Here is a 144,179-nt window from a genome sequence, read left to right on the forward strand (position 1 = left end):
ATGATATAAATAGTTCAAGTGGAAAAAATGGTAAAGTAAGAAAGAGAATAATGTAGAGAATACTTCTGATAGCGGATGAAGGGAATACAACACTTGAGAAATCAAGATTATGATTGATTACATTTTAATTTAATTCAATATTAATACATACTATGATTTTGGGAAAGTATGAATAAGTAAACAATTAATTAGTCTCTGTGTCCCGCTATAGACGATGGAGTATTCTTTTAGGCATAAAATTTAAGAAAAAATGTAGTTTAGTGGGTTATGTAAAAAGAGAAAAGTACGAGATAATAAAATAAAGAAATGAAGAGAGAATAAAATAAGAGTGAAAATAAAATAGAAAAATGAAGAGAGATTAAAGTAAGAGAAGTAAGAGAGTATTTTTTGCCAAAAAAAATGACAAAAAAAAAAGAAATATGACTATCATAGCGATCCCACATCCTGGCTATCGCTGGTTGTTGGAATATATCGGATCCTCTGATATATCGATCCAACACTGAACCAATATCATGTACTCTTCACCGGAGTAGTCCGTACGCTTCAAGACATACTCGTTGTTGACTTCGTCGGTCGGGAGTGTGACGGCTGACGCCTTATCATTCCGTGCCATCCTCTTCTTCCTCGCCGACTTAGACATCAACCTAGGCTCAAGAGTGAGAGGTTGCCTACAACTCGGCTCCATACCATCGATCCCGTAGGAGTCAGTGTTGAAGAACGGATCGAACTCAGTGTTCGAATCGAATGTGGACTCTACAGATCCAGGAGTATCGCCACTATAGTCTTCGTGGCAGGGCCAAATGGCGCCGCTACCGCCGAACATTGGCATACTGTCGTCGAGCTGTTCGGGTTTGGGAAATGGTCGGGATTCATGTTCGATAGAGCGAGTGTGAGAAGAGAGAATGGTGTGAAAATAAAGTGTAAAAAGGGAAAATGCGTGTGTTGTCTGACGGGCGTCCTCGTCCGTCGGCCTGCAGTGGACGAACGAGGAACGGGCGACAAACGAGGAATCGTCAGGAGGAAAACCCCCAATTCTGGACGCTCTTATACTTATATCGACAAACGAGGAATCGTCAGGAGGAAAACCCCCAATTCTGGACGCTCTTATACTTATATAATTATATTAGGGCATCCGCACTGCGTCGCGGAACCGTCCCACGTTCTGTGCCGGAGGCACGGAACCCCGTGCGACGCGTTGCGGCACACCGTCCCACCCCGGAAACGTTCCCATCTCGTCCCGTAACCCATCCCAGCGAGACGCGGGACGGGCTGTCACGCCACGCGCCATGGCGACGTGGCGCGCCCTTGCGCCATGCGTGACGCCCACTCGCCGGCCCGCGAGTGGGCGTCGTCACGATGACGCAATAAATCTTTTTTTTCTAAATTCGAATTTAAAAAAACAAAAAAAAAACCTTTAAACGGTAATATTACCGTTTATATCCGTTTTTTCTTTTTTTTTTTTAATTTTTTACTCTATAAATACTCCTAATTCATAATCATTTCACACACAACTACACATCTATTCTTCCTAAATCAACTTCATTTCCTCTCAAATTTTCATCTAACATCTCATCACAAAATGTCCGCACGACGGCAACTACGGCGGTGGCGGCTCCGGCCGGTGGGATCTCAACACGTTTAACGATTGGGAGACCATGTACAACACACTAGGTGGTTCCGGTTCGTTGACGTCGGGCACCCAGGGTTCGGCGACGCCGGGTGGGTACCAACCACCCACTTTTGACGTGGATGCATACGCTCGTCCCTCCGCTCCGCGGTATTCGCAGGGATTATCCCATATTTAGGAGGATTTCCCCGTTGAACCCACTCTGGGAGTAGGCCTAGGCGGTGGAAGCTCCAGGGCGGAGTCGGCATCCGTACAACAACAACGAAACGATGGCGGTGTACAACGCCTGGATCACCGTCTCGTACGATCCCGTCATCGGGAATCAACAACCCAACAAGTGCTTCTGGGAAAAGGTCACCGAGATCTACCACCAGATTAAGCCGAAAGGGTTCCGGAAGCGCACATTTAAGATGCTCCGCTCTCACTTTGGCCGAGTCGACAAACAGGTCAAAAAATTATGCGGTATCTACTCGACCGAAGCGGCGCACTACCAAAGCGGAGCTTCGGGAGCCGACATTCTGAGGACGGCTTTGCTCGTCTACAACCAGGACACTAGTAAACAATTCAAATATGTTGATATTTGGCAGGTCGTCAAAGGACGAGGAAAGGTGGGCCGGCGGTATCCGCTCCAGCTCGGGCTCAACCTCAAAGCGCACGAAGCACACGTCGAGTGGTCAATACTCGTCTGGTGACACAGGTGAGGGCAGCGGCGCACAAGAGGGTGCACCGCAGGAGTTTGCGGACACGGCCAGCGATGCCGCGGTATCCAGTCGTGGGCGCCGTCGGCCGCAAGGGACGAAGGCGACGAAAGCGGCTAGAGCGAGGAAGGGCCGAGGCGAATCACGCCAGGCGAGCTCGGGATCGGGCTCGGGGGAGGCTCGAACACCCTTATGGCGGTGTACATGACCGCCACAATGGCGGACACTTCCCGCTTCTCGCCCTCCCAATGCCAAGCCTGGTGGAACGAAATTGTGTATATGGTAGCACAACTTGGCCTTTCGCCTCCTATTGCACCTCCACCGCCTTCGGGGGATGATTTGCCGGTGGAGTAGTTTTTTTTTTCTTTAAATTTGTATTTTAAATTATGCAACGTTTAATTTTTTAGGATTTTAATTGTGTGTTTTTATTTTTTTAAATTTTAAGTTGTACTTTTTTTATGTTGTGTGTTTTTTAATGAAGTGTGTTTGTTTTAATTGAATTGGGTTGGAAATAAAAATAAAAAATGAAATTGAATAAATAGTAATATAAGGAACGGTTAAGGAACGTATAAGGAACGGAGGGTTGCAGGTTCCGTTACTTAGTTAAGGAATGAAGTAAAAAAGTACAGTGAGGTCCGCAAATAGTAGTTTAAGGAACGGTTAATGAACGGTATAGCAATAGCATTGTGGATGACCTTGTATTAGTAACGTGAAATTGATTAATTAATTGGATATTCACACGTCCAAGTTATTAATTCAGATAGAAACACCGACCAAAGAGAGAACCAGAGACACGCTTAAATAAATACACATAAAAATGAAAAGCAAATTTGGCCCAATGTTGTCATAAGCGAAGTGACACTATCATAATTCTTTTATTTTATGAATACTAGTACAAACATAATATTATATCCGCAGAACTCTCTCCATTCCTGTTCATCTACTCTCTCTCGGAGACCTTTGATCTGCGATTATTCTCTTGTAAGCTTCTCTAATTTCTTTATCTATTCAATTGAATATAAACAAGATTGTGCTTATTTTCGTTTCTATCGGCACTATTCCTGTTCCTGAATGCTGTTTAGTATTTGTTGATTTCAGCAGATTTCACCTTTTTGATGCAGAATTCACCTGCGTTAATCGTTGTTTATCGGTCAATCTTTCTGTTTCAGTATTTTCTTGCAATATTATGTGGTTTATTTTGGATGCATCTCAGTAATTTTCATTTTCATGCGGCGAGCTGAATTAGGGTAACTGGGATTTTGGTGAGAGTCATAGTCTAATTTTGTATCTCTTAAATCACTTATTAAATAAATTTTGTTATTTACATATTGCATGTGAAGTAATTGAGTTGCTTTGCAGGGAGTAAAGGGTTTTAGCGGTTGTATTAAAAGAGAGATAATTAGTTGTACAGAATGGCGTGTAAGGGGTTTTGGGAGTGCCTCTTGAAGCTTTTGAACTTCTTCTTAATGCTTGTGGGTTTGGCTATGGTTGGATATGGCATATACCTCTTTGCGGAGTACAAGAATGCTGCTTCCTCTGGTGGTGATGCGCCCCTTCCCCCTCCTAGTCAGGATCTTGTACAGCTTGGTCGGCCCATGCTGTTAGCTGTTTCTTTGGCCGATAGCATTTTTGACAAACTGCCAAAGGCATGGTATGAATAGATGACCCAGCTCTATCTTGTTCCTGGCTGTGTTATGCAAATGTAATTGTTTTCTCGAGTATCAGACTCTTCTTTATTAATGCATTCTGTGTGGTCCATCCTTTAGATATTGTAAAGCTATAAAGGGCCTGGTCAAGTATAAAGCTCGTGCAATTTTTTGGCATATTAATTAGTCTGAAAATTTAATTTACTAGTAATCATTGTAGAATTTGTCACATTTTGACTCTTTGATAAGATAATAAGTTTTTCATTGGTTTGTTTTGAAAGTAAATTTGACAATATATTTCTTGTTATTTGTTCATTAATTTTTTCATGCATCAATATTCTTCTGCCCACCAATCCATATACTTTTCCATCTGCTTAGATCATTGGTTCTTCTGGGAAGAATTTATTCGGCTGATATATATATTTTTGTTAATTTTGTTATTTTCTTGATTTTTCCTATTCACTTGTTTACATCAAGAGCGATAAAGCTGCATATAGGCTCTCCAGTATGTTAATTTTTGTTGCGGAGAATGATTATATTGACTTCACATGTGCTATTTGCAGGTTTATATATCTTTTCATTGGAATTGGTGTAGCTGTTCTTTTTGTTGCTTGTTGTGGTTGCATTGGAACGGCAACTCGAAATGGTTGCTGCCTGACTTGTGTATCCTCCTAATTACTCTTGTTGGTTAAACCGAGTGCTCATTGACTCTATATCAATATATCTGTAATCTATTTGAGGGTGAAATTGCATGGCTTCATGCTCCAGTCATCTACAGAGTACGATGATTTGTTAACTGTAAATCATCGCCCCTCGCCTCAGTGTTTTCACTGGTATATAAATATAAAGATACTTTCATAGTTGAGAAGACGTATTATTAACTATATGTTGGTTGCTAGATTTTGTCGTAAAATAATCTCTGTGGCAACTGTAGCAAGCAAGCTAGTGTGAAGAGTTCCTTAAAAATGTAGACATTTTTTTTCCATTCTCCGAAAGATGGTTGTGTTCCTTAAGATAATTTAGTTTTCAATACTGGTCATCCTGTTGATATTGGTGGAGTTGGGAGCGGCTGCTTTTATATTCTTTGACAAAAGCTGGAGGGAGGTTAGTCGAATTGTGATGGTTTATCTTTGATTTCAGATTTATTAGTTGTAAATTAATTTACGAGCAAAGCTTACAGGAAATTCCAACGGACAAAACTGGGAACTTTGATGAGATATATGAATTTCTGGAGGATCATTGGGAAATTGCCAAGTGGGTTGCCCTCGGTGCTGTTATACTTGAGGTAATACTACTGCTGACATATGCTGTATATAAATTGAAATGATTGTATGCCCTGAAAGTCTTTGCAAGTAATTCTGTTATTTGTGACTGTTTCAATTGCCACACTAGAAAGCCAACACCATAATGTATATATGTAAGAATAAATAATTGGTTTAACTCTAAGCTTGTGAGGGCACATGCCCACATAATTTCGATAATAATGATAACATTTTCCCTTTAGGGTTTTCTAGTGCAGGTTTAGCATGTGTGGCAGAGATGATATTATGTTGCTTAGTGTAGACATTGTAGCCTTGTGTCCAGGAATGGATGGTATTTAATTTCCCATCCATCTCAAATTTCTTGAATTTGTGTTTCACATTCAATCTTTTTCCTGCATTTTTTAAATTTCCAGATGCCTTCTGCATCTCCTTCAATCTGGCCTGAAGTAGTTTAGTTGTTTAGATTGTAAAAACTTGATAAACCACTTTGGTTTTTCTTTAATTTAACTAATTGTTGTGTAACTGCAGGCAATTATATTTTTGTTAGCTCTCATTGTAAGGGCTGCTAATAGACCAGCAGACTATGATAGTGATGAAGAATATGTAGGTCCACCAAGGCAACAGATCCGACAGCCGTTAATAAATAGACAACCTGTTCCAGCCACCGGTATCTCTGCTGCTAATACCCTTGACCAGCGCCCCAGTAGAAATGATGCATGGAGCACACGTATGAGGGAAAAGGTGAAAATCTCTTATTCTGATTTAGCCATTGAATGACTAAATGACTTTTTGCTCCATAATATAGATAGTAGGTACGGTACAGCCAGGCCATGAACAACCAACCATCGCACTTTAAAAATTTGATAGGTTCGATCTCTAGTCTTAGATTAGGGCCTTCTGCAACGATATACTAAAGTATTTTAGTTGTTCCAAAGAATCAACATGGCCAGTTATTAATGGTTTGTTATGTGATTTCACATAATAAATCTAAACTCAAACTGAACTAAATGAAGCGAAGTTTTTTGAAGTAGTGTACTTGTACTGTTACAATACAGAAGAATGAGATAAATTGGATAAATAGTCAAACTTTCTATTATTATATATATATAAGAATATAGGAGTATAAGATTTAGCCAGGAAAAGGATCTTATATATTCTTATATATATATAATAATAGAAAGTTTGTCTAATTATCCAATTTATCTCAAACTAACTCAACCAAAAAAAAATAGTTTGAATCTATCTTTAATTATTAATAGTGACTTAGTAATTGCACAAAAGAAAATAAAATGCACATTATTAGATGCTTAAACATTTTACATGATCTAATATGTATTCGGTTTTTGGATGAAAGTTTCGTGATGATTCATTTCTGTGAGATTAAATCAATTTCACTTTCATATGTTCTATTTCCAAATAATTTGGGGCATATGTTACTCCTCCAGTTCTTGAACATTAGGATAGGCATTAATATTTGTAGCTGAGGTACGTAATAAGAGTAGCTAGCAAACCATAATTCTTGTCCATTTCAGAAATCTTCCCAATCAAATCATAGTTATTACACTGTAAAGTACTTGGATTTGTTGATAACTGTTTATGTACTTCATATTTATAAGAATTTAACGCATTTAACCCCCTTTTTGCTGTAAATTGAAAAGCTTTATGTGACGCAGTGTTTTTAAGGGCTTTCTGTTTTATATTGCACTCCTTATTCTCTCAACAGAAGAGATCTTGTAGTGGTTAACATTACAATGTCCTTGCAATTTTAGTCTCTGGTGCATAATTTTAGTAGTCTTTATATGCAAAACCGTCTTTGTTGATTCATAGTCCATATCATGAACTTTTACACCTTAATCCAAGCCAAGCTTAGTTGGATCGTGATTGTGTCTCGAAGGTAGACTAAATCCCAACCACAGACAGACATCCTTGTTTAAAACTATATTGGGTATTTTAATCTTCATGCTTTGAACCTCTCCTGGATATGTGACTCACCATGGAAATTGTTTTCAATTCAATAACATCTTGAATGATATAAATTCCCAGCACCTTGTTACTTGTATCAGTGAGTATTAAATTGCATTGAATTAATTTGCATGTGAAGTTAATCATTCGTTGCTTGTGAAACAGTATGGGCTAGATACTTCGGAGTTCACATACAACCCTTCCGAGTCGGGCAGGCACACGCAAGCTGCTGCACAACCAGCCGAGGAAAGGGGTGGCTGCATCATAATGTGATGTCGATGCTGGTTTTGCACGAATTGGTTTGTTTTGAACTGGATTTTAAGTAACTGGTGTGAGATCTTGGTTTGTTTGAACCGGATTGTAAGTAATTGGTGTGAGATCTTTGTATCTAATGAGATCAATACTCAACAGAAACACATGATTTAATTTGAAGTCTTGTATCTTATCGAGAGTGATCATCATTTAGCTAATCGGCTGAACAAATAATTTTCTTTGTGGAATGTGGTGCTTAGTTGCACTCTTGAGCCAACTTCAAAACGAGCTTAAAAAAGAGGAATAACTGTTGTCTGTTGTAAATATCATAGCATTACCTTATTACGATAATGTTAATCATTGTGTAGAAAGCCAGTGTGATCAGTTAGAGCATCAGCAATGGAGGTGTCAAAACCGCGAAGCTGATTTTTCGCCGACGCCGGTTCTGACGCCGAACCATTGCGACCGGCGTCGGCGAAATCGGCGTCAATTTCGGCGTACCCATGCCGATTCGTGTGGTGACGCCGGTTCTAACGTCGATCCTCACGGCGCCATTGTAGGCCCCGGATCGGCGTCAGACCGACGTCAGAATTTAATTTTTAATTTTTTTTTCGAAAACACTATATATACGCGCTTTGGACGTCATTTTCATTCGCACCACTTGTTTTAACGAGTACTCTCTCTATCTTTCTTTCTGTACAAGATCAATTTAAGAAATGAGTAATGCCGGTGGTAGTGGTGGTGGTAGTGATGGGGATGCTGATGAGTACGAGCGTATGCTGAACGAAGAGCTAGATGCCTATACGAGTCGTGAGATTGATCGATGGATGCAGAGTTATATGCAGCCGCCGGTACCTCGCCCACGACCAGTTGTCCGCCGTCGATAAGTGGTTGATTGTGATCATGTAGACGTCACCACGGTTCGTGAACCGCCGGTTCACGGTTCGGAACCGGCGGTTCCGGTTCAAGAATTGGTGGAACCTAAACCGGCCCGACCAAGACCTCACGGTTCCGGTTCATGAACCGTGAACCGGCGGTTCACTTGAACCGGCTGAACCGTCGGTAGTCATCCGGTTCCGGGCCGGTTCGGGCGGTTCGGCGGTTCATCCGATTTTTTTTTTACATTGTAAATTGTAATTCAAGTTAAAAATGTAAAAAAAACTTGCGTAAATAAAATTAGAATGAAGCGATGTACAAATGTAATTTTATTGATACAAATTACAACTTCAAAATTACAAATTACAACTTTAAAATTACAAATTACAAGTTAAAATTTACGAATTACAACATAAAAATTAGAAATTACAACTTCAAATTATAACTTACAAAAGACTTAAAACTTACTAACATAAAACATATAACATAAAACATATAAAACATATTTAATACAAACGAATTTATTACTAACATATAAATAAAACACATTAAAACATATAATACTAACATAATTGTAAAACATATTAAAACTTATAACATATAACATATTAAAACTTACTAACATATAACATATTAAAACATATTAAAACTTATAAAATATTAAAACATATAACATATTAAAACTTACTAACATAAAACTTACTAACATATTAAAACTTACTAACATATAACATATTAAAACTTACTAACATATTAAAACTTAAAACATATTAAAACTTACTAACATATTAAAACTTAAAACATATTAAAACTTACTAATATCTTAAAACTTACTAACATATTAAAACTTATAACATATAACATAAAACATATTAAAACTTAGAAGTTTAGAACTTACTTGTACTCGAAGAGTGGCTCGCCTTCCCACATCCTCCGCAACTTGTGCTCTAGTAGGGGCACGACGACGACGAGGGTCACTTTGATTTTGGGCAATTCCCTTGCCCCGATCACCACCACGACGAGATGAAGACATGATATTATGGAAATTGGAAGTAGAGAATAGAGAGTAGTGTTTATGTGAATATAATAACGTGAACAAGAACAATGTGAGTAAATTATGAGCGCAAATAACGTAAACAACTTGAGAGAATGAGGATGGAGAATAGAGAAATTGAGATTGAGAGAGAAATTCTTATTAACACAAGAATGTGGTAAGTAGAAATGAAGAGGAGGGAGGTATTTATAGGGGAAAATTGTGATTAAAAAAAAAAATCAAATTTTCAAAAAACACGGCGAAACCGTTGGTTTACCGCCGGAACCGCCGGTTTTCGGTGGAACCGGCGGTTTTGAGGACCGTTTGAAATTTCAAAATTTGAAAAATGCGGCAGGAAACCCGCGGTTTTTGTCGCCGGAACCGCCGGTTTTCGGTGGAATCGCCGGTTTTATCGGTGGAACCGGTGGTTTCCGTCCACGGTTTTAGTCAAAACCGGCGGCCGCGGGAGTGGTTTCTGAAAAGGCTAGGGAGTAGGCCTGAAATTATGTCGGAAACCGCCGAACCGGCGGTTCCGGAGAAACCGGCGGTTCCGAACCGCTGGTTACGGGTCGCCAAAATTTGGAACCTGAACCGGCCCGTCGGAACCGGCGGTTCTGGTTCGAATCGCTGACGACGGTTCCGGTTCCGGTTCGGAACCGCCGGTGACGGTTCCGGGCCGGTTCGGTTTGGTGATGTCTATGATCATGTAGCTGCACATCAGCGCCTGTTCACAGATTACTTCGCAGAGGAGCCGCGTTTTAACGCCAACCATTTCAGGCGTCGTTTTAGGATGGGGCGGGACTTGTTTATGCGTATTGTTAACGGTTTGGAGCAGCGATATCTGTATTTCCGCTTCAGGCACGATGCGGCTGGCAAACCCGGCCACACCCCTATTCAAAAGTGCACTGCGGCAATCAAGCAGTTGGCCTATGGCACTTCGGCAGACATGTGGGACGAATACCTCCACATCGGTGAGACGACTGCCCTCGAATGTATGAAGTATTTCTGTCAGGGCGTGATTGAAGTATTCGGTGATCAGTATCTCCAACGCGTTTGTGGCATGTCGACTGCATTGCTGATATAATGTACGCCTGTATTATCATGCACAACATGATTGTCGAAGATGAAGGTGTACAACTGACTGATTGGGCCAATGACGATGATGAAGCCGGTCCAAGCCACGGCGTCGCCGCCGCCAACGTACGAGGTGGGGTACCTCATGATGAAGAAGCCCTCCTCCAAGCACATGCCGACATGCGTCAGACGGAGGCTCATATTCGACTCCAAAAAGATTTAATTGAAGAGTTGTGGGCGCGGAGGATTGAAAGACATTAGTTTTTATTTAAATTTATGTAATTTTTTTAAATGTATTTTTTTAAAATTATTGTATTTTTGAAATTTTAATAGTATTATTCAATTTTACTGTATTTATCTCGTAAATTAAATTCCGTATGTTGCTACAATTGTAAATTAAATTTATATAATTGTTATTAGTGATGTGGATAGGTTATGTGAGGGATATTTGATGTCCAGTTGCATGTCCAGATGATGTGGCATGAGGATTTTAGTGCTGGATGATGTGGCAGTGATGATGTGGCATGAGGATTTTAGTGCTGGATGATGTGGCAGTGCGAAGGTTATGTGAGGACTATGGAAGGTCCTAGACCATTGTGGATGCTCCTACATTCAATCAGCATTTGTTGGCCCGAATTCAGAAGTTAGGAAATCCTCGCATAAATCGTCCATATCAGTCATTTACGTTTTGGAATATGCAATAAGAGCTGTTAATCATTGACAGAATGTTTGGGAATACGAAATATTTGTGTTTTATGTTTTAAAAAAAAGAAGTCTATCTCGTCTGTTTAATTTTCTAAAATTGAATTCCTTACTTCGAATTCCCCAAATTTCAACTCTCTCTCTCTTGCACCTCACACGCCACTTTACCTCTTTTCAATCTCAAACTTTCTTCTCCAATATTTCACCAAGACAGAGGCTCACTCATGTCTCCGATATTTCACCGAGATTTCCGGTAACATGATTGAGAGGCATCTCCTTGGTGTGATCGGGCTTTCCAATAAATTGGGCTCAAGAAAAATGAAGTAAAAAGATGTGCAAAAAAATAATTATTTAGGCCCAAATATAATTTCTTTCTCCATTGTCGATATAGCATATCTTGTTCCCTAATTCCATTTGCATCTATTATAATGTTTGCAAAAAATCGAGTACTCAACGGAAAAAGAACTTGCCTAAAAAAAAGCTTGGCTACACAAACGACGTAGGAACAAATAAAGGGTAGGAAAAGTCGGGGTATTACAACAGTTTTGATCACGCATTCTTGATCAGCTCGGCGTCAACGACCCGGCTCTGCATCAGAAGCATATCCAGGCTCGACAACCGCCATATGTCTTTTTCCGTGCCCGAACCGGTGGACAGAATCACCGCGTTCAGCGCATCCGCCACCAGATTCCGTCGAGAATCACTCAGCAAATTCCCAACTGGCGAGTTGGATGGATCGTCATACAGGAGTAGAGAAGCAAGAAAAGAAAAGAAGATATCATATCTGATATTATTATTATATTGGAAGAGTAGATTAAAAGATATATTCACCTTGATAGAATCAGCTTCTTCAATTTTTTGAAGTTGTCTCTTCCATACGGTAAAGCCTCTTCTAGTTTTCCATCATGCAGAAAAGTCAAAGCTTGATTACAACTAAACCGGAAAATACAAATAACACGGAGTGAATGGAGAAAGCACCGAAAGAGAAGACTATGATTATTACCTTTATAAGTTGTGTGTACTCCAGGGAGTGTGTTAGGAGTCTCCCCTCCTAACTTTGCCGAGAACCTGCGAATTTCAGTCACCAAGATAACTCCGGCGTCCAAGATCGGATCGGCGGATCAAGAGAGCGTCTGTGCGCGGGATTCGTTCCCGTCGGGCAGGCGACTTCTAGGGTTTTGTGAGAGCAACGATATGTTGGCCAAGAATAATAATTTTCATCCATAATTCATTGTGAACGACAGATGCCTATTTATATTCTACGGACCCTAGGTTTGGTTCGACCTAATCCTACATCGGGAAAGAACCAACAAGAAAACCCGACGGAGCTTATAACTGTGCTCGAATTAATTACAAAAATAAATAATAAAAGGACTCCCAAATAAAAGACTAATATTCGACTAATACCAAAAATAAAGACTCACTAATTAACTAATTATGGAAAGAACTACTTGGCGACGAAGTCGCCGAACCGATTCGGAGGCCTTGCGTTCCTTGTCGGCTTCGTCTTCGCGATGGATGCTTCCTCACGTACTCCCTTCGCCCGTGTATCCTCGTCGGTCCGTCGCCTCTGCTCCTCGACGGTCTCCTGCACTTCTCCTACTTCTTCTAACTCCTCCGTCACGTCGACTATCGGTTCCTGGTCAGGTTGTTGTAGTATCGTATCAACTCCCTCCCCCATAGCAACCTCCTTGTCCTCAAGGAGTACATTCGGATAACGTCGCTGCACCATTTCCGTTGGTTCCCACGTCGGGGAGTCGGTTCCGTCGGACCACCGGACCAACACGTGCTCCACCGGACGTTCTCCCTGCCATAACACCTTGCGGTCCAGAACCCTAACGGGGTATACCACTGGCCTGTCGCCAAAAAATTCTGACGGTAAGGTCAGGCTGTCATGCGCCGCGTCACCCGCCACAAATGCCCGAAGGAGGCTCACGTGAAAAACATTATGGATCCTACTTCCCTCAGGCAAGCGCAACCTGTATGCGACCGGTCCGATGCGTTCCAACACTTCGAACGGCCCGTAGTATCGCCTCGCTAACTTTGCCGATTTCGGTCGAGCCACCGAATGTTGCCTATAAGGCTGGAGCTTTAATAACACCATTTCGCCCACATATATGCGGCGCTTGAAATACACAAGTCCATCCACCATGGATAGGTGGGCGGCTGCCGAGCCGGCCCTAATTGCCGCTGTCAGTTCCCTCATCTCTGGCGATGACGCAGTTTCACGACGGAGCAGCTCAAGCAGATGTGGGACAGGCTGGGACGCGGCAACCAGCTGCTGGCATTGCTGATCAGCTGGCGGGCAGGATTCGTCGGCCCCAATCGCGGCGTCGGCTGCTGACTGAGATTCTTCCCGACGCGATAGAGCATCCGCGACTCTGTTAGTACTCCCCTTTTTGTATTCAATGGAGAATTTGTAGCCCATCAATTTTCGAACGTACAACTGTTGATCAGGCGTCTGAACCACTTGTTGAAGTAACTCCTTCAAACTCTTCTGATCACTGCGGATAACGAACTCGTGGCCCAGGAGGTATTGCCTCCATTTCTGGACTGCCTCCACGATAGCATACAGCTCCTTGTGGTAGGTTGAGGCAACCCGTCGACGCAGTCCTAGCTTCTTGCTGTAGAAAGCAATGGGGTGGTTGTCCTGTAATAGAACCGCGCCAATGCCCGAGTCGGAGGCATCGGTCTCGACACAAAAAGTCCTCCCGAAGTCGGGCAGCCTAAGTACCGGGGCCCGCGTCATTGCCTCTTTCAAGGCCAAAAAACTCACCTCCGCGGCGGGCGACCAGATGAACGCCTCCTTCTTGAGAAGATCTGTCAAAGGGGCGGCGATCAAGGCATATTGCGCCACAAATATTCTATAATAACCTGTCAAACCCAAGAATCCAGGTAGTTGCTTCACCGTCCTTGGTATGGGCCAGGCTGTCATCGCCTCGATCTTATTCGGGTCCGCCTTTAGCAACCCATCCGTGATAATGTGACCCAAATATTCCACCGTCGAACTACAAAAATAACACTTGGATTGCTTCACAAAAAAGCTGTGCTCTTGCAAAACCGTTAATACGGCTGCTAGGTGTGTTTCATGGTCCGCGAGAGTGGGGCTGTAGATAAGAATGTCGTCAAAAAATACGATGACGAACTTGCGGAGCATAGGCTGAAATATAGCGTTCATTGTCGCCTGGAAAGTGGAAGGTGCGTTCGTCAAGCCGAACGGCATTACCAGGAACTCGAAGTGGCCGTCATGTGTTCGAAAAGCAGTCTTGAACACATCCTCCTCATGCATTCGGATCTGATGGTAGCCTGACCGTAAGTCTAACTTGGAAAACACCCTGGCTTTTCCTAACTCATCGAAGAGCTCGTCCACCGTTGGGATTGGGAAATGATCCGGAACGGTGACATTGTTCAAGGCTCGGTAATCAATACAAAAACGGTACGACCCATCCTTCTTTCGAATCAGCAGGACGGGTGAAGAGAAAGGGCTACTACTGCGCTGAATAATCCCTTGTTCCAACATCTCACGCACTTGCCGCTCTATCTCGTTCTTCTGAAAATAGGGATACCGATACGTTCGCACATTCACTGGTTTAGCCCCGGGCAGCAGGTGGATTCTGTGATCAAACTGGAGAGCAGGGGGCATCTCGGTTGGAATGTTGAACACGTGGCTGAAACTCCCCAACACAGCCGTTATCCCGGCCGGTAAGTCAGCCGGAAAAGCCACCGGCTCAGGCGCCTCCGCTCCCAACTCCAATAGGGCGATCTCGAAACAAACAGACACCTCCCGAGATGCGTGCAATGTGAGTAGTGACTGTGCTTGTAAACGGCATGGGGGCGATGTGATACCCCGGAGTGTGAAGGGGTGGCCGTTGTAAACGAATTCCAGCGTCTTGCTCGCGAACTCTGCGAAAATCTTGCCCAGGGACTCCAGCCAATCCATGCCCAAGATCACATCGGGTCCATGAATAGGCAATATGTGAAGATCCACCGTGAATACGGATCCTTGCACCGTCAACCTAGTCCGCCTCGCCATGTGGGTGCAAAGCAAAGCGGCTCCATTTCCCACAAACACGCGAAACGGCCGGATCGGGGATAATGGTAGGTGGAGACTCTCCGCAATATTCGGATGGAGGAAATCCCTATCACTCCCCGTGTCGACAAGAATGCAAACTCCTCGACCCATAATCTGTCCCAACACCTTAAGCGGGCTAGAACGACGGCCTCCCTCAAGCGCGTGTATATGCGCGATCTCTGTGAGCGCCTCGTCGTCTGGAATATCCTCAATCTCGACTCCAGCCGCCGACTCCTCCTCATCCGCATAGCATAACAGCCTCTGCTTACACACATGCCCAAACACCCATTTTTCTGGGCAATGCCAACAAAGTCCCAATCTGGAACGTTCGGATTTCTCCGCCTGTGACACCCGAATCGCCGGTGGACGCGGCTGCTCCCTCTGCCGCTGCGTAGGGCCCACCGGCAGAGCTGCCCCGGCAGCGTTGGCCGTCGGCTGCTGCGTGACAGCTGGGCCTGTTGACGTCCTGTGATCACGCCCCTGCCACTGCCTGCGCTGGAAACCCGATGAGGGCTGCGCGAGGTTCCGGTCAGCCTGTGTGTCTGCCAATTCCAACGATAGGGCCATGGCTGCTGCGAGAGACGTGGGTCGGTGTAGCGTCAGTCGCTCCTGTATCTCTGGTTTCAAGCCCGCGATGAACAGAGTAAAAAGTTTCGAGGCCGGCACCCCCTGTACACGGTTCAGATATTTCTCAAAAGTGTTATGGTATTCCAACACAGTGCCAGTCTGAGTCAATTTCGTGATCAAGCCAAAATAATCCTTAAAGCTCTGTCTGTCGAAACGGTGACGAACATCCTCCAAGAATTCCTGCCATGTGACAAAATTCGTTTTGGCGCAGTAATAAAAGACCCATTCGGAGGCTGGAGGGTCGAATAACATCACCGCGTAATGAAGACGTTGTGCATCGGGCATCATCACATGATCAAAATAATACTGGACCCTCGAGATCCAGTTGGTTGCGTCACTGCCATCGAAACGCGGGGGCTGCATGGATACCTGATTCTTGTCGAAACCCGTTGCTGATGCCTGGAAGCGTTGGGGGGGGTCTCAGCAAGAAATAGGGTTGTCGAATTGATGCTGCACACCCCCAAACTGAGGGCGAGTGTAGCGGTTCCGTGGACCGTCCCAGCTCGAACCCCCGTCGCCCCGCACCCCGCGACGTCCCCTCCCGTCAGACGTGGGGTCGCGAAATCCTAGGGCAGGGTTTCGTGAGCGATACGCACCATCGCCCGATCGTCTTCTCCTTACATCCCCATACTCCCCGTCATCGCCCTCGTCAAACCCGAAGGAGGGTTCTGTCTCCCGTAATGAAATCGGGTCCAAGCTGTCAAAGCGGCGATCTGCCTCCTCTTTCCATTGATCAAATTTGTCCATCTTCTCCAGTAGACGATCGAGTTTCCCATTAACAGAGTCACCCGGAAGAGAATCACCCAAGGGGCGGCCGTCCAATTCACCGTCGTCAAACCCCTGGCGCTGCGAACCATCGTTACGTCTGTAATTGAAATTTGGACATCGCGAAACGCCATTCGAGAATGTATCCGGGCGATGGGCGCCCCAAACTGATTTACCATTGTTGAAACGACTCATGAGTGCGTCGATGAAAGCACCAGATGTTAGGAGTCTCCCCTCCTAACTTTGCCGAGAACCTGCGAATTTCAGTCACCAAGATAACTCCGGCGTCCAAGATCGGATCGGCGGATCAAGAAAGCGTCTGTGCGCGGGATTCGTTCCCGTCGGGCAGGCGACTTCTAGGGTTTTGTGAGAGCAACGATATGTTGGCCAAGAATAATAATTTTCATCCATAATTCATTGTGAACGACAGAGGCCTATTTATATTCTACGGACCCTAGGTTTGGTTCGACCTAATCCTACATCGGGAAAGAACCAACAAGAAAACCCGACGGAGCTTATAACTGTGCTCGAATTAATTACAAAAATAAATAATAAAAGGACTCCCAAATAAAAGACTAATATTCGACTAATACCAAAAATAAAGACTCACTAATTAACTAATTATGGAAAGAACTACTTGGCGACGAAGTCGCCGAACCGATTCGGAGGCCTTGCGTTCCTTGTCGGCTTCGTCTTCGCGATGGATGCTTCCTCACGTACTCCCTTCGCCCGTGTATCCTCGTCGGTCCGTCGCCTCTGCTCCTCGACGGTCTCCTGCACTTCTCCTACTTCTTCTAACTCCTCCGTCACGTCGACTATCGGTTCCTGGTCAGGTTGTTGTAGTATCGTATCAGAGTGGAGAAGAAAGTTTGCAGTGTCATCCTGTAGTGAATAATATACCATGTCCATTAATACAGTAAGGGGTGTTTGGTAAGGGTAGATAAGGTAAGCAGTGGCGGACACAGTAGTACAGAATGGAGGGCTTAAGCCCCTGCCAACAAGTTATTTTCTTCTCTTTTTTCTACTTCAAAGCTTTTTGAAAATTTCAAAAGCAAGCTCCAGCCCATGTCAAGATAAGGCCATTGAAGACTAAATCAACAAAAATTTAATGGTAGGAAGGGCTGAATTGAACCTGCAAATTGAAAACGTAAAGAGAAAAATAAAGAAAGAAAATGGCCGCCCAAACGTTAACATACGAAGGAAGAAGATGACATCTGACAATCAATATAGAATTATTATATTATAAAAAGTTTGTGAAAATTTAAGTGATGCTTTATTGATTCCTGTGCCTTTGACATTTATTGACTTTACTTAAAAGAAATACTATATCTATTATATTTCTATAATAAATCACATTAATTTACTAAAAAACAAAAAAATCGATGTCGATCAATAGTTTGTGGGAAATTTAGTGGCTCAACTTATTCCCACAAAATCAATTAAAATTTGTCATTAGCCAATTTTGATTTTTAAGTTCAGTTTTTCTTGATTTTTATTTTTATTCAATTATGTAAGCATTATTTTTTTATAATTCTATATATTTACTTTATTATGGAAATATGAGAATAAAATATAAAAAAATAAGCATCGGATGTATAATAATATAATTTATATAAAGTTGTACTCCCTTCGTTCCTTATTAACAGATGCATTTCTTTTCGGCACGAGGTTTGAGAGTAGTGAGTTAATGGATGGTGAGAAAAGTAAGAGAGAATAAAGTAAGAGAGATGAAGAGAGAATAAAAGAAGAGTTATAATTACTTTTTGCCAAAAATAAAAATGACTCAATTTACTTGAAACTTCTCAAAATAGAAAAATGACTCTATTAACATGGAACGGAGGGAGTATAATTTATTAAAAAACAATTAATTTATGATTATTTTGCTTGACTTAAAAATGTTAGGGTTAAATTTTTTTATGCCAGGTTATAGATATTTTGAAGTAGATTCAAATCATAATACACTTTTCAGAAAATATATAATTCAATCTATGTAAATATGATGTGTAATTTTCGAGCTTTTATATTAATGGATTTAGAACACACAAGTTTAATAAAATAGCTCTAATATTACAATCTATCTGCAAGAGTACAGAGTCGATTGTAGTATTTCGAGTGTCGAACCACAGGGAGGCGTAGGTTATTTAACGAGAATTGACAAGATTAATAAACTAAATTTACAAACTAAAGTGCGAAAATGGAGAAACTCAAGAGATTGAAAACGTCGCTCCTAATATGCTCCAGATGTGAATTAACTTAACGGACCAATTAACCTAAGGATTAAAGATTAATCTAATGAAAGTTGTAATAAACTCGTTCATTCTACTCACACTGAACATGTTCGTAGATGCTTGAATTTAACCTTGCTGAACACTAAGATCAAATTCGTACTCGTCGGATTATCACTCCTACAGACGCATAGTAAGCTCTAATCCAACTTCTACGTTCCAACGTACATGATTCATTTACAAAATCAATTAAACATTCCTACAGAAGCATAGTAAATATCCAACAATTATTGTAACGATATGTAAATTAACTTATCCAAGATTCATACGTTGAACACGATACAAATCTCAAACTCTTTATCTACGTTTCCACCTTTTAACCAAGTTAAAGAGACATTGGCTAAAGACAAGATTGAATCATAAATCAGGCCGGAATTATAATTCAACGTAAAAAGCACTGTAGAAAAGATCATAGAATAATATTAATCCATAGAATCCTAAAGTAATTCACATCTTTCACAAATTAGGAGCAACGGAAGAGTTTAGTTACACATCCACGACCAAAAGAGAAGAACCATAGAACTCAATGTGTAGATGGTAGTAAATCTCCTCCGAGATGATGAAGATTGGATCTCCCTTCCTTCCTCTTCTCTTCTTCTTCCTCTCTTGTTTTTCTCCAATCTCTGTCCAAGTCGTCCCTAGGAGTCCCCCCCCTTTCTGCTCTGATTTTTCTCGTTTTTAATCCTCCAAACTGCTGCCAGAACTGCCATTTTGCAGTTGAAACTCCAAAACGCCCGACCGGGCGAAATTAGAAGAGGGAATCGCCCAACCGGGCGAAAGGCTCCTGGATAGCTCGCGGGGAAACGCCCGACCGGGCGTTCCGAAAGATGACATCACCCGACCGGGCGATAAATCTGGACTCCGAGTTACCTTCAAATATGACCCGGCCGGGTGGGTTTTCAACCCCACAAATTCACCCGGCCGGGTGACTCATTTTCCGAGCTTTCTGAACTCACGACGCCATTTGCACAACCTTTTCGCCATCCGAGCTTCATTCCTACACCATAAAACATAGGGCTGGCAAGTCGTGCGGATTGGGTCGTTATCGGGTCAACCTGATAATGACCCAACCCAATAAGGCCCTGAACCCGACCTGTTAAAGAAACTGTAAATCCGAACACGAACCCGACCTGCTACCTTCAAATCCGAACACGACCCGCACCCGACACGAACCCGTTATCGACATGATATAATATGGGTTGACACGACACGATAACAACCCGAACCTGATATTACACGATTAAAACCTAATATTACACGATTAAACCTTAATTTTTAACCTAATTTACACAATTAAAATTCGTTTTATACTATTTAAACCTAATTTATAATTAAAACATTAAAGTAATATATATATTTTTTTAAATAATAATAAAAATAATAATATTATTTCTTAATGGGTTACCCGTATCCGACCCGCATCCGACCCGCATCCGACCCGAACCCAACCCGAAATTATCGGGTTCTTAATGGGTCAACCCGATAAGGACACGGATCCAATAAGACTTCACCCCAACCCAATAATTTCGTGCGGATTCGTGTCGGATTATCGTGTCGTGTCTAAAATTGCCAGCCCTAATAAAACATACTTTTGCAAGCATCAAACTATATAAATTATGTAAAGTTAGGGGAATAAAAATGTACAATTTTATTCACATCAAAATACATATATATCAAACAATAACAAATATAAATACAACATAAATAGTTTTAATATTTTGCTTAAAGCGAAATTTCTATAATTTGATATGGTTTTTATTTAGAGTTAAGTTAAGAAAGGAAAAAATAGAGAGAATGTCAAAAAAGAAAACGAGTTATCTTAAATGGATCATGGAGAATATTATTTTTTCATATACTAATGAAGCCTCTGTAAAAAAATATTTCTACGTCTGCCACTGAAGGTAAGATAGTTATTAGCTTTAAATTGGCATTTGGTAGCCTAGATAAAATATAAGTGTGGCTCGTGTTAAATACTTGGCCCCGATCAAAGCTAGCTATCTCATTTTGATAAATAATCAGTGAAAAAAAGGTATGACTGTTGTTTGCTCTATTGGCTCAAGCTGGTCTTTCCACAAGCTTTTGGGATGATGCTTTCACAACTGCCATCTACATTATCAACAAAATTCCTACCAAAACTATCAACTCTTCTTCCCCATATGAAATCCTCTATGGTTCTTCCCCATTTGATGAAAGTCTTTGGGTGCCTCTGCACCCCAAAGTCAGCAACAAACTTGAGTTCAGGTCTTCCTCTGCCACATTTCATGGTTACAGCAATGCCCACAAAGGATACAAGGAAAAGTTATTGTCTCTCGAGATGTGGTATTTGATGAAAGCACTTTCCCCCATCTCTCACTCAGAATGTCATTTCTACTTTCTCTCTTCCACTTATTTCCCCTCTACCAACTGATAATCATCAGATCTCACCCTCTCTTAGTTCGGATTCTCCTCTCTGTCCTGCACCTCTTTCCCCTCTCCATAATGATACTAATACAGATCATGTTTCTCCCATCACTCCTATATCTGACTCCTCATCCACACTCTTCACTCTCTCCTGATGTTCCTTCCCAGACCTCTCCCAATAACATCAATTCTCACACCATGATCACACGAGCTAAGGCTGGTATTTTCAAGCCTAAGGCATATCTTATTCTTCTACTACTCCTCTCCCCATCTCTCTCTGTACTGCTATGCCCCCCTCCGTCTCTCCCCCCTCCCACCTGCTATTCCTCCCACCCCCACTCCCTCTCTCTCCTGCTACTCGTCTTCCTCTCTCTACTGCTATTATTTATTTTATACTACTAATTAATATAATTTGCTATGTTAAATTTTTTTCTTATGCTAAAATCATTAATTATATTACAAGTAATTCAATTAACAAAAAATAACTAAAGTAAGAGCATACATATCTCTTCACATATATAACTAAATCAAACACTAAGATAAAATTATGTTATCTTACAAAATTAAGATAAATCATCTCACTTTGAGTTATCACATGTTAAGACATATAGCCTACCAAACACCCTTAAGTATTTAGACCACCTCCATCAGTGACATTCCACACAATGTCACACGTAAAAGACAAAATAGGCATAAATAAAAATAATCCTAAAATAATCTAATCCAACCGCCCCTCATCTCTCGGTATCACCCTGCCGCCACTAGAAAAAGTGAGGGGCACATGCCACATGTCTTATTATTATTGGCTGAATATTGAAATATTTTTATTTTTATTTGTTCACTTTTTATTATTGGTTTATTTTATTACTTGATTATTGGAGTAAATGTATTTTGTAATAAATTTGCACAATAACAATATAATTCTATATCACATTTTCAATCTCGAAAATTTTGCCCTACATTAATTTATTTTATTCAATGATTATTACATTTATCTCTATATATCTTTTCAAATATTATGTGAATTATTCTTCCAAAAAAATCATGTGAACCACTCTTTCAAAAAATGACATGAACTACTTCATTTTTTATTATTTTCATTTTCATTTATTATTTTTTATCATTTGCTACTACATTGTGCTTCACGTTTCTATATATATCCCACTTAACATGTAGAACTCATCACAAAAGCAAACCAAATTTATCAATGTAAATTTCCTTTCATTCTTGCTTTGATAATTTTGGTTTTATGGATCCAAATCATCCAAATTATCACCCTTGTTTCCCAAACTAATTTAATTCCCAAAATTATCAACAATCATCAGAATATCCAAATTCGCAAAATTTTTCAAATTTTGCACCATCTTATCAGAATCACCAATCATTTTCAAATCCAGAGTATTCACAAAACCTTGAATTATCTCCAAATCTAAGCCAAATCACCAATCATTTTCAAATCCAGAGTATTCACAAAACCTTGAATTATCTCCAAATCTAAGCCAAATTCCTACATCAACTGAAATTCTCACATCAAAAAATGTCACCCAAAACTTGTTCGGAGATGCCCAACAAGCGAACAAAAAGAAGAGGAGCTCAAACAATGTAAGTTGGGTTGTGAAAGAAGATTTAGCATTTATGTCTTCTTGGGTCTATGCAAGCGTAGATAGTGTGCGTGGTAAACATCATAGGGGAGATGCATTATAGGTACGTGTGAAAAAATTGTATCACGAAAGTCAAGCAGAAAATCCAGCTGAAATTAACAAAAGAAATGTGGATTCTATGAAGAGTCAATGGAAACGACTTAACGAAAATGCAAGCAATTGGGTGGCTGCTTGCATAGAAGCAAACGCGCGAAGGAGGAGTGGAATGAGCAACCAAGATGTTGAGAATGAAGCTCATAGCATCTACCAAGCAGGAGGCGGCAACAAATTTCAAGATTTGATAGTGTTTAATGAAGTTATGAGCAAACATCCAAAGTGGAGTATTCATGATATAACACATGTATTTCCTGACAATGAAAATGTTGTTTATGAACATGATGGTAGCAATTCAAAGAGGACAAAGACTTCTGAATCTGGCGAGTATAGTATCCCTTCAAATTCGGAAACTCCTACATCTGGACATTCAACTAGTTTTCGGCCTATAGGCAGAGACAAGACAAAAAGAAAAGGAAAAAGTAAGGTAACACAATCTGATTCTACTAATGCTCAAGTTGCTGCAGAACTTCATGCACTTAGGCTAGCTAAAGATAATGTGAACGAACTAGTGAAGGCTCGACTGCAGATAGAGCGTGAAAAGCTGGAAACTCTATGAAGATGTACCAAAAAATGTTGATTAAGTTGTTGGACAAAGAGCACTTGTCCCCAGAAGATCAAGAGATGAAACATCGACTAATGGAGATTGTGTTTGGAAAATGAATGATTTTAGTTTGATATGGGTTTGGTGTGACAATAAGTCACGTAATATTCGTTTGGTGTGACATTAGTTTAAGTAATATTAGTTTGGTGTGCTTTTAATTATGTAATGTTAGTTTGGTGTGTGTTGGTGTGATATTTGTTTGTACTTTATGTAATATAAATTTGTGTAATATTAAGTTTATGTGATATGGTCACATGCATCTTTATGCAAAAGCAATTGAGATGTCACAAAGATTATTTCTTTATCACATGATTTATTTTAGATATGATTTTCGTGACATATGCATTTTCCTGTAAAAGTATTTGAGATGTCACTAACATCATTTCTTTATCACATGCATTTGCAGAAATGGGTTTTGGTGTTATGTGCATTTTCCTGCAAAAGTAATTGAGATGTCACAAACATCAGTTCTTTATCATATGCATTTGCATATATAAATTTGGTGCTACTTGCATTATCTTACAAAAGTTTTGAAATGTCACATGCATCACAGTGTCAATCAAATGTTTTGTCATCACATGCATTATCCTGCAAAAATTAGATATGTCACATGCTTTACTGCAATTGTGTCTCACATGTCTTGGGGTTTAGTGTCACATGCAAATATATTTAGTTTATACATAGCTTGTGGAATTTTTTTGAAGATAACACCAAGTACTCATTCCACCTCCAAAAAATGTCTTCTAGTGAAACTCATCACTTTCATCGGATTCAAGTTCTGATGATTCAAATATCATAGCACTCAGTCAATAGGAGGAACGAGTTTCTCAACAAAATCATCAAATCTATACAATTATTGAGAACATGTTATCCACCAATCACAATCTAATTGTAGGGGTTCAAGCTTCTATATGTTATCCACCGATCACAATCAAAATCATTAAATAAAAGTTGAATGCACATGCACGTTCATACATTTATTATTTTATCCAAAAATGTGTATCACAGGAACGTGAAAATTAATTAGTATAAGCTTCAAAATAAAGACAAAACCCAACACACCCAAAACAAAGAAAATAAAAACTGTATATTCGAATTAAAATGAAGACCGTAAAACACAAACAAAAATTAAAATTAAAATTTTAAATGTGGGCTGAAATTTGGACCGATTCATAGGTATCTTCCCAAAACTCTCAATGTTCTGGTCTGCGAGGATGACGATGAGGCTCTTGAGGACGAGGAGTTCGAGGAGCCTGCTCAGGAAGTTGAGCTGCAACTCTTTGAATTATCGTTGAATGGTCTGGACACGTCAAAAACTATGAAGCTATTTGGAGAAATTGGTTCGCATAGAATCAAAGTCATGGTGGATAGTGGCGCTAGCCACTGTTTTGTTTCAGAGCAATTGGCACAACAGCTCCAGTTACCGATCACGCATACTAAGCCTTATTCAGTAATATTGGGAGATGGAACGTCACGTCGTGCAGCGGGGCTCTGCCAGAAGGTGCCTTTGGTTTTGGAGAAGGAGAGCTTTGCGGTGTCATGCTATGTATTTCCTCTCCGCAACATCTACGTGATACAGGGGGTATCATGGCTCGAGATCCTCGGGTATGTCTTGGCCAATTGGCAGCATTCCTCTATGGATTTCTCGGTCGATGGTCGTCCTGTCTCAATCAAAGGCGACCTGACCCTCATGAGGCGCGTGCGCTCAACACAAGACCTGCTCTCCCTGAAAGAAGGGGACTGCTGTTGGTTCCTTCGATCGGTGGAAAATGAGTCAGCTCTGGTTTCTTTTGGCATCGGCACGGACCCATCGCAAGCAGCACAGTCCCAGCTGCTACAACTTGTGGCTGATTTCCCATCTGTTACAGAATCAGCCGGGGTCTTCCTCTGAGTCGCAGCGTTGACCATCAAATTCCGCTCCTGCCAGGTACAGAACCTGTCTCAGTTCGCCCTTACCGCTATAACCACTTACAGAAGGACGAGATGGAGAAGCTAGTAGCAGAAATGGTGTCTTCCAGGGTGATTCATCCAAGTACCAGCCCCTACTCCAGCCCGGTCCTGCTCGTCCGGAAGAAAGGCGGTTCGTGGCGTTTCTGCGTCGAGTACAAGGAATTGAACAATCGGACAGTCCTTGATAAATACCGCATTCCGGTCATTCAGGAGCTTCTCGACGAATTACATGGCGCTAGATGGTTCAGCAAGATTGATTTCAAGGCAGGATACCACCAAATTCGTGTGGCTTCCAGGGACATTCACAAGACCGCGTTTCACACGCACTCAGGTCATTATGAGTTTTTGGTAATGCCGTTCGGCCTCACCAACGCCCCGGCCACGTTTCAGGGTTTGATGAAAGACATCTTCCGGCCAGCCTTGCGAAAGTTCGTCCTGGTTTTCTTTGACGACATCATCATTTATAGCACCTCATGGGAGGCACATCTGCAGCATCTACAACACGTTTTTCAGACCCTTCACGCCCATTCCCTCGTGGTCAATCCCAAGAAATGTTTGCTGGGACACCATAGTGTGGAGTATCTTGGTCATATCGTGTCCTACGAGGGGGTGAAGATGGACCCGGCGAAGATCTCGACCATTTTACGGTGGTCGACTCCCTCGAACTTGAAGAGTGTTAGGGGTTTCTTCGGCTTAACTGGATACTACCGACAATTCATTCGTAATTATGGCAAGATCGTAGCTCCCCTCACCGCCCTTCTAAAGAAGCCTCTAGCTCCATCCGCCAAACGAGCGTGAACATGGCAAATCGACGCAGCAGCCGCGTTCGAAGCCCTTAAGGAGGCACCTCTTCTCCGTACGCCAGATTTTTACCAAAGAATTCGTCATTGAATGCAATGCCTCGGGTTGAGGGCTAGGCGCGGTTCTAATGCAGGATGCCAACCGGTTGCCTACTTCAGCAAAACACTGTCTCCCTGATGGCTCGCTAAGTCAGCCTACGAGAAAGAATTAATGGATTTAGTTTTAGCAATCCATCATTGGCGCCCTTACTTACTCGGCCACCGCTTTGTGGTCCACACGGATCAACGGAGCCTGCGTCAACTTTTGGCCCACCCCTTGGCTACTCCGGCTCAGCAGAACTGGGCTGTGAAACTGTTAGGCTACGATTTTACGATCGTCTACAAGGAAGGCCGCCTCAATAAAGCTGCCGACGCCCTCTCGCGTCGCGATGAAACAACACTGGAGCTCTCGGCTGTGTCACGACCAACCTGGCTGGAATGGTCCACCGTCCAGTCCACCATTTCTGCCGACCCAGCTCTGGCTAAAATCAAAACTCACTTGGAGGCAGGGCGTCCTTCATCTCTCCACTATGAGCTGATTCATGGGACTCTTTTCTACAAAGGTCGAATCGTGGTGCCTCCACAATCACCCTGGATTCAGAAATTGATTGCCGAGTTTCACATCACGCCAACCGGGGGCCACTCCGGTGCCTATCGCACTTACCGCCGGCTCGCATCGAACGTGTATTGGCCTGGAATGATGCGGTAGGTCACTGCCTTTGTCGCGGCTTGCGCAATCTGCCAGCAACACAAGTCCGAAACCAAGGCTCCGGCAGATCTCTTGCAACCTTTGCCAATACCGGAACGAGTTCGGGAGGATATTAGCATGGATTTCGTCTCCGGGTTACCTAAGGCAGGGGAGTTCGACTGCATCTTCGTCGTCATCGACCGTTTATCCAAATATGCACACTTCATTGGCTTGAGGCACCCATTTTCGGCTCGACAAGTGGCTTATACGTTCAAAAGTGAGATTATACGCCTCCATGGCATCCCTTGTTCCATCGTGTCGGATCAAGATCCACTATTTTTAAGCTCCTTCTGGAGAGAGCTCTTTCGCGCTATGGGAACTAAGCTGAAAATGAGCTCGGCGTACCACCCCGAAACAGATGGCCAAACAGAGGTACTAAATCGGTGCCTGCTGCAGACTTACCTTACCTCCGCTGTTTTTCGTCCAATAGACCGAAGCAGTGGCACAAGTGGCTGTCTTGGGCTGAGTACTGCTATAACATGAGTTCCCATTCGTCCGCTGGGATGACGCCTTTCGAGGTAGTTTAAGGCCGACCGCCCCCGACCATCCATGATTTCCTACCAGGTGAGATCAGAGCCCAGGCAGTTGTTGACACGCTCAGGTCTCGCAACGACGCCCTGGAACTTCTGCGCCACCACCTTCAACGCGCTCAAAATCGGATGACGGTCGCCGCTAACAAGCGACGTCGCGATATTCACTTCAACATCGGCGACATGGTGTATTTGAGGTTTTGCCCACACCGTCTGTCCACACTCTTTACGGTGCGAAATAGGAAGCTTGCCCCTCGCTACTTCGGCCCATTTCGGGTCAGTGCGCGCATTGGCGGCTCTGCGAATCGCTTAGAGCTTCCCGCCTCAGCTCGAATTCACCCGGTTTTCCAGGTCTCCTTGTTGAAACGAGCCATTGGGGAGGAGAGGGCTGAACCAACTTTGCTGGAGGGACTAATCGAGCCCCCAATCTTACCGGAGAGGGCTTATTCAGTTGATTGGGCCACTATAAAGGTAACTGGTACTATTATCTAACTTGAATTTGGATGTGGGTTTCTCATATTATGGAAGTAGTTAGTTATTGAGTTTCTCATTCTGTGATTCTATTGGAGTTTTAAGTTGTCAATTACTCATTTTAGTGCATTCAGGCGATAACTTGACAGGAAACAATTATTATGCAGGATGATGGTGTCCTATGTTTTGAATTTAGTAGAGACTCCGAGATGATTGCATCTGGATCACAAGATGGAAAAACAAAGGTAAATACTCATATATATATATATATATATATATATATGACTATGATCAATACCAAACAACTCCTAAACCTTAAGCGTCGAACAATATCATTATATGATAACCTGGAGTTCATTATAATGAACTAATAACAAACTTATAATGAACTTCAGATTTTTAAACTATGCATGATGATGTTATTGTTTTTAAATCTTAGCATTCCCTATAATGAACTACAAATAAAGTTGTGTAGAGTTCATGGCATCAAGAGTTCCGTGCTCATTCATCTTATTAATGATGCATGCCATCTTCACAGCTGATGGTTCTTGTATCATATATAACTGCATGCACGGTGAAAGTATGTAACCTTATTAGTCACTGCTTTTTGTGGGATTGCTCGCCTTCCTGTTTTATGGGATGTCAAGACTACAGATTGTCTGCAGTTGTTTAAGCCACCTCCTCCGCTAGGGCTACTTGTGTTGTTACTAGTTTGAGCTTTAAATTGAGCTTTAAATTTTATCGAAGCCATGTCATTGCATACACGCATCTGCACCTGAAATTGACTTCTCTAATCGGTTCATGCAAGGAAAATCATGTCTATTAGTGAAATTATTGTACATGAATATTTTAAGACGTTTAGGGGCATTTACTTTTGAGTGATATATGATAGATTGATATAACATCGGTTTTAGAAGGGTAAGATGGTCAAACCAGCTCAAAATTAATCAATTCATCAAGTAAACATTGGATTAGCTTGTATTTTTTTTTATCAATCCATTCTCTATCAAGATAAACGCCCCCTTAGTGATATAATTAATATAGTTATTGTAGGGGTAACAATCACATCTGGTCTCCTCCTATTCTCTCTCTTGACGACTTGTCTAGGGAATAGGGGACAAAGTCACCAAACTCATTTAACCCAAAATCGCACCCCTCTCCCACGTACAATGTGCAAATTTGCAGCCAGAAACAACTTCTGTAACATGTCTAAACTGAATCAGTTCGTTGAGAATTCTTTAGGCCATCCACCATGGGCCGCCCTAAGGCGCGCTTTATGGTGCGCTACGTCATCAGTTTTATCCTCTCAGCCCTCACCTACAGTGGGGTGTCCTAAGACTCGCCTTATGCATTTTTTAATTGAATATTTAAATAATTATAAAAATTGGGAAAAAACTTCATTTCATTTATAAAAATTAATAAATTACAATACGAATTAAAAAAATACGCAAACTCAGCGACGACGGTTACGGGCCCACACTTCTTCAATCATGTCGTTCATGAGCTGAGCATGGTCTTGTTGGTTGCGCATTGAGGCCTATTCTTCAATCGATTGGGCCTGTGGATCTGCTCCGCCGTCGCCTCCTCGCGCTGCATTTCGACTAAGCATTCCGCCATGGTCTCTTCAACAGCTGCATCTAAGGCTTCCGAGGTCGAACTACCTGACTCCGAAGAACTAGAACTAGTGGTGTCGTCGTCGTGGTTCATTTTGGCATGCGAGAGAGGTAGAAATGTGAGAGATGATCGAAATGAGAGATGCGAGATGTTCGTATGAACAAGTGAATGAGAAACGAGGTTTAAATAGACAAAATTCAGAAAAAAAAATAAAAAAACGCGTGCCATCGTCCGCCTAGCCCACAATGGGGCGTCCGATGGCGCGGACGATAGGCCATCGTCCGCGCTTCTTCCGCGGACGATGCATTGGGCGTGGGCGTAGGGCGCGGACGATGGCGGGCACCCACAATGAAGGCATCGTCCGCGCACGAGGACGATGGCCGCCATCGGGTGCCCCATTGTGGGTGCCCTTATGGGGTTTTGCTACTTTGCACTAGCCTCTAGCTGTTGCTTTTTTTGGCAACATTAGATTTAAAGTCCGTATGATTATGTTTGCCTTTGGGCCGCTAGGCCAATACACACACAAGCTATCAATTATTTTTTTATTTTTTTATTTTCGGTATACATTGTACTTTCCCCTTCTTTAGAATTGGTTCACTAATTTATCCAAATTGTATGCAGAAATTTATATTGCTTCAGTTATGAATCTGGCAAGTTAGAGCATCTAATGTGCGAGTGTGTGTATTGTAACTGAAAAAAACAGCTCAAGCCAGCATAGTTTTTTCTTCTCTGGTATGCTTTCGCCTAACGGGATTAATCACGAATCATTTAATTGCTATAGATTCATAAAGAAAATGCAATAGAACTAGGAAGGGTGATAGTTTGAAGAAGACTACTCTGACTCACCAAAGATCCTTGTGAAGAAGGAGACATTGTTGGAGGAGGGGCTTGACAATCGTATCAATGTTGATGACGTTTTGAAGGAACTGCAAAAACACAAGGGAGTAATCACTGATTTTCACCAGGACCATCACAACATTTGGCATTACACAGTGTTGAGAAAACCGGGTAATTTTCTCTCAAATAGTGAAATGAACCGATTCAGTAATTTCAGAGTTAACCCAATGGGGTCTACTCGATAAAATTACTTCTCCAAATAAATTCTTTGGAAAGACTGGCGAGGACACTGTCCCTCTTAAATACCAGATTCCTAACAGAATTTATCAGTCGGTGTATTTATCACAATATAAAAACACCCAAAAGAACCGTACAAAACACTACTACCAAACCCGCAAATAATATTGAATACAATACTACTACAGAAAATAAACCCAGAAATAAATGCGGAACAAAATAGATAATAAAGAAAGAACACACCCGGAACTTTGATAACGGAGTTCGGCCAAATTGCCTACGTCTCCGAGCACCCTCTGCAGAGCCCACTTATATATTTAAATGGAGAAGAGTACAATTTGGGATGTATTACAAAATGGGGGGTGAGCTCATTTTATAGGCAGCCACACCCCCAAACAAGTGATAGCCCACCGATGTGGGATATGGAATTTGTGAAAATTTGACAAACTTCAACAAATCTCCACCTTGGCAAAATTTCAAATCCCACCGAACACGATTCTTCTCCATCCAAACAGACGACTCGCGGTGCTTTCATATTGGCGCAGTCAAGCGCCAACTCCAAATCGCAGAATATTAACCAAGTCCAAACAATGTTCAAACTTGGCCCTCGTCACCACCTTGGTCAACATATCTGCAGGATTCTCCAAAGTTGGAACCTTTCTGATGACAATTTCCTCTTCTTCGAGAATTTCCCGCACAAAATGATAGCGAACATCAATGTGCTTCGTCCTTGCATGAAAGACCTGATTCTTTGCTAAATGAATAGCACTTTGGCTGTCAGAATATACTTCAAGTTGTTTCTGACCAACACCCAATTCTTTCAGCAACCCATGAAGCCAAATCGCCTCCTTCACAGCTTCAGTAATGGCCATGTACTCTGCCTCTGTCGTAGACAAAGCTACCGTTGACTGCAAGGTAGACTTCCAACTAATTGGCGCACTCGCTAAAGTGAACAAATAGCCCGTAGTAGATCTTCGCTTATCCAAATCACCAGCATAGTCGGAATCACAATATCCAACTGCAAAATGACCAAGTGATTTATCCTGCTCAAACAACAAACCAATATCTACAGTACCTTTGATATACCGCAGAATCCATTTCACAGCTTGCCAATGACCGTTTCCTGGATCATGCATGTATCTGCTCACAGTACCAACGGCCTGTGAAATGTCTGGTCTTGTACACACCATTGCATACATCAAGCTTCCAACTGCGTTAGCATAGGGAACCTTTGCCATATATCCTCGCTCATCTTCCGTATTTGGAGATAACTGAGAACTAAGTTTCAAATGAGGAGCAAGTGGGGTACTTACAGGTTTGGAATCATCATTTATACCAAAACGCTGTAGTACTTTGGTCAAATACTGCTTCTGTGTCAGCCAAAGCTTGCCTCCTTCTATATCTCTTGTTATCTCCATGCCGAGAATCTTCTTGGCTTCCCCCAAATCCTTCATCTCGAACTCTTTACTCAACTGAGCCTTCAATCTGTCAATTTCAACTTGGCTCTTTGATGCTATCAGCATATCATCAACGTATAAGAGTAGGTAGATGTAGGAACCATCTTGAAGTCTGCGCAAATACACACAGTGGTCGTATTTGCTTCTTGTGTACATTTGATCCTTCATAAACTTGTCAAACCGTTTGTACCACTGTCTTGAAGACTGCTTCAATCCGTACAACGATTTGTTCAACTTGCAAACCCAATTTTCTTTACCAGCAACCTTGAATCCCTCCGGTTGGGTCATATAGATTTCCTCCTTCAGATCACCGTGTAAAAACGCGGTCTTCACGTCAAGTTGAGCTAGCTCCAAATTCAATTGCGCTACCAAAGCCAACAAAATTCTAATGGAGGAATGTTTAACAACAGGAGAAAATACCTCATTGTAATCAATTCCCTCCTTCTGGGCGTAGCCTTTAGCTACCAATCTTGCTTTGTAGCGAACATCATTTCTGTCAGGAAATCCCTCTTTTTTTGCAAAAACCCATTTACATCCAATTGCCTTCCTGCCTTTCGGCAATGGCATCAGCTTCCATGTCTTGTTCTTCTGAAGAGATTGCATCTCTTCTTCCAAAGCACCTTTCCAACCATCGCTTTCTGAACTTTCAATAGCTTTCGAAAAGATACATGGAACATCATCAACAACTGGAAGCGCATATGCTACCATGTCCGCAAATCGAGCAGGTTTCTTATTTTCCCGCCTCGTTCGCCTAACTGCAATTGGCTCTGATTGCTGCGAAGGTTCTTGGGGTGGAACCTCTTCATCATCTGACTCTTCTTCTTCCGTAGGAGAGTCATTTGTGGTGTTCGTAGTTGGGATCACAACTGCTTCTTCGAACTCCACCTGCTTCGGTGTATACTCCACCTGCTGCGAAGTATCACTACTATTTGGATTTACCTTATTCAACATGGAAGATTCATCAAAGGTAACATCCCTACTTACAATCGTCTTCTTAGACTCCAAACACCATAACCGATATCCTTTAACACCAGCACTGGAACCAAAAAACAAAGCCTTCTTTGCACGTGGATCCAATTTTGACTCAGTCACATGATAGTATGAAATAGAACCAAAAATACGCAAAGAATCATAATCAGTTGCAGGTTTACCGGACCATACCTCTAAAGGAGTCTTGCCATCAATGGCAGAACATGGCAAACGATTGACAATGTGTTGAGCGTATGTGATGGCCTCAGCCCAAAATTTTCTGTCTAGCCCAGCATTAGACAGCATACAACGAACTTTCTCCACTAGTGTTCGATTCATACGCTCTGACACTCCATTCTCCTGTGGTGTATTTCTCACTGTGAAGTGCCGAACTATGCCACACTCTTGGCATGCATCTTGGAAAGGATCACTCTTGTATTCTCCACCGTTGTCAGATCGGAGAACCTTGATCTTCCTCCCCATCTGATTTTCAACTTGAGCTTTCCATTTCAGAAAAATCCCAAGGACTTCATTTTTGCTCTTCATAGTGTACACCCAAACTTTCCTGGAAAAATCATCAACAAAAGTGACAAAATAGTGTCTACCTCCAAGTGACGGAGTCTTGGCAGGTCCTCACACATCTGAGTGCACGTAATCTAGAATTCCCTTCGTATTATGGATTGCAGTGCCAAATTTCACTCTTCGTTGTTTTCCCAGAACACAATGCTCGCAAAACTCTAATTTGCAAGACTTCGTACCTTTCAATAATCCTTGCTTGGCGAGAATTTGCAATGATCTCTCACCAGCATGTCCCAATCGCAAATGCCAAAGCTTCGTTGCCTCTGCATCCTTCTTATTACTCGAAGTTGCAGTTGCTACTGTCCCAACAACTGTACTACCTTGGTAGTAATACGAATTGTTCTTCCTCACACCTTTCAGCATCACCAATGCTCCTGAAGTTGCTTTAAGAATTCCATCTCGCATCATCACAACTAGGCCTTTAGATTCTAAGGCCCCCAATGAGATGAGATTCTTCTTCAACTGGGGCACGTACCGCACATCCTTCAAAATTCTAGTGGATCCATCCTGATTCCGTAGCTTGATTGAGCCTATCCCGACTGTCTTACATGGACTGTCATTCCCCATGTAAACAAGTCCGCCATTGAGTTCTTCGAAATCAAAGAACCACTCCCTGATGGGACACATATGATAGGTGCAACCTGAATCCAATATCCACTCGTCTGGATGCGATGTTGAAGGTGAAACCGTCAAAGAACAATCTGACTCCGCATCATTTTTGCATTCAGCAACATTTGCATCTTGCGAAGCCTTTTCTTTCTTCTTCAACTTTGGGCAGTCTTTCTTCCAATGTCCTTTCTCATAACAGAAAGCACACTCATCTTTGGCAACTCGCCTTTTCGATTTGGACCTTCCTCTTCTCTCTTTTGATCGGCCTTGTTGACGACCTCTTGCCACTAATGCTTCATCTGTAACTGCTTTGCCTTTCATTTTATCTGCCTTTCGCAATTCATGACTATACAAAGCAGAACATACAGTATCTAAAGACACATTCTCTTTACCATGGAGTAATGTGGTCTCCAGATGTTCAAATTCATCAGGTAGAGACGACAACAAAATCAATGCCAGATCCTCATCCTCAAATTTCACATCTAAATTTAGCAGGTCTGCTACTAATTGGTTAAACAAAGTAATGTGTTCATTCATAGTGGTACCTGGTCGGTATTCAAATCGGAACAACCTTTTCTTCATAAGGAGCTTATTCTGACCACTCTTCTTCAGAAATTTGTCCTCCAGTGTCTTCCACAATCTATGTGCAGAAGTCTCATTCTTGACAGCATACTTCTGCTCCCTGGACAGACACGACCGAATTGTTCCACAAGCTAACCGATTTATGGTACTCCAATCATTATCATCTATATCTTCTGGTTTCTTTTCTTCAATGGCAATGTCAAGACCTTGCTGGAAAAGAGAGTCTAGAACCTCCCCCTGCCACATACCAAAATGGCCAGTACCGTCAAATATCTCCACCGTCAATTTCATATTTGACAGTGGAAACCTCGACCACGATGACGAAGAACTAGCCTTGTTTTCTTGATCATTACCCGCCATTACAGACTCAAAATAAAGTTTTCAATATTACAAACAAATAGAACCAAGGACGAACCTTGGCTCTGATACCACTTGTTGAGAAAACCGGGTAATTTTCTCTCAAATAGTGAAATGAACCGATTCAGTAATTTCAGAGTTAACCCAATGGGATCTACTCGATAAAATTACTTCTCCAAATAAATTCTTTGGAAAGACTGGCGAGGACACTGTCCCTCTTAAATACCAGATTCCTAACAGAATTTATCAGTCGGTATATTTATCACAATATAAAAACACCCAAAAGAACCGTACAAAACACTACTACCAAACCCGCAAATAATATTGAATACAATACTACTACAGAAAATAAACCCAGAAATAAATGCGGAACAAAATAGATAATAAAGAAAGAACACACCCGGAACTTTGATAACGGAGTTCGGCCAAATTGCCTACGTCTCCGAGCACCCTCTGCAGAGCCCACTTATATATTTAAATGGAGAAGAGTACAATTTGGGATGTATTACAAAATGGGGGGTGAGCTCCTTTTATAGGCAGCCACACCCCCAAACAAGTGATAGCCCACCGATGTGGGATAGATATGGAATTTGTGAAAATTTGACAAACTTCAACACACAGCAAGCATAATTAATCTACTAATCTTTCACTCCACCCAAAACATAAGCAAATGAGACCTTAACATAATTAACAAAGAGCATTTCAGTATCAAACATCTTGGCAACAAATTACTACCTCCATCCCTGAAAATTTGTCTCATTTTTCCATTTTCGTCCGTCCCCCAAAATTTGTCTCATTTCATTTTTTTTACCATTTTTGGTAGTGAATCCCATATTTCATTAACTCATTCATACTCACATTTTATTATAAAACTAATATATAAAAGTAGGACCCACAATCCACTAACTTTTTCAACTTACTTTCCATTACATTTCTTAAAACCCGTGCCGGGTCAAAGTGGGACAAATTTTTGGGGACGGAGGTAGTATCATAAAAACTAGATATCATTTCGTAGCTGCTTTCAAGCTTATTAGAATCATGAATTCTGATCAAGAATTACTACTGCATCGTCTATTGTTCTCATTATTATCATCAATGGAGAGCATTTTCAATGTCAAACACATTCGCAAACACATTTTCATCAAATCTTTGTTTGCATTCAAACATAGCGGTGAATTGTGATCAAGGAATAGCAATTCAGCACATAGGAGCATTTTCTCAAACACCTCGTGCGCATTGCTTGGAGTCTTGTGTATACAACTAACGCTCGACTTAAATACAAATGAGAAGAGAGCAAATTACGAATAGCCAAACGTACAAAGTCGTCCCCCACGCATCAAAGGTTGTACCTTTCACTCTCTTAAGATCACGATTAACCATCATTTCCACACACCAGGATAATATCTAATCCCAAAACACAGACCTAAAAATCATACTCCCTTTGTTCTATAAATTTCATCACATTTTGTCCGGACACAGATTTTAAGAAATATAATGAAAAATGAATTGAAAAAGTTAGTGAAATTTGAGTCTCACTTTTGTATATTCGCATTCGCATTATAATATAATGTGAGTGTGAATGAGTTAATGAAATATGTGATGCACTACTAATAATTATAAAAAGTAAAATGTGATAAATTTTATGGGATAGATGGAAGTGGAAAAATATGTCAAACTTTTTGAGAGACGGAGGGAGTATTACATTTTGTATTACACTATCATGAAAACATAACACAAACAAAAAAATGTCACTCGCTATGGCATCTTCAAATTCACAATACAAAAATAGCAATATATTAATAAGGAGTTCATGAACGTCTTTACGAAGAAAACAATAAATATCAAGTCAGAAAAATTGTACAATTATTTCCAAAAGATTTAGAGATTACATATATATATATATATGCATTCACGATAATATTTTTTCCATGGGAGTTATACCAAACACAAGAACTTCAGCAACTGCGAACCAAACTGACAGAAGCACATCATAAACCGGACATCTAACACAAAAATGTATATATCTATCTATCCTCGAAAGGGCAAACCATTGCGAAGATTAAAAGCTCGATGAGAGCTCGAGAAACTGTTGAAACATCCGATAAGAATCGCAAGAATCGATTGTCAAAATTTCCATCTACTTTAGAATCTATAATCAGAGCCAAATGACAGAAGAGCAGGTGGGTGATGTGCGTCGGCTGAATGGGTTTATGTCACCATTTTGAGAAGGATCACTGTTCCGAAGGATGTGGCCATTTGATCTAGAATCCCCATATGATGGGTTTGGACCGTTGGCAGGCATCAAACGCAGATCTCCAGTCGTCCCCGGAACATGGGTCAGCAGTGGTTGAACTTTCTACATAAGTATAGAGAAAAACGTTACATGCCTACAAAAGAATAGACCATGTATATGTAGCTATACAAACCTTGTATGAATAGACTATTGAGATTAGATTTTGGAGTTGTATTGTTTTCATTTACTCTTGATTTGACGCGAGAATTAAGACAACATGAGTAAAGTAAGAGAGAGCGGAAGAAGGGTAGTTAAATTAGTATTAGTAGATAGTGGGACTCATATTATTCATGCTTTAAACAAAACGCGAATGAGAAATCTAAGCTAAGAACTACTGGATCTACGCTAACTAGTCAACTAGAACTACGAACGAATAGAATAAGCCATAATCATGCAGATTCGAAATAGAACAGACTAGATCTGCGAATTCAAACACTAACTAGTATGGATCTACAAAATCAGACGTTAAACAAGCTAGATCTAAGAGATCCTAACAACTACAAATTGCGAAAAGCATCCAACAAACATAAACCAAACTCAACATCACGAGATCCAACAAGAACTTCAACATAAACTCCCATACCTTTAGATTCAAAATAGATCCAACAAAATCCAACGTCAATATTCAACTCCAACAACGAAACAACTACGAAATTCTGAAACTAAGATGTTCCACTACAGAAACACTTAAGAAATGAAACTAGAACGATGCAAAACAGGAATGTAAAGATTGTATCTTCGCTCCTAGGAGCGGTGGAACCACGATTACAAACGAAGAACAACTGGACTAAGGATTTTCCCCCTCCGAGCCAGGAGGCAGAGAGCTTGAAACTGGAGTTGAGTGGATTTGCAGCTGAGAACTCTATCTAAGAACTATTGTGTGATTGTGTGAAGCTGTGAGCTAGAAGTGCTCTCAAGGTGGCTCCTCAATTCTTTACGTTGCTCCCTATTTATAGGACGACTTCAAGCTCCAATCCCTCTAGTATGCCTTCCATGATATGACATTTGTACCCTTAAAATAAGGGTGTCTTCGAGTTCTCTCTCCTCTATCCCACCTTGCACTACCTGCTCCTTCTGATAATTCCTCTTGGTCAATTAGACGGCTTTTCAGCATTCTCACTCCATTTCTGCTCAATCGTCTGCTCGGTAAATTACATGGTCTACCTGATCCAGAAGCAACCTGCACACTTAAACTCAAAGTTAGTTCATTATCTTCCCCATAATCACGTAAATTCACCCACAAACCAATGCATGAAACTAACCTTATGATTAGGGATTGACTCAACTTATTTTAACACAAGTAATACCCGCAAGTGTACGAGGCTAGTGTAGCAATTAGCAAGCAAGAGTATCGTATCCCACAGAGACAAATTTGTACCAACTTAACTACCACGAACAAATATTAACTACTATCTAGACAATCGGAAAAAGTTTGATTTGTTCTAACACTAATAAAAGCATATAAAAAACAAGTAATCAAATAAGACCAAGTAAACAAGATGTGAAAAGATGATATGGAGAAAATTGTAGAACTCAAGGATCCGATGCACAATTCCAAACTCTTATCCAATCTATTTGCCTTACCTTTTGGTGTCCCTAGAGTTATTAAGTTGATCACAATTATAGATTAAACCCCTCCCGAGGTGAGAAACCTGTAGAGGTGCTAGGATTGAAGTCTCATTCTAATCCTAGGATTGAAGTCCTCTTCTAATCCTAAAACCCCTAAGACCTCACCCAAAACCTCAACTCTCCTGAGTTCTATTGAATTAAGATGTGAATTATTCTTATTTCCAGATTAATTATTTCATCTCCCGATTAATCTAATTCATCCTACAGAATCAAGTGGTGATCAAGCAATTGAAAGGAATAAACACAAGAATAATCAAACAATTACAAGAGGAAGGTAAGAACAAAATCAATTGGATAAAAACCATGAGTGCATCATCACCAAGAATTCTACAAAAAAGGTTTAGCTACTCATGTTCATGGAGAAAACTAAGTTTAACACAAAGAATCCAAACAAAAACATGAAAGACAGATACTAAGAACTCCTGTGGAACGAATCTATAGAGTGAAGCTTCAATCTTCCGATCTAGAGTCTCCAATCTTCAATTCTCTCTCTCAAAGGTGTTCTTGGGGTGTGTGTGAGTGTTGGTGTGATGTAGGTGTAGAATAGATTGAATAACTACAACCCTAGCCTTTTTCTTCTTTTTCTTTTCATCAAAAAACGCATTTATGCAAAACGGCGCGTCAAACAACAGTACCCGGCCGGGTGTAATTGTTGCAGGTGAAATGGACCCGATCGAGTCCCATTTTCAACCCCTTTCTGGAACTCCACGTTGTTTCCATTGTACCCGACCGGGTGGAATTATTGTGGGTAAAATTCACCTGGCTGGGTGAAGCGTTTTGATGCTTTGCTGCCTCCTCTGCACTACAGCCGAATTTTGTCCTCTTTTTCATCAGTTTTTCCTAAAACACTCAACAAACACATAAAACTCCGAAAGATAGAATAACTAGCTGAATACAGGCAATCTCGAGTGATAAACTCGACATTTAGCACTTCAACAGATCAATTAAACTGATAAAAATATGAGTTTGTCAGGGATCCGCATCAAACTATTTTTTTCAACTTACTTTCGTTTACAATTCTTAAAATCCGTGTCGGATCAAAATGAGATAGATGGAGTAATAATACTTTCCCTAAATTCCGACAGAACAAATCTATCTATCTCAAAATAGGTTTATTGTAGTATAATACTTTCATGTCAATAGAATCATTTTTCTATTTTGGGAAGCTCTAAGATAATTGAGTTATTCTTATTTTTGGCAAAAAATTAGCACTCTTTTTTATTTTATTCTCTTACTTTATTCATCTTCATTTAACACAGTATTTTTAAATTTTGTATAGAAAATGTCTTTATTTAACAAGGAACATAGTGCATCAACTCTCGCATGATTATATCTAGGACCGATTGTTGGGGGGAGGGGGGGGGGGGTTGATTATCAGATAACCGATAATTGAATTAAATAAAATTGATTATCAATTAATTGATAATCAACATTTTCGATTTCTATTCGATTTTGCCTAGTACTAAATTAAAAAGTTCAATTATAATCCCTAATATATGATTATACAGACAGAGATTGAATCGACAATTCCAAGTATAGAAGGTCTATAGCTACAAAAAAAAGGTTAATAGTCACTGTCTAAGTAATCATGAAATCTTGTATTAAGAGAAATGAAATTATTGTAATAAGTCAACTTACCATATTAGTAGTTTATAGTAGTACTCCCTACTTTATAGCAATGCTTATGTAATAATCTATCCATAGAACCAAGGCAAGATGCCTTCTATGTTTAGGTAGATTACAAGTATGAGTCTCCTATATAGGAAGACTGCTGTAAATATGAAGACATTAATACATAAAATATTCAGTCAATATTTCAATCTAAATCTTTGCAATGTTAGGCTCAATCGTCGGGTAGCCCTTGACCTTGTATTAATTTCTGTTAGCCTAATTAAGTCAACGTAATTTGATTGCCTAACTTTGAACAATTTATAATTAATTCGTTAAAATTGCAGTCCAATTCCACTTACACACACAGACATCTTTATATATCTATGTACGAGCAAATAAGTTATACGCCAAAAAAAACGATTATGGAAATGAAATTGCAACTTGGTAACGAAAAGAGTGTGTTCGAGGCCGGAAATCTGGCCGTCAAAATGATGAAAGTGAAGAAATTGGATGCATCTCGGCCGCCAACAGAGCTGCTTGTGGTGGCGCCGGAAGCACAAGGCCGATACCCGGTTGTGCTCTTCTGCCATGGCTACTGCACTCAAACTAGTTGGTATTCTCAACTCCTATGCCATATCTCGTCCCATGGATACATACTTGTCGCACCTAAGGTTAGTCGTGCTAAGACTGTTCATTGTACATTAGTTTAATATTGACCGCTTTAGTTCACTGTAAAAAAAAATTTTAAAAACTAATTGGACTTGGAAACACTTGGTATATATTTTTGTCAACTTTATTTATTTATGTTTTCTGATTTGTTATGGATTTGCACCTAACAATACGCAGTGGCGGAGCCACATGGAAACAAAAGTACCCACAAAACGTATAACTATAATGTATTTAGATGTAGCAATTAACAATTTCCACACTTGGTCCAACGGTAATCAACTCCTCTACTACAACAAACACCCGAGTTTGAGTTCTATCAATGAAGAATGTGCTTATTTTATAATTACTTACTGTTTTTGTTTATTCAATTCCTTTTTATCCTTTTAAATAGTCTAGTATGGATTTCAAAATAGGCCATCCAATGCACACATTCTTCATTCTTATGTTTTTTTAAATTAATCATAATGCATTTGAAACATACAAAATTCACATACTATTATTTCAAAATTTTTAAAGCATTTTTTATACCTTCATCGTTTTAGCTTTTTAAAAATATCTTAATGCATTTGAAGCCTACACGATTTACACATATTTCTTCTTTTTGTTTTTCAAAACAACAAAAGAATATTTTATATCTTCGTCATTTTAACTTTTATAAAATATTCTAATGTATTTTTGTCACGACCGCACTTCCTAAGGATAGAAAGTACGGTGGGTCGCGACTAATGGGGGAATTTAGAAGCGGGGAAGAAAGGGAAATCAATCAAGGGGTACGACATATAGATCAAAAGATGAAACTTTATTACCAAATCATAGTCTGAAAAGCACGAAGCAACAAAGTTTATATGAAAATAGTCCAACAGACTAAAGAAACATAAGAGTTTTAAAACTTGGCGTAGCGGAAGCATTTGAGAGTTAGCTACTACTATGTATGAAGACACAATAGCAACCGGGACATTTATTGAATACGGTCTTTGTCCAAATGCTCAACATCCTCCGTCCTCGTCAACGCTCAACCTGCACATAGGAAAAACATATGCAGGGGCTGAGTACTTGATGCAATAAGTGAACTCATGCCCAAAATACATTTTATCAATAAAGTTATGTTAAGCCATCGTTGAGTGAAACTCGGGTTTTACTTTAAAATGCCGAGAAACACTAAAATCAGTTCCATAAATAAAAAGGTGTCTGCAGACAAATATCATCGTCATCCTCCATCATGTACCATATCTGAACCATCATGTGAAACGAGAATGTGGCCACAAACTCGATCACTGGACCGGCCGACCCAAAGGACGGCTCACGATCCCCATCAGTGCACTAGCCTAAGTAGGGCTTAGACCCTAGTTAGACCCGAATTCGTTAACCATCAAAGTCTAGTAGAACGTTATTCTAGTAGACAATCAGATAGGCAATTCAAAACATAAAATACGACATGACATAACATTTAAACCACCCTTATCTCACCATATACATATCATTGCAAATAAAAGAGTTTAAGTAATAAAGTCCACCTCAAAAGTTTAGTAGTTTCCTTAACAAACTTCTCGATCCGACTTTAACGAGCGTGCAAACCACCTTTTTGAGAAAATTAAAGTACACATCAATCTCAAGAAAGGAAACATTTAGAATGCATGCACCTTAATTAAAGTCTTTTATCTCGTTTCTCGGTTTTCATGCGTTTTCGATTATTCGGCGGCCGCCCAAGGCGTCGCGGGCGACCATGGTCGGCCGCTTACACCAATACTCCCTCCGTTGACTCCTCGTATTTTTCTCCACGACATCGAAATAAATTTCCAAAATTTTACAAACGCATAATTAAACCATCGAAAGTATTTCCCCTTACATTTTTTTCGAAACTTGGGGTAAATTATTTGTACATCGAATTATTCCGAGAATTAATTAAATAATTCCCCATGATTAAATTATCGGTCCAAAACTTAATTATTTCCCCACCTTATATCTCTAAAAAAAAGAAGCCCAATACTAAAAAAACAAAGGCCCAGCTTTGGTTTTAAATCAAAAGCCCAATGCATCAATTTCTTTCCCATTCCCCCATTCTCGGTTCTCTCCCTCTCTCCCTCTCTCCCTCTTCTCCATCTCTCTTTTCTTTCTCTCTCTCTGTTCAACCAAGATCGACCCCGTAAACCCCCAATTCCAGCTCCCGCCTCATCGATCCTCACGCCGGCGACTCCTGCTCATCGGGATTGCACGGTGTTGTTGTCACCGTGCGTGTTCGCCCCTCCGTCGCTGGGAGCCGCTGCTCCGTCGTTCTCGCTCCGATTCAGACAGCAGCGGGCCAGCCGTGCGTCACGGTCAACCGCTGCTGCTGCCTTCGTGGTGCGCTGCTGCCCGGTTGGCGGGGCAGCCCCAGTCCACCATTCCTCTCGACTTCCCATCGACAGCCGTTCGGCAGCCACCGAAACAACTCCGAACAGCCCCGAAGTTAAGTTCTTTACGAGATTTTGTTATTTCGATCTTTATTTTTCGAGGGAAAGTTTGATTGGGAATGCTCGATTTGTTTGAGTTATGCGTGTGTATGATGTACAATATGCTAAAACATGACTTGCAAATTGGGAAGGGATTATACCTAACACGCTATTGATATTTGAAGTTGTAGAAATCGAAAGGAGTAGTTCCCTGGATTTGGCAGATTCGTTTCTGTCAACAATTTGTTGTATATGATTGAAACTGGAAATGGAATTGAGTAGCTTGAACTATGGATTTGATGAAAGAATTTACCTGGCTTGTTATGAGATTGAAGCAAAACAGGGCAGTGGCTTTTCCTCAATCTCTCGGCTCTCCCTCTCTCTGTGATTTTGCTTGAAAATGAAAACAAAGAATGTTGAAGTGAAAGGGTAGGGGAGGAGATAAATGAAGAACTAATATATTAATTTTGTGACCTTTGGATGTAGGATGGAAAATGGAAGATCATGGAAGATGGAAGATCAAGAGTTGGCCGTAGGGAAGAGGGAAGAATTGGGCTCAAAATCTATCTCCCATATTTTATTTATTTGTTGAAGTTCGTAGGCCCAAAATGATTTATTTTGTTGTAAATAAATCATGCTTAAAGCCAAATTGTAAAATAAAACAGTGGACTTTCTTTATATTTATTTGGATCGGCCCAAGTTCTTATTTTTGTTCGTTTCCTTTCGTTTAGACAATTTATTATTTGTCTCGTAGTAACTTGGTGTTGTTTCAAGTACCATAAAATTCATCTCAACCATCTCATTCAATTATGCCAAGCATAACAACATTAACGTCATTACTTCAATGAGACTTTCAAACATGTCTCCTAGAAAACTTCATTATTTAAATAAAACACGTCATTACTTCACGACATATTTTAATTAGTACTTAAAAAGTACGGGCGTTACAATTTTAATACCGTATCATTACGGCATAATATATAATTAGTTTTTATCTTTCCAATTCTCTTCTAATGCACATCTTTGTGATGTTTTTAATGATAAAAATAAAATCATAAATTTTGACTGAGAAAAAAATTAAAGAAAATAAAAAGAATCTGTTAAATTTTGAGGCTTCGAATAACTATAATTATTTATCGTACCTCCGAACGAAAAATCCTGGATCCGCCACTGACAATACGTGCAGTTGTACCAATGGCTGGTGATTTGCACGAAGGACGAGACGAAGACGGCCGCAAACGTGACAAAGTGGCTACTGGAAGGCCTCGAAGCGTGCCTACCCGAAGACGTGAAGCCCGACCTCTCCAAAACAGCAGTAATGGGCCACAGCCGAGGTGGCAGGACAACGTTCGCCCTAGCACTCGGCCACCACCATGCCTTCAAGGCGCTGGTGGGGCTCGACCCAGTGGCGGGCCCCACTCCCCCAACGTGGGTGGAGCCCCGCATCCTGTCCCACGTCCCGAGGTCCCTGGACGTGGGATGCCCGTGGCCGTGGTGGGCATGGGCTTAGGCAGCAGGGGCAAGGGTGGCGGCATCATCCCGCCCCTCGCCCCGGACGGATGCAATCACTCGGAGTTTTTCAACGAGAGTAGGCCGCCGTGTTGCTACTTTCTGGCGAAGGAGTATGGGCATTGTGATGTGTTGGATGATGAGGGAATGGGGCTGGGGATGGCGTGTAGGAGAGGGAAGGGGTGCAAGGAGAAGATGAGGAGAGGTGTTGGAGGGGTAGTTGTGTCATTTCTTCATGCTTATTTGAGAGGGGATTGCCGGATTCTTGACGGCGTTGTGGCGGCGCCGGATGTGGCTCCTATACTTCTCGATCCAGTTATTTATGTCAAGGAATGAAGATTGCACTGTTTGAATCTTTTTATTAGTTGATAATATTAAATTAATTTGATTGTAATGCATGTTCTTTTATAGTAGTACTTGAGATATAGGGTATACATTTGTTCTTGGTGTGTAATTTAATTTTAGAAGTTATTAATAATTCAAAATTAGTGTATGCTTTTTTATTTTTGGATTATAAATAGTGAGAAATGGTTTACTTAATTTATGTACAATGTTTTAATCAACTCAAAATTAGGAGTATTTTATGTGCAAATGTTTTTATCTTCCCTAAAATGGCGAGTGGTGCACTTTTGGGCCCCAATGAAAATAAAGATCTGGGCCTAATAAAATTAAATAAGGAGTGAGGCTTAAATAAAAACCGTAGCGTGTATATAAAAGGACTTGAAATTTAAATTAGAAGCCCATAGTAACATTTTGCTTTCTGGGCCTAGTCTACTGTGCCATATTTATGTATGGAAAGTCTCGTTATAAAATTCAAACATTAGGCATGATTGAATTTTTAATTCCCATGCAAATTAGATTTTTTTGGTCGGTGGAGAAGTTTATGACCCAGCCATTAGATTTTAATTAGATTTTTTGAATAAGAATTCATACTATTAGTAAGGCTTAGGAATATAAAAACAACTTAGTGAAGTTCTTGTTTCTTTATAATCAGATCCTTTTAGATTGTGTAAATTTACGAGATTTACCATTCATAATTAATGATAATAATAATAATAATAATAATAATAATAGTAATTGTTTTGAATATAAATGATTTGTGGTGTGTGCTCTTAAAAATTGTGATAAATTATCTACAATATCCCTCAAAAGTTGTAATCATATGTAATCATACAAAACTTTCTTTTGTCTTCTAATTTTCTTCATTTTTTGTATAATATATATAAACAAAATTATTATTTGAATATATTCTTGATTGATAAAAATAAACAATTATTGAGAAATATGATTTGTATATAGAAAAATAATAATTTGTATAATAGTAATCGTTAGATTTATACAATTTGTATTATAATTATTCTTTTTATGTGTATAATAGTACTCCCTCCGTCCCGCACTACTCGCACGTATTTCCTTTTTGGGCGTCCCAAGTTACTTGCACTCTTTCCATTTTTAGTAAAAATTTTCACATATAGCCGTCATTTTTGACTTTCCTATACACTCATTCCTTAATCTCCGTACCGAAAAGGAAATGAGCGAGTAGCTCGGGACGGAGGGAGTATTTATTAGTTAACATATATAATAAGCAAATCGACAACAATAAAAAACTAATGAAAAATAGTTCATGTAATAATGATTGTTGTTAAATTATAATAATAGAAGATAGAGTACTAATATAGACAAAGAATGATGGGAGATCTATCATATAATTATAAATAATGACTTTTATCCCACATCGAAATAAAAAGTAACACATCCAAGAATGTGTAACTATAAAAGAGAATAATCCAATACACTCTCTTCCAAATTAAAGCCTCAAATCCAACTTTAATATTGACATTTTAAAAATCAAAAGGTCTAACTTAAAGTATTGTTTTTAATTTTTATAAGTAAATTGTAATCGTTATAAGTTGTAACTTTTAGTCTTGATCAAATTTATTATCAATAAAATTGTAATTTTCACCTTATTGTTTGAATTTTATTTATGCATATTTTATACATAATAAAGACTAAGATAAAAAAAATCATTTGCTCATACTTAAAGTTAAACCTTTTGATTTTTAAAATATCAAAAGGTCTAACTTAAAGTATATGTTTATTATTTTTTATAAGTAAATTGTGATCTAGTTGTTACTTTTAGTCTTGTTCAAATTTATTATCAATAAAATTCCAATTTTCATCTTATTGTTTGAATTTTATTTATGCACATTTTATACATAATAAAGACTAAAAAGACCAAAAAAAAAAAATCAATTGCTCATACTTAAAGTTAAACCTTTTGATTTTTAAAATATCAATACTTAATGTTGGACTTGAGCATTTAAATTGGAAGAGAGTATATTGGATTATTCTCTTTTATAGTTACTAATTCTTGGATGTGCTACTCTTTCTTTCAATATGGGATAAAAGTCATTATTTATAACTATATGATAGATCTCCCATCATTCTTTGTCTATATTAGTACTCTATATTATATTATTATAATTTAACAACAAATATTAGTACACGAACTATTATTTATTAGTTCTTTATCATTATCGATTTGCTTATGTTTATAAATTTATTTATATCATTAACTAATAAATACTATTATACATATTAAAAGAATAATTATTATACAAATTGTATAAACCTAACGATTACTATTATACAAATAAATATTTTTCTATATACAAATCATATTTCTCAATAATTGTTTATTTTTATCTATCAAAAATATATTTAAATATATATTATACAAAAAATGAAGAAAAGAAGAAGACAAAAGAAAGTTTTATATCTCACATTGGAAAAAGAAGAATGAATGATCTAAACATGTAGTTATAAAAGAAAATACTTCAACATATTTTGTCCCACATTGAAAGTGAAACATAAAACATTCAAGGATGTCTCTATAAATGAGAAAATCAAGAATGGTTTCATAGAATTCATAAGCAAAAAAAAATAATCAAGTGAACCGCTGAACAGGCTCGGAACCGGCGGTTTTTTGAACCGGAACCAGAACCGCCTAAACCCTTGGCGGGCCGGTTCAGGTTCAACATTTTTTTGAACTGTGAACCGTCGGTTCCGAACCGGAAACGACGGTTTTTTAATCGTGTGCACATCTAATCTTGTCTCTTTCGTATATGATCAGATAACCATTTCTTTATAATTTGTATAGCCATGTTTTGACCGGAAGATATTTACTTTTCATTTTGATAACATACATATTCGAATATGAGACGTTATCTGTTTCAATATAAGGATATGAATCAAGCAAGTAGGCTCAAATTATACATATTTTGAATTACTAAATTTATTTATCTAAACTAGAGCTCAATTGTAAATGGCACTTTAGTATTTTAGTTATTTTCACAATTTTTAATGCTAAGAATTTTTATTCAATTTAAACTACATATTTTTACGTCTAAATTTAGATAGTTTTGAGAGTGGGAGTTTGATTTGTACTATCAATTAAAAAAGTTATTAGCTAGGACTTTCCAGTTATATAATAAGTTAAATCTAGTTCGACCTTATTGATCAAGAAAAGGTAGATTATAGTTTTGGGTTGCCCCATGGAAGAAGACTGGCTACATTATCTTTTCGAATTAAGTCGATACTATCTTATCATTTCATAATCCTTTTTTTATATGAAGGGTCATCTTCTAATCCATAACTAACATGGATTTGGTGCTTTATGATAAAATTTCTGATTATTACTATTATTTTTACTTTACCTAACTCATCTTTGCTAGAGTTAATTAAGAAAGGTTTGATGCTCTTCCAAATTAAATTCCTTAATTTCACGCACCTAATCATCCCCATTATGGATGATTACAAAAAATGAAGAAAATTAGAAGACAAAAGAAAGTTTTGTATCCTACATTGGAAAAAAATGAATGAATGTTCTAAACATGTAGTTATAAAAGAAAATACTTCAACATATTTTGTCCCACATCGAAAGTGAAACATAAAACATTCAAGGATGTCTCTATAAAAGAGAAATAACTAAGAATGGTTTCATAGAATTCACAAGCCCATCAAATTTGTATGGGCTATTTTTAATTTCTTGTATTCATTTATTTGAAAATTTGTTTTTTAAATATAAAAATCAATTTTTATAAATATTTTTTAAAAAAATTTAATTGAACCGTCGGTTTAACCATTGAACCGGCGGTTCCGGTTTCACATTTCGTTGAACCTGAACCGGACCGTGTGAACCGCCGAACCGTCCGGCGGTTCAGAACTACCGCGCCGGTTCCGGGTTATGAACCAACGGTTCGGTTTGTGCATGCCTATACAAGATCATTATGTAGTTAGTCTATAAACTAAGTGCTACGATATAATTTTGTTAATGAGCAGTTTATAAAATGTGGTCAAAGTAACCTAACCAACTAATACCTGTAAATTGTAATTGTGGAATTGATTAAATATCTCCCCTCCTCTTGAGGAGTGTGAAGAGTTACAAAATTGGTGTATCGCACCATAAATTTTGAAATAATTATTGGTACAAAAATATTTATTACGCCATGTTTCCTTTATGGTAAAAAGCAGTATCCGTATATAGATTTGCTGATCAAGGACATCTAGGCACACGTAATTCATTTAAACTGGATTATACATCCATTATCAACATAATTAATAAGTAGAGTCATTTCACACTGCGGGTTTTCATGTTAATTGATCTCATATTTCTTGACCTCTTGTTAGTATTAATTAAGTTGGATGGAACATCAACTGCAACTCATCTATAAAAGATTTTCGATTCATCTTATTAATTGAGATTTATTAAGTGTCCCAATTAATTTTTTTGCATCCAACCAAACATCAATCTTTAAAAATTTAAAGTGATGGATGGATAACATTTTTTTTTGTAACTTAATTAAAGCTAACAGTATGATAAAAAAACTGAAATTTAAAGGCTTAGAACGCCTAATTTTCAAGGGGGGCTATAGTTCAACCGATTAGCACGGCTAGTGCACTATAATTCAAATCTCTATTGGGTAATTTTTATAAAACAATTGTGTTCCAAGAGGATACAAAACCTAGCTACTTAAAATTGGGTATTTTTGCCAACATTTTTTTGTCATTTAATTGGGAATCAACTAAAACACAAGTGATATCGTCTTTTATACATTACTTTCTCATCCCATTAATTATTCTTTATTCAAACAACAAACTTTGTGATATCATTGTGGGATCAATCACTTAAACCTTTGGCTTCACTGCAAGAGGAAATGTTACTATATCTATTTTTGACTTCCAATATGATTAATAACTTATTGATATTAACACCGAATATTTGAGTACACCTGATAGTGATAAGATCTTTTGTAGGAGTACTTTATTTATTTGTAATTTGGTACTGCTAGTTGTTTGTCACCCCCACTCACAATTTTGTTAATTCGTATTATTTTTGAATTATTGGTCATTTAAATAATAAAACTTTGACTCAATTACGACATTTCTCATGAAATTTAAAAATGATCTAAAAATATTTAAACAATTATATTTTGTGTGTTATTTTTCACGACGGGTCAATCATCATATCCGACTAGCGTACGTAGCCTTTTATCCTATTTATCATGATTCATGAACTAAGTAATCTAAAATATCACAAGCGTTTTATAGCTGCCTACATAGAATAAGTTCTTTTGCCGAAAATATTATTTTGGTCGAGTTGGAAAACAATACAAAGAATGTAAAATTTGTAATGTATTAGAGCATCCACATCCATGCTCTTTGGCAAGAGCATGGAAGTGGGCCCGGACCAATTTTCACTCCCTACTCTTTGGCAAGAGCACAACACCCACATCCATGCTCTTCCGCAAGAGCATGCTCAAGGGTCCCACTATTCTATTATTCAATTTAGATTAAAATATTTCCACAATATTAAAATGCATTAAAAATATCCGAAATAATATTACAAATTACTAAAAAAATAAAAATTACATAATTAAAATCCTAAAAATTAAAAATTAGATAATTAAATTCATAAAATTAAAAAAAACCCACTACTCGTGGCCGAATTAAATGATTTTGGGATTAAAATTTTTTAAAAAAAATAAAAAAAAGGGTAAAAAATGGCCATATTTTTGGGAATCTGATTTTTTTTAAAATTTTTTTGGTATTATTTTCGTTTTTTTAAAAAAGGAAAATGCCAACGGCTATGCCATTGGCCAATCATCTCGCGCCACGTCAACCTGCTCAGCGGCACGGCGATGCTCGATGCATCGAGCAGGGCCGTGGTGCTCGCAAGAGCACAGCGGCACTGCGGGTGCTCGTTCCAACGAACACCGCTGTGCATGCTCTTAGATCGTTTTGAAAATTCATAGGAATATCAAAATTTAGCTTAAATTCCGGGTTATCACTAAGCTACATTAATGCTAAGAATGAAGGAACAACAAATCATAATGATTACTTAACTAACAAAGTTTAATGATAGTACGTCACTAAATCAAAAAATTAGGACAATCAACTTATTGAAAATCACACGAGCATTATAATTAGTTATGGGATATACTGTTACGCATTTTCAATGTATCATGAAAAGCATCGGTGATACGAGCCATGAATCCTTCCCATTTTCTTTCTCTTGTCATTTTCTGAAATTACGAGTCAGATTCCATTAAGCTCAACGTGGGGTTTCCAAAATTGTGATTAAATTACTATTGAAAATAGTCACATTAAGGAACTAACTTAGGTACGTCAGAGGCAGTGAATAATAATCATCACACCCACATTGGCTCACTCTAGACACTTCCATTGTTGCATATTACTACTAAGTTAGGTCACCTTATAACCATCAAACAGTTTCTACTCTATGGTCTAATTTTATCAATACCATTGATCATATGTTCTAACATTTACATAGAATGATAGTGTTGCCAAGTAAGTTTCTTTTTTTTTTTATAAAAAAAAACTCAAATTGAAGACGCATCAAGCAAAAAAGTCGTTAGCAAATAAATGAACAAATAAAAAAAGACATACCCAAAAAACTATGCAAACACCCCCCTCCTCCCAACTCACCTGCCACTAAATCAAAAAAAATCATCAAGCTAAACAAAAAAATACTACAAAAGTCAGCAGCAACCCAACCACGAGCCATCCCTCAACAAAAAGCCATACCCCCAGCTCAACCAAGAACAAGACACCAACAACAGAAAAACAGGGATCAGAGGAAAGAAAGAAAGAAAGAAAAACAACAAAGCCACAAAAGAGCACACCTCAACTGCCTTCATCCATCTAGTTCCTTTTACTTTCAAAACCTCGTCAGCCTGTAACATCATTCAAGTTTTCTGCCATTTGTGTAGGGGAAAAAGGAAATCCTGGGCACCAACCCCTCACCCATATGCCAAGGCGCCACAAAAGTCATCTCTTTTCGAACTCCCAGTTTGGTGTGAAGTCTTGGAAAACTATTTTATTCCGAATATCACAAATCGTTCACGAGACAACATAGAATATGGACATCCATATTTTCTTGTCAAACCTCTTGAAGGGGGCACCAAGTAAGTTTCAATAGATACATTCAACAGCTATAAGTAGATACAATAATTTCTAAGCTTTAGATTTTTGATTCTGAGCTCCTAAGTGAACAACGATATAAGTACATGTTATACGTATAAAATAGTAGTAATATAGTAAATAACTATATGGTAGTCTAATAATTTAAGATTGTAGGTTTATATATGTGTTACGATCCCCCTATATCTTAGGATTCCCCAAATATTTAGTTATCTTTTTATTCCCCATATCTTTTGATTCATAGTATATTTTCATATCTTGTTTTCTTGTTCCCTAAGCTAGTATTCTAGTATTATAAATAGGGCTAGGTTGTTATCTTTTTATGCATTGAATGAAGAAATAATTTGCCCACATTACTTGTGCAATACTCCTTATCAAACCTTGAAGACTGCCGACGGAGGAAGTTCTCCGCGCCAGCCACGAATTGAGCCGCCCCAACGTTCGGGGCGCCGGATTGGTGTGTTGCGAGTGTAATCGCAGGATTTCTTCGTTAAGAGAATTGTGCTCTTAACAACTGGTGCTTTCATCCAGAGCTCAACCATGGCCGATCAGCCCCGACGCTTCACGGCGAGTGGCTACCTCGGTGACGGATGGCAGCGGATACGACGAGACGACCCGAAGTCAAGCAGCGCGTTGCGCAATGGATCGGGGGCGCTCGTACCTACTTTGTCAGCGCTGGACAAAATTATGGCAAGATTTGATCAATTGGAATTTAAATTGGATGCGAGGGATAGAAGGGTTGATAGGTTGAAGGCCACACGCCTTCCCAAACCGGATCAACCCTATTTTTCGGACGACGAGGACGTCGATGGGTATCGTTCCCAGGGAGACGTCTGGCCGACCGACGAGGACGGCCCCCCAGTTTTCAATCACGGCAGGCGTGTCCGTTGTGGGGATGTCCGCCGGCGTAGGGGCACGGGTCGTGATTTAAACAGGCGAGAGGCAGGGCTCGCACAGCCTGGCTTTGGCACGATTCCATATCGCGCGCACACTGCTTCGTGGCCTCGCACGAGCTGGGATAGACCAGCAGCTCGCGTCACAACGGAGTTTGATAGGGGTTTTCGGGGGTACCGACAGCCTACATCGTGGGACCCCCCATCAACCGCCCCTCCTGTTGGGATCCTCCCGGTAACCGACCAATACCGAGCTTCCAGCCCTACGACCCACCACGGTCATGGCAGCCCTCTTGTTGGGAACCACCGCCTCACCGTGCATCGCAAGGATACTCGGATTATGATCAGCCACCACAGTGTCTGCCTAGTCGTTGGGATACACCCAGGCGACAAACCGATCACTTCCGGCAGCAGCGCAGCCCACGCCCGAGCACACAACCTTGGCGCCCTGAAATCATGGGGTTTGAAGAAAAGATGGTGGATGAAGAATTTTGCTATGAAATCGAATTGATTCCCGGCTGCCATTCTTCAAGCCTGGATCAAGAATCAGATGCTCATCAGGAAAAAAATGATTCCTCGAACTGGATGGGTAGTTTTCTTGAAGAGGCTGATGATTCAAAATCATCTGTAGTAGATGATAATAATCATGATAAGGCTACTTTTGATGATGATGAGTTCACAAAGATGGAATGCCATTCTGTGAAGATGAGTGATGATTCGGACTTGCTTTGGGATGTGGTGGGAGTGACTGATTCATCTTCATCACCATCATGTGTTGATAACTGTTCACAGCATAAGTGTTTGGACTCTGATGATGATTATGAAGATGATAGAGTAGATGGTGATGAGAGGCGTTCCTACAACCGCACTGCTGCGGAGTTCCAGCTGGTAAGAGTCCTTGTGCAGCGATTCATGGAGGACAAGCAGTTTGGGGGGCGTAGGAATGATGCCGACGTCAGGAGCCGGTGCATGATCCGGAGCCTCCTCCAAGTCTCAGCCATCGAGGATGATTTTGTGAAGACGAAGGCGAGAGAGGAAAGGGACGGCGTAGAAATGTTGGTGGGAGTCATAAGTGAAATGATGGTGATCTTGTTCCTAATCGCATTCGATCCAGGAGGTGACGTTTCAATGCTTTTGCTATCGTCGACTGTGCCCGTGGTTCCATGGTTTCCACCTTGAGGACAAGGTGGATTTTAACCGTGGGGGAGTTGTTACGATCCCCCTATATCTTAGGATTCCCCAAATATTTAGTTATCTTTTTATTCCCCATATCTTTTGATTCATAGTATATTTTCATATCTTGTTTTCTTGTTCCCTAAGCTAGTATTCTAGTATTATAAATAGGGCTAGGTTGTTATCTTTTTATGCATTAAATGAAGAAATAATTTGCCCACATTACTTGTGCAATACTCCTTATCAAACCTTGAAGACTGCCAACGGAGGAAGTGTAGAAATCATGGTATTAAATATGCCCGGTCAATGGATTTTGACCAAATATTAAATGTGACGAGACATTTAATTTTGTGAAATTAAATGACATAGCGTCGATCTATATTTTACGTAGATAAATGTAGTATATTCACTTTCTCAAATCCGATTTCCGGTGAGTGAGAAATAGTGGATTAAAGTTGGGCATAATTAGCTTTTATTAAAGCTTGGAGTTGGAGCTTAGGGAATAATTAACTAGTGTTAATTATCCCACATTGGAGGATTAACACATCTTTTAATGTGTATAAATTAAGTGACTTTATGTTACTTAATAATTATAGTGGACCAAGATGGGTGAAAGAGCCCACACGCGCGCACACGCGTGCGCCGCCGCCCGCCTGCCCGAGCTCGAGCCCGTGCTCGTGCACGTGCTCGCGGTCGCGGGCCGCGGGCCTTGGGCCCGGGCCCGATCCCGATCCCGATCCCGATCTCGATCTTGATCTTGATCTTGATCTTGATCTTGATCTTGGACTTGGACTTGGACTTGGACTTGGATCTTGGAACTTGGCAATTGGTCTTTGGGCTTGGGGCTTGGCCCAAACTATTCTTTTTGGACCATCACCGAGTCAGCAATCCAAGTGGCTTGACACGTCGTCAAGCGAGGCACAGTCATGACCGCCACGTGAGAAATCCACACGCTCCACACACGGGTGGCGCACTCCAGCCACACGCCTGTCACCGACGTCGGTTACGAATTTGCCATGATGAGCCTTCAATGGCTGGTTGACCCTGCATGGTGCCTTGGCCTATAAATAGGCTAGCCATACCACTGCATTAGGATACACACATACAAGCATTCTCTGCATAACCTCTCTCCCTTTCTCTGCATTGTCCTTCTGTCGAAGCTCTGCCCTCTCCTCCATCCCGTTCGCAGGAGCTCTACTGATTGCGGTGCTGCATCAATAGAGACGTAGCCGTTTTACCTTTGGGGACGACACGCCAAACCGAAGAGCACTACCGGGGCGTATCTCGTCTTGCGGGAAGAGGCCTCCTCGACTCGGCTAATCATATTGGTTTAGTAGTTTCGATTCTACGTTGTAATTTTTAAGTTCAGTTCCTCCTTTTACTTTCTTTTGGGTTGTATTACGCCCGGTTTTGTTATCTGATGTGTAATTTTGGAGTTCAATTATCAAGTGTTTAGTCACACAAGTTTGATTAATTAACTCTAATATTACAGCAATACTGCAAGAATACAGTGTCGAATGTAATACTTCGAGTGTCGATCCACAGGGAAGAAGTTGATTATTTAATTCTAAAACAAAGAAAAGACATAAATGAAGGTAATTTGTTTTGAAGATTTTGATTTCCAAAAGTTGATTACAAAATACTACTGCAAGTTAACTAAGGAAGACTTTTCAAACAGGAAAAAGACGTCACTCCAAGTTGCTCACGAGGCTTGTATTATTCTACACCGATATTAAAAGCACATATTTGGGATTAACTAATCAACCTAATCGCGTGCACTGAACATGTCTACGACGTATAGTTCACAGTCAGCTGAACACTTGTTCCATGAACCAACTTTCAACGACATTTAATTCATGCGGATGCGCGGGAACGAACGTCGTCTACTATAATCACTTACCTAATCCACTATCAATTTATCCCCTGAACAGTTCTAAATCGATAGCATACCAACAAACGATCAATCCTAAGCTATGTTAAAGAGACGATAGCAAAGGAATTAACATCACTACATCCATAACCAAAAACATAGTGAATAAAATTAAGCACATTGTTGGACACAAACATATGAAATTAATGGTGTAAAAACATCCATACAAGCCTAGATTACAACTTGGAGCAACATAGGGAGCTTAGCCTAAAAACATGGTGAAATATGCAATAAAAACCGTAGGAAGCATGCTCTCGTTGAGTGGAATTGGAATATGGAGACGGGGCCTAGGAATGAAATTCCTCTGAATTCGCCACCCAAGTCAATCTCTTTCCTCAATTTTTCTTCCCTTTAATTAATGCTAGCCACTCCTTCACGTCACCCCCTCTCTTTTCCCTGACACCTTTTTTTTTCTTTTCTCCCCCTTTCTCCGCCAAAAACTCCTCTCTCCTCTCTCTGAAACTGCCGAAAGAAACTGCATTTGCAGTTATAATTAAATCACCCGGCCGGGTGGTATTTTTGGGCATGAAATTAACCCGGCCGGGTGGCCACTTTTGAGAGCTTTCTGCACAGCTTTTCACCCTCCGAGTTTCCTTCTTTGTTTCACCATTTACTTCTCTTCCTACACCATAAAACACACTTTTGCAAGCATCAAACTATATAAATCATGTAAAGTTATGGAAATAACAATGTAAATTTGATTCACATCAAATACCCCCAAACTTATTTACTTGCTCGTCCTCGGGCAAGATCATATAAAACACAACACTTTGAAGCTCAACTCACGAAAGTTTTTTCAAAAGTTTTCAAAAGAATGAATCACGTAGAGACATGAATGACAAAGTCTAAACCCCCAACAATTTCAATCAAGATTTCCCACTCTCATGAACCATCACTTATCAACTTAGAACTTCAAGTCAAGGTGCATTTCAAAGTAAGTCCAAACATGTGATCATACAACTCAAACCGTCATCATTGACTCGTCAAGCATTACTTATCACATAGACTCGCGGATTTCAAATCAAACTTCTTTAACTCTACCAAGGTGTTTACAAAACATCCACACGCATCAACGATAAAGTCCAAAGTCTTAATTCAAGGTTGTAATGGGGCTAGGGATGAGGTAGGATACATATGGATAGTGAGCTCAAAAGCTACACATTTGAGTGCCAAATTCTTCCCTCCTACAACTTCCTTTCAAAGAAACAATCAATAAGACTTTACAACCAAACTTTCACTCCCCCAAACTTGAGATCCATTCTAGACAAGATTACATCTTAAAAACAAACAGAAGCTCTTACTTTATTTCACAAATTTTTTCCTTCTTTCTTTTTTTTTCTTTTTTTTATAAGACCTCGACTTTTGCAAATTTGGAGGTCGTCTTTTTCTTTTTTCTTTCTTTAAGAACTTCACTCTTTTCACCTATATATTACATCAAGTCTAAAAATGTCTACACTTTACAATTCACCACCCTACACTCAAAACTCAAATCACCAAAGCTCAAACTTGTTTTTAGCACCCAAATAGTAGCAAGGTCTATTGATGAGGCTAAAATGGGGCTTATTTAAGTGGCTAAGTGATTGGCTAAGTGTTTACACAAATAATAGGGAATTAGCTCAAAGTGGCTTCTAGGGGATCATTTGATGGACTAGGCATGTGATTATTTGGCCATAGAGTTCATCCTAGTGCCTTATCCTCCCAAATCGTTGACACAAACGAACGCAAGCACTTCACTCGATAAAGCAAATCAACCCAAAATAATTTCCACAAGACATGCGATTTTCATACTCTCCTCAACTCAAGAAATCGGATGTAATCATGACATGCTCTTTCAAGTAAATTCATGCACCCATTCCATTCATCCTAGGCTTCAAAGATCAAGTAAAATCAAATAAGATTTCCCAACCAGAAAGCCGAAGATCTAACATGCACCCGTCAAATACATGATTCAAAACACATTTAGCATAAAATACACCCAAGAAACATGCATCATGCATAAATCAACCCCCCCCCCAAACTTGAATGCATCATTGTCCCCAATGCATGCAAAGAAGAACATTAAAAGTAAAGGGAAAGAGAACTCCCCCAAACTTGGCGTGACGTCCATAGTGCATTCGGGTGGGCGGGTGGGTGTAAAAATCCTCTGCAGGTGTGCTTCCTTGAGTACTTTGCTAGCATAGTAGACGGCGTGTAGGACCTTATCTCTCCTTTGGCCTAGAACGGCCCCCACAGCATAGTCCGAAGCATCACACATCAACTCAAATGGCTTTGACCAATCGGGTGTGATAATAATAGGAGCTTCGACTAGCTTCTTCTTCAACAATTCAAATGCCTCAAGGCATTTCTCATCAAAGACGAACTTGGCATCCTTTTCAAGCAAGTTGCAAAGTGGCTTTGCAATCTTTGAAAAATCCTTTATAAAACGTCGGTAGAATCCCGCATGTCCAAGGAAACTACGGATGCCCTTCACATTCGTTGGGGGAGGTAACTTCGAGATCACATCAATCTTCGCCTTATCCATCTCCAACCCCAACTCCGACACCTTGTGTCCCAACACTATGCCCTCCTTGACCATGAATTGACACTTTTCCCAATTTAGCACGAGATTTGACTCCTCACATCTTTGTAGGACCCGTCTCAAGTTTTCTAAGCAAAAGTCAAATGAGGATCCAAAGACGGAGAAATCATCCATAAAGATCTCCATTATGTCTTCATTCATATCGGAAAAAATTGCCATCATGCAACGTTGGAATGTAGCCGGTGCATTACACAAACCAAAAGGCATCCGGCGGAAGGCATAAGTTCCAATAGGACATGTGAATGTCGTCTTTTCTTGATCTTCCGGGGCAATTGCAATCTGATTGTACCCCGAGTATCCGTCTAAGAAGCAATAGTGGGAATAACTCGCAATCCTGTCGAGCAACTGATCTAAAATGGCAACGGAAAGTGATCTTTTCTCGTCGCTGTGTTCAACTTCCTATAGTCCATGCAAACTCTCCATGAGTTCACCAATCGAGTTGCTAACACTTCATTCTTTTCATTGACAGTCACGGTTATTCCCCCTTTCTTCGGTACACATTGCACCGGGCTAACCCACTCACTATTAGAAATGGGGTAGATCATCCCATATTTCAACAATTTTTTCACCTCTTTTTCAACCACTTCTTGCATGAGTGGGTTCAACCTTCTTTGTCTTTCTCTTACCGGCTTAGCTCCCTCTTCCATCAAGATTTTGTGCATGCATATAGCGGGGCTAATCCCTTTGATGTCGGCAATGGACCATCCTAGAGCTTTCTTGTGTGACTTCAGTAGCTCTATCAACTTCAATTCTTCTTCATCATTCAACATCGCCGATATCACAACCGGTAAAGACTCATCCTCACCAAGGAATGCGTATTTCAGATTTGTCGGGAGTGGCTTCAATTCTAGCTTTGGTGGTACTTCAATTGAAGGCTGCACATCCGCCACGAAAGTATCCACCACACAATCATTTTCGAGATTTGGTTGATCCATTTGAGCATCCTCACTTTCATCAAAATCAAAATCAAATTTAATTGTCGAACCAAAATCTCTTTCCAAGCTCCCCTTATCATATACGCTTCCTTCTATACTTGCCGAGCAACGCATCTTATCAAAGATACACTTGTCGAGGACGTCAACTCTAAAGCACGCTTTTGCATCACTAGGATGCTTCATCGCTTTCTCCACATTAATGGTCACTTGCTCACCATTAATTCTAAACGTGACTGAGTTGTCCTTTGCTCCAAGCAACACGTCCCCCGTGGCAAGAAACGGTCTGCCAAACAGAATTGGCACCTCTTTGTCCTCGGGCATATCCAATACTATGAAATCAACGGGGATGACGAACTTGTCTACCTTGACCAAGACATCCTCTACTATTCCATTGGGCTTCACAATGGAGTGATCAGCCAGTTGTAGAGCAATGTCGATGGGCTCCATTCTGTTCTCCAGTCCAATGGCACGTGCTGTTTTCAACGCCATCAATGAGATCCCCGATCCTTGATCCAACAGACATTTTGTGAAGATTGTGTTGCCTATCTCACAAGGAATCACACAACTTTCCGGATCCCTCTTCTTCATTGGCATCATTCCCGAAATCAGTTGTGAGCAATTCATGCTCAAAGCCACTATCCCCTCATCTTGCAATTTCTCCTTATTTGCCATCATATCCTTGAAAAATTTGGAGAACTTGGGGAAATTAGTGAAGAGGTCCACCAACGATACATCCACATTCACTTTTCGAATCACGTTCATCATCCACTCGAAGCTTTTCTCCTTTGGAGCTCTTTTCTTCCTCTTCGGTGGATATGGTGGAGGAGGAATGTGATCGGGGAAGTTGAACTTGCTTTTCGGGTCTAATGCCGGACTTGTCGTCAGCTGTCCCTTTGATCCCATCTCTACTTTCTGCTTTCCCTTCTTTTCTGCCAAAATCCTCTCGCTTAACTCAGATTCTACACCATTTTCCATACTGCCGGATGCAGCCTGTTCTTGACCATGTTGGGCACCCTGCACCAACGCGGGACTTCCCTTACATGCCTCGTCCGCCCCTGCGTGCGAGGAATGCAAGCCTAACATCTCATCCGCCCCTGCGTGTGAGATGCCGGAAGTACCTTGGCCGTCCATTGATGGTGTCGAATCCAACTCACGACCACTTCTCAAAACCACTGCTTTGCACTGTTCATTACCTCTCGGATTAGGTACAGTATTACTCGGGATAGTGTTAGGAATCCTCGTGTGTGATGCCGTGGCAAGCTGTCCAATTTGAGTCTCGAGATTCCTCATTGTGGCATCGATCTGCCCAAACTTTTCCACAGTCTTATCTTTGAAGTTCTCATTTTCCTTTTGACTCTTCGTCATAAACGAGAGAATCTGTCCCAATTGATCCTCAACGGTTGGCCTCTTCTCATAACCCGGGGGTTGAGTGTTTCTCCATTGATTACCCGAGTTGTTACTAGGACCAGCTTGATTCCACCCCGTTTGTTGAGGCCTCTAATTCTGCTGATTATTGTATTGGTTGCCTTGATTGAACCCTTGGCGATTGTTGCCAATATAGTTCACATCCTCCACGGGTGGTCCTTGAAGACTTGGGCATTGATCAGTATGATGCCCACCTTGGCACCACCCACATCTCATCACAGTCACAGCTTGAGGTTGAGGAGTCAGTTGAAGAGATTTCACTGCTTTTGTCATTGAAGACATTTGAGTGCTAATGTCCGCCAGCTGAGCCTCAATTGCGGTCACTCTTTCCGCGTCCTTAGTAGCACCAAATGTATCTCCTGCTCTATCAGCTCCTCGCCTTGGATTGTGCCAATTCCTTTGATTGTTGGCCAACCTTTGGAATAAGGCCCTCACCTCATCGTGAGTTAGATCATCTAGGTTCCCATTCGAACCTGCGGTCACCAATCTCGTGCCTTCACTGTTGAGTCCCTTGTAGAATTTCAAAAGGTCATGGCCCGGAGCTAATCCGTGACTTGGGCATTTTCTTATCAACTCTGTGAATCTCTTCCATGCCTCCGCGAAGGACTCATCATACTTCTGTCGGAATGAGGTGATCTCCTCTCTCAATTTCTCAATCTTCATTGGAGAGTTGTATTCCACAAGAAACAACGACTTCAACTCTTGGAATGTTGCAATGTTGTAGCCCGGTAATGAGTCATACCACGCTCTTGCCTTCTCCCTCAATGAGAATGGAAATAAGGCCCTCTTAATCCGATGATGCTCCACATTTGGAGGTCTATGAGAATTTGTCAGCTCGTAGAAGGCATTCAAATGGCTCACCGGATCTTCATCATCCCGTCCATGAAAAAGATTTCCTCCATTCACCAAACTGATGTAGTGAGGTGGAATGTTGACGTTGTCATTTGCGTAGGCACACTCCCCTGGGTACTCAATTCCCGATCTCAGAGTGTCGCCAAACCTCACCACGGGTGGTGGAATCTCATTGTTCTCTGCCATTGATTCACCGTCTGAATCCTGATCCCTTTCTTCTCGGTTATTTCTGAATGGACTCGAATAGTCTGGGAAGATCTCAAACTCTGACCCTCTAACCTTACTTCTTCTTTGATAACAGAGTAGTCCAAACGGTGGTGTACCCTGTGATCGCGTGTGCATTCACCTTTTTTTTATTTATTTTTATTTTACCTACACAACAGAAAGTACACCAAGCACAAGCACAAAATATTCCTATTACCGAAAGCGAGACCTCTCGACAACTTCGGGGTAAGTACTATAAAACGTGTGTGCTTTAGTGTAAACTAGACTATCTAACCTAACCTAGAAGTTAAAAAGATGTCACCTTGAACAATATACTCCTTCGTCTTCAAGTCCAGACGTGGTAGATGGCTAACACCTTTCAAGAAAACGATAAAGGTACCTACAAAAAAAAAAAAAGATCAAATAAAATAAAACAAAACACAAACTATAAGTTAAACAATCTATTGCCCTCCCCGGCAACGGCGCCAAAACTTGATGTGTAATTTTGGAGTTCAATTATCAAGTGTTTAGTCATACAAGTTTGATTAATTAACTCTAATATTACAGCAATACTGCAAGAATACAGTGTCGAATGTAATACTTCGAGTGTCGATCCACAGGGAAGGAGTTGATTATTTAATTCTAAAACAAAGAAAAGACATAAATGAAGGTAATTTGTTTTGAAGATTTTGATTTCCAAAAGTTGATTACAAAATACTACTGCAAGTTAACTAAGGAAGACTTTTCAAACAGGAAAAAGACGTCACTCCAAGTTGCTCACGAGGCTTGTATTATTCTACACCGATATTAAAAGCACATATTTGGGATTAACTAATCAACCTAATCGCGTGCACTGAACATGTCTACGACGTATAGTTCACAGTCAGCTGAACACTTGTTCCATGAACCAACTTTCAACGACATTTAATTCCTGCAGATGCGCGGGAACGAACGTCGTCTACTATAATCACTTACCTAATCCACTATCAATTTATCCCCTGAACAGTTCTAAATCGATAGCATACCAACAAACGATCAATCCTAAGCTATATTAAAGAGACGATAGCAAAGGAATTAACATCACTACATCCATAACCAAAAACATAGTGAATAAAATTAAGCACATTGTTGGACACAAACATATGAAATTAATGGTGTAAAAACATCCATACAAGCCTAGATTACAACTTGGAGCAACATAGGGAGCTTAGCCTAAAAACATGGTGAAATATGCAACAAAAACCGTAGGAAGCATGCTCTCGTTGAGTGGAATTGGAATATGGAGACGGGGCCTAGGAATGAAATTCCTCTGAATTCGCCACCCAAGTCAATCTCTTTCCTCAATTTTTCTTCCCTTTAATTAATGCTAGCCACTCCTTCACGTCACCCCCTCTCTTTTCCCTGACACCTTTTTTTTTTCTTTTCTCCCCCTTTCTCCGCCAAAAACTCCTCTCTCCTCTCTCTGAAACTGCCGAAAGAAACTGCATTTGTAGTTATAATTAAATCACCCGGCCGGATGGTATTTTTGGGCATAAAATTAACCCGGCCGGGTGACATAAATTCGACCCCTCCTGGACTTCCCATGCCTCGCGAAAATCACCCGGCCGGGTGGTATTTTTGGGCATGAAATTAACCCGGCCGGGTGGCCACTTTTGAGAGCTTTCTGCACAGTTTTTCACCCTCCGAGTTTCCTTCTTTGTTTCACCATTTACTCCTCTTCCTACACCATAAAACACACTTTTGCAAGCATCAAACTATATAAATCATGTAAAGTTATGGAAATAACAATGTAAATTTGATTCACATCATTATCTCTTGTAATCCAGAAACCAACAATCGCAAGACGAGATAAACTTGCCTTTGAAGGGATTTGGACCTCCTAAACTGAACTAAAACTTTCGAAACAATTAAAACCTTTGCTGGAGATGTCGACTGAATCCAACAACGCTGCTGCCACCACCACCGCCGCCATTCCCTCCACCATGGCGACCACTGGACCGGTCAACACTTCATCGATTCCCTCGATGATGCCAACCCCCGGCTTCCCAGCTGCCTCATCCACCGTCCCTTGGGTTTGGGACAACCCCTTCGGGGCGTCCACTGGTTCCACCTTTGGTGGTTCGGTTGGTTCCACTTTTAGTGGTTCCTTCGGATCCTTTAATGGATCAGGTGTTGGTGCCTTCGGGCTCAATACTGGTGTTGGATCTTCCGGGATCAACACGGATGTGGGGGGCACTATGCCCAACACGAATGTGGGGGGCACTATGCCCAACACGAAAATGGGGGACTCTATGCCCAACTAAGTTGTTGGCTCCTTCGGGGGCAATGGAATTGGTTCCTTCAATGGACCAAGTGCGGCACCTATAGCACCAAGAATGATGCCACCCGCCGAGAAGCCACCAAAGTTTGGAGGATCTGACTTCAAGCGGTGGTACCATAAGATGTTGTTCTACTTGACAACATTGGGCGTCGCCAACTTCCTCACGGAAAACGAGCCGCCCGCGCCAAGTGACCAAGAGACTAGGCTCGAAGTCATGGCGGACTATGAAGCTTGGAGAAAAGGGGATTATCTATGTAAAAATTTTATTTTAAGTGCATTAGATGATAGCCTCTACAATGTATACTCCAATGTAACCACATCTAAACAAATGTGGGAAAGCCTAGAAAAGAAGTATAGCATAGATAATGCTGCAGGCACCGAGAACGTCATAGTAGCCAAATTCAATGACTACAAAATGGTCGATTCTCGTCCTATTATGGAGCAAGTCCAAGAGCTCCAAATGATCATCCACTCCTTAGTGGCTGAAGGGATGACCTTGCCCGATAAATTCCTAAGGTGCACGATCATTGACAAGCTCTCTCCATGTTGGAAGGACTTCAAGAGTTATCTCAAGCACAAGCGAAAGCAGATGACCCTTGAAGACTTGATCGTGAAGTTGCGCATTAAGGCAGATGTGCGCAAGAGCGACCAAAAGGCTAAGGGATTCACCCCAAATGAAGCCAAAGCCAACCTGTTGGAGCGGGGCGGTCCCTCCAACAAACGCCCTCGCCCAAACCGTCCAAACGACAAAGGGAAGGGAAAGCAGCCTTCAAAGAAGTTTGAAGGCGACTGCTACAAGTGTGGCAAACCAGGCCACTTTGCTAAAGACTGCCGCAGCAAGAAGAAGAAGCCGGCAGCCCACGTCGTTGAGAAGGAGTTCAAAGACTGGGATGAGAACGACCTCATTGCAGTGGTCACTGAAGAGGTTAACCTTGTTGATAACAAGGGAGGCTGGTACATCGACACCGGCGCTACTGCTCATGTTTGCTCCGACAGGAGCAAGTTTGCCTCCTACACGGCTGTTGAAGGAAGGAAAATCAACATGGGGAATCAAGCATCGTCCGAAATCCTCGGCGTTGGCAATGTGATTCTCATGATGACGTCTGGCGTCACAATCACTTTGAAGGATGTGCTGCATGTCCCGGACATCCGCAAGAACCTAGTGTCAGGATCAATACTAGTTAATAAGGGGTTTAAACTTGTATTTGAGTCTGATAGGTTTACTTTGTATAAGTTTGGAAAATCCCTCGGAAAAGGTTATGTAACCGATGGGCTTTTCAAGCTTAGTGTAGCAACTCGCAGTGTTGCAAAGCCATTGGCTAATAATAATAAAGCATCTACTTCCTCTTATTTGACCGAGTCTTCAAATTTGTGGCATTGTAGATTGGGACATGTAAATTCAAAAGCCATTAAAAGATTAGTAAATTTAGATTTACTAAAGGCTAATGAATTATATATCCAAGATAAATGTGAAATTTGTCTTGAAGCAAAAATGACTAAGTTGTCGTTTCACTCGGTGGAACGAAGCACAAAACCCCTTGAATTAATTCACACGGACGTATGTGATTTAAAGATGGTGCAAACAAGAGGTGGTAAAAAGTACTTTATCACTTTCATAGATGATTGCACAAGATATTGCTACATTTATCTTTTAAGAAGTAAAGATGAAACAATAGAGGCGTTCAAAAATTATAAGAACGAAGTTGAGAATCAACTTGGTTGTAAAATCAAAATGATTCGAAGCGATAGAGGAGGAGAATATGTAGCCCCGTTTGAGGAGTTATGCAACGCAAGTGGTATAATTCATCAAACAACTGCTCCATATTCACCACAATCTAATGGTGTTGCAGAACGCAAAAATCGAACTCTAAAAGAGATGATGAATGCACTGCTTCTAACTTCAGGATTACCACATAACATGTGGGGGGAAGCTGTTTTGACAGCCAACTATAACAGTGGGGACAACAATTGAGTCAAGGAATGCCGTATTTCTCGAAAATACATTTCCTTGCAAAGACAAGGAAAAGGTCTCAACCAATTCTGAGACAAGAATTGAAGAAGCCACTAGTTCTAAACCAGTGGAAGAAGAAGCCACTAGTTCTAAATCAGCAGATGCGGAACCTGAATCGCGCAAGCGTGCAAGGCCCGATCCAAAAGATACAGTACTAAGACGTGGTAATAGAGTCAGAACACCAAAAACTTTTGGTCCTGACTACATTGCTTTCATGTTGGATGAAGAACCAACATCGATAAAAGTAGCCTTTGCTGGCCCAGACGGGCTGCATTGGAGAGAAGCTGTTCAAAGCGAAATTGATTCAATTTTGCTAAACCACACTTGGGTGTTGGTAGATCTACCTGAAGGTGCGAAACCTCTAGGTTGCAAATGGGTACTTAAAAGGAAATTTAAGGCCGATGGAACAGTGGATAAGTATAAAGCCCGATTAGTAGTAAAGGGTTTTAAACAAAAGGAAGGACATGACTTCTTCGATACCTATTCACCTGTAACAAGGATTACATCTATCCGAGTGCTTCTCGCTATTGCTACATTGCACAATCTTGAGATTCATCAAATGGATGTAAAGACCGCGTTTCTAAATGGTGAACTAGAAGATGAAATCTATATGGAACAACCCGAAGGGTTTGTAGTACCTGGACAAGAGAAAAAGGTATGCAAGCTAGTAAAATCTCTATATGGATTGAAACAAGCGCCATTGCAGTGGCACTTGAAGTTTGATAATGTGATGTTATCAAATGGGTTTAAAATCAACGAGTGCGACAAATGTGTCTACATCAAGAGCACTAATAATGGTCACGTTATAGTGTGTCTCTACGTTGATGATATGTTAATCTTGGGTAGCAACACTCAAGTAATTAACGATACAAAGGCCATGTTAAAGAGAAACTTTGACATGAAAGACATGGGTCTAGCCGATGTAATTCTTGGAATGAAGATTCTAAGAACGAATGATGGAATCATCTTAACACAATCACATTATGTTGAGAAGATATTGAATAAATTCAAAGCCTATGATGGCGCGCCGGTTAAGACTCCAATTGAACTCGACGTTCACTTGAGCAAAAACAAAGGCGAGCCCGTTGCACAAGAAGAGTATGCACGGGTCATCGGGTGCATTATGTACTTAACTAATTGCACTCGACCTGACATTGCTTGTGCCGTGAACAAGTTAAGTCGTTACACGAGCAATCCAAGCAAAGAGCATTGGAGAGCTCTTGTGAGGGTTTTGAGATATTTAAAACACACTCAAAATCTTGGGCTACACTTCTCGAGATACCCCCCGGTACTTGAAGGGTACTGTGATGCCAATTGGATATCCGATAATAGAGACTCACTTTCAACAAGTGGATATGTCTTTACTATTGGGGGTGGTGCTGTATCGTGGAAATCCACAAAACAGACCTGTATAGCCCGATCAACAATGGAATCGGAGTTCATTGCCTTGGATAAGGCTGGTGAGGAAGCCGAGTGGCTTAAGAACTTCCTTGAAGATATTCCATGTTGGTCTAAGCCAGTGCCACCAGTGCTGATCCACTGCGATAGCCAAGCAGCTATTGGAAGGGCAAACAATGGCTTCTATAACGGTAAGTCTCGACATATACGTCGACGACATAACACCGTGAGACATTTGATCACAACAGGGGTGATTACAATTGACTATGTGAAGTCAATAGATAATCTAGCGGATCCGCTAACCATAGGGTTAAACCGTGATCAAATGAATAAGTTGCTAGAGGGAATGGGTTTGAAATCCACAAACTAAAGAATTATCATAGTGGTAACCCAACCATGATGACTGGAGATCCCAAGAACTTGGTTCAAAGGGACAACTAAGCTATGAGAGTTCATGAGAAACACTCAACTATATCTATTCCCTAGAGAGCAATAGAGTGTTGGAGAGCTTGCCTAGTGGTAAAGGCTAAGTCTATGACTTTTAATGGTTCTTAAGGATCTCAAAGAGATGGAATTCTCAAAGAGACCAAGTATGGCAAGGTACTTGACTAAGAATCACCTATGTAAGTGCGAAGTGTGGTCGCTTCATAAAAAACGCACTTATGAATCCAAAGTGGTGTCCAAGACCGCAATGGACACAAAACGTGAGAACGGATGAGGTTGAGGTGTTTAAGCGTTAACACCATTGTCTCGGTGCACGCCGTGGGGGATTAGTTCAAAGCATCGCGCTACTAAGCCGCCTGTGTATCCGATGGTGTCGACTATGGAGGGTTCAAAGTCAACAACTACCTATCCTTATGCTTATATACCTCTCGAGGGTTGAGCTTGTGTCTGCATGCATATGCATTCGGCTATTTCCACTCATGTGGGGGATTGTAGAAATCATGGAATTAAATATGCCCGGTCAATGGATTTTGACCAAATAATAAATGTGACGAGACATTTAATTTCGTGAAATTAAATGACATAGCGTCGAGAAATAGTGGATTAAAGTTGGGCATAATTAGCTTTTATTAAAGCTTGGAGTTGGAGCTTAGGGAATAATTAACTAGTGTTAATTATCCCACATTGGAGGATTAACACATCTTTTAATGTGTATAAATTAAGTGACTTTATGTTACTTAATAATTATAGTGGACCAAGATGGGTGAAAGAGCCCACACGCGCGCACACGCGCGCGCCGCCGCCGCCGCCCGCCCGCCCGAGCCCGTGCACGTGCTCGCGGTCGCGGGCCGCAGGCCGCGGGCCTCGGGCCTCGGGCCCGATCCCGATCTCGATCTCGATCTCGATCTTGGACTTGGACTTGGACTTGGATCTTGGCAGACTTGGATCTTGGCAATTGGTCTTTGGGCTTGGGGCTTGGCCCAAACTATTCTTTTTGGACCACCGCCGAGTCAGCAATCCAAGTGGCTTGACACGTCGTCAAGCGAGGCACAGTCACGACTGCCACGTGAGAAATCCACACGCTCCACACACAGGTGGCACACTCCAGCCACACGCCTGTAACCGACGTCGGTTACGAATTTGCCATGATGAGCCTTCAATGGCTGGTTGACCCTGTATGGTGGCTTGACCTATAAATAGGCTAGCCATACCACTGCATTAGATACACACATACAAGCATTCTCTGCATAAGCTCTCTCCCTCTCTCTGCATTGTCCTTCTGTCGAAGCTCTGTCCTCTCCTCCATCCCGTTCGCCGGAGCTCTACTGATTGCGGTGCTGCATCAATAGAGACGTAGCCGTTTTACCTTAGGGGACGACACGCCAAACCGAAGAGCACTACCGGGGCGTATCTCGTCTTGCGGGAAGAGGCCTCCTCGACTCGGCTAATCATACTGGTTTAGTAGTTTCGATTCTACGTTATAATTTTTAAGTTCAGTTCCTCCTTTTCCTTTCTTTTGGGTTGTATTACGCCCGGTTTTGTTATCTCTTGTAATCCAGAAACCAACAATAAGTTCTCCGCGCCAGCCACGAATTGAGCCGCCGTCCCCAACGTTCGGGGCGCCGGATTGGTGTGTTGCGAGTGTAATCGCAGGATTTCTTCGTTAAGAGAATTGTGCTCTTAACAATATGCCAGATAGATTATGACATAATGTAGAATATGGATGCCAAATCTTCTTGTCAAAACCTCCTAAAGGGAACTCCAGGCCAAGGAATGAAGCTAGATGAAATCCAATAGGTGAAGAAGAGATCTAGTTCTCCTCCATGCAGAGAGTACAACTATCATCTTCAACTCCACTAACACCTAATCTATACTTTGGTGTTATGTCATCCTTGAAGTATAAATCAAACTTGAAGTTGTGTCTGAGGGCGAGGCAAAGTTCCTCCAAGACATTCTGCCAGTATCATGTGGTGAAACTATAAACCAAAGTTAGTAATGAAAAAAGGAGTACATTTTGTCGAAGCATCACACCCCACATCACTCGTATTTGCACTGTAATCCACGAAAAACAGAATATTCCTAAGTAATCCTTCTAGTTCTTCCCAAGCAAAAAGTTTCATCCTCCATTGAAAAGTGCACTATAGGTGCCCCTGTCCGAACAAATATTGCTCAGAATTTTGTTAAATTGATAATAATAATAATAATAATAATATTATTATTATGTATATTAATATAACTATAATTTTACGGGGGAGCACTAGGGTGCATCCTTAATTAGAGTGCTAACGTACATTCAATCACGTGTTGCCACATGACACGAAAAATGCAATATTGTAAACACAAAAATGCAATACACATTTGAGAAGTTGTACATGCATTTCGGCATATTGCATTTTAGTTATAGACAAATTGCATTTTATATTGTTAAGTCATATATCACTTCTACAAATGTATATTGCATTTTTATATTTACAAAATTGCATTTTTTGTGTCACGTGGCAACACGTGATTGAATGTACGTTAGCACTTTAAAATTAGTTAGCATATTAGTACATCCCTAATTTTACATGCATAAATATAACCGGTATCAAGATACAATAATTGTTCGAAAAAAAATACAAGAATCGTTCAAACAAAAAATGTTTTTATTTTGTTGTTAAAGTGTCATAACATATACTCCATTACTACATAAATAGAACTTTATTAATCTATGCATTGCCTTCCTTATCAAAGAACTATATTTATTGACATCGATATGTTACAGACACACACAATTTATAATTATACCCAGAGCCAGAGGCAACCTTATCTAAATGAATTAAATCTCTTATATCAAACTTATTTTTTTAAATTCAAAGATCTAAGGCAATCTATTTTTTCTTGTAAAGTCATGCCACTAGATGCTATATTACTGATAAAGATATCCACTAACTACTAGCAATATTGCTTTAAATCAAATAATCAAGAATTACATACAATATCTAATATAAGTAAAATTAATAATGTATAATATATAATAATGTTGGTAAACAACATTTTCTAAATTACATATATCACAAAATATAGTATTGTAGTGTAAGAAAAATCGAAATCATATGTAGATGTTACAGCTTAAAACTTAAAAAGTATTTCAAACTTGTTCACGTACTATTTTAAATATAGATCGATTAATTTAATAGGTTTTTTTTGTTCTGTATTATCTTATAGATATACAGATATACTGCCTAGCTAAATCGCTTCGTATGCATTATACCATTTTCAATTAAATTCTAACTTTGATTAGTAAATTCTAACTAACGAATTCTAATTAAAGATTGGTGAATCCGGACATGTAGATTAAAAGAGCATTGTTTACAAAAGTTGATTCGCTTTTTTTAATCGTATATGTAATTTAGTAAAATCTCTAATTCACATTATATATGTAATTTAAAGACAAGCTAGAGTAGTACTAGTATATGATATATCATACTCCACGTTTTTTAAATTCAAAGATCATTATTCATATATTAGTTAAATAAAAAATTACTCATGCAGTGCACACTAGCCAATTTACGAAATTTGAATTTATAAAATCTAGTACATGTGATATGTCACTATGTAAATCTAGTGTGACATATTATGAATTTATAGCCTTCAAGCCAATCAACTTTATTTACATTGCATTTTATTTGACATTGAATTGCTACAAACAATAGAAGGAAAATCAAATGAATTGAAATGATGATATGCATTTGAACACTATGGGGTAGACTCTTTAATTAGTTCTACGAACTCTTTTCTTAGTTCTTTTTTTTAATCATAATTTTACCATTTCCTCTAGAGACTACGAATATGGGGTATTTCCGGCAAAAATTTCATTAAATATTAAATTTCTGGTTTTCATAAAGTCTTCACAAGAAAATATTACTTGTGATTTTATTTCAGCTAGAAGACAAACGGAATCGTGGTATTTTTTCCAAAAAAAAGTCGCAAATATTGTGTCTCTCTCACTTAAATAATAAAACGACAACTAAGCACTATAAATTCGGTATAAGAAAAAAATAAGAATAAGCACTAAAAATAGACAATTTTGAAACGAAATCTCTCTCTAATATCTGAATGCTTTCAATCCAATAACATTGGATATAACAAGTTTTCACTAAATTGGTATGTGAGAATTAAGTGTTGCAAAGTGATGAGCCATCTTGGATTTTGTCCTTCCCATTTTCCATAAATCTCAGCCCTCCATTCCTCTCTCCCACCTCTATATATACCCTCCCTATTTCTTGCTTGCCAACTCACTCAACATTCCTATATACACAAAACAACTATTAATTCTACACATAAGAATTCCTCATCTCCTCCTTCAAATGGGATCTTTAGAATCATCCAAGGTGCTTCATTCATTCATTCATCAAATATACTAACACTTAACTATCCCATCTGATCTCTCTCATGCATCTATATATAACTTGTGTGATTCTCAATTTATTTAATTTGCAGGCTCAAAAATTGAAGGAAGAAGAATACACAGGTGATGGAAGTGTTGATTTTAATGGAAAACCAGCTATTCGAGACCTAACTGGAAAATGGTCTGCTGGGACAATAATATTATGTAAGTCTACCTCATAAATAAAAGGTTTCAATCTTGATCAACTTTCACATCAAAGAATTATGGAGTTTTAGTCCAATTACGTACATTTACACTAAATTAGACGTCTATAGGCTGCAAATGGTTATAAATTGAAGTTCTTGAAAATGACAATTTTGGCTGGGGAAGGCACTAAATCCATAAAAAAAATGTTGTAAGAGAGATAGCAAGTGTCCTAAGTGTTGTGGCATGCAAATTCCTACCACACCCACATCACAAATTAACCTCAAAAGTCTTAATCCAAAAAAAAATTCCTTTTTAAGTTGATGAGTAACATTAATTCTAGCTAGCTGCAATATGATTAATAGGTGTATATATATGTGTGTATATGTTTGTGTGTGTGTGTTGCGTGTATTGATAATTTTAATTTAGAAGATATTAAATTAAATGCAATAAAAACCAATAGAATCTGACACGTAATTGAATACCAAGTGTTTGCACGGAGAGGGAGATCGACACTTGTTCTTTTTTCTTCGATAAGGGTTACATTTGGATTTATAGAGGAGAGACAATTTTGGTTTTGATTCATTAATTTTCAATGCATTGTATATGACCATCTCTCTCTATAAGGCTAATTCTATTTTTTGCTTTTTCTTGGTTTTTTCATAACCACTATAAATGGAAAATGATCGACAACTAACCAAAACATATATCGTACTATAAGAATCGAGGGGTAGAAAATGATCGGCCAATTTTAGTATTATGGTTGGAGTATACAAATGCTTTTTATTCCAAAACATGAGTGCATTGAATATTGATGACAGCACTAAGCATTATTTGCGAATTGCTAATTATTCAAAATGAATTGATCTTTTCCTAAATATTTCTATAGATGGTGTTGAATTATCTTAAATAATTGATCCTATCATTTTACCAAAACCAAATTTTCATCACTAATAAAGACTTTCATTATCATTTTACTAATAATACTCTTGGATACAATAATTGGGTTTCTTGATTAGTTTATTTTGAGAAAATTAGTATTTTTGTAATACCTCCACTAAAGATAATATTTCCAAAAATACATATCCAAACTAATTTGTTTTCGTATTCAAATATGCTCGTGATCTATTGAGGCGTTCCTTTGCTAAAACAAGAGTTAGATCTTTGTCAATTTCATCAAAGTTAGTTATACCATACTTCCAAAACCCCATCCCTGTATAGTTATCCAAATACTTAAGATATTTTTAATTTCTTGAAAGAAAAATATGAAAATACATAAACAAATATAAATATATAGTCATAATCGAGTTGGATTTATTAAACATATAAACAATTATTTAGTGGGTGAGGAAAAGTTTTAAAATAGACAAGATATTGGCATGGATAGCGAAGGCATGGGACCTTTCAAGAGTCACTTGTAAATTTGTAATGCCTGCATTTTTTAGGAAAGACTAAAGCAAAGGTTTCACGTCTAATATTTGCAACAAGTGGAAACTAAGCATATACTAATTCTTTACACGAATCTAGAAAATAATTCTCCCTAATTGCACGTGAACACCTCAATCTATCTATGTTTAGTTTCAAATTCTTTGCTTTTGACAGTCTCCAAATCAACAAAGGATATGTTGCAGTTGCATTTTGGTAATAGAGTTTGAAATGCAGTGAATCAAGGTCTAGCAACGCTAGCATTTTTCGGGGTGGGAGTGAATCTGGTGCTGTTTCTAACAAGAGTGCTGCAGCAAGACAACGCCGAAGCAGCCAACAGCATCAGCAAATGGACCGGCACGGTCTACATCTTCTCACTTGTTGGCGCTTTCCTTAGCGACTCTTATTGGGGAAGATACAAAACTTGTGCCATCTTTCAAGCAATCTTTGTTATTGTAAGTTTCACTCTCTCTATTTATTTTCCTCTCTCAGTGTCTAGGCATCACATGATCATAAACTTATGTATTACTACCATTTTGTGCAAGCAGGGTCTAGTGCTCTTGTCACTATCCACGCAGGTGTTCTTGCTCAAACCCGGGGGTTGTGGGGACGAGACGACCAAATGCAACACGCATTCGAGTTGGGAGCTGGGGCTCTTCTACATCTCTATATACATGGTGGCTCTTGGCAACGGCGGCTACCAGCCTAACATAGCCACATTTGGCGCTGATCAATTCGATATAGAGGATCCGAGAGAGGGCTATTCCAAAGTGGCCTTTTTCAGCTACTTCTACCTTGCATTGAACATTGGCGAACTCTTCTCCAACACTATATTGGTATACTTCGAAGACGAAGGCCTGTGGGCCCTCGGGTTCTGGGCCTCCACTGCCTCTGCCACCCTTGCCCTGCTCCTCTTCCTCGGAGGCACCAAGCGCTACCGCCATTTCAAGCCTAGCGGCAACCCCCTCTCTCGCATTTCCCAAGTCTTGGTTGCCGCCACCAAGAAGTGCAGTGTGAGGATCCCACCGGGCGAGGATGCTGCCAACTTGTACGAACCCGAGGGATCAAAGAACAGTGCCCGGAAGATGCTTCACACGCAGGGGATCAAGTAAGTGTGTTACACTTCAATTCAAGTCAAATACAAACTTATACAATGGTTTCAGTTCTCTCTTTACACGCTGCTGCTGACAATAATTTGCGTTGCAGATTCTTGGACAGGGCAGCATTCGTGACGGCACAGGATGAGGAGGAGCTGAAGCAGAGCGAGTACAAGAACAACCCGTGGCGGCTCTGCCCCATCTCCCAAGTAGAGGAGGTGAAGTGCATACTGAGGCTGCTCCCCATCTGGCTCTGCACCATCATCTACTCTGTCGTGTTCACGCAGATGGCCTCCCTCTTCGTGGAGCAGGGCGACGCCATGAACACGCAGATCTCCAACTTCCGGATCCCAGCAGCCAGCATGTCGAGCTTCGACATCCTCAGCGTGGCCCTCTTCATATTCCTGTACAGGAGGGTGGTGGACCCGGCCGTGCGCGGGGTGAGGAAGGACTCCAGCGGGCTGACCGAGCTTCAGAGGATGGGGATCGGGCTGGTGATTGCAGTGATGGCAATGGTGTCTGCGGGGATAGTGGAGTGGTACAGGCTGAAATACGCGAGGAAGGAATGTAAGCAGTTCCAGGGTTCGAGCACGCTGAGCATATTGTGGCAGGTGCCGCAGTACGGGCTGATAGGGGCGTCGGAGGTGTTCATGTACGTAGGGCAGCTGGAGTTCTTCAACGCGCAGGCACCAGAGGGGCTGAAGAGCTTCGGGAGCGCGTTGTGCATGACGTCGATATCTTTGGGGAACTACGTGAGCAGCCTGCTGGTGTCGATAGTGATGAAGATATCGACGGAGGACAACGTGCCCGGGTGGATACCAGGGAATCTCAACAGGGGGCATCTGGACAGGTTCTACTTTTTGCTGGCCGGGCTGACGGCGGTTGATCTCGTGATATACGTGGGGTGTGCGTCGTGGTACAAGAGCACCAAGTTTGGAGGGGAAGAAGATGAGGAGGAGGATTATGATGAGGTGTAGGTAGCTGATCCTCATTCATTGGACTTGTACAAAAGAGTTTGAGGAGGGATGAAGAAGAGACTGAGAGATACACTAAACGGCTCGAAATCAGTGAATGGCTAAGTGTTTAATGTGGTTCCACGATTGATCATGAAATAGATAAGCAATGCTACTTAGCAACTCCATGTTCATCTCATCTTCTAGCAAAATATTCCTTCCCCCTGCCATGTTGTGTGGTTAGTATTAGTTTTATAATGAAATGTGGAATGAGTATTGGAATGTGGAAGCTAAATTGAGACTTTGTATTAGCAGATATGAAAATGAGACTCCTAGTTGTGAACTGAACTGAACCGAAACAGAAAAATGAGCATCCTATCCTAATCGCGAAATGGGAAAACAAGACAACCTCTCCCTCGCTCTCTCCACCCCTCTTTCACACTCAAATTCGGCACGGGCCTCTTCGGCTCCCCCAACGACTCACTTCTCCTTCGACCCCTCCAACCCTACTATCTCTCTCCGGAAATCCACTTCTCCCACCATCAGCGGCGAATCAATTAATCCGGACGCCCTTTGCGATTCCAATTTCTTCGCGTTTGTGCCGTTGGAGGCGCCTGCAGTAGTTCCGCCGCAGAAAAATTCTAGGGCTTCGATTTTGAAGGGGCCAAGAGGCTGGCGCTGAACTTCAGATCGCGGAGGATCAAATGCTAATTTTGAGAATCAATTAGATTGGAATTCACAGGGTTGATGATGTGGTGAGGAGAAGAGTGAGAATAATGAGGCGAAATTGGGGGAAATGGAGGTGATGAAGAGCAAATGATCATGTAGCTTTTGGAGATGGTTTTTGTGTGTCATTCCAGTTGAGCATCTTTTGGAGGACTGAAACAAACTAGTACTACCGAGTTTTTACTAGATATTCCTAGTATTTACTTAAATCATATTCATATTACTATTAATAAAGGTTCAATGATATTATCTATACATATATAAAAGTTGAGTTGTGGGGGCATTTTGGGAATTAAAAATTTTGGTCCATAATAGTGTTTATTAAATTTTTTATACTTATTTCATGCTCCTGATGGCTCAGTTATCCGGCACGGAATGAGCAGAAGAGGAGTCGGGTGAAAAAAACAAGAGGTTATCCAGCATTGAATAGAATTGTGGCCATCCAGCATTGAATATGACACTAAATATTTTTCTACCGGTGGTTGTTTCACTAATTAAAATGAAATGATTAAATTGAAATAGTCAACTATCTTAATTGTATTTAATGTACAATTGAGGTCATCCAGCATTGAATGTGACACTAAATATTTTTCTACCGGTGGCTGTTTCACTAATTAAAATGAAATGATTAAATTGAAACATTCAATTATCTTAATTGTATTTGATGTACATAACGTATCGGGACTTTGACGATTTGATTCCAGCAGATTAATGAAAAGTTAGAGAATATACGGATTAAACCAATCGTAGTATCCGTATCTAATCCATATGCAAATATAACAACTTGCTATTAATTATGAAAAAATTCGGGATGATCAATGTTTCAAAATTATATTGTGTGTTAGTTTACTTACTAATTATAAGGAGTTGATGGATTACATAAAGCTTTTATGTGTGTATTTAATGTACATAATAACGTTTATTAAAGTATTAATTTATTTACCGTATGTTGTATTGGGTGGAATATTTATATGATAAATTGAAAGAAAAACAATGATAATAACATATTTAATAGATTAATTTAGGTAAATTAATTATATATAGATGATAATATTATTAATAGATTTTACTAAAACTGTACAATTTATTAATTAAATTGTATACAATTTTGGCATACTTTTTCTTTTATCTATCCTTATTTTTGCATGTTCTTTATTTATTTATTTTGTGTATTTTAAGCAAAATAAGAATCTATTACTATATAATTAAAAATTATTTATAAACTTGAATGTGTTTACAAGTTCAAGAATGATTAAAAAATTAAAAATAATAAAATGTAATACAAAGTTTATTAAATAAGCAATCTTTGAAATAATATTTCACTCAAATAAAAAGAAACTAACGGGTACTGATAAATTTTTGGAACACTTTTTAAAAGTCTTGGTTGAGTTTTTAACAACACTATATAGTTTTTATATTTTTATTTATTCATGAATTAATTCGAACAAAATCAATTTTGTTAGTATTGCCATGTGATAGCTAAATGTATTCTTCAAAAATATCATTATTTCATACTCCAATTTACAAAACTGCCATTTAAGATTTAAAAGTATATAATTTTGATAAAATCTATACATATATAAAAGTTGAGTTTTGGGGGCATTTTAGGAATTAAAAATTTTGGTTTGAGATTATAATGTGTTATTATACATATTTAAATGAAATTATAATGTGTACGGTTTTTATTGTTGTTATAATAAATTAATAATTTAGGGGAGTGGAAGTGGAAAAGTTTTAGCCTTAATTGTAAATATATATAAGTTTTGGATTATATTGTAAACGTTAGATATTTTTGTTGGTCCATAAAAAATTAATTCAATTATTTAATATAGCTGTTACAATTCACCAATCATAATCATCATTTGAATCAATTCATCTCAATCTTACACTAATAATATTTCGTCCATAACAATAGAATAGGCGGTTACACTAATTAGAGTGATAAATGTGGCATGCAATTTCTTCATAGAGGTTTAAAAAATTTTGGCAGTTGCAAATTTTTAATAATTATGATTTAATTTCAAAATTTCAATAATAAGCACCACATATCAATCCGCCATGGAATTGGGGTTACACGAACTAGAGATTAACTTTATAACAGCCACATTATTACACATTATTAGTAATTGTGTTAATAATAATTTAATGAAAATTATAACACACTATAAACTCCCTATATTTTTTGTCTATATATTTGTGTCATTGCTAGCTTATTGTCCACTTTCATATTACCCTCACCTATAATCTATTGCATCACTAAATTTTCTACAAAAAATAATATTTCGGTATGGTTCTTCCTCTTTGTCAACAATATCTTTTTATCTTTAACCACTTTATGCATTATTTTTGTGTGATTATTATGTTACTAATATTTGTTGTTGTGTTCTTACCAAAGAGGATGGTTGAAACTATGGAAATGGAACTAATCTCTTTTAGTGATCTACAAACCACAACTTTATCAATCAAATGTTGAAATCATGGAAGCATTCCCCTTGCCAAATTTGGTTTTGAAATTGGTAAGTAATCTATAAAATTTTATAGTACAAAACGCAAAGTTGTATTTGCATTGTTCATGAATGAAATATTTATCGAATTGTAATATGGGGTATTTAGTTGACTTTTGTTTGAAGTTCTCATCTACATATGAGAGCATACTAGCCTGATGGAGAAGATGGTGTCGACGCATGACGATAAAAGTGTTGGAGACGATGAGTGGAAAAGATGAAAGCTATTGGAGATAGATGGAGGCTGATGGGCGGTGGGCAAGAGCTGCATGAGCATAAATGATTCTGAACTCTAATATTTTTTATCGATTTCTTCATTTTTTGGTTGCATTCTGATATAGATCTTATTAATGAAGTTGATTGATTTTTTTTATTGTCAATCGATTTTTTTCTATTAGTGAAATTATTGAATGTTAATAATTAAATGGATTGATGAACAATGTAATTAAATCAAACATAAGTATAAGATTAGAATTTCAACATTGTTAATAACATAATTAAGATTGCTTCGTAATTAATGTCATTGGTTTTTATTGACAAGATAATTAGTTTACGTGAATATTTTGAAAGATTCAATGGCCAATCAACATTTTTGAACAGTTATACACTAATTAAATTTATTTAATTCAGACAACCATTAAAAAGGAAGTCATTAATAAAAAGTGTAACGATTATACAATAATTAAAAATTGTTTAATTTAGGATACGCCCTAAAATAGGGGGCGGTTGAAATTATGAGAACAAAATTAGAGAATTTAAATGGGAATCAAATAACGAAACTGAGAATTTAAATGGGAAAATAATGATACGCCCTAAAATAGGGGGCGGTTGAAATTATGAGAACAAAAACAAAGAATTCAAAATTAGTTAATTGAAAATCACCTCAAAATGCTAGAGTGGCAATAAGATCCCGACTAATTGGCGCAAAGTATAAATGTAAAGTAATTGCGATTAAAAAAAAGTAATTGCGATTAAAAGCTAAATAAATGTGTGACATTGTGATAACGCTTTTGTGCAAATAAAAATTATAAATATAATTGAAAAGATTGATTACATGCAAATGATGATTGCAAATAAAGTGTGGCAAATGATTACTATGAAATGATTCTTGGTAAGTGATGATGAAATGAAAATGGAATTTTCATGTGGACTCCAATTCAATATATGAACCATAAATGAAACAGTGAAAGAAAAGGAGAAAAAAGTTGAGATGAATTGTATTGACTTGCCGGTATCGTTTTATGAGAGGAGTGGGTATTCGGTTAATTGCCTTGATATCTATTTACATGATAAATACTAATACACAAATTATAACCACTATTCTATTTATTTTATTAAGTAATTTAAGGATCATGATTTTTCCACAAACTCATTCTCACTCACTTGCAAATAAAACAATAAAGTGTACACTATATATGAGTTAGGGATCATGATTTTTCATGATCTTTTTAAAGTTGTAATAGAGATCCAAAAGTAGTATAGTCAAAATATATCGGAGTATGTATTTGCGTTATTTAAATGTCAAATTGATTGAGTTTTATGTTTTTTTTAAATTCTTATACATTTTCTTAGTTTTAGATTTTGTACAATTATATCATTTTCCATTTCAATTAATTAATCGATAATGTGAAGTTAGTACTAAAAAAATAAATGAGACACATATTTCTTATTAACGTTGTTTCACTATTGAAGTACACGTGTTCTTGATTATATATTGTTGTGTTTGTAGTTTTTGCATTAGATATAAAAAATATTTTAGTCACTGTTTATAGGTTATATTTAATGAATGATTATTTTTATATTCTTACTTTTCATAATAATTTCATAATATAATTTTGAAGGAAATACAATGGGTCGTGCATGTAATTGCTATAAAATACTGCTATGTCTTAGTGAGGAAAGTCAAATGTTTTCCCAATTGTTATGATATATGTTTAGAGTTTAGGGTTTAGGATTTAAATTTTTAAAATGAAAAGGTTTTTAAATCAAATAACATAAATGGCTATTGAAATATCAAACGTTAAATATTAGAAGTGATAGTAAATTTATTTAAAAGATTTCTTCAGTTACAATATTATTAGTATTATTATTTAAAATATCAAACGTTAAATATTGAAATATCAAATGTTAAATATTATTTAAAATGACAAGCCAAAAGCTGATATGAGCATATAAACAAATTTACAGACAAGATTCAGGTAAAAAACCTCCACTATCAGTAAGGATTATCAAGTAGGCTGACCCAATGTAAGATATCAAATACATATCTAAAACCCCCAAAATAGAATAAGTGATCAACAAAGTACAATTGAACTGGAACGGAGGGAGAATTTTATTGATATTTGACTCATTTGTTGGTCATGATGAGTATATTTTGAATAAGTGATCAACAAAGTAAAATTGAACTGAGGCAGAGGGAGAATTTTATTGATATCTGGCTCATTTGTTGGTCATGATGAGTATATTTTAAAGTTAAGGGTTTATGATTTAGGTTTCAAGGTTTGGGTTTTTAGTGTATAGGGTCACTATATTGCAATGAAATGAAGCTCGACTAGGAAGTGTCTCACCAGTGCAATCTTAAATTATTGCAACGTAAACTTGCTCCTGCAGTTATAACTCAACGGTTAATTCATATTTTCACAGAATTAAAATACTTTTTAATTTTAAGTCTGATATTTAAATGTCAAGACAGTTTATTAAAATGTCAACACAAATATGTGTTGAAATTTTAATGTGATCGTATTGACATTTTAAAGAAAAGTTAGCATTTAAACGCACTCTTGTGGCCATGTGGGGTTAATGTGATTGGAAAAGTATAATCCGAAGTAAGAGGACGTCGAATATTCTTTTGTTTATCATTTCACAAATTTTATTTCGCATAATGAAATAAATATGAAGAAATTAAAATGACCCGTGCATCGCACGGGCGTGATACTAGTTTTTATAACGCCCCACTTTTTGAATCATAATTTTTGAACCCTCGAGTACTTGCATTTAATGCTTTTAATATTGCGAAGTCCGTGAATTAATTGTCGAGTGGATTGTTGTTGGATAATTTTCGTGACCTAATTTTGAGGTGGAATTTTTTACTGTGTCAACTTTATTGAATATGTGACGTGGTTACTTTGAATAATTAATGTGGGGTGAATTTAATTAATTGATAATTTTTTATGAGAGCTAGAAATTTGTAAAGTAAATCACAATGTGAATTTAAATAATTCATTTCCGTGAGGAATATTGATTGGACTCAATTTCGTGTTGGATCCGATAAATTGAATAAATAATACAAAAATCCAGTTTGTTGAAAAATAAATTGTGGGCTGCACAATTTAAATAAAATACAAAGGACCGTGAATCAAGCTAATTTAATTAAATATTTTCCTCCTTGACTTGGTCACCAAGACTTTCCTTAGTTCAAATTTTAAATAAATATTTTGCAAAGATTTTTCCTCTCCTCCGTGATCTGCGAATAAAATTCAAAAAAAATAAAAAATAAAATAAAATAAGCCTCTCCTCCACCTAAATTATTTGGTTTGGGCTTGTTTCTAATATAATTGGTTGGGGCGGGAGCAGCCGAAATTAATCGAAAACATCTAAGCCTCTGATTGGGAAAATTTTATAATCTTGAACAGGGAAAATAATTGGAGACATAGGATGCATGCATTTTATTTACTTATTTGAAAATGGTGTTGATTTATGTATTATCTAAATGCTAAAGGTGAATCCTCGCAAGCAAAACGTGATACCAAGAGAAGGAAATACTTGTGAATTAAGCAATCGAAGTGAGCTTTCTTTTAAATAAAGACGATGTCCTAAATATTTTATCGATGGGAATGAAACTATGTTTATCATGCCTTGCTTTGATTTTAACGTGCCTATCTGATGTGGCTTTTGCCATTATTATTTAAATCGAATTTGGGTCCTTGTAGGGCCGCAAACCCTACTTGGATTAGTGCACACCTATGGTAGACCGTGTGCTAGCGTATGGGTTGGTCGTTCTAGTGACTTGGTTTGTGGCCACATTCCATGTCATGTATGTGCAGATATGGTTAACGTCTATGGAAAAATAACTGATTAATCGACTTTTTACAATGGGACTGATTTTGAGTGCCTCGGGCCTTTCTAAAGCTAAACCCCGATGGTCACTTATGGATGGCATGATAAATATTATTTTGATAACTTGTTTTCAGTATAAGTCCACTGAGTAATTTTATAGTACTTAGTCATGCATGTGTTTTCCTTATGTGCAGGTTGAGCGGCGACGAGCAATTGGTGGTGTTGAGCAATTAAAATTTGAAGTATTATTTGGTTATCTTTGAACTACGAGTGTCGTCGTGTCCCACACATGACGTTACTCTTTCTCTTGAACGCTTCCGCTGAGACATTGTTTTTACTCATCATTTATTAAGCTGTGAACCTTATTATTTGGATATTTGAAAACTTGATATCTTTTGGATAATGTCAAACCCTTGGTCATTTTTTTTAAATATTAATTATTGGTCAAACTCTTTATTGAAACCCTAGTTTTCTTCGTCTGTTTACTGAGTTCTTTTAATCACGATCGCCCGTATTTATTAACCCTAAAGGGCGGTCGTGCCAGTTTGGTATCAGAGCATCAGTTCTTTCCGCTCTGGACCCAAGAGTCTTTTTGAGTCAAAATCTATTCTTATATTAATAGGCTAAAGTGTTAAACATCGAAGGCTCAACACCACAACTCGTCACGCCCAACCACGAAGAAAGAGGTAAAAGTATTTTGGTGACTTTTGGTTTGGATTATTGAATATTGGAAGTTGCAATGGAAAATTTTGCTTTTGGAGATTGAAGTCAATACTATGGTTTTGAAAAATATTGTTCGAAATGTGAGATGATATATATATATATGATTGCTCTTACTTGATTGTGAAGCATGATTTTTGCCAAATATGATGAATATTGTCAAACATGTGAAATTGTATCTTTCTCGATGACGAAAATATGTGAATGTATGTTGAACTTCCATGAGTGTTGGAAAATCTAATTTTCATTTTATTCATATATGGTGGGATTTACATGGTATTGGAAGTTGTGGAACGCAAAGTATGATGTATGTGATTTTGATAGATACAAATGTATAGAGTATGAAATACAACTCCTATGGTGATGAACTTTTTGCTTGTAACCAATAGGCACCTATAAAATATGCGATAAATAAGTTTGCGACAATAATAAACGTGGAGGTGTGAAATGTCTAATACGAGGCAAGTAGCCTATGGGAATCTAGAAGTCGACGTACTGTGATTTGATGAAATACAAAATCAAACAAAATGAGCGAACCATTTACCTTGAGGGCAAAAGTTTTATTCTTGACGTGATACAACTATCATACCTCTATCTTGTATACATATCCGTATGCATCTACATCATACTCCATATTCCTTTCTATCTTTGAGTTGATGTTGAGATTTCCATCTATGTAGATGGTCGGATCAAATTACGCTCCGATGCGTAATCGTTATGCCAGAAATAAGAACTTACCAGTTGAGAGCTACAGAGAATACCAGTGGGATGGAAAGATCTACCTTATGGTTTACGTCGCCGAGTTTTACGATCAATGGATGGACGCCTACGCATATGGGGGAGCCACCCATCACGCGGGAATCACAAAGCTCATCCACACCCTACAGCCATCTTGGAGCCAGTGGGTCGCCCATGTGGCAGATTCATTCACATGGTATAGCTATGGAAATTTCTCCTTCCTTGGTTGTGATTGATACTAAGTCCCCTCGCGGTACGTACTCGGGCGGGCTATACCATGTGAATGAATCTGTCGCCTGGGCGACCCACTGGCTCCAAGAGGGCAGTAGGGTGCGGATGAGCTTTGCGATTCCCGCGTGATGGGTGGCTCCCCCATACGGGTAGGCGTCCATCCATCGATCGTAAAACTTGGCGACGTAAACCATAAGGTAGATCTTTCCATCCCATTCGTATTCTCTGTAGCTCTCAACTGGGAAGTTCTTATTTCTGGCATAACGATTACGCATCGGAGCGTAATACGATTCGACCATCTACATAGATGGAAATCTCAACATCAACTCAAAGATAGAAAGGAATATGTAAGATATATGGCTCAAAATGATGTTGAGAGTATGATGTAGATGCATACGGATATGTATAAAAGATAGAGGTATGATAGTTGTATCACGTTAAGAATAAAACCTTTGCCCTCAAGGTAAATGGTTCGCTCATTTTGTTTGATTTTGTATTTCATCAAATCACAGTAACTCGACTTCTAGATCCCCATAGGCTACTTGACTCGTATTAGACATTTCACACCTCCACGTTTATTATTGTCGCAAACTTATTTATCACATATTTTATAGGTGCGTATTGGTTACAAGCAAAAAGTTCATCACCATAGGAGTTGTATTTCATACTCTATACATTTGTATCTATCAAAATCACATACATCATACTTTGCGTTCCACAACTTCCAATACCATGTAAATCCCACCATATATGAATAAAATGAAAATTAGATTTTCCAACACTCATGAAAGTTCAACATACATTCACATATTTTCCTCATCGAGAAAGATACAATTTAACATGCTTGACAATATTCATCATATTTGGCAAAAATCATGTTTCACAATCAAGTAAGAGCTATCATATATATATCATCTCACATTTCGAATAATATTTTTCAAAACCATAGTATTGACTTCAATCTCCAAAAACAAAATTTCCCATTGCAACTTCCAATATTCAATAATCCAAATCAAAAGTCACCAAAATACTTTTACCTCTTTATTCGTGGTTGGGCGTGACGAGTTGTGGTGTTGAACCTTCGATGTTTAACACTTTAGCCAATTAATACAAGAATAGATTTTGACTCAAAAAGACTCTGGGGTCCAGAGCGGAAAGAACTGATGCTCTGATACCAAACTGGCACGACCGCCCTTTAGGGTTAATAAATACGGGCGATCGTGATTAAAAGAACTCAGTAAACAGACGAAGAAAACTAGGGTTTCAATAAAGAGTTTGACCAATAATTAATATTTAAAAAAAACGATCAAGGGTTTGACATTATCCAAAAGATATCAAGTTTTCAAATATCCAAATAATTAGGTTCACAGCTTAATAAATGATGAGTAAAAACAATGTCTCAGCGGAAGCGTTCAAGAGAAAGAGTAACGTCATGTGTGGGACACAACGACACTCGTAGTTCAAAGATAACCAAATAATATTTCAAATTTTAATTGCTCAACACCATCAATTGCTCGTCGCCGCTCAACCTGCACATAAGGAAAACACATGCATGACTAAGTACTATAAAATTACTCAGTGGACTTATGCCAAAACAAGTTATCAAAATAATATTTATCATGCCACCATAAGTGACCATCGGGGTTTAGCTTTAGAAAGGGCCGAGGCACTCAAAATCAGTCCCATTGTAAAAAGTCGACTGATCAGTTATTTTTCCATAGACGTTAACCATATCTACGCATACATGACATTGAATTTGACCACAAACCAAGTCACTAGACCGACCAACCCATATGCTAGCACACGGTCTACCATAGGTGTACACTAATCCAAGTAGGGTTTGCGGCCCTACAGGGACCCGAATTCGATTTAAATAATAATGGCAAAAGCCACATCAGATAGGCACGTTAAAATCAAAGCACGACATGATAAACATAGTTTCATTCCCATCGATAAAATATTTAGGACATCGTCCTTATTTAAAAGAAAGCTCACCTCGGCTGCTTAATTCACAAGTATTTCCTTCTCCTTGGTATCACGTTTCGCTTGCGAGGATTCACCTTTAGCATTTAGATAATACATAAATCAACATCATTTTCAAATAAGTAAATAAAATGCATGCATCCTATGTCTCCAATTACTTTCCCCGTTCAAGATTATAAATTTTTCCCAATCAAAGGCTTAGATGTTTTGGATTAATTTCGGCTGTTCCCGCCCCAACCAATTATATTAGAAACAAGCCCAAACCAAATAATTTAAGTGGTTTACGAGGAAGGGAAAATAAATCAATTACACTCCCAAACCAAACTAACACACGTACATATACCCATTTCCTCTTTTAATCAGAAACCTAAAATAAAGTGGAATAACAAAAGAATTTAAAATGATTAAAACCTAAAATAAAGGTGTATAACAAAAGAATTTAAAACACTCCCTCTTCCCAAACACAGTACACGCATACCCTTCCACCACTTTCTACATTAATCAAACATTTTCAAATTATAGAAATTATAGTAAACAAGAAATAAACAATTACTCCCATCCCACATATGTGATACTATGTATACTTCCTTCTCAAAAATTTACGCGTACTTCCTTTTCTCAAAACAACACACTTCCAATTAAATCTAAAACAACGAATCAAAAACAAAAGAATTCAAATACTCCATTTTCTTCCCAGAATTCAAATACTCCCATTTCCAGAATAATACACGTACTCCACTTACCATTCCATTTTTTTTAAAACTACATCCACCAAAATTAATATGCGAAACAGATGACACATACTCCTTTCTCAAGTACACGTACCCTCCCATTCATTAAAAAAATCACACATTAAGCGGATTTCAAATAAGACATACTCCCCTTACAACACGTATCCATACGCCAATTTAATTGAATCAGTAAAAGATTTAACAACGAAATAAAAGTACACCCACTCAACACACACACATCCTATTTTTCCCTTCTCTCTCTTCCTCACCTTTCTTTTTATTAGTTGAAACAGAACACATAAAAGCAACCCACCAAATGAGATACACCCATGGGTTCAAGGAACGGCTCCTCGCAGTTAGGTTTTTTTTTCTTTTATTCTGATTCTTTAAAAGGTTGCTTTCCTTCAATTTATTTGATTATTATATGGGTTTCAGAATGTGGGAAAAACGACAGCGCTAAAAATAGTAGTATGGCATTTGATGGGGTGCGTACTAAACAAGCCCAACAGCAATGACGGCCCATCAGCCCAAAGCCCAAGGAAGAGTATGAGTTCGGCATTACCAAAGAGTTCGGCCTCAGCCTACAGCTCGGTAAAAGCCAACCTATCAAGCTCTGCTCTCAGGTCGGCATCAAGCTCTACTCTCAGATCGGCAACCAAAGCAGTTCGGTCTCAGTATTCGACCGAACAAGGAGTTAGTGGACCCATACAGGATGTCCAACACACCCACTACCACGTGGTGTCAACTCAGGCCACGATCGTAGGCCATGACCTACGCTACATCCACGATCTTAGGCCATGACCTACACGACATCCACGACTTAGGGTGGTGATGCAAGCCACGATCTTAGTCCAAGATATAAATGGAACTTAGATCTGATATGAGGAGGTTAAGCTCTCTAGAGATAAAACACCATATAGCAAATAGCAAGTTTGTATTTGTAAGCTGTAGAAAACAGATCAAGCAATACAATCTTGCCCTCCCTTTTTCCCGTGGACGTAGATTTACTTCAGTAAATCGAACCACGTAAATTCTTTGTGTCTGTATTTTCATTCTCTACCAGCATTTGCTAACATCAAAAATTCGCGGATCCATCACTGGCGCCGTCTGTGGGAAGCAGAGAACAAAATTTGTGATAAAGCGAATTTTTGATCCATTTTTTTCCACCCAAAAAATGCATACCAGATCGCAGAGTACCCGTATTCCTGCCCGTGAGAACCAGGAGGAAGCCAATCCATCCCATAGGTCTGGAAAACAGCCTAGGGATAAATCCACCACCAGTTCTCATGGCGAAGGAACAGGCCGCTCCAAAAATCGTCCCACTGAGTCTTCCCAGCAGCCTGATTTGAATGAGGCTGTCAAGCTGTTCTTGGCTGAGAAGCAGGATGAGTTCTTAGCCTTCCTGCAAAAGAGCCAAGAGCCGAAGACGAAAGCGGAGGATTCTCCTTCCTCATCCAGACATGAAAGTCACTACCGCAGTAGTGCCGTGTCTTCCAGGAAGAAGAATCCTCAACCCCGACATATTCCTGCTCTTCCTCGGTACCGGAATCACAGGAGAACTCAATCTCCTCCATACCGACGAGATATCGGATTCGCCGTGTACGGAGCACTGAAGACTCCGTTCTCGGACGACATCACCCGAACTCCCCTACCGCAGAACTACCGAACTCCGTCGATGACTTACGACGGGCTCGTGGACCCTCACGATTTCTTGGGGCGCTATCAGTATAACATGGCGAACCAGGGTCTCAACGAGGTCCACATGTGCAAGCTGTTTCCCGAGCTGCTCATCGGGAACGCGAGAAGGTGGTTCGATAGCCTCCCCCAGGGCAGCATCAGATCTTACCGAGATCTAATGGATGCCTTCCACAGGAGGTTCTTTCAGAAAGCGGAAGCCCGAATCACTTCGGCTCAGCTGCTTTCCATTCGTCAAGGTCGCGACGAAAAAATCAGCGACTTTATGACAAGATTCCACAAGGAATGCCTGCAAGTAGACGATCTCAACGATCTGCTTGTCATCTCGGCATTCCAAAATGGAATCCTGCCCGGAGCTCTCTACAGGAAGCTCGTTGAGTGCGGTCCGCAGACAGCTCAGGAAATGTGGGACATTGCGGACCAGTACTCCCGGGCCGATGAGGCAGACCGTCGCAAACGGTCGTTAGACAGCTCATCGTCCCGAGGAGACAGGAGGAAGCCCGATCATAGCGATCAGGGACATCCTCGCCGAACTCCTTTTGGCGATCAGGGACATCCTCGCCGAACTCCTTTTGAAAGGATTCAAAGGACTCCGGTGCAAGACAGATTGGGACCCCGTCTCAATCCCGAGAAGCCGCCCGCTCAGTTCGTACCGCTGAACAAGCCGAGAGCGGAAATTTTCGAACTACACTCCGACCTGTTCGAAAAGCCAAAGCGGATGACGAAATCTGCCGCGCGCCGACCCCAGGATAACTACTGCTCCTACCATCAAGACCACGGTCACGATACCGAGGAGTGCAGAAACTTGGCTGCAGGTATCGATGTTCTTGTGAGGGCAGGGACATTGAAAAAATACCAAAGCAAGCAGTCAAAGAAGAATAAGAAGCAGAGAGGTGCGAACTGCGCTCCTCAGGATCCGAAAAGGCAGCCGGATCCCGAAGACGATGACGAGCCGCAATATGATGGAGTAATCCTGACTATTGACGCTCTCCCTGCCGGGAAGACCAAGTCGTCCCTGAAGTCAGAGCGCATGGGCTCCAATCGAGAGGAGCCAACGCATAAAAGGCTGAAGCAGGACGGAGTGATTACGTTCTCGGATGCTGATCCCGTCCCGGCCATCTCTCCTCACCAAGACGCCATTGTCATCCAAGCCGGAGTGGCAAACAAACTGATCCACAGGGTGTTTGTGGATACAGGAGCGTCAGTCAGCATTCTTTTTAAAGAGTGCTTCGACAAACTAGAAGTGGACCCAGCTCGGCTCAGCCCGGCTCCGCTTCCCCTAAAGAGCTTCGCCCAGGAGGACACCCGCCCTGAAGGTATTATCAGCCTTCCGATCACGGTGGGGAAAGCGCCTACTAGCTCCAGTACGATGATTGAGTTTTTCGTGGTAAAAGCTCGGTCCCCGTACAACGTCATCCTGGGAAGAGACTGGCTCAACACAGTTCGGGCCGTTTGCTCCACCTATCACCTCACCATCAAGATCCCTACTAAAGGAGGGATAGCGGTCATCCGAGGTGACCAAAAAAGAGCAAAGGAATGCCTGCAAATTGCGCTTAGAAGTGCCGAGCAGTCAGATCGGCACCACCAAGCATAGCAATCACAGCAGCCGGAGTCAGAGGCGATGACCGAAGTCATACCGGAGCCGAACTCGATGACAGTTCAGCTGTACGAAGACGATCCATCCAGAACGGTTAAGATCGGCTTCGCGGGAACGCCTCTACTTCGGGAAAAAACCATCCAGCTCCTCAAGGAGTACAAAGACGTCTTTGCATGGTCTCCGTTGGACATGACCGGAGTGCCCCCCGAGGTAATCACTCATCGTTTAAATATTGATCCTTCGGTCCGGCCGATAAAACAGAAGCAAAGACTCTTTGCGGCAGAACGAAGTCAAGTCATCCATGACGAAGTCCGTCAATTATTGAAGGCGGATGTGTTATTCGAAGTGAAGTATCCTTCGTGGGTGGCCAATCCTGTCATGATCAAGAAAAAGGAAGGAGGATGGCGGATGTGCATAGATTTCACCGATCTAAATAAGCACTGTCCCAAAGATTGCTATCCCCTTCCGAACATAGATAAAAAAGTAGAAGCTCTGATAGGCTTTGAAATTTTTTGTTTTCTTGATCTATACAAAGGATACCATCAGGTTTTAATGGATGAGATTGACGCTTCAAAAACGGCCTTCATTACTGATTTCGGCATTTTCGCTTATAAAAAGATGCCATTCGGTTTAAAGAATGCCGGAGCCACTTATCAAAGGATGGTAGACAAGCTTTTTCGGCACCTGATTGGAAAGGAAGTCGAAGTATATGTTGACGATATAGTCGTCAAGAGCAAAAGCACCTCGGAGTACGAGCACAACCTCAAGTCCACTCTCAACGTGCTCAAGAAAGCCAACCTCAAACTTAATCCCCAAAAGTGTACCTTTTTGGTAGATTCGGGAAAGTTTCTGGGTTGTTGGGTTTCAAAAGACGGACTCAAGGCAAACCCCTCAAAAGTTCAAGTCGTTCAGAACATGGCAATGCCGAAGTCCATACATGACGTGCAAAGGCTAACCGGATGTCTAGCCGCACTGAGTCGATTCCTTTCCCAAGCAGCCGAAAAGCAACTGCCGTTCTTCAAGGTGTTGAAAAAGGCACCAAAGTTCGAGTGGGGAGCCGAGCAGAAAAAGGCCTTTGACGAGCTCAAAAGTTATCTAGCCGAGCTTCCTATTCTCTCTGCTCCAGCCGAAGCCGAAGTACTATTCTTATACTTAGCGGCATCGGATCAAACCATCAGCGCGGTGCTTGTACGAGAAGAAGGCCTAAAGCAGTTTCCCATCTACTTTACAAGCCGAGCATTAAGAGGTCCAGAAACAAGGTATCAACCTCTGGAAAAAATTGCTCTGGCGTTAGTAAATGCAGCAAGGAGACTGCGGCCATACTTCTATGCTCACAAGGTATGCGTCTTAACCGATCTACCTCTTCGGCAAGTTTTGACCAAGCCAGAAGCATCGGGCAGAATCGCCAAGTGGGCTATAGAGTTGGGAGAGCACACAATTGAATATCTACCTCGGAAAGCCATCAAGGGACAAGCCTTGGCAGATTTTCTTGCAGAAGCGAAGTTCGATCAAGCAATTCCTATTATTGCCGAACAGAAGAATTCTGCCAATGCCGAACTAGCACAGCCCTTGGAATCCGAAGTAGAGCCGCCGGACTGCTGGAGCGGATTCGTAGATGGAGCTTCAAACAAGATGGGAAGTGGAGCTGGTATTTTACTTGTCGCTCCCGACGGACACGAGGTAACCTACTCACTTCGTTTCCTATTCCCCACTACTAATAATGAAGCCGAGTACGAAGCCCTCCTGGCCGGACTCCAGTTAGCGCAAAGTCTACTCGTCAAATCTCTCAAAGTCCATTGTGATTCACAAGTCATAGTAAATCACATGTTGGGTACAAGTGAAGCCCGTGACGAGAGAATGAAGAAGTATTTGGACAAAGCGCAAAGCATCAGCCGAAGTTTCTCCTATTTTCGGATAATCCGCATTCCCAGAGCGGAAAATAGCCGAGCAGATACCTTAAGTAAGTTGGCCTCAGATCCGAGCTCAAAGGCGGAAGAATTAATGCATCGAAGCATTGATGAAGCCGAGGTACATTCTGTATCCAGCTCGCCGAACTGGATGACGCCGATCTTGCAGTATCTGGATCAAGGACAATTGCCCGAGGATAAGAGAGAAGCTCGGAAGATCACGTGCCGAGCTCTTCGGTACGAACTTCATGAAGGAGTCCTCTTTAGAAAGTCTTACCTCCAGCCGTTATTGCGGTGCGTAGGACCAGAAGAGACGGACTACATCCTCAGAGAAGTTCATGAAGGATCGTGCGGTAGCCACATCGGAGCCAGAGCTTTAGCTAAAAAAGTTCTGAGATGGGGATATTATTGGCCAACCATGGTACAAGAGGCAGTGCAGCTCGTCAAGAAGTGTACGAAGTGCCAAATTCATGCAAATGTCCCAAGGATGCCGCAGACCGATCTATACACTATGCAAAGCCCTTGGCCTTTCATGCAATGGGGCATAGACATAGTGGGACCACTTCCTCAAGCTCCTCGGCAAATGAAATTCCTTATCGTTGCCGTGGACTACTTCACGAAGTGGGTGGAGGCTGAACCATTAGCTACGATAACGAGCTCAAAGGCATTGGACTTCGTCTGGAAGAACATAGTGTGCCGATTTGGCATACCCCACATCCTCATCTCGGATAATGGGACTCAGTTCACCGACAAGACGTTCAAGAATTGGTGCCAAGAGCTGAACATTCAACAGCGGTTCACTTCGGTCTCCCATCCCCAAGCAAACGGACAAACGGAAGTAACGAACCGGATTCTGGTGAAAGGGTTAAAAGCTCGGTTAGAACAAGCCAAAGGACAATGGGTAGAAAATCTCCCTCAAGTCCTATGGTCCTACCGAACTACACCCAAAACCTCCAACGGTGAAACTCCGTATAGCCTGGTGTACGGCACTGAAGCCGTAATTCCGGTGGAGATCGGCGTACCCAGTCCCCGAACCCTAAATTTCTCCTCAGAAATGAATGACGACGGACTGAGAGCAGAACTAGATCTCGCCGAAGAAAGAAGAGAATTGGCGTGCATAAAAGCAGCCAAGTATAAGGAGCAAGTAGCCCGGTATTATAACCAAAGGGTGAAAAAGCTTCAATTTCAAGTGGGAGATCTCGTCTTGAGAAACAACGAAGTAAGCCGAGCAGAAAAGCTGGGCAAACTCGAACCCACATGGGAGGGTCCATATCGGGTGTCCGAAGTCCTCGGCAAAGGGTCTTATAAATTGACTCACATGTCAGGAGAACAAGTACCCCGAACATGGCACGTCTCCAACCTCAAGAAGTTCCACTTGTAAGAGACAAAGTCCGGTCAGTCCGTCTCGTGTCTAGTTCGGTCATAGGGGTATGTGTTTTTATTTGTTTGTTTTTTACTTGTACCTTTTACTTGTCGTTTTAAAAAAAAAGGTTTAAAGTTTTTTTTTCCTTCGTCTTTTTCATTTTTTCCCTATGTGTTTTGTCTCTATGTGCTTGTCGTCTCTTACAAATGGTACCAAGGTATATCGTTCTTTAAAGACTGATCCCCTTTTTAGATCGATTATTAAAGACTATTGTGAGTCCAAGCTTCTAAGGAGGATATAAGACCACAATTCAGCTTAACAAGCAGTCCGTCTGAAACGAACTGCAATAAGCCAACGATTGTGAGTCCAAGCTTCCAAGGAGGATACAAGACCGCAATTCAGCTTAATAAGCACTTCGTCTGAAACGAACTGCAATTAGGGAAAGTCCGATCCACGCGATAAACCTCGCCGAATTAGGACGACCAAGTTCGGTCAAAGAAGTTTACCTCATAAGACCGGGGACGACCATGTCTAGTCAAAGAGGTTTACTGCATAAGACCACTTCGGTTAACTGGGAAAGTCCGATCCACGCGATAAAACTCGCCGAATTAGGACAAGGGAAAGTTCGATCCCGGCGACAAAAATCGCCAAATTAGAACACAAACCAAGTCCGGTCAAAGATGTTTATTTCATCAGACCAAAGACGAGTCCGGTCGAAGATGTTTATTTCATCAGACCAAAGACGAGTCCGGTCAAAGATGTTTATTTCATCAGACCAAGGACCAAGTCCGGTCAAAGAAATTTACTTCATAAGACCGAGGACAAGTACGATGAAATTTTTTCGCTAAGCTGTAAATACAGTGTTAGAAGCGAAAACAAAATTTCATTTATCAAATCTTGTTCAGCATACAACTCCGCTACCCTACAAAATGGCGTTACGCTATTACAAAGGACTATTCTACTGTCCAGGGTTGCTGAAGTTAAGCCACCTATCTGCAAAATCCTCTGGAAGCCGAGTTCGGTTGTTCCGAGCAGATGAAGAATAAGCAGGTCGACGAGATGCTATCCTCGACCCAACGCCTCTTCCCCGAGCCCGAGAAGTCCTAACACCTCGGCGATGAAGAGTCTCTGCAATAAGCATCTGCTGATCTTGCTCGCTCATAGTCACAACTCCTCGGCGAATTTCAGTCCGTCCCCGTCTTGACGATTCCGGTTGCTCCTGAGCCCGTTCTCGTCTTGACGTTTCCGGCTGTTCCGGAGTTCGTTGTTGGCTGGGAGTAGGATTTTGAACAAGGGAACCAGAGGTTTGATCTGGAGTGCGAGCATCTGTTGGCGCGATATGCCGGAGGAATCTCTCAATTGAGGGACGCCGGGCAAGAACAATGTCGTACCGAGAAGCCCAGCGCCGCAATGATTTCACGACTTGTTGGCAAGCCGAGCTCTCCAGCGCATTGTTCCTCCGGAGTACATTATACTCCTCCCACAGTTCGTCAACTCGTTCCTGAACTTCTGATATGGTCATTCCCCCGCGCACACGGATGTAATCCTCATACGCAGTCCTCTCAGCAATGGCCGTATTCAGCTCGGCCTCCAGATCTTTCTTATCGGACTCTAAGTCCTTGATATCGGCCTCCAGCTTCACTAAACGAGCCAGAAGCTCGTCATTCTTCGTCTGATCGGCTATAGCTCTTCTCTCAGCTTCGTCCAAAGCCGAAGAGTACAGCCGTTTCCAGTGAAGTATCTCCATCTCCTTGGGTACAAAGCAGCTATATTAGTTCGGCAGCTATACCGAGCAGATAGTAAAATACAACAGGAATAAAGGCGAGTACGAAAAGCTATACGAAGACAAATGTAGAGAATTTTTCATTCACAAGGAAAATTTTTTACACTAGGGCTTCAAGGCCATTTTACAAGGAAGAAACTAGACTAAGAGAAGGGAGACGAAATCATACTCCGCCTGCTTCGTCTCCGGCTCCTCGGTCTGGTACAGCTTCCTTCTCCTGGGCTACCTCAGCCTCGGCCTCGCCTCCTGCCGGCCTCGCCTCCGCCTCCTGATCGGCCTCCTTCTCCGGATGCCCGGCCTGATCGACTTCGGCCTCCCGCTCCAGCGGCTCGGCCTCACCCTCTCCGTTGTAAGTCGAAGCGGGTGAAACGGGTCCCACGGAGGCAAAGATAGCCTCCAGGTTCTCGTCCCGATCAGCTCGACAACTCCGGACTCGGTCTGCAGAAAGCAGGACCGAAGATGAAGCGAGCTCCTCAAGGAGCGGCAGATTCTGAAGCCGAGCTGCTATCTCTCGGCTGTACAGAGGCAGCACGACGTCGGCCCCCTGCTCGCCCTTATCGGCAATTAGCCTTACCAGGCTACCGACAAAGGCCGAGAACTGGCTGCTCAAAAAGAGTTTCTCCGTGTAAACACGGAGAGCCTCCCCTTGGGCAACCACGGCAGCAGCATCGCTCCGCTTCGCCTGCTCTCGCTGGATGACGAGCTGGTTTTTGGCAAACTGAGCTTCATCCTGGGCCGAAATCCTAGCAGCTCTGGCCTTCTCAAAGTTAGCCTCAGCCTGTTCGGCCCGATGACAAGCAGCTGCCAACTTCCTCTGCATCTCGGCATAGTCATTGGACGCTTTGGAGAGTTCGACGGCGACGAGCTTGGAGAGCATATCGTTCCTCTGAAAATGAATAAAGAAAAAAGTCAACAAAGGGACCACAAAAAATACAGAAAAAAAAAGCAAGGCCAGAAAATCAAGAAGAGAATTCACCTCGGCGAAGTCCGTGGGCCATAAAAACGGCTCACAGATATGTTCCGAAGGAGGCGCCAAGACCACGTCTTTCTCTGGCGCTCTCGGGGGCTTCTGGGCCTTCCCCCTCCCCTTTGCCGAAGTTGACTCCGGCTTCTTCGGATCCGAAGAGGTTTTTTGCCTTTTCGGAGTCCTCTCGGCATCAGACGCCGAGCTGGCGGTTTTCGGCCTCTCCGGCTCCTTGGACTCCGAAGATTTTCGGGTAGCCTTGTTCAGCATGTACACTGCCAAAAAGCAAGAAAGCAAGGTTAGTTTTCTTCGTTAAAGCAGTAGAACATAAAGGTAAAGAGAAATCCTCACCCTCGGCCTCTTCGTCCGAAGACGAGATGTCGAACACGACGTCGCCCTTGACGAGCTCAGACTCCGTGTATTGTTTCCTAACTATGGGAATCTTGTTGAGCTCGTCATCGAGCTCGGCCAATGGTTCTAACCGAGGGTGAGGAATCACGGACTTCGGCCCTCTCCAGGGGAAGCCCGGAGCCGCTGTCCTATTATAAAAAAAGAAGCGGTTTTGCCATTTCGGCCACTTGGTTTTGCAGAATGCCCTAAAAGGCTGTAAGGGGATCAAGTAAAACCAAGATCCCTTCCTTTTAAATTGGAAAAAATTAAGGATTGCCCGCAGAGACAGATCCTTATCTAACCTACGGAGTTCGGCAGCAAAAGCCGACAAGTGCCTCCAAGAATTCGGAGTCACCTGACCTAAAGGGAGTTGAAAAAAATCAAGAAACTCTACAAAAGGTGGGGGAAGAGGGAAACGAAGCCCGCATTCTAAGCAGGCTTCGTAAACGGTGGCATAACCCTCCGGCGGATCGTTAGCCCTATGATCATCGTCGGGAACCACCGCCTTCCCCCCAGGAAAAGAGTATTTTTCGTAAAGGGATATCACAGTATCCTTACTCAAGATACTGTGAAAATACTCTACGGTCTTCTCCCCGGATTCTTTCCGGCTAGAAGACCCCTTACCCCCTTTTCTACCGCTACCAGACTCAGACGAAGAAGAAGCAGACATGGTTCTTACTCTTTGAAAGTTTGAAGAAATCCTGAGGAAATTTTTGAAAGCGGAAGGAAATTTTTCACGCAAAAGATAGAGAGTGCAGAAGAAGCCAATAGCAAAGGTGTTCAAATGATGAAGAAAGGCGGTATTTATCAGATTTGGAAAAGATTTCAAATCATCGCACCGTTTCATATCCCACCTTTTCAGGATTCGACGGCCAGATTTTACTGTCGCATTTAATGCCGCATTTAATGCAGTCACGCGCAGGGCACGTCCCCCGACTTCAGCCTCCCCCCGTATTCCAGAATGCCGAAGTGACTCGCTTCGCCGAAGTGATTCACTTCGCTTTTCGGGGGGGGTAGTGATGGGGTGCGTACTAAACAAGCCCAACAGCAATGACGGCCCATCAGCCCAAAGCCCAAGGAAGAGTATGAGTTCGGCATTACCAAAGAGTTCGGCCTCAGCCTACAGCTCGGTAAAAGCCAACCTATCAAGCTCTGCTCTCAGGTCGGCATCAAGCTCTACTCTCAGATCGGCAACCAAAGCAGGAGTATGAGTTCGGCATTACCAAAGAGTTCGGCCTCAGCCTACAGCTCGGTAAAAGCCAACCAATCAAGCTCTGCTCTCAGGTCGGCATCAAGCTCTACTCTCAGATCGGCAACCAAAGCAGTTCGGTCTCAGTATTCGACCGAACAAGGAGTTAGTGGACCCATACAGGATGTCCAACACACCCACTACCACGTGGTGTCAACTCAGGCCACGATCGTAGGCCATGACCTACGCTACATCCACGATCTTAGGCCATGACCTACACGACATCCACGACTTAGGGTGGTGATGCAAGCCACGATCTTAGTCCAAGATATAAATGGAACTTAGATCTGATATGAGGAGGTTAAGCTCTCTAGAGATAAAACACCATATAGCAAATAGCAAGTTTGTATTTGTAAGCTGTAGAAAACAGATCAAGCAATACAATCTTGCCCTCCCTTTTTCCCGTGGACGTAGATTTACTTCAGTAAATCGAACCACGTAAATTCTTTGTGTCTGTATTTTCATTCTCTACCAGCATTTGCTAACATCAAAAATTCGCGGATCCATCAGCATTAGAATTTGTTGTATACCTTTGAAACGAAGAAAAGCTGCTAGCAAACAAGAGGAATTGAGGGCGCTCTCTCTCGGTTCCAGTCAGAGAAGAATGAATGAGTTGATTTGAAAATGGTGGAATTAGTGAGGTAGAACATAGATCAATAGTTACCGTGGTGGAATTAGGATTGAGAATTGAGAGTGACTGCAGAATTGGTGTTAGGCGGAGAGATAGGGTATGGAGATTTATAATGGGAGTATAATGGGGAGTTAGTTGTGGTTTAGGCGGAGAGATAGGGTATGGAGATTTATATTGGGAGTATAATGGGGAGTTAGTTGTGGTTTAGATTTGGAAGAGATTTAGGAGTGGGATAGTTTTTTTTTGAACGTGGGAAAGCGGTGGGATAAGCGTACTTAATTTCACAAAAAAAAATAATTAGGATTGACTAATTTTATTTTATTTTATTTTTTTATTATTTTTGGAATTTTATTCGCAGATTACGGAGGAGAGGAAAAATCTCTACAAAGTATTTATTTAAAATTTGAACTAAGGAAAGTCTTGGTGACCAAGTCAAAGGAGGAAAAGATTTAATTAAATTAGTTTGATTCACGATCCATTGTATTTTATTTAAATTGTAAAGTCCACAATTTATTTTTCACCAGACTGGATTTTTGTATTATTTATTCAATTTATCGGATCCAACACGAAATTGAGTCCAATCAATAAAGAATTATTTAAATTCGCATTGTGATTTACTTCACAAATTTCTAGCTCTCATAACAAATTATCAATTAATTAAATTCACCTCACATCAATTATTCAAAGCAACCACGTCACATATTCAACAAAATTGACACAGTAAAAAATCCCACCTTAAAATTAGGTCACGCAAAGTATCCAACAACAATTTCACTCGACAATTAATTCACAGACTTTGCAACATTAAAAGTAGGGATGTCAATCGGGCCAACCCGTTCGGGTTCGGGCCAACCCGTTCGGGTTGTCGGGCCATTCGGGTACGGGCTATTCGGGTTAAATTTTTTTCGGGTTATAAAAGTTCGACCCTAACCCTAACCCTTCGGGTTTCGGGCTAACCCACCGGGTTATTCGGGTTAATACGTATTTTTAATTCTTTTAATATTTTCAAAAAATAATACGTATTTTAAATTTTCTTTAATTATATACATATTTTTAATTAATCATTCCACAATGAAATACATATTTTTAATTTTCTTTAATATTTATAAAAAAGATTAAGTTATTTAAATTTAAATAACTTATTCATTACATAATTATTTACAAAATATCTATAAATAGTAAGTTTATGTTTATGTATTTAAAACATAAATCAACACTTTGTTTCAAAATTCAAACATAAATCAATTCGTAGAAATTAAATAAATTTTTCATAACGTGAGAGGTGCATTGTAGATGTAACAAAAATATTTTGAATTGTTAAAGAGTGAATTATCAAGATGCTAGCTAATTGGAGTAACTCTAAGTTTTCTTGAATTATGATTAGTCAAATTTAATTTATTCCAGCTGTAAATAAGTCAAATAATAATTTATCTTTGTTTTAAGAATCATCAAAGTACGCATAATTCAATGAGGAAGCGGCGTCAAAACACTTTGCACTATTATATTGAAAATATACTAAAAGAAAGCTTTTATATACGAGTATTTATGAATCCATGAACCACATGGTGATTTTTTTCGTGATCTTATATAGTCGGTTGACGTATTTGGATTTTGCATGGTTTTAGAGGGTTGTTTTGGATGATTTTGATTATATTTCTATATTTTGGTATGTTTATATGTTTGTTGAGAAATGATAGAAAATTGATTAGAAAATGTACACAAAATATATGGATGTGCAACAGCCTTGTTTGAGTCAATGTTTCTCGCGATTTTGAAGTCTGATAAACATCTAATACATATCATTCTCTTCGTCTTCGAAAGAGCTTCGCGTGGATATATTACACGCCTCAATCGGAGCTTTGTAGAGAAAGTTATAACCGTTACAAAAACTGCTCGTTGTGCAGAAGCCTTCAACCCGACGGGCCAACCAGTAACCCGAACGGGTCAGCCCGCCTAACCCGACAACCCGAATGGGTCAGCCCGAATGGCCCGATTTTAAATTCGGGCTGCGAAATTACAACCCTAACCCTGTATTTTTATCGGGTTATTCGGGTCGGCCCGCGGGTTCGGGTTACATTGACATCCCTAATTAAAAGCATTAAATGCAAGTACTTTAGGGTTCGAAAATAATGATTCAAAAAGTGGGGCGTTATAATTTTGCTCCCTTTTAAAATCTTCGTCGACAAGTATTCTAGGTCATTTTCATGTAAAATATAATAATATCAATTTATTATATAGTGTCAAAACAAATATGTCAATGTATCAATAAAAATGTATATCAATGTTAAAAACAAAAAGCAATAATTTAAGATGTCAATTTTAAACCAACAATATCAATACGCATCATATAAACTGTCAATATACGCAGTATATAAAGGCAAGATTAAATTCTGAAAAAAATACTGAGTATATAATTACTATCATTACAAACTAAAGATATTTTTCACCAAAAAAATTTAAATCTTTCAACACATACATTTGCTTTGAAATGTTCAACATAAAATTTTGAAATATTATCAAATACACTTGTATTATAAATAACACCCAAATAATTTTTTAAATGAAATTAAGATAAAAGATTTAAATTTTTCCTCCTCGATGGCATTGTGCGTATTTAATCCAAAAATGAGATGTGTTTATGGTCTTACATTTAGATATTCCTAGGATAAATACACGAGCACACTATAGTTTTGTATTTTATCGTTAAAACCTTTGTCGTCGTCATACCAATTCTTCGAATAAGACTCAATCGAGAGTAATTTGGGTGAAATGGAGAGAGTGTGAGATCATTGAAAAATATATACGGTAATTTATAAGTTGACAACGGAAATATCAATAAATTTTCTATTAAGTTGATATTGCAACTGAAATTTAGAAATAAATCAGATAAAGAAAAAAAATTTAACTAACTCAAAAAAAATTAATTGAATTGTGAATTCCGTCAAACAAAAATTCAACCAAATTAAAAATAAAAGAATATAACTTTTTAAATCAAAATGCAGTAGTACAAGGACTTAATGAAACAAAAGAATATGTAAACGGAATTAATAAAACAAAAAAATTGTAAACGAATCTATTAAAACAAAATACTTTGGTAAATGATGGAGGACCTAATGAATCAAAAAATTGTAGTATATAAAAGATTTAAATGTGAATAATTTAAATTAAGAATAAAAAATTATTTAAAGTATTTGATTATGAAAATATATTATAGATTGATCTTCCAATTGAATAAGAAGTTCGAGTCTTATCAATGACGAAGGTTTCAATTAATTCATTTTCTAAAATACAGTTGATTTAACTAAAAATAAAATGATTTTAATGTTCAATGCAATATTAGACTGTTATTAATAAGCTTTCATAATAAAACATGTATGTACATAACCGGTACTATTATATACCAGTATTCTAAAAATATCTAGAAAATTTTTAATGAGCAAATCGATCTAGAAAAATCAACGGTGGATTTGTTAATGAAGATTCATGTTATTCAAATTTATAAAATCACTTAAAATTTGGCAATCAATCCAAATTTCCAAAACCAAAGATACTCTGTATTTTGTTATATTACTATCCTTTCTAATGAAAAGAAAATATCAAATCATTCAAAATTTTGGTCTAAATTTCCAAAATAAAATAATTTCATTTTTGTTATAATTTTTTATTTAAAATATCCTATCAATTTTTATTTATAATAATAATAATTTTATTGCAATATTAATGATGATCACTTATATATCTGTCATCTTTAATAATGAGAATATCTGTAAAATAGAGGAGTTATCTATCTACCCTTTAAAGATAACTACTTTCAATTATATCGGTATATCCTATGGTCTAATAATCTCGTTTGAAATTAATGGGTAAATTACTACCTACCCTCAATGCAACTATATCGTTTTGAGTTATGTTACAATATTATGTTTCAAATATTTTAACATAGTGAATTTATTTATTCTCATTCAACTCACTGTAAATATTTTAATTTAGAGTGTGCGGAAAGGGTTTTTGAAAAGTTGGGCAATGCATTATGAGCGAAAATAATTTAATATGTGGTTTTATTATATTTATATAATAAAAAATGAAAGCAAACTTCATTTTCTTACAAATATTTTAATGTACTTTTTATCTTTTTTATTTTTATTAATTTTATATTACAACTTATATTACTCCTATTTGATTATATTTTTGTTAAAGATAGTTGATGCATTTTATAAATAGAACTATATAAATGATACATAATCTTTTACTTTCGCATATAAATGGTATCTGATTTTTATTTTATATCGTTTTTTATACATATAAATCACATTTTTGGTACCTGATGCAATTTTCACCCCAAAATGCCATCTAAACAAATACATTTTCTCATTTGTGTCATAGAGGATAATTTGGACATACACAAAACTAGTACCAAAAATGATATTATAATATTTCTCTCATTATCCGCACTCTTTATACTATTATTATTAATCAATATTAATATTATTATTTTAATGTTATAAATTAATAATTAATTTATTTTTTTAATATCACTTAAATATACATTATTATAATTATAATTATAATTATGTTTATTTTTATAATAATATTATTGTTATAATACTAAAAACTAATATTAATTAATAAATAATTACATTATAATTATTTAAATTATGAATCATACAATAGTATATAATTACTATTATTATTTTTATATTAAATTAATAACTAATCAATATAGTCTTAATAAAAATTTAAAACTGTATTCACAATGATATAAAGAGTTGAATATTTTTAGTTAGGTGTTTCAACCCCAAAATGGGAATAAAATAATTTGATAAAAAATATTCAATTGATTTAATTACTTTAAATAATTAATTTAATTAGGCGTTTTGTTCTTAATTTATATTATGAATGCAATTAGATGTATGTATAAAACACTAAAAAGAAAGAAGGAAAAGAGGAGAATAGAAAAAAGGGGAAATATAAATTAAGGAGAAAAAAGAAAGAAGAAAGGAAGATAAAATACTAAAAAGAAAGAAGAAAATGAAGAAAAAAGAAAGAATAAGAAACTAAAGAAGAAAAAAAGAAATAAGAAAGGAAGAAAAATAATCACATGTTTGGTACTATTTAATTGAAATTTCCAAAAATATCCTCTATTAAAAAAACACATGTTTGGTATCTATGGTTATTTTTGTTATGAGTACCAAAAACGATATAAAATAAAGATCAGGTACCATTTATGTGCGAAATCAGATACCATTTACGTAGTTCACTCTTTTATAAACATGAGATTTAAAAAATATTGTTTATTAAGCTAAATGAAAAGAAAAAAAATTATATATTAATAAATACTAGTAAAATATAAGAGAATAAAGTATAAATATTTAGAGATAATAACATAAATAAAACAGAAGAGATAAGAAGGTGTTTTTTGTTAGATAAAAAAGGAAAAATGACTCAATGCCAACTCAAAAAGGAATAGATAATGAAATAGATTAAAGAATGAGATTAAATTTGTTATTTTTTAGCTAAAAAAATGATTCAATAACAACAAAAATATAAATACAGCTAAATTTGTGGGACGAAAGTAGTAATATTAGAATTTAGAGTGAACTACATAAATGGTCCCTGAACTATGCTTTTTGCACACCAATGGTTCCTGAATTTTAAAAATATCGTGGGTAGTCCCTGAACTAAGGTGTAATCACATTTATGGTACTTTTTCACTATTCATCACAATTTTACACCCAAAATGCCCCCAAGGCATGAAGGGCATTTTGGGACTTTCATATCTAGGTACTGAATTTGATATTTTCTTTATCTCTTTCTCTAGTACTGAATATGATATATTCTTATAGTTTGAGTACTGAATTTGATATTTTCTTTATCACTTTTTCAAACACTTTTAGAAAGTAAAAAATTAAAACAAAAAATAATATAATTATAAAAATAAATATCATTTGACGTTAAAATATATTTATAATTAGACATTAAATTATAAAAAATAATATGAAATTCTTAAAATATATTAATTATAAAAATTAATATATTTATAATTAGACATTAAATTATAATTCTCTCTATTTTGCTACCCGTTCGAAACCCTACTACGTACTCCATTTTTCTAGCTACTTTTGTTTTTAGTTTTTTGAAATAATTCATATTTTTCACTTTTATACTGTTAAATTTATGTAGTACAATTTTTGTAATTTTTCACTCTCTTTAAAATAATTCAAATGACATATTTTCTTTGTTTTCAAGTTTAGAATTACAATTTTATACTATCAATTCTTAATTTAAAGTGATAAAGAAAATATCAAATTCAGTACTCAAACTATAAGAATATATCATATTCAGTATTAGAGAAAGAGATAAAGAAAATATTAAATTCAGTACCTATATATGAAAGTCCCAAAATGCCCTTCATGCATTGGGGGCATTTTGGGTGTAAAATTGTGATGAATAGTGAAAAAGTACTATAAATGTGATTACACCTTAGTTCAGGGACTATCCACGATATTTTTAAAGTCCAGGGACTATTGGTGTGCAAAAGGCATAGTTCAGGGACGTACTTCACTCTAGAATTTAAAAAGGAAAAAAAGGCAAAGAAAAAGGAGCGTTTCATTAATTACGTTTTACTGAAATTGAGAAGCGATGGTGAGTCGTCACTACCGACCGAAATCTTCCTTTCTCTGTGGATTCTGCGGCGAAAATATATAAAGAGGGAGAGCAGAGGAGAGGAGATTCAAACTCAATATACACACACCTCTCCTTGATGGCCTCTTTGCTCTTGCCGCCGCCAACCGCTTCTCCTCTTTTCTCGCGCTCCGCTTTTCCTACTCCCACCGCACGCTTCTCTCCCGCCGTAACACTCTCTGTTTTTTTCTTATTCTTCTCTCTCTTGTTGCTCCATGCCGACTGACTGATTGTTTGAGATTGGACTCAACAGCCATTTAATTTTTTTTTCTTTTTCTCATTGATGACTAACGTTCATGAATTTGTTTAAGGCTTTGTAGCACCGCTTTTAATTTGATTGAAATTAGGTTTCTGTACGTGTTTTCCATGTTTCGTTTTTTTTCTGATTCTGTTGCCTTTGCGTGGATAGAAGTGCGAGTTGACAGATGCGGTGAACGGGAAGCCTCGCGTTCCTGTTCTCAACGACCAGACATTACCAAAGTACTTGCAGTCGAGACGATTGGAGAATGTTGTCGATAAAAACATTAATAACGAGATCAAAATTTTCTCCGGTACTGGCAATTTTATGCTTTCTCAGGTAAATCCCCACCCCTTTTGCTCATGAATGGATTTTGATGTTTTATGGTTAATTGCTTTATGTCTTGCCTTTGGTTTGATTGCAAGCTTATAAAACACTTGCCTTTGGTTATGTGGGGTGTGGAAGGTTTCATTTTAAACTCGTACATAATGGCACTAAGTCTTGCGTGAGTTGATCATGGTGTGTGGGGAAGCATGGCTTGAATGTAGGGACATGTCATGTAGGAAATGAAATTTTACGAGTGAGCATTACATGGATGATGTGCTCGAAGCTGAGCACGTATATATATACTTCAGTTCAATGGCCTTGTTGTAAATTGCTTTTATTTTTGTCTCTGCGAGTGATATATGCTATTACTTACTTCCTATGTTAGTTATTGTGATTGAAACTGCATTGCTTCAAGAAACTCTCTGGTCTAATTCAGTTTTACCTTTCATTCTATTTCTTGTACTGTAAAGAGTATTGTTCTACATGATCAAAGAGTTTAAACAGTCTATTACTGTTACCTAACAATTTAGCTTGTGAATATATGTGAATTGAACTGGTTGTGCTTGTACGTGTATGCATATCATATATGTGTATATACAGATATATTTAGGGACTAAGGGACTTATTTATCCCATATTTTAATCTTTACTATTTTTAATTCAACACATCATGAGATGATGTGATTTTTAACTCCTTCCATTTCTGGTGTACTGGGCCACCTTGATCTTTGTTGCAGGAAACACTAATTCTATGTTTCTTCAGATTTTAACTCTGTCAATTTGTTTTGCAAGTTTGAATGCATTGAAAGATTTTTGGGGGTTTGCTGCTACCAAATGCACTTATGAATTAGTGAATAGAGAAAAAAAAGGGTTTGATAGGGGTGGAGAAGGGAGGGAGAGGAAATGAACCTGGGGAAGAGTGTCGCACAACATTTAATAGAGCTTGGTTGTTTTATCATGCAACTGTTGTAGTTTCTCTTTTACTGTTATGCTTTTGCCTTCTGCATTCATTATTCTACTTCTTCACTAAATTTGATGGATTGCTTCTCACTTAGGAAATTGCTAAGTATATGGGCCTCAACCTTGGAAATATCCGGATTAAGCGATTTGCAGATGGAGAGATATATGTTCAGTTGCAAGAGAGTGTCCGTGGCTGTGATGTGTACCTGGTCCAGCCCTCCTGTCCTCCAGCTAACGAAAATCTTATGGAGCTTCTTATAATGATAGATGCTTGCCGAAGAGCTTCAGCCAAAAATATCACTGCAGTGATCCCATACTTTGGATATGCGCGAGCTGATAGAAAGGTGGATTTTTTAATAATATATCAGACTTTTGATGAATTCTTTGCACTTTGATGGCTGATGAGTACTTACAAATTAGAAGTTCATTGAATAGATTCTAGAGGAAATGTTACTGAACTTTTGCTCTGCTACTTTAATTTCTCTTCTATATAGACCCAAGGACGTGAATCTATTTCTGCCAAATTAGTAGCCAATCTTATCACAGAAGCAGGTGCAGATCGTGTTCTTGCCTGTGATATTCACTCAGGGCAATCCATGGGTTACTTTGATATTCCCGTGGACCACGTGTACTGCCAGGTATAAGTAAAGATTTCACCTTTATTACTTGTTTTCTATTCTTACTCATATTGTGTTTTGTTTTTGGCTTTGTTTTTATGCAAAAGCCTGTCATCCTTGATTACCTTGCCAGCAAGAAGATATGCTCTGGTGACTTGGTAGTTGTCTCACCTGATGTTGGAGGAGTTGCACGGGCACGAGCTTTTGCGAAGAAGTTATCTGACGCACCTTTGGCCATTGTGGACAAAAGGCGTTCGGGGCATAATGTTGCTGAGGTATTACTAACCTTTTCTTGCTTAATCGTTTTTTCACATTCTCTCAAATTAATATTTTTGTACAAGACAAACCCAATGAATTTCTACATCTTATCTTGCTTGTTTCCTTTAAATTGAATCAAGCACAGAAAGGCTACTCAATGTGGCACAACCTAAATAAAATAGTTCTATTAACAGTTTTCTTTGAAGTTAACTACCAATTTATTAAGCAGATGGATTTTAATTGAGTTAGTAAATGTAGGAACATGTTATATATCGTCCACACTTGGTGAATGTACTATGCATCACAACCGTATTCTTAATTTATTTAACTGTCATCATTTTTAATCTAACACCTTATGCATGCATCTCCCTTTTTGATATTTCATATTTGACTCCACTAAAATATAAGTGTTCTATGCCAGATGTGTCATTTTCGTTCCTGTCATTTTCGTTCCTAAATGAAGGAATCATTCTCAATTTATTACCATAATCACGGACCTTCAACAGCCTAATGCTTGGTGGAACAGCAATGATCATTTATGTATCATAATCTCTGACAACTTGCCATGTCCACTGAATTTTTCATCCCTAGTAATTAGCTTTCTCTCTATGTGTATATATGTGTAGATAGATGAAATGAGTTGCCCTATTATCATGAATCCATGAGTCCCCTTTTATTATATTTCACACGATGTATTAAATTTATGATCTGCTGTGTAATCTACTGCACTAAATAATGAAACTACCTAGGATTGAATCCTGGATGTGGTGATTTTTTTTCCTTTCTAGTGCAGTAAATTACATGAATTAATAATTTTATACTCATGGACTAACAATAAGAGGTGGAATCATAATAACCACACCCTATATATATCATTTATCTAATTTGGTGTTCGAATATAATGTCCTTCGATAGTGCCCCTTGAAATTGCTTTCATGTTTAGTGCAATTGCAAGTAATTGGTTTCTAGAGCCTATGGTGTCAAATCCCAAAATCCTACCTTTTCCCCATACAAGGTATGTTTAAATAAGACTTTTGGATCCAATATTAGATGGACCTTTTCCCATATGTTTGCATGCAATTTGAGCATTAATTTCCTTAGGTTGATTCCTCAAACAAAAATACCTTAATTGTCATACTTGGATAAGTGCACCTCTGGCCAAATGTTTTGGGGGTGGGGGTGTTATTGGCTAAAACATTCCATTGTTCTTTTGCACACACAGCACAGTTGTCCATTTCCGGAACTTCTCTTCTTTATCTAAGAGTTCACACTTCTGAAAAGGATGTTTGGATCCCAAACATCAAAATTCACATGATGTTCAAATGGCCAAGTTCTTCTCCAATTCATGGTCCTTGATTAACATCCTAATTATCATCAATTTTCATGGCTTACATTATTGGATCTCGGTCTTCTACTTCCATTAGTAGCAGTGTGACACCACAACTTATTTATAGAAAACCATACACTTTGATGGTTCCGTTGAAGGTGACAGACACCAGCTGTTCATGAACAAACATCCTAATGTACACGTTAAGCTACATATTTTCAGAACATCACTGATAGTATTTTGAAAATTTATCAGCATATATAACACCGATAATCTTCTTATCACAACTGCGAAAAGATGCATTTATCTTACTCTTTTCTTTGTTGCAATTTAATTTTTATTTCTTGGTCATCTTACGTTTGATTTACAGGTAATGAATCTGATAGGTGATGTTAAAGGAAAAGTTGCAGTGATGTTAGATGACATGATAGATACAGCAGGTAAATAGAATAAAATGAATAATTTATATATATATATATATATATATCATCTAATTATTGCTTAATATTCATTCTTCTAAACCTACAAATGTAATTAAGTTCATAATTAGTTAAACCATTAACTAATACATGGAACTACCATTAAGGATCAATGAGCTTTATTTTGATGGGTGTCGTGGTTATCAAACAACATTCTTTGGTTGAAACTATACTTCAAGAAAACATGAGTGGAGTCTAGGTCGATGCCTTTAGTGTTCTTTGCACATTATCCTGGCCCTAACAAGAGAGAATCTAGCTGAATTGGGACATAGCTAGAATAGTAATATTGTGTGTGTGTGTGGGGGGGGGGGGGGGGATAACTGCTGAAATGCAGGTCGCCATATGTATAAATCTTAAAAATTGAACTGGTTGTGGGCTGGTGGGCTGTGTTCTTGGCAGACTTAATTTTACAATTCATCGGGGGTCAAGATACACATGGGAAGGAAGTCATGTCTCAATGTCCGCTTGTCATTGTTACCAAAAATATATTGAGCTCCTCTGATTTAAATGTTACCTTGAATCTGTTACTTATTTCAGACTACCCAATGATCCTCCCTTTTTCTAAATCCTTGACTTTGATGCAATTATGTAACTTCCTGCCGTGATTAAACTATCTTCACATATGGACCTTCAAAAGCGTAAAACATTACCGAATCCCAAATATATCTCCTCTATCCTCAGAAAATGCCACTTTTAAAGATAGAGCCTCCTTAAACCTCAATGCACTAGTAAGAAAATTTGTATAATCCCCGAACTTCAGAAAGGACATTGAATTCAAGTCACATCTTTGGGTGAAACTTCTCTTTATCAAAACAGGACCAGCAAAATTTACAAGATGAGCCTTGATGATATTAACTTAAGTTATATCGGAGGCTTTCCACAGTAATTTATCATGAGAAGTTAAAAAGTTCATTTAGAACCACAATCGTGAGTAGACCATGAGTTGTTCAGGCAAAAAGGAGATTATGTATCTTCTCGTGACTTCCTGTCTCACACTGCTGACTGGCAGCTGCATCGCCTATAACTCATAACTAACAGAATTTGAAAAAAATGGGTTAAACTAGTTTTACCTTACAAGTGCCTATTTTCTTTAAGTTTGCACTGTCTTTGCTGAAGCAGCTTGACTTGTAATATTCGGCTTGTGATGCAACATCTTTTCTCTCTCACTCTTCCCCCTTTTTATTCCCCATCTCTTCAATAGACAAAGCTGATTTACTATTTTTCTATTTGTTTTGTGGCTCTAAAGGAACTATAGCCAAAGGTGCAGATTTGCTGCATGATGTAGGTGCTCGGGAAGTCTATGCATGTAGTACTCATGCGGTTTTCAGGTATTAGCCTTTGTTCTCTGTGGCTCTTTTCACCATTTATCATTATATGTAATATCGAGGATCCTTTGATGACACAAATAAACATTCTTGTGCTGCTCTATCATGTTAATTAGTAATTTCCTTGTGATATAGCAATGTGTCAATATTGCTGGCTAATAATGGTGTTTTTCAATCATCTTAGTTTAAGTTTCTCTGTAGATTTCTATAATCTGCTCTTGTTGATTACTTAGCAAATTATACAAAACTGGTTCATTCTAGAAAGTAGTAGTGTACTTATTCTTTCTAAAATATTCATGCAGAGTAGTGAACCAGTAGATACAAATTTGATTTGAGACTTACCCTATTTCTATTGATGTTGTTCTTTTACAGTCCCCCTGCAATTGAGAGGTTGTCGAGTGGGCTGTTCCACGAAGTTATTGTTACAAATACACTTCCAGTCTCGGAGGAAAACTATTTCCCCCAACTGACAGTTCTTTCAGTTGCTAACCTCATGGGCGAAACAATAAGGCGAGTTCATGATGATTGTTCTGTGAGTAGCATTTTCCAGTGATAAATTATACTATGTTTGCTTGATGATGGCGACAAACCTTTTCCGTTGAAGAAGCTTATTTTACCAGTTCACCTTCTGTTCTGCAATCTCATCATCTCCTGCAACTCAACTCCACAAGGGACATTTCACATTCATAAATCATAGCAATAGAACTCGGTCTTTGGAAATGATCTTTTCATGAATCCCAGAGTAGATATCTCTGGAATTGAAAATGGTGATAAGCTCAAAACAGGTCTTTTTTGTTTCCTTTTTTTTTCATTTTCTGGTACAAAATAAGCAAGGAGTTGATACTTGTTGGTAGATTTTTTTTCATTTTCATTTTCATTTTTTTTCCTTTGACTTCTCTCCATGTTTTGGAACATCATTCATTGTTTCCAGTGAATTATTAACGAATCAATTACAACTTATGTATATTCATGGCTTTGCCATTGTAATACCTTAACTTTCTTGAAGCAATAATTCGCTGAGTATTTTATCATGTCTATATTGTAGTAGTAACAAAAAGCAAGATCACTCAATTTCAGGATATCGAGTTAATATGGATATTTAATGAGGAAATGAAGTTGTACTATTACTGACATATTTTGAGATAATAACAAGATATTCATAGTCATGCAAAGGTGCATAAATCGAAGAGAAACAAAATGATTAATAATTTTTTGTGAAAGGTAATTTATGCAAAATACATAAATTGAAGAGAAAACAAAAATGCATAATCTTTTCTGTTTTATCATACATGCCTATAGCCAATTCATTATTATTATTATTGCAACTAATGTTACCAAATAAAATATTCTCTAGAGCATCTCATTCATACTTAAGTATCAATGCACATGATAATAATAATTTATTTTATTGATAAAAGATAATGTTCTATTATTCACTTTTAAAAGATATACTATTTTCAATTTACTTCGTCTTTTAAAAGTATAAAATTTCTATCTAGGTAACTTTTTTATTTTCTCGTGAGTGAGGTGAGAATCGTGAGACCTATTCTTCACTAACACTATTTCACTCACATTTTTCTTTTTTATATCTCTTACTTTATCAATAGTGAATTAATACCCGTGCTTCTTCAAAAGTTCATATTTGTAGGGGGAATGAGAGAGTAATACTAATTTATTAATGCGAATGTTTTGTTTAAAGTCACTCCATGAATATGTGCTTTTTAAGACACTACCTAATTCAGTTATTTGTTCTGTATTTTATTTTAATTTTTAAAACTATTTATTCACATTGAGAAAATTTTGAAACTGGAAACTAAAGCATAGACTATTGATTTCATCAAGTTTTATTTATTTGAAATAATTTACGATTTAACAAAAGTAATAATATTAAATCACTTTGGTCTCACCATGTAGGTGGTTTTAGTTTAAAAAATTATATTAAATAATATACTAATTCTATAATTATCTCAGTAACTAAATAGTTGGAATAATTATAACATACACAATCGAAAGGAGTAAGTAAAATGTAAACAATCAAACAAGTAAATTGGGTAATGTCTTCATCTATAAATAATATAGTTAATAATATTAAAAAATCAAATGTAAAAACTTTAAAATATATAGTATTTTTATTTAGCTTGAGTCGATAATTAGGGTAAAAAGGCGGCGACATCAAAATATCGTAGCGCAGTATAACGCATCTAGGGTTTCCTTGCTACCATCACCAAATCGCTATAAATTGCTTCTTTCACCATTCACTCTTCACTCTTCACTCTTCACTCCGCTTCTACATCTAATAAGCTCTCCGCTTCTGCATTCAGTTTCTCGAATTTGTGCTTTTCTATTTCGCATGAATTTGCTGTGATGAATATTCAACTGTGACCCAAGACGCTTGTCGTCGGTGACGGTGCACAACCCTCTAAGAAGTTCTGAGCTCTACTCCTTTCTCTTCCTCTTATTTTAACTTGAAATCAAAAACTTCTATTTGATTTTAGCGAGGTGACGATATAATTCATGTCTGTCAATCCCCTGATTGTTTGTGATGTTAAAAGTGAATCCCGACAGGTTCTGATCGCTTAAATTTCAAATTCAATTTTGTTGATTTTGGGGCAGAGGATGAATCTTTTTTTGTCAAATGGGTAATTTGCGACTGATTTGTTGTGACGATAACTCACCTTGGAGAACTGATGCCCTCCAATTTATCTAATTTTTTTTATTTTCTTTTCTTTTCTTTTACATTTAACACTATCCTATCCTTAAATATTAAATTTGGATCTAACTCATCCCTTTTCATTATATCTTCAGTTTTTTATTTTCATAAGACAGTTTGGCTATGACTCAGTTCTATAAAAATTTAAGGGCCGTGTTAAACGTGTACGGATTCAGGCGTATTTGTTTCCAAGATTGTAAAAAAAAGGTTGTGAAATGTTTATACACAACAGAGGATCTGAGATGATTTAAGTAAGAGATGTTGATTCTTACAAATTCTTTGAAAAAATTGTATGCCAAGTATTAACTGATAGTATTCTTAACAAGGTATTTCCAATCTTACACTTGATTCTATTAGATCCAAATCATACAAATGATAAACATCACAAACACTAATAATCTAGCTATGAATTTATCTCTAAGTTCAAAATTCTTGAGGTTGGTTTACAAAAAACTCAGGATGTACCAGTACCACAGCGCTTGAAAAGTGTAGTGCCTTTTTGAGCTTCCGTTGATCCAATATCTCAACTTCCACTATGAATGAAGAACTCACTGGTCTATGATCTGAAAGCCTCATTTCCGATCTCTTGTAATCCAGCTGCTTAATCCCTTTACCAAACCATAGTATCCTGTCACACCTGCATACCATATATTGTTAAATTTATAACCTAAATAAAAGGCTTGTTGAGTTAAATCGAGATTATTCTAGACCATTCATTTATGTATGTTTGGTCTCTGTTTCATAGTTATAGAGACATTTCTTTTCGGCATTAAGATTAAAAAAAAATTGTGTTACGTGAGTTAAGTAAAAGAATAATAAAGTAAGAAATGAAAAAGGTAAAGAATAAAGTAAGTGAGAGTAAAGTAGGTGAGAAGAAATGTGTTGATTTTTATTAAAAAGAGAAATGACTCTGTTACTTTGGGACGAACAAAAATTGTAAAATGACTCTATTATTATGGAACAGAGAGACCATGGAGTACTATATCCTAAACAAGAAATTTAGGACCAAAATCTGGTATATTTTCTGACTGTGAATCTATAAATGTTTGGTCGGATTGAGAGCTGTATCTAACCACATTCTTTTGTGGTTTCTATAAATTTCCTTACGGACTTACCATGCTGGGGATCTTTTCTTTTCTCCTTTAGGATTTTGACCAACGTATCTATCTGTGTTGATCTCATACTTATAAGTTGGAGCAAAGTTGATCATCCCTTCTTTCCAACCATCAAACACATGTCCATTTCTGAGTTCCCGGCATAACTGCGAACATGCTCTAACTATTACAGTTCTGCTTAATTTGTTTCACCCTCACTACTTAAAACATCAAAGCACTAGTAGTACTGGTAGTTCCGATTTAGGTCTATACCTGATCGTTGTTGAGAAGCAGAGCCCACTGCTTCTTCTCGACAAGCTTTCTCACTTCTGAATCTGACATATTGATCCGATAATTCAAATCTCCAAACCAGAATATTTTGCTGTTTGTTGAGAGATTGTGTAATCAGTCATTTATTCATAATCAAGAGCACATTGAATACAAGAATAAGATATAGCTTTCTTACTCGTGAGAGGGAATTGTCTGAGGCTGATCAATGTCAAAGAGGGTTGAGAAATGAGTCCGCCTTATGATTTCAAGAACATCAGCGTTGCGCCTTTGCTCGGCCCCAATTTTTTCGCCCGAGGTTAGATGAGAGCAGACAAAGCATAAACGACTATGAAAGAGTGACATGCTTATGGAGACAGATCCCTGTGAGAGGCAAAAAGGAAACAGTAAGGTTAACAGCTGAGGTATAATCTTCACAATTTGAGACATGAAATTGTCAATCAATGATTAAGATGAAGGTGCATCATGCTACTTTTTGCAAAAACTAAACTTAAAAACCAGAGGAATGAGCAAACCTTGTTGCCCATGTATCCCATAAGCCCCACTCCAACTGGGGAGACCTTCAAGTGGTTTATGTGTCGCCTCAGCCTTCTGCGCACCCACACTGACACATATATACCGACCATCTGTTTACTCACGATCCGTACATACACTGGCTGTGACTTCCTTGGAGTGGTTGACACTGCATCCTCATTTCTGAAATCTGACATTTCCGAGAAACAATCTTCTTCCTCGCCAGGAATTTCATCCAACTCCTCAGACAGATAATCCACAACTTCATCGAGCTCATCATGTTGATCCATGTGGATCGTCTGTAGATTTCCAAAGCTTCTGTGCATCCTCTTTAATCGTGGGAAATTTTGAGGGCTGGAGGTAAGACCATTACTCGTCCAGCCTATTCTTGCTGAGCTGCTCAGCACTCTTCGTAGGGACCTAGACGATATAGCTTGATGAGATGTAGCATCGAGTGATTGCTCTGGCCAGTCCAATCTGTTGTCCCAGATCTTCTTCCTACTGATCTTCGAGTCACTGTCCATAGTGGCGCCTCCAGAATTATCGGCAAATATGTCGAGTGCAGGAGTATCTGCCTCATCAGCCAATGTATCAGAAGCAGAGGAAGTCCTGAAAACAGGAGAGGGCGGTGCGCTGTAGCTTTTGTGTTTGCTTCCGGGTTCTGCTGACGTATTCAATGTTCTGCGGATGATAGCCTCCCATCTGGAGATCGGCCTTCTGCTTTCTGCAACAAGAACGTTGCCTGCACTCAAGGGAACCACTTCCTGGAAGCTGTGATGATCCATAAAAGGAAACTAGGATTATTGAGTGCTTTCAAGAATAACTAGAAACTTAGGAGAAAACCACAGTTTCCATTATATATATTGCTGGTGATCTCAAGTAGGAATATTTTGGTCGTATCACAAAGTCAAATTGGTTTGAAATTTAGAGAAGATTTTCTTGAGATAGCATGAATAGCTATCAATCTTCGGAATGATTTCAAGATTTTGCTGCTAAGCTTACCCGAATATGTATATATCAGCTGGCTCTTGCATACACAGCCATTCATCAATATCAAGATCATCATCTGGAATTCTTCCAGCAACATTCCAAGTACCTATATTTACTCTGCGTGCACAAAATCCCTTTCTTACCACAGAGATCGAACAAATAAAACCAGTCCAATAACAGCCGAGTAGTAGATGTTAAAAGTAACATCGCCACAGGCAATACTAGATATTTATGATTTCTTACTGAGCCAAACCTCACATCTTTTGTATTTATATACTGAAGTCGCAGAGTTTCTGATTTTCCCCTCCTGTGTTTCATCGAGATTCCAGTTGGAGGTTTACCTGGATTATCAGAATCATTTTGGATAAGACCGGATATTCTTTGAGAAATTCACATTCCAAAAGGATATAGTCTAGTATTTGATCAAGCAAATGCTATATACATTCGAAAAACCAAGTTTCCCTGCATTTTTAATATCTAACACAACGAATTACAAAGATTTGATTTCAAAACAACATACAATCTTAAAACTACCTGCTGTAGTTTTGGTTGAGCAAGCAGATTGAAATGCCCTCGTCGAGTCGACATGATCATCAAGCATAGTAGATTCATCTTTACAAGAGCAAGCTGCCCAAAACATCAGTAATGTCAGAAACCAAAAGGAAAGCTCAAAAACTGATGAAGCAAGAAACATGGTTGAAACAGGCCATACCATCATCTTCACTTTCTGTGTCCACTTCATCTTCACTGAAATCATAAACCTTCGGCTTGATATTCAACCACTTTTTCATCATAATGGAGGGCCAGAACGGCTGACATAAATTAAAAAAAAAAAAACTTAATCATCAAAACCTCTACATTCTCTGAAACATTTCTACAAACACATCAAAGGCACAACTCCAAGCAACCATCTTTTACCTCAGACTGCTTTCCCCTTCTACTCTGTCTCTTCATGCTCGGATCACAATTGAAGCCCCACAGATGCTGCAGTGAATCTAATCACTAATATATATATATATATACATACGCCCGCATTTGTTAGGCAAATTGAAGGAAGATTCGCGCCTTGTGGCTTGTACCAAACGAGTGATGACAGATGAGAAAGGGAAAACAATAAAGTAATGGTCAAGCTCAAGAGGCATCCACTGCCACAACTTGCACAGTTTATTTTTTGATGGTCCAGACATAGATGGTGTCGTTTTCATCATGAAAATCAAATCCATTGAAAACTCAAGAAGATACCAACCCTCATTTTGAAATATTAGAATGTCTCTGTCAATTTGAAATCTGGCTGCCATCTACAGTGATCACAAATTCATAATCCCCATTTTCATATGATTATTTAGTCCACCCCATGCAAGATTTGTCTGCTTCTTGCGTGATTGTGTATTTGTTTATGTGGTAATAAATTAATAATCAAGATTGCGTTTTTATTTTTAAATTATGGTTGCAAAATGACAGATCCGTTAAAGCTTGGTTGGAAGTGCTCTGTATAATTTTATATTAATCTCATTCAACAAGTCTATGCTTTTTAATGTTTAATTTTTATAACTTAAGCATTCTCTGAATTTTCCTCAAAGTTAATTTTTTTTTTCGAAATTGAAGTTGATGTGGTTGCTGGTTGAAAGTATCGGTGTGTCAAAATCGACAATCACTGGATCGATAATTTGAAAGGACCAAATGCCCACTTGTTCACAACTTGACTAATATGCTTATATTGCTTCTCGTACTTAAAAAATGTTATTATGACAAATTGACTCGTACATATAGAAGGTGTAGGTTTAACATAAAGAGAGAAAGAGAGATAGATCAGTAGCCACCACAAATGCACTTATCAACCACCAAAATTATCGATCAATTAAAGATATATAATGCTCGTTTCTACTTTAAAATATAACATACTCCATTTATACGTACCTTGGGAGATTATATCTCCAATATTAAATCATTAGATCACTAGCTAACTTAATTGGTCAAACCTCTTGAAAAAATCATAAGTTAATTTGATTGTTCATATACATATGACAAGTTTTAATAAGAAATAAATATTTGATTAATTATTATCATGATAACTTGAATAAAACTATCACTACTATTGCAAAAGTGAGCTAGCTGGTTAGATCTTAATGAGCTTGTATTAATACGAATTTAATCTTCTTTATTAAATAAGGTATTAAACCTATTTTTCAAATACAAAAAAATAGCAAATATAGAAAATAGATTTGGAATTTTCGAAAGAATTTAAAGCCTACTACAGTAGTAATAATACAAAATAAGAGACGATAGTGAATATAACGACAATGATACAAGGATAAAAAACAATAGTGCCAACTACATTGAATAGAACAAAATCACTATTAGAAAATGAATTACCTGTAAATCTAAGATCAAACCAAACTTATCATAATCATCATTCTCCTTTATTCTTCTAAGAAAGAGACAATGTCCCCTTTTAATTTGACTTCTTGGACAACTATAAAGATAGTAAATGTAATCTCCATAACGTCTAATTATACGTGTATTTTTATAACCAACACATCCACATGCGATCCCAGTGACTAAAGTAGGGACCGTAGAGTGAGGGGATTGATAATGAGGTTACAAAAAAACTATCTTAAAAAATCTTAATTTTACAAAATAAAATTATTTATGCCTACATGTTAACGTTTGCTAGCTATGATTTTTGTAAAATGCTAAAAGTGCAGTCCACAAAATATGATTAATTAATAAAAAATACTACCCCAATCAAACTATATAATCCATCAAAGAATCACACAAACAATTGTGCAGATAAGGTTAAACTATGAGATGCATACAGTTGGAGAGATTAAGAACTCTAGTACCTTAGTTACCACACATTAATATTTTAAATTTATATATTACTATTATATGTTAGCCATGTATATGTTAGCCCCATCCACACCAAATTTAGATATGCTAGTATTTTAGGACTATCAAAAGCTACTTTAAATAAAATACTATAGTAAGTAGGAACGTGTAATATGTGCATAATGATAGGTAGGACGGTAGATAATTATTAAGTCTAGCTAGTTGAATGGACAGTGGAGAAATTACAAACAAGTTGGATTGAGAGTTCACATCGTTGATTTGAAATCATGTTTACAAGTATTGTTCCATTAATTAAATCTAACCATGAGAAAATCAATCTCATCTTAGGCTATTCGCCCCCTAATTGAAGACTACCGGCTCACGTTCTATATCTCTATATAAGACCCTAACACCAAATTTCGGGTTATAGCTAAATTCTAAAAATAGTAATTAATCGGAAAGAAGGTTTATCTCCACCAATTTTCCATGATTAAATCATATTTCCGAGCCTTTAATATTAATTAATTAATTTTAAATAATCATGAAAGAAGGAAGGTTATTGAAAGGATATGGGCTAGATTAGATTAATATGGATTAAATAATTATAGTTGGGCTACAATTATAATTAGTCCATAAGCCCAACAATCATGAAACCCTAATGACTCTTTGTCTATATAATGGTTGTTTATTCTCCATTGTGGGAGATGAGAAATAGCGTAACATTAGAGAGAAAATACGTAAAGCTCTGTAGAGAGAATTCCTAGCTTTCTTCGACGGAGCAATTGTACCGGGATAGTTCCTGCATCGGATTGGATTGCACGTGGACCTCGATAGTAGTGGATTCAACTTGCAGGATTCAATCGAAGAAGAACAACACAACAAGTAAGATTTAGTTCCGTTGTGTGTTACGTGCTCAACTTGCAATATGATTATGAATCTAGATCTGTTATTCTTGTCTGCAATTTCCGCTGCGCTCATTAGATGAATACAAGAATTCCTAACAGTGGTATCAGAGCCCAGGGCTCGATTCATAATATGTTTGTTTGCTAATTACTTGTGGATTAACAGTGTTCATGTAGTTTTCTGAAGATAAATGAAAACTACATCTGTTTACCGATTTAAAGTTTCGAACTTTGAATCTGTAAATTTTGAAAACTCTGCGCTGGTTTCTAAGAAATTAGATTTCTTAGTTGACGGATTTTGAATGTGAGTTTAGATTCTTAATAAATGAAAAGTTACTGTTCGTTTACAAACTTTCAGCTTCAAAACTTAGATCTGTTATTCATGAACAATTACTTTTCTTAATAAACGAAAATTTAGATTTTGAATCAATTTCTGAAAACAGTTCAACTTTCAAAATTTGGAATCTAAATTGGTTTTGAATTGGATTCCAAGCAAACTGAGAATTGAAAATTGTTCAAAAATTTTCGAAATTAAAATTGAGAATAAGAATGGTTTTGGAATCCAAAAATTAACGAAAAACGGGGTGAAGGCAGCGCCATGGAGGGGGCGACTGTTCTTTTCCTAGAACCCTAGCGAGTTTTGATGATCTGGGTCGGATCCGAATCGTGGTTTTGGTCACTATAAATCAAATTATTAATTTAGAATTAATAATATTAATCAAGCCAATGAATTAATTACTATAATTATTTTGAATAATAATAGTAAATGTGTTTTAATATTGTTTTAGAATTAATATTAAATATCTATTTATATTAGTTTGGAATTGATATAGATTAGATGATAAATTTATTAATTGGATTAATGGATTAATGAGCTAGAATTTGTTAATATTATTATTTTGGAATAATAAATAATATATGTGTGCTTGATGATGATTTGGAATTATCACTTGATTTACAAATTTATTAATTTAGAATTAATATAGATTGGATTAATTTCGTTAATTAGATTAACAAATTGGGACATAGTTATCATCTGGAAATGATAATATATACTCCACAACACAATATTAATTTGGAATTAATATTAAATATATATAATTATATTAATTTAGAATTAATATAATTAAATCCACATTTAATTAGAGAATAAAATTTGATTTTATTTGTTGAGCATTATTTGATATCTTTTGTGATAAGCAAGCTATTTGATTTTATGCTTATTTTTTTAACTATAGTAGTTAGAGACCGTTTTATTGTCTGGGTAGGCGGCGCCCAGTATGTGTAGTCCGTGTTATACTATGTCTGGGTAGGCGGCGCCCAGTATGTGTAGTCCGTGTTATACTATGTCTGGGTAGGCGGCGCCCAGTAATTGTTTGAAATTTAATATTGGATATTATATTCACAGAACTAGTATCACACTTTTCCCCACAAAATATAAGTCTTGTTTTGAAACAAACGCGTCGTCCATCACAATTGTTTGATGTTCCTAGTCTTTTCGACCACGAGTTTTACGCCCTCGCGTTTACTCTAAATCTACAAGGTTTAGGCTCATTCATAGATGCATGGTTGGCATCGTGTGATGGGGTTGACTTGCTTAAATTATTTTGAGTAGCCCTCGCAACCAGAATAATTTATGGACGTATATTAATTAGATTAATAAACCAAGAATTGTAAAATTGTTGTTACAATTGGCTTGGAGGCCTACCTGGTGATATTATTGTAGTCATCAGCCCTCGCAGAGGCTGCAATAATATAGACTTGGATCTTGGACCACTAAAATTTATATTAGATATAAATTCGTATTTTATGTTTGGGGGACATAATATATGTTAAAATTAGTGGGAGCTAATCAATACAATAAACCCTTGTTTGATTAGTGATGCGATTGTGATCTTTGTATGCTTTTCTAATTTGCTTTTCGTTTTATTTTCTGTTCAGATAATATGTCAAACTTATCTTATGAGTGTATGATGGAAACAAACAAATTGACTAGGTCAAATTTCACGGAGTGGCAGAGAGACTGCCCAAAACTCAAGGCACAAGGTGCAATGAGTGGGAGCTCAGCTATGTTTGTCATTGAGATAAATATGTCTATGAATAACTCACAATCCTGGGTATTGGATACCGCTTGTGGTTCACACATTTGTAATAATGTGCAAGGTTTAATTGACAGCAGGAAAGTGAGGCCCGGGGAAGTAGACCTACGTGTTGGAAATGGAGCAAAAGTTGCTGCCGAACGCGTGGGAACTTATAGATTAGATCTTCCCTCAGGACATAGACTAGATTTACATAATTGTTATTTCGTTCCAGTTATTTCAAAGAATATTATTTCCATTCCGATGTTGGACATCAAAGGTTTTTCCTTCCATTTTGCAAACAGCAGGTGCTCGTTTTCTAATAATGGATTATTTTATGGAAATGCCTCTTTAGAGAATGGATTATATATGCTTGAATGCAAACGGGATATTCTCAATGTGCAAAATAAAAGACTTAAGCTATGTAATACGGATAATGCTACTTATCTTTGGCATTGTAGACTTGGTCATATCAATGAGAAAAGGATAGCGAGATTGAGAAAGTTAGACTATCTAAATTCATTTGATTTTGAATCATATGGTGCTTGTGAATTCTGTCTCAAAGGAAAGATGACTAATAAGCCACTTTCTGGGAAAGGGGTGCGTGCTAATGATGTGCTAGAGTTGATCCACACAGATGTGTGCGGACCGTTTCCAACTCAAGCAAAAGGTGGTTATTCGTACTTCATTACTTTCACTGATGATTTGACAAGGTATGGATATGTGTATCTTATGAAACACAAATCTGAGGCCTTTGAGAAATTTATAGAGTTTAAGTGTGAAGTTGAGAAACAACTTGGGAAAAGTATAAAAACTCTTCGATCAGATCGAGGAGGGGAATACTTGAGCCGAGAATTTCTTGATTACTTGAAATCGCATGGAATTCAGTCGGACTGGACACCTCCTGGTACACCACAAATGAATGGAGTATCTGAAAGGAGAAACCGAACATTATTAGATATGGTTCGATCCATGATGAGTTTAGCTAGTCTTCCTTTATTTCTCTGGGGTCATGCTTTATTGACTGCTATTTACATTCTGAATAGAGTTCCATCTAAATCAGTTGAGAAAACACCATATGAGTTATGGTATGGCAAAAAAGCCCTGTCTTAACTATATGCGGACCTGGGGTTGTCCAGCTTTTGTTAAGAAACAAATGACTGATAAGTTGGAATCTAAAAGTGAGAAGTGTTACTTTGTGGGATATCCTAAACAAACTAGGGGATACGATTTCTACTGTCCTGAAAATCACAAGGTGATAACATCAAGGAATGTGACGTTCCTTGAAGACAGTTATGTCTGCAAGGAACAAGGTCAAAATACAGTAGATCTTGAAGAAATTCAAGAACCACAAGTTAACAATGAGGATGATGTATTGTCAAATGGTTTGAACAATAACTCAGTGGGAGTTTTTGATGATCTATTGGGAGGGGAAAATACTATTAGAGGAGACCTTAGAGGGACTCTCGAAGAACCTCCTCAAGACAATGAGATGCATCAAATACAAGATGATACAATAGTTGCATCACCTCTACCTCAAGAAGATCATAGTGATATTCCTGGGCCTACTCACAATCAGAATAAACAGCCCGAGCCAGAAGAAAACCAACTCAATAGGCCTAGAAGGATTCGTCGTGCACCTGAGAGACTGAATCTAATGGTTGAGAACCAAGATGATGAAGTTGATTTAGATGATGATGAGCCTAAGACCTATACCGAGGCGGTGTCGGACACCGATCGAGAGAAGTGGCTTGAAGCCTTGATATCTGAAATGGACTCGATGTACTTCAACTTAGTCTGGGAACTAGTTGACTTGCCAGATGGGGTTTACCCCATAGGTTGCAAATGGATCTTCAAAAAGAAGAGAGATGCAGATGGCAAAGTACAAACCTACAAGGCTAGGTTAGTGGCAAAGGGTTATAGTCAGCGCGAAGGCATTGACTATGATGAAACCTTTTCGCCAGTTGCTAAGATCAAGTCCATTAGGATATTACTTGCAATTGCTGCATACTACAATTTCGACATTTGGCAAATGGATGTCAAAACCGCATTTCTCAATGGAGAATTAGAAGGCGATGTCTATATGACACAGCCAGAAGGTTTTGTATCGAAAGAAAGGCCGAATGCAGTGTGCAAGCTAAAGAAGTCCATCTATGGACTTAAGCAAGCTTCGAGGAGTTGGAATATTTGTTTTGACAGAACAATCAAATCGTTTGGTTTTGTCAGAAGCAAAGAGGACCCATGTGTTTATAGTAAATGCGAGAATGGTAACGTTGTCTTCCTTATCATATATGTTGATGACATCTTGATTATGGGAAGCGATCGTTCCATGATGCAATCCGTGAAAGAATGGTTATCTAGTTCCTTTATGATGAAGGATCTGAGTGATGCTTCCTACATCCTTGGAATCAAGATCTATCGAGATAGACCGAATACGATGTTGGGATTATCACAATCCACTTACATAGATAAGTTGCTAAGGCGCTTCTCAATGGAGAATTCTAAGAAAGGTTTTCTTCCTATGGGACATGGCATTGTATTGTCAAAGAAGGATTGTCCTTCTAATGACAAAGAAAGAGACAACATGAAAAGGATCCCGTATGCTTCGGCTATAGGATCTATTATGTATGCCATGATTTCTACTAGGCCAGATGTGGCCTATGCGCTTAGCATGACAGACAGATTTCAGCAAAATCCCGGTGAGGAACATTGGAAAACCGTTAAGACTATTCTTAAGTACCTTAGAAGGACTAAAGAATATTTCTTAGTCTATGGTGGACAACCAGAGTTATCAGTTACTGGGTACACTGATGCTAGTTTCCAAACAGACCATGACGACTATAAGTCTCAGTCTGGATATGTTTTTGTCCTCAATGGTGGAGCAGTGAGTTGGAATAGTTCCAAACAAGGTACAACTGCCGATTCCACCACCGAAGCCGAGTATATTGCTGCATCTGAAGCTGCCAAAGAAGCTGTTGCTTTGTTAGAGTTCGTTAAAGAACTGGGTGTCATTCCGAGTGCCAATAGTGCAATACCTTTGTATTGTGACAACATTGGTGCTGTTGCGCAAGCAAAAGAACCCAGAGCTACGAACAGGAACAAGCATGTTCCCAGAAGATATCATCTGATCAGAGAAATAATTGAAAGAGGCGACATAAAATTAGAAAGAGTACCCACTGATGATAACTTGGCTGATCCTTTCACCAAACCGTTATGTATAGCAAAACACAACAAGCACTTTGAGAGCTTAGGTGTTATGCATGTTGGTAGATGGCTTTGAATCAGTGGGAGTTACAGTTTTATATGTCTTAGAAACATTTTGTGTTGAGACAATATTACTTGATCACATTATATGAAAATTTTATTTCCTATGGGTTTTGTGCACTTATTGGAATAATTGTTTTAAATGTTTGATTTTATTCTAAATATTTGTTCCCTTGAATTATGACTGTCGTTAATGGTGTGAGACATTAATGATATAGTATAATTCTAAAATAGCCCTAACCAATGATCATCAAGAATGGGATATTGATGATATGTTATAGGTTAGCATGGGGTTTGCATCACATTCTTCGAGAATGTAGTTGTTCTCACAACTATGAGATATTAGATACTCGTGATGGACACATGGTATACTTTGGAGAGTATTGGTATACCCTACTATTAAACTGTTTTGTTGAGTGTCTACAGTTTATTAGTACATGAAGTATGTAATAGTCCTTGGATCTGAGGTCATTACACATTTTGTTTGTTGAGTGGTGTGCTTTGACCTTGTACAACGCTTTGCCTCCCCTCGGAGGATTAAGACACGGACTTGTGTTGGGTACATCATAAGATAAATGGAAATGGTAGTTGAGCCAAGAATGAGATTCATTCCTCGATTAGAATTTCGAGAGAACACTCAAATTCTCTATATTACTTGACCATTAAGTCATTGGCCAATGCAAAGATATATTCAATTAAAGTAATTGAATATGATCGAATGGGTCATTTAATAAAGATGAGATAAAGTGATTGAGCTATTTGGATGACACATGACAAATCTTAGGCTCAATCGGGTGGTTCGTGAATGAAAGGATATTACTATAAACTTTGTGTAAAGGTTTGTTTATCGAATTCACGTAAACGTCCGTCATATATCGAGCTACGCTGCCAACGCAGTCTAGGAGTTTTGTGCAGACTTCGATTAGATCGTCGTCGATAATGGGGGCCTAAAGGGTCACACTATAAGTGTATTTTGATCCGCTCAAGGGTACAAAGTTGGAACTGCGTATTATATCTAATGCTAGTCCAAGTGGGAGATTGAAAGGATATGGGCTAGATTAGATTAATATGGATTAAATAATTATAGTTGGGCTACAATTATAATTAGTCCATAAGCCCAACAATCATGAAACCCTAATGACTCTTTGTCTATATAATGGTTGTTTATTCTCCATTGTGGGAGATGAGAAATAGCGTAACATTAGAGAGAAAATACGTAAAGCTCTGTAGAGAGAATTCCTAGCTTTCTTCGACGGAGCAATTGTACCGGGATAGTTCCTGCATCGGATTGGATTGCACGTGGACCTCGATAGTAGTGGATTCAACTTGCAGGATTCAATCGAAGAAGAACAACACAACAAGTAAGATTTAGTTCCGTTGTGTGTTACGTGCTCAACTTGCAATATGATTATGAATCTAGATCTGTTATTCTTGTCTGCAATTTCCGCTGCGCTCATTAGATGAATACAAGAATTCCTAACAGTTATGTGGTGTGGCCCTCCCTAAATGGGACTGCTGTGCCACCACTCAAATTCCGTAACACCAAATTTCCGGTTAAACATCAGAGTATTAATTATGGTCATTATAAACATATGGATTTTTTTATTTATCTATCTTGTTTTTGAATATAAATTTATGAATTTTAACTTTCATGTTTTTTCCTTCGAAATTATTTTTTCTCGAAATTGAAATTGACGAATTTGTTGAAAATGTTAGTATGGTGCAGAATTGGGGTCACCGGGATAGGAACGGCGACCAGAATCTCACCTATACACAATGAGCCATTGAGAGAAGACGGGAGAGATAAGGAAGAAGGGAATTCCATTAATTCATCATTCATGATCCAATACAATAGAATGAAGCCACTTATATAGCTGTACATATGAGCTAACAAACACGGTGTAACCGTCTAACTAACTCTACAATCTCATGCTTCGCTCTCACAGTGATTTGATCCTCTATTTCTCCACGTGTACATGCGCTGATTGAGTTCCTTTTCATGCACCAAATCTCCCCTCCTTCAAATAACCTTGTCCTCAAGGTTTGGTATCTGAATATTTCCTACAACAGAAGGTTGAAACATTCCTTTGAAAACCCAAAAGACGCGCTCAATACGATGCTTTGGTTCTTCAATCTTATGCAGAGCTTGTTCGATTCCCCCATACATACGATTCCGAATTCGAGAACGACCTCCGAGAGCTTGAAGAATGGTCTTCTGTGGAGTAACTTTGAACAATCCGCCACTAATACCTCGAATGTTTCTTGTAGCATTGGCATCTCTTCATGAAGCTTGCCAACATAGAGCCTCGACTCTTCATCAAATGAAGCATCCAAACACATTATTCTCTTCCCAAGGCATGAAACATACTCATGATCAGTAGTGAAGAAGATCTTAGCTTCTGGCAATTTGCACCAGTAAATTCTTAGGAGACGTCTGTCTTTTTCCACTGGCCAAGTAAAAGTAAATTTGATTCCTACTTTCCACTCACTCCCAACAATTGTCATTCCGACTTGATTGAGCAAGCCATCTCCTTCAACCCGCTTGATCAAGTCATCGGCTGATGGCTTGATCAAGCCAATCTTCTTCTCATGCATCAATGGCTTGATCGATGACTTGATCAAGCTAATCTCCTTCCCATGGATCTTGAGACTTCTATTATATATGTCCCCATTCTGACAAATGAATTCCCAACCAACTACCTCACTGAAGATAGTACCAAAAGCAATACGGAGAGATTCAATATCATTCCCAAACATTCTCAACGAATACAACAGACACCTCTCTGTTTTATAGAAGTGCTCCCTTGCAACTTGAAGTAATCGTGTCGTGCGATGTCTTGGTTCCTCAATCCACTTGTGTAGCACCTTCGAATCCTCCGGTGTCAGATTTATCGCGAAGAAGTGATCACATTTGATAACCCAGCCGGCCAAATCCTCCCCCTAGAAGATCGGAAATCCCACCTTGGGTTGGCACGTAGCGAAGTAAGGTGCTCTCGGCGGTCCATTCCCCGGCGCACCACCACCCCGAGTAGCCACAAACCGATTCATTAGCTCATTTTGCTGCATCTGCAGCGCCAGAAATTCTGAGCGGAGTTCCTTGAAATGCAGATCACGCGCATCAGCTGTCAGAGCACCGCGCTTAGCCAGATCCTTTCCTCCATTCTTCTCCACACTCACTTCTTTTCTTGACTCCATTCCTCATCAAATTCAAGGCTAGTGAGGATAGATTCTCTCACACTATCCTCCTTTCTATCCTCATTCTAACAATAATTTCCTCTAAAATTCAAAGCTGACTCTTGTAGTCTAGCCAAAGCAAATGCGTGAACAAGTGATTTAGGCTCGAACATTTTAACGGATTTTTGTACATGATATTCAATCCACTCACAAAAAGATGCACAACATACGATTCAGTTAACTCAACCTCTGCTAGCAATGTTTTGAATTTATTGAGATAGTCAGAGACCATACCTAATTGTTTTAGGCTTCTTAATTCAACCATAGAATTGGAGAAGTTACTTCTGATGAAGTTACTGATTTCTGCCAGAAAACGTGGGATACATTCCTCCACCGATTTATCCCTCGGTTGCAGATTTTCCGGGGTCGTTCATGCTGGAGATTGCAGCAATTTGGAGCAGTAATACAAGTACCAGAACCGTTCAAATCATTGACAAAGACTATCGGAGAATCAACCTTAGATTGGCGTGTCGAGAAGCATTGAGCACGCGTGTTTGATCCGGTCGAAGCTACCGAAGAATTGCCTCCATTATCAGCCATAAGCTTCACCATCAACTCAGAGTTTTGGACTTTAAGAGCAACAAAACCATCCCGCAGCTCCTTCAAGGTTTGATCGTAAGTGCGAACAGCTTGATCACGCCTCCGATTGGACTCGTCGAGCCTCGAGAACAAATCGCCCATGGCCTTGCGAATTGTCTCCTCCATCCGCAGCAGATCTGCGGATTGAGATTGGAGCGACATCTTCATAGTCAGATCGCGAGTGCCATCAGATGTATCCCGCAATTTATCGATCTCCTCCTGCCGACGATCAGAATCGGTGATATTGGCGGAGAACTCAGCCATGGCCGTCGTGAAAAGCTCCTCCAGTCGGCGCAGATCGCCGGAGCGAGTTTCCACCATCGCAGGACTCGGATCAGGTAGTCTGATACCACTTGGTGCAGAATTGGGGTCACCGGGGATAGGAACGGCGACCGGAATCTCACCTATGCACAATGAGCCATTGAGAGAAGACGAGAGAGATAAGGAAGAAGGGAATTCCATTAATTCATCATTCATGATCCAATACAATAGAATGAAGCAGCTTATATAGCTGTACATATGAGCTAACAAACAGGGTGTAACTGTTAAATGGTGTAGGCAACATATTTAGAGAAGAAAGCAATGAGAGAAGATTATTGTATTTGATTGAATGATGAAATGGTACTCAACACCCATATATTTATAGGGATGTTGGTGACCTTTGAGATCCTACAATAAATGTAAATTCATGGAACTACACTATTATTGGAACAAGGCATGCACATCTTCAATGCTTCTTGAAACTCTATTCTTGGAACTTCATTCTTCTTTAATGCTTATTGATGCTTCTCATTTTCTCAACACCCCCTCTCAAATTGAGTGGTGGGATCTCCAAAACTCAATTTGGAAAGCACATCTTCAAAGCTCCTTGAGTTGACTGCTTTAGTTAGGATGTCGGCGAGTTGACCCTCAGAGCGAACAAAAGGGAGTTCAACAATCCTATTCTCAATGTTTTCTTTGATGAAGTGTCTGTCAACCTCCACATGCTTCATTCGATCATGTTGTACTGGATTTTGTGAGATGCTTATAGCGGCTTTGTTATCACAGTACAACTGGCACTTGCTCGGAGGGAGATTAATCTCTTTCAACAATCTCCTTAACCATAAAATCTCGGTCAACTCACTTTTAATCCCACGAAATTCTGCTTCAGCACTCGAAAGAGCCACCACCTTCTATTTCTTGCTTCTCCATGTTACCAAGTTACCTCCAACAAAGGTAAAGTAGCCTGCTGTAGACTTTCTATCATTTGGGTTTCCTGCCCAGTCAGCATCTGTATAACCATGAATCTCAAGATGCCCATTTTTGGAGAACAATACTCCATGCCCTGGAGTTTCCTTCAAATACCGACAAATCCTAAGTGCTGCCTCCATGTGATCTGTCTGCGGCTTATGCATGAACTGACTTACGACCCCAACTGCATAGGCAATATCTGGCCTAGTGTGCGAGAGATATATGAGTTTTCCGACTAGTCGCTGATATCGACTACGGTCAACCAACTTGGCTCCTTCTCTGATTTGTAATCCGTGATTAACTGCCAGAGGAGTGTCTGCTGGTTTACATTCCAGTAGGCCAGTCTCTGCTAGGATGTCCAAGATATACTTCCTTTGTCGCAGAAAAATTCCTTTGGTTGACCTTAGCACTTCAATCTCAAGAAAATACTTGAGATTCCCCAAGTCCTTCATCTTAAATTCCTGAAAAAGATTCTTCTTTAATTCCTCAATCTCTTCTAGGTCGTCACCTGTAATAATCATGTCATCAACATATATGATTAAACATATGATCTTATCACCCTGCTTCTTAAAAAATAGCGTATGGTTTGAATTGCTCTGTGTATATCCATAGCTAACCATTGCCCCAGCAAACTTCCCAAACCATACTCTTGGAGATTGCTTCAATCCAAACAAGGTCTTCCTCAATCGGCACCCTTCACCTTCTTTAAAATCTGTTGCAAATCCTAGAGGTGCCTCCATGTAAACTTCTTCTTTCTTCTTCAACTCTCCATGTAGGAAGGCATTCGTCACATCAAACTGGTGTAATGGCCAGTCCCTATTAGCAGCAATAGATAGCAACACCCGAACAATGTTCATCTTAGCTACTAGAGAGAAGGTATCAGAATAGTCAACTCCATATGTCTGAGTATAGCCTTTTGCGACAAGTCGTGCCTTGTACCTTTCTATCGAGCCATCAGGTCTTCTTTTGATAGTGAAGACCCATCGACAACCCACTGGTCGCTTCCCTTCTGGTAGAGCACATTTCTCCCATGTGTGGTTTCGAATCAGTGCATCAATCTCTTTCTTCATTGCTTCCCTCCAATGCTTGTATTTCATAGCTTCTTCCCATGTCTGTGGTATTTCTTTTTCCTCATATAGTGCATTCTCGAAAGCCCGAGCCATCTCTGATAAATGGCCTTTGACTAGGTTCACAATAAAGTATCGCCTTTTCCTGTCAATCCTCTCTGGTGTATACCTTTTGGGTGGAACTCCTCTGTTTGACCTTGGTGGAAGTATGTATCTCCCAGTGTCAGGGTCAACTCTTTCGACCTCGACTTCCTCGATTTCCCTTTCTTCGGCCTTAATTGAATTTTCTTCTGCACTTACAATGTTAGCCAAATAATTATCTGTATCCACAGGAGTACTTACATTGGATAACCTTAACGGAGAAATATTTGAGGCGATGTCACCTTCCACAATGGACTCTACCACATCAGAGACTTGCTTAGCGGAATTGCTTACTGTTTTCTCTGTTAGATCCGCATCAGGATTGCTTGGCGTTGGCAGTGTCATTGAGATCCAACTTAGCGGGTCCGTATTATTGTTGTCCCTAACATTACTCTCCCCCTGACCGCTAAGATGGGTAAAGAAGTACTCAGTTTCAAGAAAGTTGCAGTTCATTGTAACAAACATCCAATTGGACTTTGGATCGAAACGCCTATACCTCTTTTGATTTACCCCATATCCTACAAATACGCATTTAATAGCGCATGGGGATAGTTTAGTTCTTTCATGTTTAGGAATGTGGACAAAAACGGAGCATCCGAAGACGTGAGGTTCAAGAGTCAAGGGCGGAGGAATTTTTGTGAAGGTGGACAAGACTTGTAGGGGAGTTTTGTGTTTGAGAATACTTGTGGGCAATCGGTTTAAGAGATAGGCTGAGGTGGCAATGGCTTCTGGCCAGAAGTGTTTCGGGGCTTTTGACTCTATAAGCATAGAACGAGTTATTTCGAGGAGAGATCGATTTTTCCTTTCAGTCACACCGTTTTGTTCGGGAGTATGAGCACATGTGGTTTGGTGTATAAGGCCTTTGGTTTGGAAGAATTGTTTCATGTTAGAATTAACGAACTCCCCCCCATTATCTGACCGAATGACCTGAATGGTTTTGTGAAACTGAGTTTGGATAAGGTTATAGAAATGGGTAAAGTGTGACAAAACTTCAGATTTTTGTTTCATGAAATATATCCAGGTCATGCGAGTGCAATCATCCACAAAAACTAAGTAATATCGAAAACCTTGTCCCCCAATAACTGGTGCGGGCCCCCAAACATCAGAGTGTACTAAGGCAAACGGGGTTTCAACGCGAGTATTACTTAATGGGTAAGAGTTTCGATGACTTTTGGATAAAAGGCAAGTTTCACAGTACATGTCATGCTTAGGAATAATACTAAGAAATAACAATTTTAAGTAACCGATAGATGGATGACCCAAGCGCCGATGCCAAAGCCAAGCTTTCCGGCCAGCTGATCCGTGAGTTAACATGGCAGTCCCTTTTTGAGCTATCTCATCTACATAGTAAAGCCCATCACGTTCAGTGCCACGCCCAATTATCTCCCCGGTTCGGATATTCTGCAACAGACAAAATTGTGGCTGCATTAGTAACGTCCAATTCAATTCCTTTGTGACATGACTAATGGATAATAACTTATAAGACATCGAAGGAATATAGAGACAATTTGATAACTGCAAAGTTAGGGAAATGTTAACAGTTCCAGCCCCCTCAACCACTGTAAATACTCCATTGGCAGTTTGGATATGAGATTTTAGAGGTTTCTGAAGGTTGGTAAGGTCTGAGGCATCATATGTAATGGTATCGGTTGCCCCACAGTCAAAAATCCATTTATCATTTTTTTCATGGCCATTAGATACTGCAAACACAACTCCAAGCTTCTCAAGGGGCTGAAATCGATTTTGGCAAGTAGTTTGGGAAATTATGGAATTTTCAGGAGATTTGGGGGCTAATTGTGACTGAGAATTTTGGTGGGGTAAAACCTGCAATTTCCCAGAGATTTGGGGGCTTCTAATAAAAGAGCCCCCTAACCCTAATCTACCTGAATCGGGCGCCGCCTCTTCCCTCATCAATTCTTCACTCCAATCGTGAATTACACTCCCACTTCCGCCGGCGACGAAGTTTGCTGCCCCGGTTGTGTTCGCCGGCTGAGCAGCTTCATTTCCGGTCCTTCCTCCTGGCTGGACAGCACCGGCAGTTTGCGCGACCCTCTGCACGGCATTGCCTCTGTCGCCTCCAACTGCTGCGGCGGCGTGCCCGCCACGGTTCCAGGTTGTTTGCGGTTGCGGCGGCTTGCCGTGCTTCTCTTCCCACCAATCTGGATACCCAATTAGTTCAAAGCATGAATCTTTTGTGTGTCTTTTCCGTTTGCAGTAGGAACATACCAATTTCGACTTGTCTTCTTCGTCACTTCGCTGATTTCTGCCATTACCGCCACTGCGACCACCACCGTTGCTGCCGCGACCGCCACCCCGAGAGTGCTTCTCATTTTCTCAACAGTAACCGTCTAACTAACTCTACAATCTCATGCTTCGCTCTCATAGTGATTTGATCTTCTATTTCTCCACGTGTACATGCGCTGATTGAGCTCCTTTTCATGCACCATAGTGTTAGGAAAGAAATCAATCTAAAAGGAAAGACTGATTAAGATCACATAAATTAGCCAATTGATATTATTCCTTATTTTGTGACTAGGGAAAATCTTGCCATGTTTAATTATTTCTTTAGCCTATATAAAGACATCTACATTGTAATTGAGTCATACAAGTTGAATGGATAACAAAGCAATCTTTCAACATGGTACCAGAGCAAAGACTCAGAAAAATATCATCATAGCCTAAATACCTTTTTTTGCCAAGAAGACGAGTTCCAACCTACACGGAAATATGTCAGGCGGCAAGGAAGAAAAACCAAATATTGAAGATGCACGATTAAAGATGAGTAAGAATGTTACTCTAGCCGTTAAATTCAACAGGACGTATTATCCCCTGTGGAAACGGCTGATGAGGGTAGCAATTGTATGGAGGCGGGCAAACCGATATATCACTGGTACCCCGCCACCACCGGAACCTAGAATGCGAGGCTACTCAGATTGGGAGGAAGCCGACATGATCGTATTCTCGTGGATAATTGACAACGTCAAAACTGAAATCGTCGTTGATTTTGCACACCATCAAACCGCATAGGCGTTGTGGGAGAGCCTACAAACCACCTTTGAAAGCACGGTTGATCCATATCTACTATACGATCTGGAGAAGAAGGCATGAAAAATTGTACAATGAGAACAGAGGCTCAAAATGTACTGGAGGCACCTTCACGGCATCTGGGTCGAGATCGACCAATGCCAATACCAGGCGGTGGACTGTTGCGATAAGGGAATTAGCCAACTCCGGACATATGTAGGAACTCGGCGGCTGTTCAAATTCCTCGCCGGACTGAACTCAAGGCATGACGGAATCCGGAAGGACATTCTCAAGGAAGTCTCGTTGCCCTCAGCCGAGACCGCATACGGTCTAGTTAAAAGAGAAGCTACGCGGCTCAAAATTATGCCGACAGCAGACTCCGATCACCAGATCGGCGCAACCAGCGATGGCTCATCATCGGGCCAAGTAGGGCTTGAGTTCATAGTCAGAAATCAACAACAACAACAACGCCAGAATAAACCGCCACCACAGACAGCCGCGCAACCGCCCAACCGCAGAGGAGGTTTCAAACCCCAGAATAGAGAAATTCGAAATAGGACCCCAAAATTGTCTGAAAAATCCTTTTTGAGCCCTAATCGTTTTGCACCTCTATAACATATTCCAGTTTCCTATGTTGCCTAAAGTAAAACCAATCCTAAGGAGGGTGTGTGGATTTTTTATTGTGGGACAACTGATACGATGTCCTATGATAAAAATGATTTTTCTGGATTTGATGGGGCGACCAAAAGCCATATACAAATTGCTGACGGGGAATTAACTGTTCCAGATGAGAGTGGAACCATTAAAATTTCCCCAACATTAAAACTCACAAATTGTCTTTATGTGCCAAAACTGTCCCATAAACTGATGTCTATTAGTCATGTGACGAAAGAATTAAACTGTACATTACTGATGCATCCAAATTTCTGTATATTACAGGATATATCAGGATGAGGAGGATAATTGGGCGTGGCACTGAGCGTTAAGATCTCTATTATGTGGATGAGATTACTCAACAAGGTGTCACTGGGATGCTTGCTCACGGATCTGCAAACCGGGAGGCTTGGTTGTGGCACCGCAGACTGGGGCATCCATCTTCGGGTTATCCCAAACAAAATGGGGTATCTGATAGGAAAAATAGGATAATCTTGGAGATCACAAGAGCCCTTTTCTTTGACTCAAATATTCCTAAGTTTCTCTTGCCCGAAGATGTTGCTACTGTTGTTTACCTAATTAATCGTCTGCCTACCAAAATATTAGGTATGAAAACTCCTCTACAGATTCTTTCATCCTTGACTGATATTCCTACACCTCTCACTCTTCCGCTCAAAATATTTGGTTGTTCGGTTTATGTGCATGTGCCCAAACACGAAAGAAGTAAATTTTCTGCGTGTGCCTTAAAATGTGTTTTCTTGGGGTATGAGATAAATCAGAAAGGTTATCGGTGTTATCACCCGGGGTCTAGGAAAATTATAATAACAATGAATTGTAATTTTCTTGAAAGCGAATACTTTATTACACCCAACCTCGGGGTCAGAGGAAGAGTACTGTTTAGGGAGAGTGTGAAATAATTCGACCCCTCAGTTTATCTGTGCCACATCCAAACACCTCGATCATGGAACGAACAGAACAAGCTAGTTCCATCGTCGAGCCGGTCACATCTGCTGTAGAGCCTTGTCAATCGCCCATGCCCCAATCGAGTCATCCTCCATTGATATCTGAGGTAATTCCTGAAACTAGCTCAGATAATACAGTTATTACCCCTGACGGATCTGGTGTAGATGAGAATGAAAATGCAGCTATTGATGGTGATACTGGCCGATACATACTCACCTCAAGGAGTTCTCGTGGAATCCCGGCTAAGAGATACAACCCTGAGGGGATTAGCAAGAAGAGTAGATACTCTATGGCGAACCTGGCTAAGGCAAACCTAACAGAGATGGTGTAATATCCGAAAATTAAATAAATAAGATTTTTTTTACTCTTTTAATTAAGGTTTGAATTTTGTGAATATCTTGTTTAAGATATGGTTTGGTAGTCTTAATTGTTTTATATTATTTTTTTTTGGTATGTGATTATTTAGATTTTTTTTATGATTAATTGAAAAACAAAATAAATCCTAATTAATAAATTAAATCTCTCTCTCTCTCCCTCTCTTTCTCGGTTTCTCTCCCTCTCCCCACTACTTTCTCAACCTCTCCCCACTCCCACATAACCGATACACTTTCTCCCTTCCAATCTCTCCCCCACAACGGCTTCTCTCTTTTCTCTCTCGCAATCGTTCTCATCATCACGGTAAGGTCTCCCTCTTTCTCCCCCTCGGTTCTCACCTTTTTCCTTTCACTCCCTCTCATCGATTTCTTGGTTCATCAAGGTGTTACTCTCTCTCGTTGTGAATCGGAGTCGGAAGAGGAAGTAAAGCGTTTGAACTACGTTTGAACTATCCGGGAAAGGTAACCCAAGACCCTAACTCATGATAATTTCGAAAACACATGCATTTAGGACGTTTTGAATGTTTTAGATGCTGAATAGGCTTTGTGGTTATGTGTTTGTGTGGGGTATGTCTTCGGTGGTGACTGACAGTGGGTTCCGAACCCTTTTTGACGAAGCAAACGATCTCCTTTTGGTATGAAATTTTAACTGTGTAAACTTGGGTGTGTCTTCTGTGTGGTGTGTAAATTTCAGCTTTATTGGATGTCGGATGATTTTATAATGATTTTTGTAAGTAAACTGCGCAGTTCAGCGAGTTGTACGTTTCTGGGGGATGTGTTTATGTGCAATGGGTGTGAATCTGGGTGTTTTGATATTATGATGTATGTGGGTGTGTTTGGCCAAGGGATGGCTCGGAGGAATCAGCGTTTGGTTCGAGTGTTTTGTGTGTGTGGGCCGAGAGTTTTAGGGTTTGGCCTAGGGTGGTGTTGTGGAGAGTTTTGAAGGCTTGATCTCATGTTTTCGGGTGTGTTTTGGGATGTAGAATGTGTGGTGTGAATGTCGTATAAGGTTTGAGAATCGTTGGTTGGGGGAAAACTGATGTGCACTTGATCGGGCCAGCGGCCGAGACGCCGAGCCAGATGCTGAGCCAGATGCCGAGACAGGTGCCGAGCCAGTGCCGAGAGAGGTGCCGAGACGGGCGCCGAGCCAGATGCCGAGCCAGATGCCGAGACAGGTGCCGAGCCAGTGCCGAGAGAGGTGCAGAGACGGGCGCCGAGCCAGATGCCGAGCCAGATGCCGAGACAGGTGCCGAGCCAGTGCCGAGAGAGGTGCCGAGACGGGTGCCGAGCCAGGGCCGAGCCAGACGCCGAGACATGTGCCGAGCCAGGCGGCCGAGACGGTCGGCCGAGGTGCCGAGCCAGGCGGCCGAGACGGTCGGCCGAGGTGCCGAGCCAGGCGGCCGAGACGGTCGGCCGAGGTGCCGAGCCAGGCCGAGATACCGAGCCTTTTCCGAACCTTTTCCGAGCCAAGTGAGCCGTTTGCACAAGGAGGGTATACCGGGAGTACGAGTGTTTCGGGTGTGTGTCGTGTGCGCGTCTTGGGTGCGTGGTATGCGTGTCGGGTGCGTGCTTGGTGTGTTTCGGACGTGTGTTTTTGTGTGATTGACTTATAAGATGTTGTTAAGTGTGTGTACGTGTAATGTGCTAGATGTTGAAGTCATCCACGTAGGAATCATGCATTGTCGTTTAAACCTCGTCTTTCCTGACTCTAATTATGATATTTATTTATCTTTCAAAAGGGTGATCTTTTACGAGGAAATTGTGGTTGAAGAAGGGAACTATTTAAAAGCTAAGCAATTGAGGTGGGCTTTTCTACCCTACTATTTTGTGGGTTATCTTTAATACGGACGTTGTTCCGGAAATGTTTATGGAGATGAACTGTTTGTCTTGCCAACTGTTTTGTTTTGAAACCTATCTGAAGTGGTTTACCACATATGTTTAATCGAATTCGGGTCTGTTGGGCTGCGAACCCTCAGGCTAGTGTACACGAGATCGGGAGCCATCTGAGAGCAAGTTGGCCGGTCTAGTTGACCTGGGGTGTGGCCACGCCCCTTGTCACCCGTTGGATCAGATAGTGTATGATGGTGGGAATAAGGGTGGCAATATCTGAAAATGACTGCGCAGTCGAATTTATGAAATATGTTTTAGTGTACTTGGGTTATTTTCTTTACACTTAAAACCCCAAGGTTCCACTGTTATGGCATGACAAACTATGACTTTGGCGTGTGTCCACTGAGTGCAATAAGTACTCAGCCCTGCATGTTGTTTTCTTAATGTGCAGGTTGAGCGACGATGGGGATGACGGATGTTGAGCAATTAAAGTCAAAATTGTGTTTTTACTTTGCCTTTTGGATGGTGTCGTGTCGTCATACCCGGCATTATCTATCTCTTGGTCTGTTCCGCTGCTTGTAATCCGATACAATGTTTTCATTTAAACTCTGTTTACTTTAACTTTAGAAATGTCGCTACAGTACTTTGTTTTGAAGTGAACTTCCTCTAATTAAACGTTTCGGGTCAAGTATTCTTGTTCTCCCCTTTCTTCCCCGCTTCTTTATTCCTCCCCTAGTCGCGGTCCACCGTACTTCCTATCCTTAGGAAATGCGGGCGTGACAGAGTGGTATCAGAGCCTAGGTTTTCTTTCTGCTCTGGATCCAAGAGTCTTTTTCTGTTTTGAGTAAGTTTTCAAAAATGTCATTGGCTCAACATCCGACTCATCGCACTCAACCTGAAATGAGGTAATGAAAATTTTGAATTTTTGGAAAGTATATGGAAGTGGAGGAAATTGTGATTTTGGGTTTTGAAAATGATTTTTGTAAAGTTTAAGTAAATGTTGATGCATGTAGAAGGGTACAAAATGATGTGAAAAGTTGGAAATTATTTGAGTTACAAACTGTTATGGTATGTCATGAACTGTTTTTGTGTGTTGAATTTATATGAAAGCATGTGGCTGATGTGTGATGCTATGATGACGTGAATGTTGATGTGAGCTTTTACGTGTGAATGTGTTGGCCTTTTGAATGATTGAACTTAGACGTGAGAGGTTTCACTAGTGCTTCTTGGACCTATAGTAGATAAGGACTTATGGCCTTTGAACACCAGCGGGCTTGGAATTAGAACAGTGATACGTCTGCATACACATATCTCTCTCTTCTTCGGTTATGCACCCTGTTTTTTTTTTATGCGAGGCGATTGTTTCTGTTTTTCTATAGATGGCGCGTATGTTCCGAACCCCGCGACGGAGTGATCGTGATAGACTTAGGGCACAGAGGGTGCTCAGAGAGTATAGAGTGTATCGAAAGAAGGATCACATACCGTTGATTGAGTTCGTAGCGCACTTCGACACCCTCTGGAGGGCAGCTCAGGAGTTCGGAGTGACAGAGCTTGACGGCATTGAGAAGCTAATAGAATTGCTCCCTGACAGCTGGAAGGAGTGGGCTGAAAGAACGGCGAGGAGGTACACGTGGCATGAGCCCGTTACCGATGACATGGTGGGCGACATGGCTGGCTTTCGGAAGGCCGTGTATTGTGCACTGGTAGACTCTCGAGAGGAGCAGCCCCCACAAGATGTGCAAGAGGGGATCGTGTATCAGGACAAGTACGTGAGTATGTACGAGGGTGAGCAAGGGTTTGAAGATAACTATGAGGAGGAAACCGAAGAGGACCCCGAGGAGGAACCCGAGGTGGCTCCGCAAGGGAACCCCGAGGAGGACGATGACGAAGACCCGGAGGAAGGGCCTATGGATGAGGATGATCGAGTCGTAGTCTAGAATTAGAATAGTTGATGTCTTGTTAGTTTTGTTTTTAGTACGATCTGCTCTTGGGAAACAACGTTTGACCTCCTTTCTTTTAATGAGAATTTGATTTTGATATATATCCTATGTGTTGCATCTTACTACTTGAAGATTATGAGAAAATTTCGAGAAAGTGGTAATTTTGGATGAGAATTGTAGTAACACTTTTTGGATTTTGAATCAGAATGCCGCCAAGACGTGAACGCCGTCCACAACAAGGACCCAACGCTGAGGCACCACCTCCACCACCACCTCCACCCCCGCCTCAGCAAGAAAGATTCATAGTTACATTCTCCAGGCAGAATCCCCCTAAATTCGATGGACAGGGAGATCCCTCAAAAGCCGAAGAGTGGATACGCGGCCTCGAGCGTATTTTCAGGGTCATGGAGTGCACAGATAGGGAGCGCATTGCTTGCGCCACCTTTCAACTATCAGGTGATGCCGATTACTGGTGGGAGACTCGGCAAAGAACTATGAATCCTGCACGCTTGGAAGCGTTAACATGGGAGGAGTTTAAAATGGAGATTGATAACAAGTATGTCCCAAAGACGTACAGACGGGCCAAGGTGGTAGAATTCCACACGCTGAGCCAAGGCCGAATGACTGTAACTGAGTACGACCGAGCCCTCGCACAGATGGCACGATATGCGCCCGAGTTGATGGACACCGACGAGAAATGGGCGGTGAAGTTCCGGGCCGGGCTCAAGGATGAGATAAAGGCCGCATTGGCTTGTCGAGGAGAACTCTCCTACTCGGAGATCTTGACTTGTGCACTGGACGTGGAAGATGCACTCCCTAAACCAAAAATGGTGGCGACAACAAACGCGACACCCCTACAAGCTCAGTCAGGTCATCAAGAGAAGAGGAGGTGGGATGGTGATCACACTCAGTATGGTGGCAAGAGGCCACAACACATGAAGAACCCACCCTACAATGGCGGGAGACAGAATACCTATCACCCGAGGGCAAGCTTTCCGCCGAGGAACCCTCAATGTGGAAGATGTTTCAAGTACCACACCGGAGAGTGTCGAGACCCTAGATGCTTCAGCTGTGGTGGAAGTGGCCATTACTTCCGAAGTTGCCCAAATAAGAACATGGGAACGGGGACGAGACAGAACCAGTTAGGCTTCCGTCCACCATCCCAGGCACTACCTGCACCTCAACCGCCACAACGCCGCCAAGGACTGCCGTCGCAAGCAAGAGCCTACGCCTTGAAGGGGAAGCAGCCGGCAAACGGGAAAGAAACCTTTGGGCAAGGAAACTTGGCAGGTATGGGCACACTTCTCAACACGCCTATAGTTGTCTTGTTTGATACGGGTGCATCGCATTCCTTTATATCAACTTCTTGTGTGGATACATTAGGATTACCTACTGTTAAGACCGAACCCACTATGAGTGTGACCTCACCTGTAGGCGGGACTATAGATATATCCCGATCTTGTGCGTGTGTGAACTTTGGAATAGGTGAACTCAGTTTGTTGGCTCATAATTTACAAGTAATGACGATGGGTAGCGTAGACATAATCTTGGGTATGGATTGGTTAGCGGAGAACCACGTTACCCTTCATTGTAGAGAAAGGGAAATTTCGTTTGAAACCCCAGGAAAAGAGCCGACGAGGTTTTACGGAATCTCAATGAACCGACGCAAGTCCATTGTCTCCGCGCTGCAAGCCACTACAATGATGAGGAAGGGATGTCCAGCG

The 144,179-nt window shown here is 39.3% G+C and overlaps 8 protein-coding genes, 1 long non-coding RNA gene, 4 other non-coding genes and 1 pseudogene across 16 annotated transcripts; 11 read left to right on the forward strand and 3 right to left on the reverse strand.

Annotated features, from left to right (window-relative positions):
• The first annotated feature begins 3,177 nt into the window (after nt 1-3,177).
• LOC121757963 (tobamovirus multiplication protein 2A-like) lies at nt 3,178-7,665 on the forward strand. 3 transcript variants are annotated; one of them, XM_042153411.1, is made up of 8 exons: nt 3,200-3,306; nt 3,495-3,587; nt 3,685-3,976; nt 4,535-4,634; nt 4,995-5,075; nt 5,152-5,256; nt 5,762-5,974; nt 7,361-7,665. In XM_042153411.1, the coding sequence occupies exons 3-8, from the start codon at nt 3,738-3,740 to the stop codon at nt 7,466-7,468; spliced, it is 846 nt and encodes a 281-aa protein (XP_042009345.1). In that variant the 5' UTR covers nt 3,200-3,306; nt 3,495-3,587; nt 3,685-3,737; the 3' UTR covers nt 7,469-7,665. The 3 variants fall into 3 exon arrangements, with proteins under 3 accessions (XP_042009344.1, XP_042009345.1, XP_042009346.1); XM_042153412.1 differs by having other exon boundaries at nt 3,259-3,306; nt 3,447-3,587; XM_042153410.1 differs by lacking the exon at nt 3,495-3,587 and having other exon boundaries at nt 3,178-3,306.
• A 4,914-nt stretch (nt 7,666-12,579) lies between these two features.
• On the reverse strand, nt 12,580-16,194 carry LOC121757454. Its single transcript, XM_042152998.1, has one exon. It carries the CDS (start codon nt 16,192-16,194, stop codon nt 12,580-12,582), a length of 3,615 nt encoding a protein of 1,204 aa, XP_042008932.1.
• A 6,866-nt stretch (nt 16,195-23,060) lies between these two features.
• LOC121757455 lies at nt 23,061-23,594 on the forward strand. Its single transcript, XM_042152999.1, has one exon. It carries the CDS (start codon nt 23,061-23,063, stop codon nt 23,592-23,594), a length of 534 nt encoding a protein of 177 aa, XP_042008933.1.
• Nucleotides 23,595-24,737: 1,143 nt separating this feature from the next.
• LOC121758508 lies at nt 24,738-29,090 on the forward strand. Its single transcript, XM_042153902.1, has 3 exons — nt 24,738-28,177; nt 28,345-28,422; nt 28,716-29,090. The coding sequence occupies exons 1-3, from the start codon at nt 27,836-27,838 to the stop codon at nt 28,848-28,850; spliced, it is 555 nt and encodes a 184-aa protein (XP_042009836.1). The 5' UTR covers nt 24,738-27,835; the 3' UTR covers nt 28,851-29,090.
• Nucleotides 29,091-41,373: 12,283 nt separating this feature from the next.
• LOC121757456 lies at nt 41,374-45,894 on the forward strand (annotated as a pseudogene).
• Nucleotides 43,040-44,757, forward strand: LOC121756792. Its single transcript, XR_006041116.1, has 2 exons — nt 43,040-44,065; nt 44,536-44,757. It is a non-coding gene; the product is annotated as an uncharacterized LOC121756792 (long non-coding RNA).
• Nucleotides 45,895-58,898: 13,004 nt separating the features above from the next.
• Nucleotides 58,899-61,935, reverse strand: LOC121757457. The gene is made up of 6 exons (XM_042153000.1): nt 61,689-61,935; nt 60,151-61,529; nt 59,833-60,034; nt 59,558-59,766; nt 59,225-59,371; nt 58,899-58,925 (listed from the first exon to the last, which is right to left on the reverse strand). The coding sequence occupies exons 1-6, from the start codon at nt 61,933-61,935 to the stop codon at nt 58,899-58,901; spliced, it is 2,211 nt and encodes a 736-aa protein (XP_042008934.1).
• Nucleotides 61,936-62,539: 604 nt separating this feature from the next.
• Nucleotides 62,540-62,646, forward strand: LOC121759779. Its single transcript, XR_006041724.1, has one exon. It is a non-coding gene; the product is annotated as a small nucleolar RNA R71 (small nucleolar RNA).
• Nucleotides 62,647-73,516: 10,870 nt separating this feature from the next.
• Nucleotides 73,517-77,362, forward strand: LOC121757331 (protein NRT1/ PTR FAMILY 7.3-like). Its single transcript, XM_042152877.1, has 5 exons — nt 73,517-73,597; nt 73,707-73,818; nt 75,460-75,677; nt 75,771-76,330; nt 76,429-77,362. Exons 1-5 carry the CDS (start codon nt 73,574-73,576, stop codon nt 77,294-77,296), a joined length of 1,782 nt encoding a protein of 593 aa, XP_042008811.1. The 5' UTR covers nt 73,517-73,573; the 3' UTR covers nt 77,297-77,362.
• Nucleotides 77,363-107,157: 29,795 nt separating this feature from the next.
• Nucleotides 107,158-113,738, forward strand: LOC121759741 (ribose-phosphate pyrophosphokinase 1-like). 2 transcript variants are annotated; one of them, XM_042155422.1, is made up of 8 exons: nt 107,158-107,390; nt 107,631-107,798; nt 108,841-109,089; nt 109,240-109,383; nt 109,470-109,637; nt 111,318-111,387; nt 112,673-112,754; nt 113,124-113,738. In XM_042155422.1, exons 1-8 carry the CDS (start codon nt 107,301-107,303, stop codon nt 113,302-113,304), a joined length of 1,152 nt encoding a protein of 383 aa, XP_042011356.1. In that variant the 5' UTR covers nt 107,158-107,300; the 3' UTR covers nt 113,305-113,738. The 2 variants fall into 2 exon arrangements, with proteins under 2 accessions (XP_042011356.1, XP_042011358.1); XM_042155424.1 differs by having other exon boundaries at nt 107,634-107,798.
• A 1,369-nt stretch (nt 113,739-115,107) lies between these two features.
• Nucleotides 115,108-115,188, forward strand: LOC121759800. Its single transcript, XR_006041744.1, has one exon. It is a non-coding gene; the product is annotated as a small nucleolar RNA U61 (small nucleolar RNA).
• Nucleotides 115,189-115,245: 57 nt separating this feature from the next.
• LOC121759803 lies at nt 115,246-115,327 on the forward strand. The gene has a single exon (XR_006041747.1). It is a non-coding gene; the product is annotated as a small nucleolar RNA snoR14 (small nucleolar RNA).
• A 28-nt stretch (nt 115,328-115,355) lies between these two features.
• On the forward strand, nt 115,356-115,447 carry LOC121759796. The gene has a single exon (XR_006041740.1). It is a non-coding gene; the product is annotated as a small nucleolar RNA Z101 (small nucleolar RNA).
• Nucleotides 115,448-115,739: 292 nt separating this feature from the next.
• Nucleotides 115,740-119,552, reverse strand: LOC121759742 (type I inositol polyphosphate 5-phosphatase 2-like). The gene is made up of 10 exons (XM_042155425.1): nt 119,265-119,552; nt 119,059-119,158; nt 118,881-118,973; nt 118,600-118,687; nt 118,359-118,463; nt 117,359-118,127; nt 117,022-117,206; nt 116,829-116,937; nt 116,577-116,722; nt 115,740-116,098 (listed from the first exon to the last, which is right to left on the reverse strand). Exons 1-10 carry the CDS (start codon nt 119,298-119,300, stop codon nt 115,885-115,887), a joined length of 1,845 nt encoding a protein of 614 aa, XP_042011359.1. The 5' UTR covers nt 119,301-119,552; the 3' UTR covers nt 115,740-115,884.
• Between the last annotated feature and the right edge of the window lie 24,627 nt (nt 119,553-144,179).

This window comes from Salvia splendens, chromosome 12 (genome assembly GCF_004379255.2).
Source record: "Salvia splendens isolate huo1 chromosome 12, SspV2, whole genome shotgun sequence".
Lineage (NCBI taxonomy): Eukaryota > Viridiplantae > Streptophyta > Magnoliopsida > Lamiales > Lamiaceae > Salvia > Salvia splendens.

Excerpts from the sequence above, each read along its gene's own strand:
- LOC121758508 (XM_042153902.1), top strand. The coding sequence starts at position 27,836 with ATGACGGTCGCCGCTAACAAGCGACGTCGCGATATTCACTTCAACATC. Across the intron at positions 28,178-28,344 it reads TTGATTGGGCCACTATAAAG|GATGATGGTGTCCTATGTTT; the intron begins GTAACTGGTACT and ends ATTATTATGCAG. Across the intron at positions 28,423-28,715 it reads CACAAGATGGAAAAACAAAG|CTGATGGTTCTTGTATCATA; the intron begins GTAAATACTCAT and ends CCATCTTCACAG.
- LOC121757963 (XM_042153410.1), top strand. The coding sequence starts at position 3,738 with ATGGCGTGTAAGGGGTTTTGGGAGTGCCTCTTGAAGCTTTTGAACTTC. Across the intron at positions 5,076-5,151 it reads TTGACAAAAGCTGGAGGGAG|GAAATTCCAACGGACAAAAC; the intron begins GTTAGTCGAATT and ends CAAAGCTTACAG. Across the intron at positions 5,975-7,360 it reads GCACACGTATGAGGGAAAAG|TATGGGCTAGATACTTCGGA; the intron begins GTGAAAATCTCT and ends CTTGTGAAACAG.
- LOC121757331 (XM_042152877.1), top strand. The coding sequence starts at position 73,574 with ATGGGATCTTTAGAATCATCCAAG. Across the intron at positions 73,819-75,459 it reads TGCTGGGACAATAATATTAT|TGAATCAAGGTCTAGCAACG; the intron begins GTAAGTCTACCT and ends TTTGAAATGCAG. Across the intron at positions 76,331-76,428 it reads CTTCACACGCAGGGGATCAA|ATTCTTGGACAGGGCAGCAT; the intron begins GTAAGTGTGTTA and ends TTTGCGTTGCAG.
- LOC121757454 (XM_042152998.1), bottom strand. The coding sequence starts at position 16,194 with ATGCAGCCCCCGCGTTTCGATGGCAGTGACGCAACCAACTGGATCTCG.
- LOC121759742 (XM_042155425.1), bottom strand. The coding sequence starts at position 119,300 with ATGAAGAGACAGAGTAGAAGGGGAAAGCAGTCTGAG. Across the intron at positions 119,159-119,264 it reads GAAGGGGAAAGCAGTCTGAG|CCGTTCTGGCCCTCCATTAT; the intron begins GTAAAAGATGGT and ends AATTTATGTCAG. Across the intron at positions 118,974-119,058 it reads CACAGAAAGTGAAGATGATG|CTTGCTCTTGTAAAGATGAA; the intron begins GTATGGCCTGTT and ends TGTTTTGGGCAG.
- LOC121757457 (XM_042153000.1), bottom strand. The coding sequence starts at position 61,935 with ATGACGAAGAGTCAAAAGGAAAATGAGAACTTCAAAGATAAGACTGTG. Across the intron at positions 61,530-61,688 it reads ACCATCAATGGACGGCCAAG|AATCTGAGTTAAGCGAGAGG; the intron begins GTACTTCCGGCA and ends AAAATGGTGTAG. Across the intron at positions 58,926-59,224 it reads CCGTCTACTATGCTAGCAAA|CCTAGGATGAATGGAATGGG; the intron begins GTACTCAAGGAA and ends TGATCTTTGAAG.
- LOC121759741 (XM_042155422.1), top strand. The coding sequence starts at position 107,301 with ATGGCCTCTTTGCTCTTGCCGCCGCCAACCGCTTCTCCTCTTTTCTCG. Across the intron at positions 109,090-109,239 it reads ATGCGCGAGCTGATAGAAAG|ACCCAAGGACGTGAATCTAT; the intron begins GTGGATTTTTTA and ends TCTTCTATATAG. Across the intron at positions 112,755-113,123 it reads AGTACTCATGCGGTTTTCAG|TCCCCCTGCAATTGAGAGGT; the intron begins GTATTAGCCTTT and ends GTTCTTTTACAG.
- LOC121757455 (XM_042152999.1), top strand. The coding sequence starts at position 23,061 with ATGAAGAGTCAATGGAAACGACTTAACGAAAATGCAAGCAATTGGGTG.